The 123,876-nt window shown below is 40.5% G+C and overlaps 1 protein-coding gene and 1 long non-coding RNA gene across 2 annotated transcripts; one reads left to right on the plus strand and one right to left on the minus strand.

The window, feature by feature from the left end:
- Positions 1–841: 841 nt before the first annotated feature.
- LOC142400994 (uncharacterized) lies at positions 842–3,470 on the minus strand. The gene is made up of 4 exons (XR_012773029.1): positions 1,979–3,470; positions 1,700–1,770; positions 1,481–1,592; positions 842–1,379 (listed from the first exon to the last, which is right to left on the minus strand). It is a non-coding gene; the product is annotated as an uncharacterized LOC142400994 (long non-coding RNA).
- A 6,236-nt stretch (positions 3,471–9,706) lies between these two features.
- On the plus strand, positions 9,707–87,699 carry tgfbr3 (transforming growth factor, beta receptor III). Its single transcript, XM_075484916.1, has 17 exons — positions 9,707–9,935; positions 15,301–15,479; positions 37,908–38,095; positions 52,717–52,854; positions 59,094–59,277; positions 62,666–62,828; positions 63,175–63,322; positions 66,970–67,147; positions 67,239–67,513; positions 68,551–68,706; positions 70,718–70,867; positions 71,229–71,414; positions 74,943–75,236; positions 75,729–75,858; positions 79,686–79,721; positions 79,803–79,910; positions 83,232–87,699. The coding sequence occupies exons 2-17, from the start codon at positions 15,419–15,421 to the stop codon at positions 83,348–83,350; spliced, it is 2,514 nt and encodes an 837-aa protein (XP_075341031.1). The 5' UTR covers positions 9,707–9,935; positions 15,301–15,418; the 3' UTR covers positions 83,351–87,699.
- The last annotated feature ends 36,177 nt before the right edge of the window (positions 87,700–123,876 follow it).

Raw genomic sequence — 123,876 nt, forward strand, 5'->3', positions numbered from 1 at the left:
AAATTGGTTGGCTTGTTCCGAGGTTGCTTGGTTCCGAGTCGGTGGCGGGGTGAGCAGGCAGGTAAGTGATACAGGCTGAAGAGGGGATCCAACCATGGATGGCTAAACAGGCACGAGGAAAGCAGAACACAGAGAGTGGACAAGGGAGACGAGCACTGGAGGAGACAGGTTAAGGTAAGGTTTTGCAGAAAGTAAACTCGCAATGGAATCACTGCATTCAGCGTAATTACCACAATGAATGTGAGACAATCTTGTGAAGATTGGTTTCTCCTGTAGCTCCTTTAAGGGTGTCCTGATGAGGGCGATGAGGAGCAGGTGTAATGGCAGGAGCAATCCAGACTCCGCCAAAGGCTCCCAGGAAACCTGGGGCCCGTTGCACAAAACTAAGATAAGGGATTAAGCCGGGATATGTTGGCTATCCAGGCTCAACTTATCCGTGATCCAGTTGCACAAAAGTGGGATAAGGGAAGTGGGATATGTTCAGACGTAAGTTACCATGGAGATATATTCTGTGAAGCTAGCCTGCTCCAGACCAGGCTAAGTTCCAGGATCTATTTAATCTCATTCCTTATCTCAGTCAGAGGTCGCCACAAATGGAAACCAATATTTATTACACTGCCTAGAACATATTGTTAAAACATTTAACTATACCTACTATCATTATTGAAACATTTGTGATCATTAATTGCAATAATTTTAGATAACTGATGATTTTAGATGAACTTGCAATCATTAGATAATTTAGTTTCCCACAGACTACACATAAAGTACATCACCATATAAATATACATTAGAGAGTACAATGATGTTCCTTTATTGAACAAGGATGAATCAAAGCAAGTAAACCATCAGCTCCTTTCAAAACTGAAGTCACACAGTGCTCTACAAGACAAAAAGCACAGAATCAAAGCATGCAGTTTGAGACAAACTGTTTGTAAAAATGGCCTATACAAATAAAATTGCCTTGCCTATACAGCACAAAAACCTAACACAAATTCCTCTGCCATTGCAGGCCCAACTTAAATCAACATGCATATTAATCAAAATAATTTAACACATATTGGTCTCTGACCAGCCGACCACAGTCGTCATCTGGGAAGATGGCAGGATTGTCCCAGTCTATGAGAGCTGGCACTCTGGGGGCCCTCTCCTTTCTCAGGCTGGCCACATTGTGGAGGCCCTGTCTGGGCTGACTCTCAGGTGGTTCAGACACTGAAAGCGTGCCTTCAGTAGGCCAAATGTCATTTCTATCCGGGCCCTTGTTCTGGCATGGGCATGATTGTATGCCAGTTGTGCCTCCAGAGGGTCTGCAAATGGAGTGAGCAGAAAAGGCTGGCAGGCATACCCTCTGTCACCCAGCAATACACCCAGGAATTCAACTGTGAATACAAAATGTTACCATCACAACCTCATAAGTAGTGACATTCTTAACACAGCCATGATGTTAAAAGTGGTTATCAATAGAGGTTCTGTGGCTCACCTTGTGATAGGCGCCGATAGATCTCTGAGTTCCCAAACACTCGGGAGTCGTGGACCGAGCCGGGCCACTTTGCCACAACATTACTGATCAAATAGTCAGCATTGCAGACCATCTGAAATGATAAGATGTTAAACCAATTAATGCACAGTACAGGCAATGTGTGGGCAGGCACATTCTTAATAAAAAGTACACTTGTTAAGTATTTGTCAGGGGACTTACCATTCTGCAGGATGTTCTTATATTTTACTTTGACTTGCTGCCATGTCCGTTTTGGCCCAGTCATGTTAAATCTACACAAAAACACACACAATGAAACAGTGGAGGAGCATGGAGTTACATTTAGATAGTTTCACTCACATGCAGTCAATTTCAACTTATTCATAATCAAAGTAGGCTACAAATATGTTTTCAAATATGTTAATTAACATTTGATTTGGATTGTAGCCTAATTGTGATAGTTTCAGTGGAGTGGTGAGTGTGTATTTGTGCACTACTTACGCATTCAGGCGGTCAGCAATGGTTTGCCACGCTTGCTCCCTTTGTTTTTTAACTGTGGCAGTATTTCCTTTTTGTTTTATTTTCTCCTTCACCTCTTCATATGCTTCCATTAATAGTTCTTGCTCCGCTGGGGAGAAATACGCCGCCCTTGTTGCCATGGTGAATCTGTGAATCTATGATCGATCGTGGGGTCTATTTAAGCAAGCCGTGTGCAGCACTTATCCAGGATCGGTTTCACCTGGCTTGATGAATCCATGTGTGCTCATCCTGGCTTGGCCTTTGTGCAACCAACTAAGCCTGGGCGCCCATGTTTTGGATTCCTTGAAACTGGCTAAGTAATTCATCCTGGATGTCTAAATCCTACTTTTGTGCAACGGTCCCCTGCTCAGACCCCCTTAAGACTCAGAAACCCAAAACAACAACAACAACAGCCAAGCATGATCATAACAGCATGTATAACAGGACATTAAAAAGAGATCCTGTGATGATGACATCACACACTTCAGGACATTGGCTCACAAATGTCACACACTAAGGAGGTTCAGAGATTTAATGCACTGGTCTGTTGTATTTTTTTAATCTTGGAAACAGCTGAGATGATGTTGTATGATGGCTGTTAACACAGGTGATTTTTCTCAGTACAAAACATCACCTAAAAGTTTAATACATAGGTGAAGAGAGATTCCCTCCCAGTAACATGTCCTTGATAAACCAATCTGTTGTTAACAAGGACTGCAGTCCCTCTTCTTTTGCCTTACTACTCTGTCTGCAATCTCTCTTTGCCCATATACCCTGAGAGTCAAACAACAACAATTACACAGCAGTGGGTCTTCATAGACAGTGAGCAAGAATGGACACATTCCTCTTGAAAAACTACAACAATTGGTATTTCCAGATCCCAAACAGTTAAATAGTATACTTAAAGGGGCAGTGGTAAACATTCCTCTATCCCAACATTTTACGAGTGTGTTGCTGGCATGAAATTACAGATTTCTTTATATTATCTAAATAAGCGAAGACACAAATAATACTTTTTCTGTTCTTGTATTTGTAAAGTAAAATCTCAGAAGATCCTAAGAGCTTGAATGAGCAACTGGCACTGAAAGATGTTTCATCTCTCACCCAAAAGGCTTTTTCGGTTTTAACTAGCTGGTGAGGAGACCATTCATACCGGGAGGATTGTTATGGTAATTTGTGTGTCACTGACTCACCTGACCATTGTGTGGGTCATTTACGTCATTCTCACCTGTGAGCTGTTTACCTGCCTGACCAAGTTTTAGGTCACAGTTTTAGTCACAAGATCCAAATATGACTTTTCCAATTTAACATAGATGGCTGCTTTGACTCTACTTCTCAAACCACCCGTCTTCTCTTTCCTAAATGTGTACATTACTGACCTCAAAAGAGTGCCTCCAGTGAGTCCTGGGTCTACCCCAGGCACCAGTGGCGGACTGGGATTAAACGACAGCCCTGGACTTTGACTCGGCCCAGCCCACAACGGATGCGCGAAATTATGTACAAAAGGTTATATCATTCTGAATTGTCTATATCTTTGAGTTAGAAGGGGGTGTAAATATTGGCAGACTCAAAGTCCTTATTGCCAAAATATGCACCCCCTGCTAACTCAAAGATATAGTCAGTTCAGAATGACATAACCTTTTCTTCATAATCAAACATGTCCTCTGAGCTGTTGGTGTGAGTTTTATATCATTTGGAGAATATTTCAGGGAAATAGACAGGGGGTGCAAATATTGGCAGACTCAAAGTCCTTATTGCCAAAATATGCACCCCCTGCTAACTCAGAGAAGTAGAGAGTTAAGAAAGATATAACCTTTTGTAGAAAATCAGAGATGTCCTCTGAGCTGGTGGTGTGAGTTTCATATCATTTGGAGAATATTTGGGGAAAATAGACAGGGGGTGCAAATATCGGCAGGCTCAGAATTTGCCTTGCCAAATATGCATCCCCTCCCATATCACATAATTAGACAGTTAAAGTGATACTCTGGAGTAGATTCAACCTGGGGTCATTTGAACCGTGATATCCAGCCAAGTAGCCCACCCGCAGTTTTTTCGATATTGGCTGAACATCAGCTGAGTTACTGAGTTATCCCGAATAGCTTCGTACAAGGGTTAATGGACAACAAAGCAAGGCTGCTCAATTTCTCCATTGATAAAATAATTTCACAACTCTACAACATAAAAAATTCATAAAAAAACATGTAGAATATAGCATATACTTTGTTGTCTACAGTAGTAGATCAACCCTCATCTTACTTTGAAGCTCCCAGCTCCCAGAAGTGACGTTGACGCAGCTTTAGCTGCAGAGAAGCTATCAGGCTTGTGTTGATAATAATAAACTCCTGGACTATTTTCAAACTTCCAAATGCATCGCTTTGTGAGTACAGACCATATTTGTACTACTGTAGAAGTTTGGTGTCATTGCATGTGACTTGAACAATAGTAGGTTTATTTAGAGTATCTGAAGAGGGGTACCCAAACCAAGAATCATGGTTGTGTTATTCTTTAGCGATAGTTTATATCATATATATATATATATATAATGGCCTTGCAGGTGCATAGTGATAAAATGCTTGCAGGAAAAAACAACAACAACAACAAAACATTAAGACACAGTTAGGGAACATACAATGTATTATACACGTTCTACATATTAGTTATACTGTTTAATTTATGTATTATTAATGAGTTTTTAGGCTACTGATAACCATTGTGCAATTTAAGGGAACGCAGTTATTTTCTCACTCAGACCATTTTCTATTTGCAACCATTCCAGCGTTTTATTACTAGTTCAAAAGTTTGGGTGTTACACAAGGCTTAAACTATTATTGTGTTGGTACAAAAAGCGAGGAATGTCACCCGTAACTGCAAACCATGAAAACAGAACATTATTCATCAGACAGTGTGACTGTAAAGCATTCGCCTCCAACGAGTTCAGATAAAGGTGTCAAAGTCGTGTTTTCTAAAATTAATCTTCCATAAAACTCCACCTTTATAGGGCATTCATAGTTAAACAACACGATTATATTCATATACCAGTCATATTTATATCCGTTTTATCATTGATATGCAGGAGTTTGAGCGATGCGCGTTCCTGCCACAGGGGATGCAATTCTCGGCAGGCATGCATTTCTCGGCATAACACCGGCCCGGCGAACGTCCTGCATCACCGGCCATTCTGGTATTCTCCAGAACGTACCGATGGCTAGTCCGCCCCTGCCAGGCACTCCTCCCAGTAGGACGTGCCCAGAAAACCTCCAAAGGGAGGTGACCTAACCAGATGCCCGAACCAACTCAGTTGTGTTGTGCCATGCGCTTGTGAAATGGTTATTTAGTTGATTTCATATAAATATGAGTGCACTCCTTGCTGAACATCATATGATACTGCTAATTTTGTGTTTGGGTGTTTTATCCTTTGGTTGAACCAGTTTCTGTTGGAGGGTGTTGTTGGGTTGGAAATGCATTGATATGTCGAGTTTGGAGAAGATCCTTCTAAGTTTTTCAGACACTCCTGCCACATATGGTATGACAATATTTCTACACCTGTTTTCCTTTTCGTTCCATTCATGGATTGTTTTACCTAGGTTGATGTGGCCACTGGCTGTGTATGAGATTCCATTATCTGTTGCAGAAAAAATGGAAAGATTAGTTAGTTTTTACATTAGGAAGTGGCTAGGTGTTCCTAGATGCTTAAGACAATTCAGTTTGTTCAAGAGGGGGAGAAAGTTAATAAGACAATAAGGAGGAAAGGCAGCTTAGAGGATGCTTGTGACTGAGAGATGCAAGTAGATTTAGGAAATAAGTTTGTTGTTCCCCAGAAAATAGCCTCTACAAATCTAAGGCCTGATATAGTCTTGTGGTCTAGGAGTAGAATGAGAGTCTATTTCATAGAGCTGACTGTTCCTTGGGAGGAATTAGTAGCAGAAGCATATGAAAGGAAAAAGCTTGGGTATGTGGAGTTGGGGGCAGAAGCAGAGCAGCGAGGATGGGAAGTTAGGATATGTCCAGTGGAAGTAAGATGTAGAAGATTTGTTGCAAAGTCTGTTGTCTCATTGTTGAGGGAACTGGGTGTAAGTGGACAGAGTGTGAGGAAAATAGTGAAGGAAATGTCAGATGAGGCAGTAAAGTCCAGTCAGTGGATTTGGATTAGAAGAAGCAATAGTAACTGGGGGTCCAGCAGGGGTAGCACTTACAGTAAACAGACTCTTGGAAGAAGCAAGGAAGAAATCCAGGATATTTAAGTGGAGGGTGTGACCCATGTGAGCCTTTTGAAACCAGGCGGCCATTTTAGGTGAGTTGGCCTGTATGGCCTTGTTCTTGCTGGCATTTTAGTGATTGTAGGACTGTTTAGGTTAGTTTGTCTGCTGAATCTGCTCGTGTGTCTTGTCCTGCCTCCCCTCTGGCACCCTCTATACTTTCATTACCCCCTACCCGAACTAGTGTTTGAATCCCCACCACGCTATGACTGGTGTGCAGTTAGTGAGAGGTTGGGGTAGCTTGTGGTTGTGGAAAAAAAAAAAAAAAAGATGGTTGTCGTGGTGTGAGGAGCAGTGATAGCCAGTGTTGGTCAAGTTACTTTTAAAAAGTAATTAGTTACAGTTACTAGTTACTGCTCCCATAAAGTAATTGAGTTAGTAACTCAGTTACCACATTGTAAAAGTAATTAGTTACTCAGAAAAGTAACTGTGGCGTTATTTTTTGTGTTCTATAACGCTGTTACGTTCTATAACATCTTTAACATCAAATATGTTTATATTAACTGATTGAATTCATTCAAGGTAAACACAAGAAACTTGTGCTAAAGGAAGAAAAAAATGAACCGGACTCATTGAATATTTCCCTATACTCCCTATATAGAAGATATAAAAACACTACATACAGTAATTTAGAACATTCTGTATTTATTTGAACTCAATAGAGTGCAGCCTGCCATATGATGCATAGAAATAAATTAATAAATAAATTCTGACCCGAAAAATCGAGTGTTGTTTGTTTTCGAGTGGCTCCGTCTCCTTCGCTGGGGCTCACGCTAGCTGTATTTGGGCTTGGAAGCAACAAGTGTCATATTCGCATGGGTTGATGTAAGGTGCTTCATTAGATTTGAGTAACTTGAGGCAGACGTGGATAAAGTTTTTTCCCCTGGGCATAGCGTGCATGTTATATACACATTCTTGCCTTTTATCTCCACGGGTGAGAAGTAGTGCCGGTACTTCCAGTTAGAGAACGCTACCTTTGAACTTCCCTGGCTCGTCGCCGCAGTCTTGTGTGTGTTTAGTAGTCAGCGCGTGCAGTGAGACAGCGTGAGCAGGGCATCCGTACATCCGCCCACAAAGCCAATCATCATCGCATTTGCAAAGGTGTCATTATCCCCACCCCTGCTCTCTCCAGGCAGCATGCAGCTGATGTGTAGCCTAAAGCCTACAACCAAATTGTAATAACGCGCCACTTTACGATAACGATAACGGCGTTGAAACGATGGGAAAAGTAATTAATTAGATTACTCCGTTACTGGAAAAATAACGCCGTCAGTAACGCCATTATACTTAAACGCCGTTACTCCCAACACTGGTGATGGCTGGCAATAGGGGAGTCACTGTGATGCCAGTGATCACTGTCTAGCCTCCTGGAGGTGTCGTGGGCCCAATTAGATGAAACACAGATGAAAGGAGGTTCCCACCTGATGACCCCAATGACATGTTGGTCAGCAGTGCTCACTGATCTATATAGGAATTGTAGAGAATTATTCACTGAGTCTGTTACATTTTTTCTTTAGCACAAGTTTATTGTGTTTACCTTAAATGGTATTTTGTCCAGATTTCTTGGCTGAATTGATAAAGGCCCAGTTTAGATATCCTCTGTCTTAGAAGGGACATTCTCAGTCCGATAGAGAGTTCTTATGACAGCCTGTTTGTGCTCCAGTGGATGGTGAAGATGGGGGCTTGTGTGTGGTACTTGTGTGGGTTGGTTTTAAGTGAACCTCAGCGTTGAGACTTCCATCCTCCTCCATGTGCACAGCACAATCCAAAAAAGGAAATTTGTTGTCTTTTAAACTCTTCCTTGTGAACTTGATGTTGCTGTCCACCAAGCTGATCTGCTCAGTGAAGACTTGTTCTTCTTGAATTTCCACTCTCTCTGTGTCAAGGTTAATAACAAAAACACATTTGTCAATAAAGATAACAGTCTAGTTTTACAGTTATATTTACTTTTTAATAAGTGTTAAATGACACCATGTCCAGTGTTTTACTTTCAAATGTTGCTGCGGCACGTGGTAATGAAAAGCTGTGAAACCTGCAGGAAGCACATTATCATGATCCTGCCACAGCTTAATCCAGCCACCATTAACAATACTGGAAGCAATTGATAGGCAAAACCACAAACATTAGCATCCCTGGTTGGCCATTTAGGCTACGTGCCCACGACAACGCTCTGAAGCATAAACGCAGATGTCCGTTTTTTTCCTCCACAATTTATCTGCGTTCTCACTAGCGCTTGGGGGTGGATATCTGTCTATCCATGGGAACAGGGAAAACGTATAAAACTCATAAAACTCGCAGTTTGCCGATGTAGTATGCACGCCCCGGACGTAGGTGGCAGTAGCAACAATACCTTTGGTATTGTTATTTGAGTTATATTGTTATATATTAATAAATATGAGAAATGCCTGTTTTGTGGCTACTTCCTCCGCGTCAGTTGGAAGAAAATGGCGAAGCGCGGTGGCAACAACAGTACGCCTTCAAACTTTGTTTGGACAGATGATGAGGTCCAGTTGCTCCCGAACACGACACTGAACTACAAAGCCAGGAAGGCAGTGGATAATGTGGATTGGGAGAGTGTCCAAAATAAATATAGTGAGATATGGGAGTTGTTCATGGAGAACTACCCACTTAACGTGTGCAAAAAACGCACTTCTGCGTTTTGAACTGTTCCTACGGCGACGAGAGGTTGGAAAGTTTTCAAGATCTCCACTCTGGGGGGCGTTTGTGTTTTCTCCGTTTTGAACTCCTAAAAACGCCGTCGCCGTGTGCAAGATAAGCACATCTGTCGAAATGTTCTACGTTTATCAGTCGTTACCGTTGTCGTGGGCACGTAGCCTTAGTCACTAATGAGACACATATAGTCAGTTAATTATATTTCTTACCGTCCATTTACCAAGAGGGTCAAAGCTGGCCTGCAGATTTACCCAAAAGTTGCAAGTACTGTATTTGATAATGCTAATTGTTGTCTTTCACAACGTTCACAATTAAGAGTAAAAGTCATTGACTGTAATTGTGAGAAAAAAAGATGTTTGCAGTGACAGTGTAGTTTTTTAGTGACAGCTGTTACGTCACTGCAATGACATATTCTCAAATCAGGTGATTGTCCTGACTTCATCAAGAGCTGGAATCAACGAGAGAGTTCAGTGTTGTTTTGAAGGTAGGTATAAGTAACAAGACTTTTTATCGCTTTATGTACCCTCATGTGACATAACCTGCCCACCCTGCATCATATTTTAGGCTTTTTGTGGTATAGCCCACGTGTCTAAGACAAATAAAACATGCATTATCTAATATGGATGGAAATACTTATAAGTTGGGTAAGAATAAGTGACTAGAGGACCCTCTGACCCTCCTGCAGGAGCTCCTGGAGAGACCGCGCGCTTCGCTTTGGGCCACCCTGCAGCAACCACTCTCGCTCACAGTTCGCCTTCTCCCTCCAAGCCCCGCCCCTCATGAAGCCCTCACTAAAAAGCAGATAGACATTAGCAAACTGTTTAAAACTGAGTGGGCCCGTTCGTCTACGCTGTCGTGAGACGTAAGCTACGTCTACATCCCATAAAAGTAACGGTGTGAATGTGCTGACGAGATAAGAAGGAGATAAGAAGACTGTGATACTCGCACCAAACGGAGCGACTTCAACTTCAACCAAAATCTACTGGGGCATTTTCTGGAGACTCTTCATGGTACGTCCGTACTTCTTTAGGCGCTGACGCTCAGTCACTTTCCAGATTTCCAAAACGGTTTAGTTCATCAAAACTGTCACTGTACACTACGCCTGTCACTAGTGTTTAAATACTCCTATCCAGCTAACTGTGTTAACTTTGTTGCGCATAAATCCAGCTGAACATCTGTCTCATGAATCCGTTGACATACTGCTCTTCCTCCTCTCCCTCTCAGACTGTTATCTCGTTGCGGCTCTTGTTCTTACCCACTTTGTTCCCACTTTGCTCGTTTGTACAATATGTATTTTTTTTTTTTTTTACAAAACGTGGAGGAAAAAAATGTGAAACTCAGATAAACGGAGTGTCTATCCAGAGAGCTGTTGCCTTCACGCTGTAAAGAGAACAGCACGAGAATGTGTGGACACGTTCTCCTCTCTGTCTCAGGCTGTCCACGCTCTGTTGTGGGATGGAACGTGACTGACAGAACATGGGCGCAATATTGCAGATCAAAGCTGCGGTCGGCAACTTTTTTTTAGTCATATTAGCTTGAACTGTCATGGGATTCTGGAAGTAGAATATTAAATAGGCTGTTTAGGAAAAATAACGAAATCTGTAGCTCCCTCTGAAGCCTGTAATCATGCTTGCAAAAATCGAGCGCTCCCGGCTGTTTTTAACCAATCAAGTTAGGGTGGAGGAATCCTACCTGTCAATCACAGCTTGTGCACACGCTGCTGAGCGAGGGCGGATTATAGTTCTGCGTCTATCGTCTTGACGTGTTGCTTTGCTCTGGTCGCGAACCACTTTTCATGTTATGGTTCTGCAGCCTATCAGCCTTGAGTCTGCCCCAGCTGTCTTTATACGGTTGTAAGGCAGAGGAAAGGCACTATGAAGGTTTAGCCACAAAAGTCGGTGGGTGTTGTGGATGACGTTTGTCCTGTTTTGGGGTCAGGATGCAACTTCTTAGCGCAGTTTTGCAGCAGTTTAACCTGGTGGCTCGTTAGCTATATTACAGCCTATATACATCCATGTACACATTAATCTTCTACACCGTGAAAGCAAGTACAGCGCTGTCTTGAAACAAACTTCTTTACAATCGGTTTTCTGTGAGAATGTATTGACTTTAATAAAAAATAAAAAAAAATCTCAAACCAGAATTTCTGAGAGTTGGAATTCAAGCTTATCGGACGGTTTAAAAATACAAAAGGATTTCAATTTGCAATGTTTTAAAACCGAGAAAAGTGGCAAAAGCCTGCTGAAGGAACTGTTACGAGCTGATTGCAAAATGCAGCTTGAATTTAGTATAGTTGATACTCTTCTTGAAACACTTGCACTAGCAGTGTGACTGACTCATCTGGACCTTGAGTTATTTAAATGCACGATTATGACTCATACTAAACATAATGATTCAATTGGCTTGTGGTGGATCACAGGTCTGCTTCCAAAGAATCATTCTGCATTGTCTGTATTGCAGCTGACAAAAGTACAAGATCATTATCAACTTGTTATGATTTACACAAAGCTACAGTTGGAGGTCTGATGGTTCGGCCTGTGCACACCGAGAGAACAGCAAAGGTCATTTAAGGTCATTCATCAGGTCTCTTTTTGGGCTGAACCAGTATATTTGTCACTATGTTATATCAGTTGATATCGGCACATCAGAGAAAAATTGGTGAACCGGTGCTATATATGTGGCTCCAACACAACTGTCTTCAAGAACTTGCTGCAGCGCTTGTTGTAGAGAAAGTATAATGTTTGAGCAGACGGTGTTGAAATGTTAAGTGGTGTCGTTCCAATATTTGCTAATATTAGAATTTTCTTTACCCCATTGTTGCTTGGGAGTCTGACTTATTAGTACATGAACACCAGGATGACGTAGGAAGCAAACTTGTGTTCCATCAGTAAATGACTTCTACAAAACAATGTAAGACAGTCTGTGCTTTAGCGGCTTGTTTTGCAGCTATCCTCATGCGTGGCTTTGTAATTATGGGACCATAGTAAATGCTGTCTGGTTTTAACAAGACTTCAGTGCAGGGACTATTTGTGATGACACAAATAGTGACAGAAGCCAGGTCTTTAACACTGAAGCCACCACAAATATGCAGCTTGGTTTGAGCACTGTGCAGTACGTTCAGTCAGGGGATGCTCTGATGTGCTTTCCAGATCTTATTTGGGTCTCATAGTAGTTCAGCTAAGATGGTCAGGATTGAAAAGGGGTTACTTGGGGTGTTTTTGAGTTGGTACCAGTGAGCTTTCGGAGTGAAACCTTTACCTGCAGCCCAAAACTGGTTTAAAAAGTCCCTGTAAATCTTTTTAAATTTCTTTCTATCATCTCCTGTAATTTTCTACTCCAGTGCGAACTTTATTCATAATCCGAGAGGCTAAAGAAGAGAAAGATGTTTTGTTTGTCATGTAAGTCCCTTTCCTTTTGTCTTGGCTTCACAAAATGTATTGCAACACAGCTTACCTTTGTTCAGTCAGTGAGGAGATGCTTTGTGCATCACTTCCTTTGCAACCTCTATGGTTCACCACGATTCACAAAGATGCACATCTGCTTCTTCCACACAGCTTTCATTCTGGTCAAAGACGCTGCCTTCAAACTGAGCAGTTCCTGTTACAGCAGCCTCACCACATGGTTTTAACATTTGGCGTGAGTTACAGTTTCAGTTTTGCTGCAGTAAAGAATTCAGGGATCGCTCAAAGAAGCAGTTTGCATTACTTTCTTTGTAGACCGCATCTTTCTAGAAAAATGTTTTGGTTGTGGCTCGGGAACACGCCTCGTCACAATCAAGAATAAATGAGCCTAAATGATTTGAAAACAACAAGACCATCAGCTAACTAACTAAGTGTTGTATAAGCTTTGACTCAGTGAAGAGTAAATTTGAATTCTATGTTTTTTAAAGAAAATAAACAACAATGATTAAGCTTCTATTGTTATGTAACTTTTGAACATTTGTGAGAAATGCATCTGAGCTTTAAGCCTCTCAGTGGGTGTTTTTTTCCATTGGCAGCTTTGATTCTGCACTACCCTCCATCTAACATTCTCACACACACACACACTGAATCGGAACATGACCACAACAGGAAGGCTTTTAATTAACAAATGTCTCCTGCAACTTTCAAAATCTGGGAGAACCCATCACATTTTGTGTCACTTCCAACAGTATAACCTTCTTCCTTTAGCTCTTAAACAGAATGGGAGCAGACAATTCTTTAGCATTCATGTTTATTTGAACCTCCTCTCAGTCATGAACAGCTCTGACGGACTCACTGCTTTATTTGCTATTTTACAAAGGATGGGACACTTTGAAGATGTTGGCTTAAAACTTTTTCAGTCTCTTACAGGGGGGGTAAATTGAGATTTGTTTTGTCTGGGGGCAGGGGGCCTCTGTGGTTTTAGATTTGCAGTGAACTTGAGATCAAAAGGAAGCCCCAATTTAACTGTTAATGGAGTAAACATGCTTCAAATCTTGCCTTCAAATTATAGACATTTAAAGTCTAAAAATTGTTTAAGGTGCATACTGACAGTTTAGATTCTGTAATAACACCGTATTTTTCCTCCTACCTTTCCATTCACCCATCACTCAGTTATCGGACTGCCTGACTAATGCAGAGTGACTGAGTTCGATGATCTGCTCTGTAAACAAAATAAAGCTGTTGTGTGAATGTGTGCAGAGTCGTAGTTGTGAGCTTATGAGCTTAGAATGTAACCGCTGTGAATCAGTTGTGAAATCTCGCCTTATTTCTCTTAGTCACTACTCTGTCCATTGCCGCAGGAGTAGGAATAAACAGTGTGGCAGTGCTTTAACACATCTCCAAGGTAAACCATGCCCATGTCCCTGAAGTAACTCAAGGTAAAACAGGATTTAAAATAGCTTTCTTGATTTAAAGCTATAGATTTTTCCCTAGTAGGTAGAGTTATGTTTGAGAGATACAGTTAACAGACCTGTTATAATTTTAAATGTGGAAAAAGTGCAGCTTTTGTCTTAGAGTGGACATGGAGTGATGATTTCCAGTCATTGAATTCTTCATTTTTGGTAACTCTAGATTACCTTTGCACACTTAATTGCTCCAAATAGTTTAGAATTAGTTTGAAATGAGGGAGGCCTTCTTTTGAGAATGAAAGCATCTGGCTAAGATGTCTTCTGATTGGTCATATTCAGCGAGAAAAAAAAAAAGGGGGACGATAATGACTAATCAACACGCCCACTACAGTTGTCGACTGGAAAAGCTAAGACAACACATAGACAAGAAAAAAACACTCTTTGGTACACATGCTCAATACCTGCTTGTGTAAGTAACCCTGTGTTTCTGAGCTGTTGTAGAAGCAATAAATGGATAAGTAGTCTTGTGTATAACTATTGACAAAACGTACCGTTAACCCCTCTAGCTGCCTTTTTACTAGTATTTCACCATTGTGTTTGTACTAAAATTCATTCATACGTCTAATGCCGACACAACACAGACATTTTAACCAGTTTCACCAACAGCTTACGTTTCAGACTCGTGCACTTTTGGTGTCGGAACCTCAACTTTTAGCTTCAGTCCCCTTCAAAAGCCTGCATCATACTGGTTCTCCATCATAAAACTGTCGTCCGTGAAGGGTAGCAAACCAATCCAAACCTTTTCTTGACGGTTACCGGCCAGTAAAAACAAGCCGCATCTATTGCAGCACAATAACTTCCATTTTTAAAATGCCTTAGTGGATAACGTTCACACTCTAGCTCTCACGGTCACGCACTGCCTAGAAAATTCTACCAACCCTGACTTTAGGCCACTGTGACATGTAAGTGATAAGGTTGTTGGAAAAAAGAAAAGTCTTGTGAATGAGAGTTTGAGGCTACTGGGTGAAATGAGTTCCTTCTCCCCAAAAATACTAAAACACGCGTTTGTGCCTCTGTGAAGAGAAAGAACATGTTGGATATGTTTAGCGTATAATCTAACCCCGCTATCGGTTTGTTTAGGGTTAGCTTATAGAAGTTAAAGCTTCAAGTTCATGCTGATTAACATGGTGGTACTAAGCTGCTTACTCAAGACCCCACTGGGGAGTCGCTGTGTTTCCTGATGCTCTAAATGAAAGTGTGTTAATTATCTGTGGTGTGTTCCAACGTGTTTCACACCAACCAAACCATGCGGCCATCACTCCTTATACGATCTGACTGGCTACCAGCTTGGGAAGGTGTGTGCAGCATAGTTCTTTGATGCGTGCATGACCCCCAATTTACCCCCTCCACATTAATCCCCTGCTCTTTAAACTGCTGCTCCTCTTGTCTCATCTCATCACTCCCATTGCGTATATTAAACAGAGCCCAGTTCCCTGCTGTTTGTCCAAGTTCAGATTTAACCTCCTTCTTCTGGTTGACGTCTTCTATTTTTGTTAACTTTTCAGCTGGAGCTTGAAGGTGACTTCCTGTAGACCCACTGGCAGGGAGGGATACCTTTGTGAAAAAACAAAAAAAAGTCCAGTTCACCCACCTTCATCATACTGGAAACTGCACGATAATAAAATGGCTCGAAGATCTTCTGTTCCTGTTATACTTCTGACTATATGTTACCTGACGTCTGCAGGTAAGTTTACCTCACTACTTATACACATGTGAAACTAATATACATGGCAGATGTTATTTTACGTCCATATGAATAACTGAACTGGTTGGAGCCAGAGTGAAGCAAATGCAACTCTAGTGTTAGCAGTAAATTCTATTTACCAAGAACCGTGGGCAGATATTCCATCTCATTGTTGGGGAGGAGAAATAAACAGAAAACCTTTCAAGCGCAAGTGTTGAAGGGGACACTGTTACTTTAAAAGTTTTATCATCACTCACTGCTCCTATTCCTGAGCTGTCATTTGAAATCTCAGGTTTTGTCTGATTCTTCCACCAACACTGTCTCTTAGAGCAGACAAATATTGAGAACCACCGAACATTATTCAGCACAACTTTCCATTTTTACACTTCTAATTGTGAATCATGTTTTATAACACTGTTAAAGATTAGCTATCTTTGCTACAATTATCTGGTTGTTTCTGTCTGAGCACGGTTATGTTCTGTGTCATTTTCTCCTGATGAAACATTTTTTAGTAACTCTTTACACTGAGGACTTTATCGAACTGCCTTTGATCTCAGAAGGGAAAATTGCCTTACTTGGGGGTTTGGTGTATTGAAAAAATGATGTTTCTTTTTGTTTTTTTTCTGCTTTTTTACCTGACCAGGCTGCCTAATTGGATACACAACCTTACCCAGTAGCTGCAGTGGCAGGAGAAGAAACAGGGCCTAAGTCTTTGTTCTACAATATACAAACAAAATGATAGGCAGCTGCCTAATATGCAGTGAAAAGAGAGACAGTGAGAAGAGAAGAAAACCTGACTGATAGTTTATATAAAGATTATGCCTTAGAAATGCCATTGTTGACATCTGTGGAAGAAAAAAGTTATTAAAACATACTTGTTAATAAAACCAAGCTTGTAATAGCGTAGATGAGTCTGGCATTTCTAAGAAAGCCAAAGGTTTTCCGACATTCTATTTTTTTTGTTTTCAACAAGGATTAGTGAGGCTAATTTACTGCATTTTTATCAATGTAGAATAAGTTGTGTTCATAGTAATTTTTCATTGGATTGGGGGATATGCAATTCCTGCCTATGCCTAGAACCAGGCCTTGTGTTACTGTGTTGTCAGTAATTCCAATTTTGCCCAAGCTATGGGATTTTCCACTCTTTCTCCCAGCATGCCTCTCCAGACGTTGCATGTCAGAGGCAGAAGTAATGAGGATTTACATTCAAGAAAGTGCTGACAAGTTAAATCTGAGTATAAAAACTCTCAGGAGGCCTTCGTGTATCTTTCAAATTGGTTGGAACGAGGCTTTAATACTGCCAGATACTTATAACTGTGAAACAAACAAACCAAAGGTTCTGGGTGATTTCAAATGCTGCCATAACACACTCTACAAACCTTATCTATTTAATGAAAAATAGTGTACCTCTCATAGTGAAGAATGTGCAAGAGCTATTTCACTCCAGTGTCCTTAAAAGATACGAGGAACAGTTCTGGTGATTGTTAAGATGTATCTCTTTTCCTCTCAAGAATCATAAGCCCCTTTTTCATTTCAAGTTCAAAGCAAGACTGACACGCCTTTACTAGGCATTACTGTCTTGTTAGTAAATTGTGGGGTTGGATTGGGGTGTTGATACTGGTTGATGCAACCAGCAGTGGCCGAATAAGGATATCTTTTTTGCATCAATGTAGTACATTGCTGTGTGATAAGGTGTATAGATCCGGTTGTTGTTAAAGAAAGACTTGTCCCTGAATGCCACCAAACTTTTGCTGGTCTAAAAGTGAGAACCACTTACATCATAGCCTACAATCATGATTATTGGAACAAACTAAGACATCAAATTTGAGACAACTATGACTGCACAGAGAAAAGAAAAAAAAGGAAGAAAAAAGAGCCAGTCAGCCTAATCCAAAGATGCAAAACTAACTAGAGCTTGAACATGAACATGACATCAAAGCAGTGCAAAGCCACTGAGATGATTTTTGTTTTTCTGTATAATCTTCCTATTCTATGTTTGAATATCCCTACTCTGTATTTATACTGTCTGTGTTTCTACATGCCAACCTCACCATGTGAAGTGGTGCTGGTGGTAGTGCCAAGATGAACTTAAGAACCACCAAAGTCTTTAGGTTACATCCTCTTGGAAGCATGGATTTCTACCAAATTTTGTGCAAGTCAGTAAAACATGTTGAGAAATTTAACCCAAAAGACAACCTTAAAATTGATCCTATTAGATGTGGAATGATTTGCCAAATTCTCTGAAAATCTTCCCAGTAATGGTTGAGACTGTGCTGCGGGACCAACAAAAGATCATGTTGTGAAGGTTAATCCTCTAGGGACCAGGACTATCTGTTGGAAATATATCAAATGGTTGTTAAGTAGTTTCACTCACTGTAGTTCCAGAGTAAAATTCGTGGAATCCCCAAAACCAGTAAAGAAAGTGAAGCTACGTCATACCTTGTTGCTTGCTGAGATGGTGTCATCCCTTCCCTTACTTCTGCTTACTTCCATTGATGCCTGGTTAGTTTTTTCTTTTTCTTTTTCAAACTTCTAAATCTACCAGAGAAGGGAAGAGGTGGAGACAGAGAAAGAAGCAAAGAAGAGAAAAGTGGAGCTTGCCATGACTAATTACATTCTGATGCCCCTCAAAATGTTTTTTGGCCAATATGTCCAAGTAAGTGACTTCTAAGACTTTCAAATACATTCAGCAGTGTGTTTATTTTACACAGCCAAATTCAGTGGGTTTTATAAGTCACTATAGTAATAGTAAGGATTGGTTTTAATCATAAAACACACTAGAAATGTGTTGTTTCTTTTTTTACTTGCCGTGGTAGAATAGGTGTTCATCAGTAGGTTGTGAGGAATAAATGTTAATTGAGATATGATTTAGTGGACTATTAGAAGATGATCAGTTACAGTTTAAGCATATAAACGCTATCCTTAACTTAGAATTCAGGGTCTGTGTATAGAAAAGAGAGAACAAGCAAGAATACAAGATGGCATCTGAACAATCTGACACCTGATGCTAACTTCACAAAATGTCTAAATGATTCATTCTCTTGGCTGCAAATGAATAGCCCACCGTGAATTTAAAGCCACCTTATTGGAAATAGAGAAATCTGATACAAGATGTGAAGTCTGTTGAATCAAGAAGGGATTCAATTATTAGGATTCATGCTGTGGTAGCTTGATTATTTGTGCCGAACTCTCTGGATATCTGTCCAATAACCAAAAATGTCATAAATTGGCATTGTTTTGTTTCTAATGAGTAGTGGCTGTGGCTACATCTTTTTGTGTTTAAGTTTCGGTTGCTTTTGGAGTTGGCCACCAGCTGCAAGTTTGAGGACCTGTATCCGCTGGGCAGTCCACACTGTCTCCAAAATGGACCAGTGGTTTTCTTTGCATGGTAACGAAACCAAACCCAAGACTAATGCTCAGTCCTCTGATAAAACATACGTATGTCCAACTGGTTGCCATTTTGGCTACACCACAGGGAGAACCCTGCATAGATTCCTCCTTTCAATTTTTTTCAGATTGCACATTGTCCTGTTCACTGAGATTATTTTCACTTGAATTTGGATCTGTTTAGCTTCAGACAGCAACATCCCGTGTTGTTTTTCCTTGGCAGCACGGGAATGATTACCAGGAAGAAGGCATGCTTCATAACAAGTATTCCAAAAGATGGTGGTTTGCATTTTTCATACTTTCAGTCTCACTGCCGCCATCAGTTATTATTCTAAAAGCTCTTCTCTATGCTCTGGAGATTTGAATGGCACTCCAGAGAGTTGACTTTTACTCAAACAAAAGCAGTGTACTGAGTTTGTTCTGTGGGTAGAGCCATAATTTCTTCCACAATGCCAGGATCTAGAAAACAATGAAGTCCTGCATGAAGTTTTCCTCTGAATTCTTCCTCATATGGCAGGACACATTGTTATACTGTGTCACAAGGGACAGATATTTACAGTTAGGTTATCAAATGCCCTTTCCTCCATAGTGAGAAAGATTCTGATGTTCATGAGTTCACCAACTCGCTGAATTTAGAATAGCTGCAACCTCAGTACCATAGTTGAAAGTGGGGATGGTGTTTAAAGTGTAAACAAAATAAGAATTCAGTGATTTGGGTGGATTCAACAACAATGATTTATATAAAGTACTTAAAATTTCCACTTTGCCTCAGTCCAGTTTAAATGAGCTTTGGCAGAAAAGACAGGGGTATGTCTGAATTATGTTCACAAATGGCTTTTTCTTTGCATGGTAGAGCTTTAACCTGCATTTGTGGACGGCATCATGCCTGTTTCTAATGCAGTGCTGCCTGATGGTCCGCTGTGAATGAACACCACGTCCCTTGCGGATGCAGTTGAATTCTCTGAATCTTTTGATGATATTATGTTGTGCTGATGATACAGCATTTAAAGTCATTAAAGCATTAAAGCACTTTAAAGCTTTTTTACAACATGTACCTTATTTCTGAAATTGCTTTACAATTTATTGACACGTTTTTTGGAGACTGATGAACCTGTGTCCGTCTTTATTTCTGACTGACTCTCCCTCTCTATGGTGCTCTTTTTACACTCAATCATGTAACCTGTTGTTAGTTAACCCGAATGAGTTGCAACATGTTACTCCAGCTGTTTCTTTTTACAACGACTTGCGTTTCCAGTCTTCTGTTGCCTGTGTCACATCTCCTGAGACATGGTGCTGCCATCAAATACCAAATGCGTCAATATTTTTTATATTTTTTTTTTAAATAGTAAAATGTTTCACTTTCAACATTTGATATGAGCTTTTAGGATTATGAGATGTGCTAATCCTTGTTTTCTGTAATTATTAGTATTTTACACAGCGTCATACCGTTTTTTGGAAATTGAGTTGTAAATACTAGTTATTTTTGATTATCATCAGGTTGAAAAACATTATTTAATCTACTTTTGACTAAATTAACCTTTCTGAGAATTTGTTATTTATTACACAATCACATCGGACTCTGCTTCTTCTATAGATTTATTATCTCGCAGCATCTGTGTAAATAATCACATCTGCCTTTAAACTATTCAGAAGAGCCTTTATGTAATGTTTAGATTAGTCTGCAATGAATACTCTCTCAGTGTAATGCAAACCAGGATCCCAGCCTCTAGTAACTCTTAAAAGTCCTACTACGTCTATATTTCAATTCTCAGCTCTGCTGCTTCACTCTGCATTTTTTTTTGGTGTTTATAACTTTTTTTTTTTTCCAGCTCCATTTTGCGGTTCCCTCTCTTCAACTTGCTGTGACTATAATTTTGGGAGTGGATTAATTGGACATTTGGGCTGACTTTGTGTTTTGCCATGAAATGAAGTCTTTCAGGAGCCATGTCAGATATTAATGTAAAGGCGCTCGCCAAAAACAGCTCTGGGTGGATTCTGGTTATACTAAGAGCATAAGGTTGGGCTGGTGGCTCACTGAAAAACACACCATTGTCTACACTAATTTTACTCACTAAGAGGAGTGATGAATGACAAGGCTCTTAATGCATAAAGTGTAAAGTGTGTAAAGTGCCACATACATCGTGAGTAGTACCTGAAGTGTGAGCATATTCAGTCCATATGTTCAACTTTCAGATTTCCAGTAAAGTAAACAAGTTCGTTCTGTCTGCATATTTGTATACTTTTGGCAGTCAAGAGTCACTGTGGTGCCAGAAGTGGTTGTAACATTTTTTTTTCCTTCCACTGTTGAGCAAAAGGTTTGTCTCTGTATCCGCAGTGCTTTCTTTCGGCCAGCAAGAGTCAGGACGGCCAGAATGCATTGTGCAACCACTGTAATATGAGAGGTGGGGGAGTTGAGGGGAGGAGAGAGGGCAGGCACAGGCGTGGGTCGTCTGGTCCAAATCGACACACTCCACACACGCACGGCGTGCCAAACCAACAAAGTCCCTTCCAGCACGCTAAACCAGATGTTGCCCTGTGATTCATGCTGAGGAGTTGGAGCAGCGCAGCACAGAGGCAGTGTGCTGCTAGGCATAGCGGTTGGGATGTTTACATAGCAACGGGAGTCCTGACTGAGTCTAATTACAGGTCTGCTCTCCCCCATGGTGAAGCCTTCATCTTAACAGTGCTGTCAAGGAGGAGGCAGTCACTCTGGCCCTTTCTGTTTAGGGCTTTTGCTAACTGAACCCCAGCATTACCAGTTTAATTAACGGCAGTGTGTAAATTGAATCGTGGAGTATATTTACTTTGATTTACTCACTCTTACTCACTTACTCACTCCATTGAATGCACAAACACACACCAATACAAGGAAGAGCGCCAAAATTAACTGCAGGCATCTTTATCGATAGATATTTCAAGTTTGTTACATCTTGTCATCCTCCCATTGAGAGGATGCTTACGCAAATCCGAAGGAGTAAACTCAATCCCTCCCTCTTCCCCATTTCTCTCTCTCTCTCCACAGTTCCAGTAAGCTGGAGTGTAAATAATTTTGGTCGGAGCCAGTAATAGGAGACAGCTGGAGTGATAGTGCGCTTTCCATTGTGTTTCACAGCCCTGTGGAAAAAAAAAAGGAAAAAAAACAGCAATAAGGCTGGATAGAGTAAAAGTAAGAGAGATATGTGCAGTGTGACTTCATTGAAGAAACAGAGAGAAAAAGTAGTCATCATAAAAAAACTGGGCTCTTGTTGTTCAGATAACATTCAGAAAAAGGGAGAAAAATGTCTCCATCACCTTGAAGCTGTGGTTTAGTTTAATGTTTTGTGCAGATTCATGACTGTGTAAATAGGGTTTGGTTGCATGACTCAAAAAGTCCTGACTGTGAATGCTACCTGAAGGTGTCCAGGTGGTGTTCTTTAATCCTACTTGCCACTCCTGGGGCCTCAGCTTCCCCACTCTGCTTTCACCAGATGAGTCCAGCTGAAAGGCCATGTCCCAGTTTTGGAAGGGTCATTTGGAAAAGACGAGTGCATATCCAAAAACTGACAACACGTCCCTCTTAGTTTGATCCTTGCTGTAAATAACAAAGACACACGGTCGGAAATACAGTGCTCTGTTTTTCCATTTGTCCATTAAGATTAGATTATAGTTTTAACAGAAAGAGCAAGTCTCTGAGGAAAAAAATTGTTGCCGTGGTATACATTTTAAAAAGCTCCTTAATTTGCTGTTATGGATGCAGGAAGAAAGTCTCTTGCTTTTTTATTTTTTTAATATTACCTTATCTTATTTCATTTCTAAGAATTTATCTTTCTAGATTATTTGTCTGTTCTAACCAGCCTGGTATTCGTCACACTTTCATTTAGTCAGCTTTTCAGTTATGAGGTCCTCCCACCTTCTTTGTACGTGTCAATACACGAGGCAGCATGACATTTGACAAGTCATTCTTCTTCTTTACCCTCCCTTTCATAAAGCTGAGGTAGCCCAGTGGAATGTGGCCTCTTCCAGTGTGTGTGAAAATGCTGTCTTCCTTGGCCTTTCTCACCTCTCTGGCTACTTCACACCGTGCTTGCTCACTGGCACAAAACTCAGCATTGTTCAGTCTTTGCTCTCTGGATGGCAACCCACTGCTTTTTTTTTTTATTTTTAGGCCATTTTTTTTGGCTTTTTAAAATAAAAATCACATCTGAGTGGTGATGTTTTTGTAAAGTATCACATAAACGCCGACATTTATGGCGTATGTATGATGTAGAAAGAAAGATACCTTGGCATTTGTTTACAACCTCAGTGTCAAAAGAGTTTGGACACTCAGTAAAATGTAAATAAAAGCTGCATGAAATGACTTGCAAATTTGATAAACCATCATTTTATTCACAATCGAACATAGAAAGCATATCAAATATAGGAAGTGAGGCATTTTACTATTTGATGAAAAATATTAGCTCATCCTTGATGGCGGCAAAAAAAAGTTGGGACGGGCAACAAAAAGCTAAAAAACTAAATGTTGCTAAAAAGAAAAGGCTGAAGAAACATGAATGCAGCTAATCAGGTTAATTGGAAACAGGTCGGTAACAAGACTGGGTTAAAAAAGAGCCCCTTAGAGAGGCAGAGTCTCTCAAAATTAAAAATGGGCAGAGGTTTGCGATATGATTATATAGATGGATGGATGGCAAGGCCAGGTAAGATTTTTTTTTTTTTTTTACACAATTGTACACAGCATCCCAACTCTTTTGGACGTGGGGTTTGATCTTAATAGTCTCTTCATACTCCTGTGGGTTTTCTAATGGGTGTGTGTCTCAGTTTGGATGTAAAATGAAAATTTCTCATTTTCATACCACAGTTGTGTTTCACATCAGCACTCGCTTCCCCCACTGAGTCCAAATCTTAAAGTTCAGAAAAAGAGTCTCCTGCCAAACTCCTGCCAAGTTGCTGCTCAAGAATATGGCTTTTCTAGGCATCTATGACGACTGAGATAGATGCTCTTAGCTTATTTCCAGATATTTCTCTTTATTGCCCAGTAGAGCTACTGTGCCTGGGTTCTTTTTATACTAAACTGTATTGCGTTAGCTGAAGGCTCTTGCACTTGACTTTTGTTATCTCACCATTCATGCGCTTGCCTGGTTTGAATCGTCTCACACAGCCACGATATGTTAAGATGATGAAGCTGCGGTTGCTGCCTTAACATCTAGCAACTCTATAAATATTGGATTCAGCTCATAATGTGACACTGGCAAACTTTTATCTGAGTCCTCATCAACAGAAATGATTAAGATTTGGATGTACATTCTTGTTGAGTGTGTTGGTATTATTATGTCTTTACTATAGGCCATAGTCTTTTTTTGTTTTGTTATGATAACTGATCTTGTATCAGCGTGTGCAAATTGTTCTTGGCTGGTCATGTCCATTCACTACTGCTTTAAGTCACTTCTTGTTTCGTGGTTACATTTTTGGCATTGATATTATATGTTCAGACAACACATGTCAGCACCCATCAGTAAAGAGAGTCAAAGGTAGCACAGTCACGAAAGTCTTTAGTCATTATGCACACATGCTTGTTCTCTCCCAGCTGTCATTACACAGTGGCTCCTGTGTTCCTTTGGGAATTGGTCATGTCAGCCATCTCTTCAAAGCCTTCTGATTTATGTCTGTATTTAGAAGAAGGGAGAAATGTACCAGTTTCTCTCTTTTCTGCTTGCCTCCGGCTAAATATGTTGCATGTAATTGGTCATGTACTTTTTAAAATTTTTTTTTTTTTACAAACACTATTGATACATTTGTTACCTCTCACTCTGCCAGATATTAGAGTTATTCAGTCATTATAAAACAAATATATTTGATACTGTTCAGGTGCCCTGGAGCATGTTGAACCCTGATGCTAACATCACAGACCATATAAAATATGCAAAGAGACAGAAAACACACAGCTAATCCACAAATGAATTGTGGCAAGTTCTCTAAATGTTATGCTTCCAAGTCTAAATGAAAATGTAAATGTTGTTTTCAGAGGGTTTGCAATTTTTTTCCAATTCATTTTTATTTATATAGCGCCAAATACAACAAATGTCATCTCAAGGCACTTAGATAGTAAGTCCAATTCAAGCCAATTGGAATTCAATTAATTAATAATAATCATAATTCATAAAATAATCCAATTCGTTCATATAGAGCCAATTCAAAAACAATTTCCTAGCTAAGAAAACCAACAGATTGCACTGAAAACTTTTTGTTTTTCGGTCCAATCTCCCGGCCTGAGCGTGCCTGAGGCGACTGTGGAGAGAAACGACTCCCTTTTAACAGGAAGAAACCTCTGGCAGAACCAGACTCAGGAAGGGTGGCCATCCGCCTCGACCAGCTGGGGTTTGAGAAGACAGAAAGGGGGGGAGGGCCGCAGCGGCGGCGGCACTGTAACACCATTCAAAGGATATCTGTTGGAACAGGGAAACACGGGTTAATGACCACAATAATATCACATATACATAAAGAGAGTAAAGTGAGGAAAGGTGTGACAGATGAGGCCCCCCAGCAGTCTAGGCCTATAGCAACTTAACTTGCATGCAGCTCTCTGTGGACAGTCATGTACCCAGCAATTTTTTGGGACTATGGACTATGCAAACTTCTGATGAAAATTTAAATTTTTACGTTTTCTTTTTAATCATTGACCACTGACGAGAGGTCTTGAAGACACCAGTAACTTGTTATTTGGATGTCAACTAACTATGATAGAAGCACAGAAATCGACTGTTGCTCACAGATCTACAATCTTTCCACCAGAGCACTGACTTTCTACATTAGGAATCTTCAAAATCGTGATAAGTTTACCTGGGAGAAGCTATGCTCTTTAGATGCAAAGTGTAAGAAAACCAGGTATATTATTCTCAAACTTCTGCCCTTCCAAATGGAGTTTTACATTCACAGTTATTTATTGTCTCAACACCTGTTAACATACTTACGGACTGAGAGAAGCTTTGTCTGGATATTCATTCTTGCGTCACATTTTCTTTGGACAGCAGTTTTTATCCTTCAAAATGACTCGATAAGCTGTTTTTTCAATAATATGCCAACTGAAAAGATTAAGCAAGATGACTACAAAATAAGTGTTTGGGTGATATTGAGTTACAGACAGATTTGTGGGATATCTGACTTCAGATTTCACACTTTGATGGTGAGTTTATGACTTCCCTGATGGAGCACAGGCTCACCCTTGCCCTCCCTCCTTCATCCCATTCCAGCTTCTTTCTCTTATGCCTCCTGTTTTACAGTCCAGAGATAAATCCTTTGCATTGGCAGGCCGGTGAAGTGAACTTACCCTTAAAGGCTTTACTCACTTCCGGCAGCAGTGGCTATAAGTTCAGGGTTGAGTGGGCTGTGCTAATGTCAACACTGCAGAGCTAGTGAAAGTCCAAAGCCCCTGAGGAAAACACAAGTGAGTAGAATATTATGTCCCTTAAACTGGTTTCTGTGGTTCATGGTCCATGGGAATTGTGCCTTACAGCAAAAAGAAAAGAGATTAGAGGATTCATTTAATCCCATTTTTCATATGAGATGTAGCATAATTTAGGTAGGGAGCAGAAAATCTTGAAACAGAACGCCCCTCTGTGGTATATTGCATTTTTTTCCTTAACTTGGCTGTTATGTTTTTGCATTATTGGATAAACATGCTTTGTTAAAAATTCTTTAAGCTGCCTAATTTACTTCCTCCTCCTCACAGTTATGTGTGTCGACATTTCTGAAATTAGCTTCAGTGCTTTTGACTTTCTTTTTCAATCTGCGGAAACACATATACTAGTTTAGGAAATACTGGGAAAAAGGCATGTGAGCGTGTGTATATATGCACACACAGGGGGAGGGTTCTGTTTTTCCTCGGAAATGGCTTTGTGGGAATATCAAAACTGTCCCTAACTGGCACAGCAACTGAAATCACTTCCTGTACCCTTGTTTTGGCTCAGTGCCACACTGTAGAAGGCAGCGGGAAACAAAGACATTCATTTCTTGTTTGATAGGGAATTGTAGTGATAAATGTGCATACCAAAACAAATCTTCTGCTTTAGTGATCTTTTGGTCTACATTCCTCACCTGACAAGTTTTATGCCCCAAATGAAGCATGCACTGTAAATTCTAACAAGTTGAGTTTACTTAAAGAAATTTAGGAAACCGATTACCTTGGGAAAAGTAAGTAAACACACTTAATTGTGTGAAGTAGAGTGAAATTATTATACTTAAGTGAGCTCTACTTTTTTTGAAGTTGTGAGAACTTAATGTATCTCAGTATAGTTTAATTAAAATCAAGCTGTTACAACTCAAATACTTTGAGTCACATTAACTTAATATATTCCTCCAAAAAAAGTGGGTATCACTTGAAATTTGTAATAAATTACACTTGAGGCATTGTAGTAGCCTGGCTGACGCGTCCACAATCTCGATGAGATGGTGGTCTGGGAACTAGGTGTGCGTTTTCTCGTATTTGAGGCGTGGTTTACGAATGCCTAGAGCTGTTTATTGGGCGCTACGAATGTCTATCAAATGACGTCAGGTTCTTCCCATGCTGCTTTGCGCGCGATTCATAGCCAACTGTATCACTTATACCAGATGACGACAGAAATTCGACGAGGAAGAAGAAAAAAATGGAAAATAAAAGTAAACTTGCGCTCTAAGCTACTTAAATTTAACAAAGTAGGCCTATATGCTATATTCTACATGAATTTTTATGTTGTAGAGTTGTGAATTTATTTTAATAATGGAGAAATTGAGCAGCCTTGCTTTGTTGTCTACAGTAGTAGATCAACCCTCATCTTACTTTGAAGCTCCCAGCTCCCAGAAGTGACGTCAACGAAGCTTTAGCAGCAGAAAAGCTATCAGGCTTGTGTTGATGATAATAATAAACTCCTGAACTATGTACAAACTTCCAAATGCATCGTTTTGTGAGTACAGACCATATTTGTACAACTGTAGAAGTTTGGTGTCATGACATGTGATTCTAGTGTGGTAATTTTGGAGATACTGCCAGGGTCCGTTAGCGCTTGTACTAAGCTATTTGGGATAACTCGGTAACTCAGCTGATGTTCAGCCAATATCGGAAAAACTTCGGGTGGGCTACTTGGCTGGATGTCACGGTTCAAATGACCCTAGGGTGAATCTACTCCGAAACACTTTCTAAGGCTGCATTGAACGGTAACGTTGTGTCCGCTGTCATGTTGGATTAACGCTCTACAAGCTTCGGTGTAGCGCATAGACGTCGTCATCGTCTTGCTGTGCGCCCCCCCCCCCGTTCTGTGATTGGTTCCCAAACTCTGGTAAAAATAAGGGCGGTGGTTTCCAGGCTGACTTTGCAGTGAGAATGAAATCGAGCGCAAAGCAGCATGGGAATTCCCAGGCTAGCATTGTAGTGTAATCCACTTCAATAAAGTTGACAGGAACTCAATACAAATAAGTCACATTAATTTAATATACTGTGCCAAAGTAAGTGAGCACTACTTAATTTTAAATAAATGCACTTAACATATCTTAGTTTATCCAACTTAAAAATAAAAATTCACAAAATAGCATTATGAACGTGTTTTTTATTTTTATTTCAGTATTTGTAAATAACAATGACAACAATCAACATGCTGTTCATTCTGAAACTGAGGTAGAACAATTGGGGTGATAGATAAATAAAAAGGTCAGACCATCTCTTTAGCACCACATATACACAAATTACACATACTGTAATTTGAATAGTAGTACTTCGTCATGTGGAGATTTTTGTTAATACTGCAATTAATTGTTCCGCTCTCATCCAAACCCTTCTGTTAGCAGATAACCAGGCCAGTCAGTGAGTAGAGGAGAGAAAACATGGGTGAAGTCCTCTGCAGTGTCCGTAACCTGCATTCAAAATAAAACACAAATACATTTAATTCAGATGTTAAGACCCACAGTTATATTGTGTTCACTCTTAGGATCAAAGTGTCTGCACAAAATCACAGAAGAATACTGGAGGAATACTGTTTTAGAGAGCTCTTTAGAGTACGAGCAGGTAGAAATGGCTGCATTTTAGCACTAAGCCTTATCAAAAAGCATTTAAAAATGCATTTATAAACACACACATACAACTACATCTGGGAAGCTCAGATTTGGCTCATACTTTGCATGCATTGAAAATCATACAAAACATAGGTGTGTAGTTGCAATTTAGTGATATAACCCTCTAAACCCAACTTTATACCAGGCAGAAATGGAAATTAAATATTTTCACCATAGACTAAGATGAAACATTACTTTCCTTCAGCATCACATGTGAGGCATTAAATTTGTAACTGCCAACTGATTAAAAATATGTCACTTGTTTAATGTTGTGACATCCCCACTTAAATATGTTTGGTTTGCAAAGTGTGAATGCGGGCTATAATATCTAACTTGACCTCAGTTTTGGAGAATTTAACCATGGGCTGTTTGCAGCCCAGGTGCACTACACCTAGAGTGCGACCAATTTGGTCGCACGTGCAACCTATTTTCTCAGTGGTGCAACTAAAAAAAAATCTGAAGTCGCACAGGTGCAACCAGCCGTTCGGGGAGAAAAAAAAAAAAAAGTCTGCGCGACTCTGTGGTTCAACAACAGACACACATTTAGACCCAGATCGTGGTCTAAACCAGTGGTTTTCAAAGGGGGGGCCTCAGAAAATTGGAGGGAAGATAGGAAAAAAATGCAAAAATAGAATCTAATTTTTTTTAAACATCATTATAAAGGTCACATTTTTTTAATCAGTATTGTAAAATACAATTTATAATAATATATCATATAGAAATGTTATTTGCCATGCTTGTCTTTCTGATTGGCTGCCAGTCAAAACATCGTAGACCTGGCGGTTTGCGCCTGTTCTCAAGCTGCTCTGCTCCTCAAGCTAGCGTGTAGATAGCTTAGTCAAAATGGACAGATTTTTGACTAGAAAGATACTGAAGGAACAGACCAACAGCCCTGCTGTGGAGGACACTGCTGCAAAAAAACCCCTAAGAACTGGCCAACTAAAATCAGAAAGTATGAGGCAGCATACACTAAGTTTGGCTTTACAGCCGTACAGAAAAATGGCCACGATTGCCCGAAATGCGTCTGGAGACCCTCTCAAATGAGTGTTTAAAACTTTCGAAACTTCAGCGTCACTTGATACAAAAACATCTGGCAGTCCAAAAAAACGGTCGACTTCTTCAGACGTAAAGAAGAGCATTTAGTAAAGATTTAGTCAGGCAATCTGCTGCATTCACACGGCACGCTACTGTCCGTGAATAAAAGAAAGAAAATACGTTGTAAATGTTGATGTTTCTTTACATATTTTGTAGCATTGTCTGTGGTTTGCAAAGGGGGTCCCTGGCCAGAAGCTAATACTGTTTGGGGGGGCTTGGCATGGAAAAGTTTGGGAACCCCTGGTCTAAACCAATCAGAGATAGTGAAGGGCGGGACCCCCTCTGATTGGCCCGTGTATGTGTGTGTACGTTTGAACACGCGCATTCTGTAGTCAGATAGAGAGGTGATGAACCGTCAGATAAACAGTGGATAGCCGCGGGTGATAAGATGAAAAGAACGATTGACAACTTTTTCGTTAAGTTAAGGCCTGATTCGTCCGAAAATAACCACAACCAATGCTCTGACACGGAGCCGTCAACCTCCCACGTTATGTCAGGCCCTGGTCCGGAGCTAGCATCAGATAATGAGCCACATACGATCGACTCCCAGCCAGAACCAACTGAAATAAAAAGGGGTAAAGTGTATTCATTTCCAAGAGAGTGGCTTGACCAGTTTCCCTGGCTAAGATGCAGTAAAGCCGATAATATAATGCACTGCATTTACTGTAAAGTGTGGCAATAGTGTATTTGTGACTGGTTCGAATTGAAACGCTGAAAAAGCACAACGCATCTATGAAACACATTACCTGCTCAGAGTACCCTCTCCCCGTTGCCTTTCAGCGGCAGGCAGCAGCAAACACATCATCGGACGAAGCCGAGATGATAATCAAGTTTAACGTTGCCTACCATATTGCAAAAGTTCCCTTCACTAAGTTCAAGTCCGAAATAATTCTTCTGAAGAAAAATGGCTTGAACATAAACCCGACGAACAGCAATGATGTTGCGTTTTGCGAGGTTCCAAATCAAAACTTAATCGAGCCAATCAAATCGTGAGGAGCGGGGTCAGAGGCCGGGCTACCTAGTGACGACAGAGGTGCGACGTTTCAGTGAAGTAAACTTACATCTGAGAGCAATCCCCAGTCAATTGCAAGCATGATGTACCGAAGACGGCGGGCCGAACGGCAAAACCGGAAGTGCGTTGCTCACTGCGGCCAGCTTTAGTAGCGACAAATTTGTGGGAACAAAATTGTAAATAGCTGGTATTTTGTCAGATTTTCAACACCTTGGGGGTCTAAATGACTACTTTCTCGCCTGAAAATGTTTCAAATGTTGCTAAAGTTATATATTTACAGAGTTTATAGCTTAAGAGTAATCAGCTTTTCAGGCCATAGAATTCAAACCACGATGTACATTCCGTCGCGTTGACTACATAAAACTTCTTCATCGCTCTGATTGGTTGTTGCGCCATCCTATTGCGAGGCGTTAAACTTGACAGACAACCGTTTATCCCACCTACACTGCTATCCAGCGTCACTAGACCCCTGTACAGCTTTTTGCTGTACGGGTCTGGCTTGCTAGGCTAGTAAGTTTGTAGAATTGTGCTTCAAATAAAGAACTGTATTTTGACCAGATTGCTAGTTGATCGTTTATGGCCCTGTCACACTGTTGCGTATGAGAGAAGCGTATGAGTTGCGTATGAAAATTAATAATATAATTTTCATACACACGAAAAGTCCTTGAAAATAAAGAATTGTGCGTATACTTACCGTATTGAACCTATGAGTAGCGTATGAGTAGCTTATGGTCAGCGTATTGACAGCGTATGTCAGCGTATGAACAACGTATAACCAGCGTACTCTGCGTATGACTAGCATATGAACTGCGCATGCCCAGCGTACGTTTCAACACGCCTATATCAGCACCCTTTCCATTGCTCCATTATTGCAGTAGACGACGCGCTATCAACATCTCTTGAGAGATTCATCTCGATCATGCCTCCCAAGAAGCAATCGTAGTTTGCCCGGGCCCTGGGCTGAGGCCGAGGTCGAGGAAAAGGCAAAAAAACACAAGAATCATTCTCACCCATACCTGCTGAAATGCATGATGCACCTGCGGCTGATGAGTTACATGCTTCTGAACGATCAAGATCCCCAACTCCTCCTCCTGACCGCTCCCGTGAATCGTCGGTTGCCTCAGATATGTCAGTTGCCGTCTCCATCTCCGCCAGACGGGCCAGTTATCTGTTGAGCTGCAATATCAGTGAATTAATTGTATTACCTTGTTAGCCTATATTCACCTACGTCTCATTTTACTGATAGCATGAATACAATAATTAAAATGATCAAATTTGAAATAATGTTTTAAATAATTTAACAGAGAAACCATGAAAAGAATTCCTGAATGAAGAACAACAAACCTGATTTGCTCCTCAGTGGAGGACAGTTGGCCACAATCCAAGACCTTTTTTTTTTGAGGAATGTCCTTTCTTTACTTGTGAACTTGTAAAGTCCGAATCCGTTTCGGAAACGGCAAACAATTGTCTATGAGACAATACCAAAAAACCTTTTTGTCACATTTATCATCATTTTCTTACAAAGGTTTTTAATTTTATAATGGTGGCTCAAATTGAGACAAGACATTACAACAATACATGCCCAGTAATATTGTTGTAATGTTTTAAATACTTGAACGCAGTTTTTCTAGAGAAGATTAATTGTTTTGTATATGTGATTATCGTCCATCGACTCTTTTGGGCTTTCACATGCGCGAGCGTACAACTAACCGGTAAGTGACATACTGTTTATAAAGTTGTTTTGTAACATCCCCATGCCAGTAATGTGAGAACCATGCATATGGTTTTGATGGTAAGGCTTGTGACTTTATTGTCGGATGGTTTATAAAGTGGTGTGACGTTTCTGCAGTGTGCAAGTTGTTGTTTTACGTGGAAGGGTTAGCACTTGCCCCTAGCCACTACGTATTAGCCTCGCATGACAGGCTGCGCGAACAGCGCTATCTCCACACAGGGAGCGCAGATTAGCACCTGTCTGTGTCCTACTATCAGTAATTGACAACCTCTAGCAATGGGATTGCGCTTCAAATGCCCCGGAGTTTTCCTTTAAGTCAGGACATTGTTTGCATTTACAGTGTGCAGGGTTTTTTGAGTGACTTTTTTTTTTCTTCTGTTGAAGTTTAGGTTGCATTTTGAATGCAAGCCCAATTCAGTTTAAAATGTAAATGGTAACCAATATTTTAATTTAAGCTTTAAGGTGGCTGAGATACCAAATACCCAACTCTTAATCACATTAAAAAGGAAAAAAGAAATCTGTGATGCTTATCTGATTCTGAAGTTTAGTGTACTTACAAACCCTGTAAATTTTCCAACATTTTGGAAATGGGGTAGTAGCTTGTGTTTTTCCGGATGTGTGAAACGAAATCGGGTCTTTTAGTCACCTTCCTTTTATCTGGAAGAAGTATTACTTTTGGATTAGAAGAAATGTCTGAAAGAGACGTTAGAGTTTAAATCACAGAGTTGGTTATAGTCCAAAAACATCCTTCCAGGGAGGACTGTTAAAAACTGCCAGGTGACATCACTGCCTGGACCTGAAACTGTATCAAAATGGAGTCTTTCTCTCTTTAATATGGATTTGATATTCTCACTTAATGTCTTCCCTCTGACACTATCCAAGTCAAGCCCAAATGCATTTAGGCAGTGTAGAAAAACAGAAGATTAGAATTACTATTTCTTTAGAGAAAACAAATAATGCTTGCATGTGGCCTTACGAGCCGGAGTGTTTCTTTTAGAGTCATGGCCTGTATATTTGATACTAATCCCCCCCTAAAAGGCATAACTGAATAAATAAACTTTTAACTCAGGGTATTTAGGAGAAGAAGAAGTAGGTTAAGGTGCCTGTCAATCACTGGTGCTAGTCCTTTATGTATATGTGCTTTACACATCATGTAGAATCACTCTTTAGGGAATCCAGGTCATGAGCTATGCAGAAGTTTAGCATCATTGAAGAAATGTGACATTGACGTGCACCTAAGTGAAAGGCCTTAGAGGGAATTACAGTTTCACATCTTAGATCTGACATTTCAGCCTACTTACTACTTCTAAACACTTAGTGAATTGATATCTAGGATATCTTCAGAATTAATGTGGACATAAAATGGGGACACAATCATTGGCACAGTTTTGATCCATTTAAATTAGTTTTGTGTTCAATTGCTGTGAGCTTCCCATTTTTCTATTTTGTCAAATTTTCTTTTTTGTGTGTTTTTAGACCAGGAGTCCTGAATGACTAGACTGTGAAATATTGGTTAGCGGGCCAAGTTTTTTTAAATTTTTTAAAAATTTTTTAGACAAACTCTTTCAAATAAACATTTAATAACAAACAGCATTTGTATTGTGGATGGTGTCATTGGAACATGCTAATGTGTCCCTGCGTCCCCTTACCACTTATAATACTACTGTGTCCCGCTGATTCGGTTATTTAGATTAGTTGCAGTTTTATTCACGCAAGAAAAACAAATGCTGTGTGTACATTATCTATGGTATATAAATCTAGTTAAAGTGTTTTCGGAATAGCTTTGTGAAATGCTGTCTGTAACCATATGCTAATTAGACATGTGTTAATTACTTTGTGTTAAATATCTGTCTCGAGATTCAGGTTGGATGTTTAAAAAAACACCCTGGCAATCAGATGTAATCTCCCATCACTTGTTTTGGACGGATTAACACTTGTGTGGAAACATACATTTATTTAACTAATCGAAATAGTTGTAGTCAACTTGAGTGAAGTTTGGACATGGTTTCACAATGAATGGGCTCCAGCATTTGACTGGTACTGTATGATGATATTTTGAATTCTTTACATGAATTTCTAAGCAACTTTTTAAAAACTTTTTTTTTATAGTTTACTGCAAGGCCAGCTTGCCAAAGTCGACTGGATTAAGATGCTTTACAGAACAATGGAGGACTTCATCATTTTTATTTATATATAGTAGGCTATAAAGTATTTTTCAAATATCTTTAGCACAAAAACTGTACTGTTGTTTGGATTCACTGTTTTAAGTAACCGATAGAGATTAGTTTATAACTAATTAGTAAAAACTAAATTGGATATTGTGGGAATTGCTTTGAAGATTTTTAAACCTTTTAGTGATGCAGTGTCGAATTTACCATCCGATTATCCTGGATCTCTTGGTTTAAAGACATAATGGTGGTATAATCTACAGAGTGTCCGGTGAGCTTAGGTGGGACTTGTTTTTTCAGGCTTACAACAGCTTTCGCTTTTTCCTCAGTTGTGGGTGTTCAGCCTGTCCAGCTAAAAGTCGACAGCAGCAGCTGGACAGGACACTCTCTTTGCTGATGACCGTAGAAAAAGAAAAATGGCTAAAGAGAGCACAAGACAGAGGCGGTGGAAAAAAGGCAGGCAGATAGGGTGACAGCAGACACAAAGCTGTGGCAGGGCCAACAGATGCAACTTTATATCCTCTGTCCACTGGTTTTAGGCTGATGGTAATGGCATATGTGATGGGAAAAGAATCTATTGGGTTTAACTTTCAATTCATCTGAATGATGAGGAATTATCTTTTAGAAAGAATGAATATGCATATCTATTTCTGTCAAAACCTCGACATGCTCTGTATTGAACATTCAGATCAGTAATGGCTTTTTTGTTTTTTAAAACTCAAGATCAACCTAACACTGAATGCTGTAATTTTCTTTCCATGTGGCCCCTTCTTTTTCCATAGGCCTCAATCCTGTTGTATTTTTAAACAATTAGAAAATCAGATTGTTTCCCTGCAAGAGTTGTAATCTTTTGGAAGCCTCCCAGATAGAACTACGTTTTTCTTTGTTTGTCTGGCAGTTGTTTGTTATTCTCTATGTGCGAGGGGAAAAAGTGAGCTGAAGTGCCCTTAGACGTGTTTGTGGGAGTGAGACGCGATGACATGGTCAGGGAAGGAATAGGCTCCAGTCCTTGGGGAGGAAAGGGGAGGAGGTGTGTGGATGGTGAGGAGGGGGTTGAAATGCTGATGCACCGCAGGTTTTTGCCATTAGTCTTTTTATCATATAGCCAGAGTTCGCCGTGTTTTAATATGTCATAAGATACTTTGTATGCTCCTAATAACACTAGCCTCTCAATGTTTGGAATGAATTGACAAGAAACAAGAGACGGCACAAAGTTCAGCTTAAGAATGTCTGTCAAGGGCTTGGGATTTGTCTCAGGAAACAAATATGGTAACAATAAAGCATCTGTGTTTTTCTCTCAACAAGAGGAGGGGTGCTGTGCCATACATGATTGCTGGCTTTATGCTGGTCTTCATAGGCTTATTGGACAGCACAGGGAGACAAAACAATAGCTATGTGTTCTGAGAAATAGAAAAAAACAAAAACCTTTTTCCCCCTAGCTGTACCCCACTGCTCAGGCACTATGTTTTTGGAGTCAGCAGGGGAGAATTTACCATCGCTATCTAACTGTCTTTCACTTTGACCTTAATTATTTCCACATGTTCCATTAGATTGCTATTGGCAGCCTTTGCCTGTTTAATGTGATGCATTAGAAATGTGAGTGGGTTTTACCCCACCGGGCTGTGGGGTAAACTGAAAGGTCTAACCCCGAAGAAGGGGGGGGGGGGGGGGGGGACAACCCAGGCAACGCATTCGTGACTTTTTAATGGAAAAGGGCTGAGGGAAGCCTCACTCAAACCTCTACGGCTTGCTTTGTGCCACCCTGTGTGTATGTAAGAAAAACGGACCCTGAATGTGTTAGTGGGTCATACAGATGGGAAACGTAAAGAAAGTTTCCAATACAGGATGTTTTGAGGTTGTGACGATGCTTGTGAATCACCTGAACAGGGCTCTGGAGTCGACCTAATTTCTCAACGGCGTGACTAAAAAAAAATCTGAAGTTGCACCAGTGCGACCAGCCGTTCGAGGGAAAAAAAAAGTCTCTGCGACTCTGAAAGCCTCCCTTTGGTTCAACAACAGACACACATTAGGCCCATATCGTGGTCTAAACCAATCAGAGATAGTGAAGGGCGGGAGCCCCCTCTGATTGGCTGTGGTCCAGATATTCCTGTAAGGGGTTAAGTGTGTGCATGTACGTTTGAAAATGCGTGTGCTATGGTCAGATAGATAGATAGTGCTGTGGTCAGATAGAGAGAGGTGAAAAGAATGATTGACAACTTCTTCTTATAGAATGTTAAATTAAGGCCTGATTCTTTCGAAAGTCATAACCAGGGATCCCAAGTGTCACGTGTTTTGGTCTTTTGTCATGCATTCCGCCACACATTGTATTTCTCACGCTGAAAAAAAAGATTATAATAGACTGTATATTTCTCTGGTGCGCCGCTATCGCTATGGAAATGGCAGTAAACAAGCACGACTCCCATGAGTCCGAGCAGGGCAGTTATAAATAACAACAACAACACTAATAATAATATTATTAATGAAAGATCCCCATTCCTGTGGCCCGTCCAACCGGCCAGCCCAGTGGGTTGGGTGGGTTAAATTTCAGCTCACACACTTTAAGCACTTTAAGCACCAACACTTTTCAGTTAGTTACCTGTCTTGTGGAATTGTGCTTCAAATAAAGAACTTTATGTTGACCAGATTGTTAGTTAATCATTTACCAGTCAATTTTTGCCTAAATAGACAGGCAGCTATTTAAAAAAAAAAAAAAGAGTGAACCTGTAAAACTGCGGTGTTTAATGCGATGCGGTCGAAAAAAAAGTTGGGCAACAGTGCTACCAGTGCAAAAAGTTAGTCTAGAGCCTTGCATCTCAAAGCTAGTTACCAATTAAAAAAAAAAAAAAAAAGAAATGCACTGAAGCAAAAGTTCATCTGATTTTAAGTCGAGCACTCTAAACTCTAAAAAAGTTGTTTGGGTTGTGCATCTTCTCCTCATTTCCTCTTTTAAGTCAACCTTTTTTTTTGTTCATATATTGCAGGGCCTTTGTCTCGCAGCCCTTGCGAGCTGCTGCCAGTGGGGACGGGACACCCAGTGCAAGCCATCCTGAAGAGCTTCACCGCCTTGTCAGGGTGTGCCAGCAGGGGCACTGCCAGCCTGCCTCAGGAGGTGCACGTCATCAACCTGAAAGGACATGCTCCAGAGGGACCAGACAGCACTCCAGCAAAAGTGAGTCTCCCTAACTGACAAACTCTCATCTTGAGGTACATTTTCTACGTCTCTGAAGTGAAAACCACTTAAGATCAAACTGAAATGTGAAAATATTGAACCAAAATAGTACATGATTCTCCAAATCTATATTTTTCATTTGCACCGGTGTGCAAGATTTTTTCTAACTGACAGCATGGGCCAGTGCAAAGTGATCTGCCCTCCCTTCTGCACTGCTCCACTCTGCCCTTTACGTGGTGCAGTCATTTTAATTTCAAATCATTTCACGAAACAGTAATTAAAAAAGTAATTTCTAGTTTGTCACTCATTACTAAACATTTTTATGGGACAAGAATCTCTGTTAGCTCCCTTTATTCCAATCTGATAAGTGTCATCAGGGGCTTTAGATGTTCATATACCGATGGGATCTTAATTTGACACAGGTGGGCATCAGCTATTCTACAAATTCCACAAGTGAAATAAAATCAATTCGTTCCAGACCTGATGATCAGATGAACTTACCTTGCCTTAATACATGGCTTTTTAGAGCCTGAAAAAAAAAAAGACAGTGAAAAGTCATTTGAAAGTCTGGTATTTTCCAACCACATAATGGGTTTTAAGCAGATACATTTAAAGCACTCATCCAAACTGCCAACACAGCTCCTGAGAGTGCTCATAAAGTTCATATCTGTGAACGTGAAACCGCTCCTTGTCTTCAGGTGTTATGCAGCACATCTTGTGGCTGGACTGCTAACAAACAGCCATAGTTTGAACATGAATCACGGACCTGTGGCTTTCAGAAGCGCTGCAGCTAAATTTTTAACTGTCACCGGCTCGCTCACAATCTAAAGCAGCATGTATAGACATGCATTTTACTGCTGACGAAGGCTAAAACTTTGCTAAGGCTAAATATGGAGAAAAACTGTGTGTGTGTGTGTGTGTGTAAATATGCTGCATCAGCAGGTCAATAAAGGAATGACATGTCTTTTTTATTTTGCTGCAAACTTTGATATTCTGAACAATAAAACTGAAACATTGAATGACAGCATTATAGGAATGCTGTGTAGTCTAGAAAAGTTTAGTCTAGAAAATAAGCCAGAAAATAACACCATATTAGTCCTTCACACTCAGTAGTATTTCAAACTGTGTAATCCAGTCAATGGGTTAATGGGTTCAAAAGCAATATTCAATGAATTGTTGTGTTTAAGAAGTGTTCGCCCGTAAACACTATAAACTCATATCAAAACACACGGAATGCTTCCTTGACCTCATGGAAGACCGAATCAACATACCCAACATACACAACATACCCTTAGCTATGCTGGTGTCCCTGTACCACACTTCCCTAAGCAACTGAGAGGCATTTTCATACACTGATCACAAATCAAGTATCCTCCCTGTTTTTCAACTTGTTTGGATTTGAACAGAAAATCAAACAATCCTAAAAATGTTTTAGCTGCTATAGAAGCTTTGCACAACCCACCAAAACTGCAATTGATTTTATTTATTGGAGATTGAAGCTCAGTGACTGTTCAGTGACATGATTTGAATTATAGTGTTTAGAGCTTGTGGTTAAATTTTTCTCTGGTTTCCAGTAAACTTTTCAGAATTCCCTTTGCTGTTACAATAATGAAAAGCCCACATAATAATCTTTTTGTTTGCGGGCATGAGAAATTCTTTTTATCACATCATTAATGGACCGTCTGTTCCCCCTGTCTTTATCCTTGGTTGCAGAAGGTCGCTCCAGCTGAAATTAGGCGGCCCTGCAGAAGCTCATTGTGTTACTGAGGCTTTAGTGAAGGTCTGCTTATGATTAGATATCAGATCCTCTAAAGGACACTCAGACCCACTCTAATCGTGGATTGCGTTTCCACCGGAGATGTGGGCACAGATTGTCCTGTTTGGACACATGCAGCCCCTTCTTTCGCCTTCAACAGGAGTGCTTTGGAGGACGCAGTGCATCACACTGGATGTCATTGACTCAATCTGCCCTGATCTTTCAAGGCAGGTATTTATCCAATAGAAAAAGGAATTGATAAAGGGGATCTTTTACGGACTTGGCCTCTTTCACTTGTTGGAAAAAGAAGCACACTGCTCCCCAGTATTTACCCTTGATTATTATAATACACAGCAAAACCCCCAAAACATTCCTCCTCTTATTTCTCTTGTCTTGCATTCATTTGGTTACTTTGTAAAATACTGTGTATCCCAAATCTTTAAACACACAACACTCACAACATTTTTAAGAAATTGAGCCACACAATCCAAACGAGCACAGCTTGCTTCTGTGCATCTCTCCAGCTGAGCTTCAGTGACTGAACAGTTGCTGTTGGTACCAACAGATACTACAACTGTTGGTTTGAAAGAAAGAAACAACACATTTTCATGGCAAAATATTAAACCTAAAATTAACTTCCAAACCACTTCTGCAGAATATAAAATGTCTTATTTTATGTGCCAAACACTCAGATAAGCATGAGCTTTGTCCCATTATGAGTTAGCATTTTATGTGAAGAAGCTTTTGTCAACTAATCATGAGGACTGCAAACACTAAACTTTTTTTTTAGTGGTCAAACTTTATTCTTAAGCTAACAGTTGTATGTACAGTCTTCAAAGAGCACCTTCACAGTTGAAGCGTTTGAATCCATGTTTATAATTAAATGTGGAGGTGTGATGAATTTTTTTCTTATCAGTAATTGGTTTCTATCTCTATTTTCTTTGGAAAGCATCTGCTTTGCTTGTTTACTAAGCTAGCAGAGAGGTACCTGCTATGCGTGTGAGTTTGTAGACTTTCTTCTCCTCACTTCCGCTAATGGGAGAGGAAGCGTTGTCTGGGCCACAGACTGTATTTGAATGTTTTGAATGATGGTCTGCAGCACAAGAGGTGCCTGTGGCTGAGCTTTGGCTGTCTGCGTCGAGGCACTCCTGTAGAACAAAATGTGCCCCTGTGACTCAGTACTGCAAAGCTAAGCCTTGACCAGGTATGGGAAAAAAATCTACTATTTCACATAGTGTGCATAGACTAATATGGAGAAGGGCGATCACATGGTCAATTCCAGACACTTTAACACACACATGCACAGCCTCACACACATCCTGCAGCTGCAGTGTGTGAGGTCTGCTTCATGTCTCCTTCACATCCATGTGTAAAAGTCATGGCTTGTCTATATTTTCAGTAAAGACGTGAGAGCAATGTATTGTTTCCTGCTTGCATCAGTTAACCCAATCTTTAGGTGTAATAACCACAGAGTATGAAGTGTGATCTGCAGAACAAAATACGCAGGTGGACCTGACTCAAAATGCACATTTTGGCTACTGGCCAAACTCCACACCAAAGCTGAGTTCTATAGTGCAACATAATACCTTAGATGTGACTGTGGATGGTGCTTGGACTGGTATAAGCTGACTACAGTGTGTATGTATAGTCAGGTGTTTCTGTATACCCGGCATTTGTTGTACTCTGGAAGTGGGAGGACAAAAAACAATTTAAGTGTATAAGCTGCCTTTGGTGAAAACTGACTAGGAAATGTGACATCTTTAGGTGCTTCCTTTGATTTTTACTTGTCAGAGATTGGATATTGCATGAGAGAGTTGTCAGCAAAGTTTTCGGGAAGTCGGTGACACTGGATTTAGTCACACTGGTCACATTCTATGACACCAGTAAACCTGTCCACACCTCAACACAACTCTGTTCGGAAAGGGTTTTGAACTGATATTAAACTATTTTTGTTATCTTCACATTTGTGAGCTGTCATTGGTACCCTGTCTACATACCAAAAGGCTGTTTTGTTGTTTTCCTGGAATGTCCTACATAATTTTTATGGTAATAAAGAGCTTAATTACATTGGGGCTCTCATGGAAAAGGCCTTTTGTCACAAACTGTAATATGGTGTGGATCTCCTTTCCTGATATCCCAGGGCACAACAAGGGAAGTTTGTTGGCTTTACCACCCAATACTCTGACTTTATTATTCAGCATTTCTCCTAAAACTGTGTTTCACATTTATTTGAAAAAGGAACTGATGATTTCCTCAGCGGTTCCCAAAACAACAAAAACCCCTTTCCTCTCTTTTACCCATGTGGGCTCCTGAAGAGAAAGGGACGGACCGGATTCAAAAGGCAGTATCCTTGAACAGGTCAAGTAAGGCGACAGTAAGGCCCGGAGAGCCACGGTGAGGCAGGGTGCTTCAGAAGGCAGTGCCTTCCTCATATGATGGAGGAATAATTTATTCATTTTCACAAAACTGCACAGACTCTTATAAAAACTGTCTAATCTTGTTGAGTAAGAGGAAAAAATCAGGGTGAGGCAGACTGACCTGTGCAGACCAGACATGCTGCTCATATTTCATCCAAGCTTTAAACCTCCTGGGATGTTTGAAGCCAAATATCTTTTGGTGGGTTGACAATTGACCTGAAGTTTTTGTTTTGCCACTCAAGCTCTACCAAAACAATGACCTCATTCTGAAAAGTTCTTTTCCCTCTTTTTTTTGCTCTGGATTGAAGGTGTAGATATCAAGTTTTAACGTTTTTCCACATGTTCCATCTGTAATAGGCTGAGGTGGCCTTTTGTACCATGCTGACAAGCCACAAACCACATGTACGTTAATGCACACAAGCTGGCACAAGCACAGAAATCTTATTATTATAATCTTATTATGCCCAAAATGAAGCAGTGTGTCGAACCAAAGTAAGCAATTCAAAGTATAGGCCTGTGGGGGCATAATGTTGGTGATAAACAAATCGGGCCAGGGATATCTCAAAATGCTCCTCTTTCTCTAATCAGTTTCCCAAAGGCAAACATCAAACGCAGCCACTGGCTCAGAACCAGGGTGAGGCAGAGTAGATGATTGTTTTATCAGCTGGAATTCGCAGATATCATAGCCTGTATAAGTGACTTGCTAGTGGAGCTCAAACAACTTTTGAGAACACAGTGTCAGATGTGAGTTAAGCTCACATACAAGACAAAACAAATACATCTACAGCAGACAAATTTGTACTTTTTAATGTACCGTAATGCTGTTGTTTGTTGCACTTTTTACTTACTTTCACTCTGTTTTCTATAAGTAGTTCTCCTGATTAGGGATGTCCCGATCCAGGTTTTTGCACTTCCGATCCGATACCGATATTGTATTTGCACTTCCGATCCGATACCGATACCGGCCGATACCGATACCGGCCTATCCAAGCATGTATTAAAGTTTAAAATTATTTAGCCTACTAATTTAGTTGTCAGACTCATGTTGAAAAGGGTTTTCCTGTTTATTCAGGGATAAACACAAAATTGACAAAATTATAAATAACAAACAGAAATGGCATCAGTTAACAGTAAAAAGTCCAAATAATACTGTCAACTGTATTAAAAAAGCAAATCACACAAATAACCTGAGTAGAAAATAGTCTATTAACTCAGCAACAGTACTCTGCTCTTGAACAAGTGTAAACCAAGGCTTTTAAAATATCAGTGCAAATAGTATTGTGAACTATTTAAAAACAAAAATGACTTCTACTCCCCAATCTCCTCCACACTTTGCACTCTACCTCTTCATCTGTTTCGTCTTTTAGGGTAAAATAATCCCACACAGCTGACATTTTTACCGTGTTGAAGGTGTGCTGGAAAATGCGGACCGGATATTAGGGAACAACGCAGAAAAAAGTGGAATGGATTATTTAAATCGGTGCGCTAAACACGGGCCGAGTCGGCATTTTTCCATGCCGGCCGATACGCATTTTTTTGCAAATATCGGCGGCCGATCCGATCCAAATATCGGATCGGGACAAGCCTACTCCTGATGTCCTCCGGTGTGTCTTTTTGTAACAAGAGACATACAAACTGTGAGTGTGTGCACTCTTTGTAATTTTCAAAAAGGTCAGCAGTTGACTGATTTCTCAGCAGAAGCATTACTGGGGGATGCAATGTCAACTATTATATTTTGCTACATATTAATGTGATTAAGGCTCCTGTGTGACCAACAGTATGGACCTTAATACATTAAATACAAGGGTTGGGAATCTTTAGGCATCATATGATCAAAATGATTCTCGATTCAGTACAAAAGTCTTTCTTTTCAGTATCTGTTCAAGTCCACTGTTTTCAAAGACAGCAAATAATAAGCCTGACCATTCCGAAAGCTAACGCAAAGCTCGTCAATACACCAACGGCATAAAAAGCCAACAGCCTTCGGCTAACTGTTGCTGCTCCGAGTGGCTGGATTACAGTGAATACACCCAAGGAGTACCCTGCATCACTTTTGCTGACTTCACGTGAAGACCAGGATGTAACAGTGGTATTGTGAAGTACAGGCACCGCCGGCAGCGGCATGCTCTCATATATACAAGTGGCTTGGTTTAAGCCACATCCATCTAACAGGGGTGTTTCCGATGAAGATACCCAGCTCTATCTGTCATTACCACCTGACGACCACATGGTCTCAGCACGAATCTCAAACTGTCTCTCTGACATATCAAAATGGATGAAAGCCCATCACCTCCAACTAAACCTCTCTAAAACTGAACTGCTTGTCTTTCCAGCCAAACCAACCATACGCCACAGCATCTGCATCCAAACCAAATCCCTATCTCTTGCTCTGTCAAAGGTAGCTAAAACCTTGGGTGTCATGATTGATGACCAACTAACCTTTAAAGATCATGCTACCTCCGTTGCTCAATCATGCCGCTTTGTATTGCTAAACATAAGAAAGATCAGGCCATACCTAACCCAACACGCCACATAGCTCCTGCGGCCTGCAGGCCATGGTCATCTCCCGCCTTGACTACAGCAATGCTCTCCTAACTGGTCTCCCAGCCTGTGCTGTGAAACCACTGCAGATGGTCCAGAACGCGGTGGCGTGTCTGGTCTTCGGTTGGCCGAAAAGAGCACACGTCACCCCTTTGTTCATTTAACTCAACTGGCTACCCTTAGCCGCCCGCATCAAATTCAAGTCACTGATGTTAGCCTACAGAGTCCTTAATGGAACGGCTCCCATTTACTTGAATGCTCTTGCAAAGGCTTATGTCACAAATCGGTCACTCCGGTCGTCAGAGGATTGTCATCTAGCTGTGTCTACACCACGCTTAAGACAATCCAGACTCTTTTCATGTGTTGTTCCACGATGGTGGAATGACCCACCAAGCGCTACCAATACAGGGGCATCCCTGAATATCTTTAAGAAACTCTTGAACACCCAGCTCTTCAGAGAGCATCTTCTATCGTAGCACTTACCCTTTTACTGCACTTTATCTTTCTGTACCTCCCTCTGTGCCTGCACAGTTTACTACTAGTTTCCTTCTATGTAGTTTATTGTTAGCTTTGATGTTAGATGTAATATTTTTTCAATTGTAAGTCGCTTTGGATAAAAGCATCTGCTAAATGCATAAACATAAACTTTTCCATTTCACAACATAGTTCTGCAATACAACTTCCTGCGAGCAGAAATGTCCAAAACATACCCAGTCATAAAAATCCTATTTACAAAACTGTGCTGTTATCCTAAAATCCATTTTCTAACACCTAAAACCAGACTACTCCAACTCCCCCATTCCACACACTCTTATCCCGTGGCCTCTCCTGGAACCTTTGATTGGTGTTCAGACCCCCAGGGAAGCATTTGCCCAAACACCCTGGAGAGGACACGAGAAAAGACTGGTGAGTAAAACAGTCCATTTTAGCACCCGTACAACCATTTAACAGACACATTTACTCTGCCTCACCAAACCATGGCCAACTTAGCTCCCACAACTCACACCCGTTTCCTTCACAGGCAGCTGCCACTCAATCAACCCAGCAGCTGTGTGGTGTCTTCATACAGATTGTTGAAATGTTCAATACATATTCCATTAATAATTTCAGACATCTCGTGTGTGACCTTTGTGCTAATCACTGCAGCGTGTTCGTTAAAGGGAAAATGTGACTGAGTGAGTTTCCCAAAGTGCTACATTTACATGCACATATTTAAAGTAACCAAGTGCTCCTTCGTTACACCCCCGATAATTAGTTTATACAGTTGGTTATAAACTTTTAATGATAGCCTTTTTGCAATATGCAGCATTTGGGAGTTCTCACTGTGATATTACTTTGTGTTTTACTCAGAAAGTTAAAGCTGGTGTGGTAGACTAACCAGTTAGCTAGTTCCTTGGGTTATTATTGCTGCAAATTATTTGGAAACTGCACGTGGAACCTGTGAGTTTGTCCCACATTAGGATCAGCATCCGCATGATCTCCCTTTCATGAGCCCAGGTTACAGTGAAAATAAATACAGCGGCTTGTTTGTGGTGCCGATTCAAATGGCACTGGAACTTCGACCTTTCTGCTGGTTAACTGCTGATGTAATCACCTAAACTACCCGACCACACACACATTTTGCCCCAGCAATTTTGATACATTTGCATAGTCCGTGTGAGCCAAACATTTATGCTCCTTGGAAACACTACCATGTGTGTTGGTTTGTCTTCTCATATGATTGCTACACATGCGACCACATAAGAACAAAGTCTGAACTAGGACTAAAGAAAAATGAACTGATTTCTTTTTTTTGTTGTTGTTGTTTTCAATCAGTCAGAGTAAAACCTGGGCTACCCTTCTATACCCGTGCCCTCACTTTACTCTCAGTGCTGTGTTATGTTCCTCTTAAAGATTATTATCCAGACGTCCCGTCTCACTTTGACGTCTTTTCAGGTTTTTCTTTTCTTCCTTTTTTCCCCTTGCTGCTTGGTGTAGAGGAGAGTGCAGACTGATTACCATCACAGATCAGCGGAAAGGCTCCAGGTAGCATCCCTATCACACTGAAATATGTGGGCTGATAAGAGGGGCCAACAGGTATTGGTCTGCTTCCCCTCTGCCACTGAGCTCTTTTGCCCCAGCGTTCCTTTCCCTCCTTTATTCTGTTTATCCTCAGTGAACCAGAAAGAACCAAGATCCAGACAGACAAGATAAATGCACACAAACACACATCAGATAACAGAATGATTGGCCCCAAGTACTTTTTGGCTTATTCTTACTGTGTTTTCAGCTCAAGCATTAGTGCTTACAGTTTTGTAATAATTTAGATATCACTGTTTGAACTTCACTGATTTCCTTTTTTTTTTTAAATATAAAAACAAGTCATTATGCTTTGTTATGAGACAGGTTGTGCTTTATTTTTTTCTCTTGCTGATTATTATTTCTGGGGAGGGAGAGTGTGTTCTCAGATGAATCTTTCTTTTTGGCTAATTAAAGAATGTTTTTTGTTTTTGTTGTTTTTTCCGAATAAGCCAGGCTCATCGGGCTCTTAATTAGCTTTGCCAATACAGGAAACTCCCTTTTCCTGCGAGGACACTGAGCTGCACTGCCTGTTGTTTATGCTGCTGGGCACAGTCTTTAACTATAAAGTATCATGTGATGATCTTGATTTGCAGTTTTTAACAACAAAATTTATTTGCCTTGAAAAATATTGTGAAATCACAACCACATGCTCAAGACCAAACAAACAAATCACCCTCTTTAATTACAGAGTCACAGTCACAGGCTTTGTTCTACAATAAAAGCGTGTGTATGATTTATCTTTTTCACTTTTTGAAGTCAACACGGCTTATTGTTTTAGCCAATTTAAAGCTTAATGTTATATACTTTTTTTTAGTAGTTCTTCCATTGTTTACACATGGTACCACCACTAATGGTATGCTCTGTGATGGTTCTTGCTTATACTGCCACAGCTGTCGTCCCCTGTGTGGTGTTCATTTCAGTAATGTGAGAGGCCTGGACAAGCCTCCATCACTGACTGCTTGCAAACATGCCCCTGCACTGTAATGGACCCTGGACCCCCTAAATCCCTTTGCCAGCCTCCCGATAATCAATCAGTCGTGGTCTCCTTTCCCCAGCAAACCTTGCAAGATTCTCTGAATGTAACTGTTTTGAACCAGGGACAATTCAGTGCCACCTGATCCTTGCAAACACCACAAGAGGTACTTTGATGCCTGGTGTTTCTGCCCCTCTTCTTTCCACACCCTTGGCGGTATGATATGGTCTGCTTGTCAAGCCTACCAGCCTTACTACTAACTGTTGTTGAGTTCACATCACCACTTACGTTGTGGAACCCAGAGATGATTTAGATTGATATAATGGTCTTGTTATTATCTGCTTATTCCATTTACTTGAATAACCTGAAAAAAAGAAAAAGAAATGGCCATATAAACCACAGATTTTACCATTTTTCACCCTTGGTGCCTCTTGGTACGTCCTCTTCTTGGAGCTCTGTTTATGCATATGTTTGCAGGTGACTCACGTCTTCTGGAAATGTTTCTGTCTGGGTTTAAAATTCCTCATCTTTTACAACTCTCCCCCTCTCTCTCTCTCTCTCTCATTCTTCCTCTACCTTTCTCTTCCATCTCTCAAAAGCCAGGGCCTCAAGGCCAAGCCAGGTATGATTATAACTTGGTTGTTGATATTCTCAGAAGAGCAATGCAGTTTGATTTTTCCAGTGCTTGGAATAAAGAGGATTTGGGGGGGAGGGGTGAAGCGAGTCAGTGATCTGTTTACTTAAATCCTCATCCAGATTGCATTATAGATAAGTATTTGGTCATTTCTTCCATTTTCTTGCCTCAAAGGGATATTTTAATGATTTTTGCAGCACCACAGTTCTAAACACTCTGATTTACGTTGCTCTCCTCCAGGGCTTACATCTGTTACTTGATGTGTACTGTCTTTTTTCTGTTGGTGATTCCTACTCAATGACTTCATGCAACACGACAATGACAGCATTTTATAAACAGAATATCTGCTAGAATGGAAAAATCTGACTGCGTTTGTGTTCGTGTCTGCTCAGGACACTGCATGATTTTAAGAAAATACTCAATCCTATCTCTCTAAATATTTATCGTATTTATTGTAATTTCAGTCAAAATTGTGATTACGGTAACCTGTATGTTTTATCGTTATTATGATGGAAATGCACACATTTTCTACTGAGGTGTTGGCTCGTGTGGAAACATAAGAAAAATAGGAGAAGCAGGACACACTGTGACTGCCTTTCTCAAGGTAAAATGGTTAATTTTACTGTTGAAAATTTGGCTTGTTAAAGCTGCAGTCTGCAGGATTTGTTGTTGTCAAACGTAAAGTCCTAATTTTTGGCATTTTAAGAGTTTACATGATCTATCAGAACGCTTGAAGTTGAAAACGGTGACCTCCGTAGTCGCAAAATGCAAGAAACGCTTATTTTTTAACCGAAAAATAAAAAGTTATTCAACTTCCTGTCCCGCCCCATCAAAACACATGAGAACTCGTGCACGTCTACGTGCACGCCAGATGCACATACACGACTCCTCATTCATCAACTCACCTGTCATTTGCGATCATGGAAGACACAGTAAGTAGACTAGCCCGTAATGAAGTTCAATAGTCTAGATAAATAAGCGTGGGGACGAGCCTACCTTGTATCGCGCGTGCACAATCGGTGATTGACAGGCAGCAGAGCCCAGCTCGTAAACCTGATTGGTTACCTTTTACCGGTCCGGTCTGCAATTTTGTAAACAAACCTGCTGGCTTTGGAGGGACCTAGCGGGACATATAGGGGACCTAGAGAACTAATTTTTTTTTGTATTGGGGTATTTAATGTACTACTTTCAGAATCCCCGGACAGTTCCAGGCATTATGCTTGAAAAAGAGTTGCAGACTGCCGCTTTAAGCTCTGCGACACAATTATGACTTTTAAAAGTGGCCATCTTTTACTAACAATATGATGACAAGTGTATGCAATTCAAATTTTTGTCACTTAGCCCATTCAGACGTAGGGCTTCGTTTAAACCAGCCTTCTAAAACCTGAGGGCATTCTGGAAGCTTTAAGACTTTTCAGCTAAAGCTTTTTATTTCCCAGCCTCTGAAAAAACTAAAAACATGAAATCAAAAGCTTTTGACAGTATGAACCTACAGCTTTTATTGCAAATTCCTGAATTTGTCCTCATGTTTATGACTGTTTTTAAAAGTTAAAATAGTGTCTTTGAAATATCGATACAAGATGTGCGTCGACGCCAGGCTTCGAAGGTAAAAACTACACATATGAAGATTCAGGGAATAACAAGCTAATCAACTGTCGGAAACTTTATAGTGTAACTAGTTCAGCTACATGTACACATTCCTGGCCCTGAAAGTGCCCCAGAGAACCCGGGGGCCGAGATATCGCAGTTCACAACTATGGTTTCCAGCCCCGCCTCTCACCCTTTTGCTTTACAGTCGCTTGACATTTTTTGGGGTTTTTGATGCCATCTTTGTTGTGTCTTCAACATGACAACTAATTCATGTCTATTCCTGTACATGTGCAGGGCTCACACAGTCACACAGAAGTCTTTTTTAATGACAGTGTTTTTGCATCCCCAAAAAACCCCAAACTCTCTTGTATTTACTTTATGGACAGCAGGACAGCCCCCTGTACCTCTTGAGCTACAGTCACTCCCAAAAGCTTGGTGAAACGTGAATTGTCAAATTCTAACAGATTTTATTTCCAAGTTTCATAGAGTTGAAGTCGTGTGTTTATATTGAACGTCTGAATGAAAAAACCTTTTCTTTCACAGAACACAGATTTTTATTTTAAAGAAAATATAGGCTATATAATATTTGGAACATTGGGAAACGTGTATGTATAGTAATGGATAAACAGTCATTTAAACAATGTATTACACGATCAAACTAAATTTTATTAAAAACAATTCTACGTCTCATGCCATTATACGACTAAAAGCAATCATCAAAACATGCTGAAATATTGATTCTGCTATTGAAATGTTGAAGCACACACATCTAAGGAAAGAGAAAACGTGTTGACTCGTGTGTTTAGTTGATCCGCAGATAGATGGTCAGCTTTTTGAAAAACGTCTCTATTTTGAATCGATTTACACAATCCATAAACACTAATTTCACAGAAAATGAGTGCTTCTCTGTTCATTCAAGTAACGTTAGGAGGGTAACTAGCTGATGTTAGCTTGTTGATAAGCCATGTTTACAATGGGCTGTTTATTTCACCAGTGTTGTATGCAATTCAAATTTTTGTCACTTAGCCCATTCAGTTGGGTGGGGACGGGTGGTGCTCCTGAAGAATCATATTGAAGTATTGTCTCCTCCTGATAAATTTCCAAGTAGCCAGCTTAAAGTTTTTCGACTAGGGGAAACGTTTAAAGTGTTCACCTCCATCAGGCATCACGTGCAGCTTACTGACTGCTCAAACCAAGGGGAGGGTGAAGGGAAGTGTCACTCTATGCTGCACACGACCTGACAGATTGCTCCACTTTCTCTCCAGGGAGTCATAAAAAAAAGAGTGTAAACACACGTTATACTGCAAGAATGGTATGACAGGAATTTTTTTTTAGTGGTTTTAAAACTTTTAAAAACATGGTATATCTTGAAACCAGAAATGAGAAAAAATAGGAGTAAAACTTTTGTGTTTTTTGACTAATCCTGTTTACAGACTAACCATACAACCTCCTCTGTGATGGCTATTGTGGTACAAGAAGTACATGACATGAAAGCAGAGATTTTACTCTGTTTTAGAACCTGTTTCACAATCTGATATTTGTTAATCTGATTTTTAGTTACTGGAATGAAAGTTGCAGAAATATGTGGTGTCCCGGAACAATGTTTATGATTTCCATCTACATCTCCATGTTGAAAATGTTCAACTATATCTAAACAAATTGCTTGTTTTGTCTTTCATCGTTTTCTGTGAAAGTACAAAGAATGTATTATTGCAAGAAGAAAAGGCCAATATTTATGTTAGCTGTGACTGATTAAGTTATTTCAGGGGTCATTAAATCATATAATGTGAATTCTTGTGGGTTGAATTAGTGATTTACAGGCTTTCACTGCTGTCACACAGGATAAGGCTAATCTGATTAATCTGAGAAAAGGAGGATGTTTAAAGAAGAGTGTGAGTGTCAGGCCACTACACATTTGAGAGTTCTCATTAAAGCATGAAAGAAAGTAAGCTATAGAAGCAGCGATTGGAGGTCTGTTTAAAGTTAAAAGAAGATAATGCTTAGATAAAGATAAAGCTTAAATCTCTGCCTGAGATAAGTTTGGGTTCAGGGAATTTATAATCTGAACTACATTACTCGATTTGCTCCAAGTGCTCCAGACAAGGTTAACACCGGCAACAAGAAAACAAGAGATGGGGTTAGTTTTCCCCATCTCACTAATAGACTGTGAAAATCTCTTTGGCAGTTTTAGAACCAAAGGCATAGTTGCATGCTGTAAAGATGGTAACAGAGAACCGCCACTGTTTTTTTTCCACAGTTAACAAAGACTCTACTATGTGAAAGTTCAGATCCCTCTGAGGCTACATATCAGAACTAAACAAGTCCCTTTTAGGGAGAACACAGCAGGCCGCTTTTTTATCAGCAAAGGGAGTACATAAACAACCACAAAGCCTGATACAGAAGAACAATCAACAATATAACAGAGCTGCATTTACACCAGGATAGTCACTTTGTTTTGCCAGATTTTTTCTGGCTAAACAAAAGTGAACAGGAGAAAATCAAAGCTTTGACATTTGCATGGTGAAGCTGTGTGAAATGTGGTGTGTTACGATTTAATTTGCTCTGTATTGTCAGCATTTTCCCTGATACTGTTCTGCGAGTTTGTTCTCATGGGAATCCAATAGCTCTTTTATTTCCTTGCCATACCAGGTGGAGCTACATCTGAAACCCATCCAGTCAATGCTGTACCACCAGAAGCCCCTGGTCTTTGTGGTCAACTCCCCCCAACCACTCATCTGGAATGTCAAGGCAGAGAACCTGGCGCTGCGCATCAAACATACCTTTCATGTGAGTCCAGCATCACGAAAATCCCTTAAAGTCCTTTTTGCTTAAACAGTGTCTTCATTTCCTTTATTGTATTCCTTTTTCAGAGGCTGATGTCTATGAGTAAAATATTGAAAGGGATGTAAATTTGCAGAGGCCTTTCTGCATGTTAAAAAAATGCTTTCCGTGTTAAAGTGTTGACCTGGGCGGCACATGTGTGCAGTGCAGTAAAGTCCAATTTTTTTATTATTTGCATGGAATTCATTAGGAACTTAATTCTAATTTGAAGAGTTTCTTATTTTTCTAAAATAAAAATTGAATGTGCTCTGTCAGCCTTACTCAAACTCTATAGCCACACCCTTCTTGGTCCTGTTGATAGCTTGGCTGCTGTTCAGATCAGACTCAGCGAATCTGAGGACCACAAAACTCCAATAGTGTGGGAGGGTGTGACACCAAAGAGTGAAGCGAGAGGATTATCTGTTTATCTATTAATTGTGGGTTCTAAAATGGTTTGTAAAATAATTCTAGTCTTAATAGTTGTGCGCAAAAAGAGTTGAGCTCATTTGTGTGAGGAAGAGGGTAGCTTTTCTTCTTGTTTTTATGTTGTTGGTTATTTTAAAATAGCTTAACTGAGGCCTTTGTTTTGACCAGGGCACAAACGGGGGGAGGAAGAAAAGAAGATTTAGTGAGGGGGTTATCTCGTTGTAGCCAGAGCCAGGTCCCCTGGGGATCCAGCCATATTTAGTAAAGGTACCAGGGGGCCTCTCTGGGAAACTTGATATAAAATGTAAAAATGGACCGTTTCGGTGCTTTTGTTCAAAGCCTGTGTATCACAAGAGAAGATTGCAGCAAAGTTTTATGCAGAAGCCTCAGCCATGTCTTCATTAGGCCATATGAAAATTTTTTTTTTGCCTTTATTTGGTTTGAAGGATTTTTTGCATTTCTGGCTTCCCAGAAGCAATCATTTTCAGTTGGATGTTAACACCACAGCATTGTGCAGGAATGCAGCATCAGGTACACAAATGAATTCCTTATGTGGACAAGTGTTTTCTTGCTTATACCTGAAACAAAAACCATCCTGCCGTGAAAGGCAGTGTGATATTGATGGGAATATGTACCGACTGCAATAACCTTGTGCTGACATATTTATTTTAAAGAACGGTATGTCCCAGAGCAGAGTATTAGTATGCCTCCCCTAGACCCTATGAAACTACCTTCCGGTTGCGTTACAGTGACTTTCGTCACTCAGTAATATTGATGATCATCAATATTCACCTCCTCATCAAAGGGCTTCCTGTACAATAAAGTGTTTGTATAGGATGTTTTTCAGTTTAATGAACATGTTCATAAAATAATGTTTTCTTTAAGACAATCCTTTTAGAAAGTGACAAAAGAAGTTGCTCTTTTAAACTTTGAAGAGATTGTGAAAGTCTTATGTGAGCTGAAATGAAACCAAGAATTCTTTTTTATACAAGTCTTATGCTTGATTATGATCAAAGGTTTAAAAAAAAAAAAGAAACGCTGCATGATAACTTCAAGCCTGAGTCACAAGTTCTCATTTTGAATATGACTCCTCTCAGTAATGGAAAAATTCTCCTGTTGAAAGAAACAAATGCATTTCATGCTGATGGATGTACATTTGACCCACTTTGGTTTTTCCATTGTTGTGAACATGTGTGGCCAGTGGGATGGGTGTCTCTGTAGAGGCCAGCAGGTCAGCATCGCAGTAAATGTCTCCACTTGTCAGTAGTGGCAGACAGAAAGCAGCTGAAAACCATCATTAAAACCTGCAGTCCAGGCAGAGCTGTGACTGTGTGTTCAATGGGCAGTTTTCACTCCTGCTTAATCTCAAATGAAAAAGAGAATTCTCTGAATTTACCTTTTGAATGGTAACACATTTCTCTGTCAGAGGAATGTGCATCTCCAGGTAAGTTTGCAGTAGCAACACATGCTCGGCTCGTCCTCTGACTGGAGCTAAAGCATATTTTCTGGGTCAAAACTGAAGTGTCAGCTTTCTCTTATGACCTTTCGGTGTGATATTTGTCAGACACACAATAGCGCTTCTTTAAGTGGAAAATCTAAACAGTTGAGAGGGAGGCCCCTGCTGTCGGACAAAAGTGAGCTAATGGTTTTTATCGACTGCAGGCCCCTTCTGAATGAGGTGTTAAGTATTTGGAGCTTGAGTGACAGCACTGAGCCCTCTGGCAGAGCAAGCTGTTGGTATCTTATTTACCAGGCTGAGTTGTTTGCATTGACATAACCCAGAAGAGTGCCAGACACTGCTCCTCTTCTCAGGTTCTTTCCACAGTGACATGTCCTTGAAATGCCACAGAACTGAAAGACTCCACAGCACTGGACTAAACTGAGCACTGACTGAACAATCACTATGGATTTGAATGAATTCCTTTCATCACCGCAGTGCAACTGAAACTGAAATGCCCTGTGCTTCTTTGTTATATTCATTAAGCTTCCTGTTCCTGCATGGCATATGCACATGGGGGCCAAATTTACCCCCAACAATTCATAAACCTTTCTCTCAAAAAAGCTCTGGTTTTTGCGTGCTGAAATGACGACCTGTTTTTTCAGATTTAACAGCTGTAAGTTTGCTAAATAAGTTATTGCTACATTAGCAAAGTTTGTTGAAGATAATGTTTCTCCCTGACCTTTTTAATGTTAAAACTTTGTGTTTGAAATAAGTACCTTTTTTAAAGGTAGCTTAAACTACATGGCAATGTATCCTATGACTCCTGTTGGTCATTGCATGAGCGAACTGTGACATTAACAGAGTGCCATAAGGCAGGATTCATATGTATGCATTGTAGGCATATACGGCTTTGGTATGGGCTAATGTGGTTCGTTGTCAAATTAAATTCTTTCTCTTGCATCCGCTGCTGGCTTGGCTTGCAGTGGAAAGTGAGAGCAGTTCAACTTTTTAAAGCGACTTGTTTGGCTTAGCTAATCAGAAATCTGATCTCCTGACCGATTGTCGGTACAATTCCAAACGTCAGGGCAGCCTACCATCAAGTGTTGAAGCATCATGTTGGTGTGAATACCGCCTAACCTGGAGTTTTTTTCCTGGGTATAATGGAGTTGAAGAGCTGATATCGGGCTTAACACTTGACACAGAAACCCAGTGCCAGACCTCCATTACCCTGTATATCCACTGTATAGGCTGTTTCCTGGGGCTAATAGAACTCTGAATCAGTCCTGCCAGTTTTCGTTTCCTGGTCCCACTGCTCTGGGCTCTGACGACACAGATGGGCTGCCTGGAAAAGCTTCATAGACGATGAGCATACTGTTGCTGTTGGCCACTGGATCTTGCCGGTTTTTAAAATGCCAAAATCCAGACTTTTGTTGTAAAACATGCTCTCTGCAGTACTTATTGTCAGTCTGGAATCAGCGCGAGTATAAAATGACATGAAATATGAACACTGAATGACGGCCAAATTTAATTTTACTAAGGGACACCGGGATTTAAAGTGAGGCTCATGTGCAGAGTGTGCTGTGTTGACTTTGTGGCCAAATGTTTATATTTCTTTTGGGTGGTTTGGTGAGGAGGGCTGTCTTGAATCTCCGCTTGATCTGGAGGAAATGTTTTATGTCTCTTAGTGGAACAACATTTTTGCTGTTGGCTTGTGTGTTGCCCATTGTTTGTTTGCCAAGCTTTGCCTTTTTGCTCGTTTGTTGCTTTCGTTGGTGGAAGGCTTGTAGTTGGAGTCTCACACGAGCACCCTAGTCACTGTAACTCATAATGGAAACCATGGGTAGTCACTACTGTTTTTAAAAAAAAATTTATTCAGAGACTGGGATGGCAGAGGAACGCTCCAGAGTGGTGCTGAGACATATGGTATTGTTTACTCCACAACAGGCCCCCACCAGTTCACAGAAACACATCTGCCGCAAGCGGCGTCATTAGCTCCCCATATCTCATGAAGAATAAGAAGATCATATCAGCCACATAAGCATTTATCACATTAATATCACCAGAGAGTGACTGCATGCTTATTTTATCTATCAGCTGCTTCTGCACATTCCATCACGCTCCTCTGTTTACAACACCTCTTATTTTTAAACAGCTTAATGCCATTTCCCAGACTGAGGGTGTTGCTTGGTTGAGAATTCCAGCACTATGATAATTAATCTCAAACATTTGGCGGGCTCTTCTCCTTTTTGTTGAACATGTGGCCATAATATGTTGATTGTTATGAGCAGAAAGGGCAGGAAATATACAGCTAAAGGTTTTGGATCACGCACTGGCAGATGTGCTTTTATCACATTTCCATTTTCTCTAAAGCTCCACCATGTCTCTGTGTCTTACGGCAAAATCCAAAAGAAATGCAGGTGCTCCAAGTTCTTGGATGGAGTTGTTTGTTTAAAATCTAACAGAAAAGGAATTACAGTATATCGGACAAAACTTATATGTGGCTAACTTCTCGAAGGAGGTCTGAGAAATCCCTCACAAGTTGATGTGATGTTGAAGTGATGTTGAGTTTCCATGTGTTTTAGCCTCGGTACACACTATGTGTCTTCATTTGAAGAAAATCAATTCAAGACAGAAAATGGCCGTAATAGCAATAGATTGCTTGTTAAGCGATGAGCTCCATTTTCATATTGTGAAGTTATGCTTTAGTTGGCAGTTGGCTGCTTCAGAAGAACACTGCACACAAGAGAGCGTCACTGTGATTGCATGTTGGTCAGGAGGCAAACATTAATCCATGTGTTCTATAAATGCAGCAGTTTGACTTTAATAAGGCCTAAGCAACAAAAGTAAAACTTCACCACTGACTCACTCGCTTATGTAAATAAGCACACTATGCAATATAATGAGCTTATGTTTATATATTCTATTCAGGCCAATGACAGAAATCACTTTTTGGCTTCAGCACTTTTTGGTCTGTCAGCTGGGCAAAAACTGAGAGTTTGTTAAAGCCCCGAGTGGGTCCCTTGTTTCCCTGTTTCAAATTCCTGAGGTTTTCAGTGCTCTGGAAGGCCTGGAGCTAATTTGGCTTTCAGGCTTTCCCCTCTAATTCTTTGCGACTAATTACGGTCGTATTCCCGCAATTAAACTGATAAACTCTGCTGAGCTTGGCAAGAAGAGCGAAGAAAAAACCAGCCCTTCCTCCTCGACTTCACTCAGGGCACCACCCCTTTCCTCTTACCATCTTTCTCTGTGTAACTTGTTGCTGTAGTAAACACACTAAAAATAAAGTCAACCTGAATTCTTCGACAGAGTCTGTCTGCAGTATTTACTGCCTTTGGTGACAATGCCAGGAACATGGAGAGGAGCGTCCAGAGGTCAGACAGATGTTGAGCATGAGGATTTGAAAAGTTATGTCTTTAAAAATTAAACACCCCTGAGGGTTATCAGTCAGTTGTTATAAAAGCATGATTACAATTCAGGGGCAACTTCATAACATCGTCAGAAAGAAGTGGTTTTTACGAATTGCTCTTGGATTTAAATGGATATAATGTTTTGATTGGGCCTGCCAGCACTGTCTCATCTTGTCCATACAGAATGGATACCTTGGAAGAAAGATAAACATGCATGGAAATAAAATTAGGTGGGCTGACTACACCATGTGCCTGGACTCATTTGGTTGTTGGGCCGACTTTCAACACATGTGAATATTTATCTCTGAAATGAAGAACACAGTTAGAGCTCAACAAAGTGACTCCTGAATGTGGCAGATGTAACACATGAGAAAAAAAGAATTTTTGCCTTCCCTGTCACTTCTTGTGGGTATTTTTGAAACAGCCCTTTACATTAGTGATGACACACTTCTATGCGGTACTCCGTATAAACAGCAGAAACAAGACACCTCAATGTGTAGAGGAACGTGTAATAAACTGCAGAGCATATTTTTGGAAGCTTTGCAATAACGGCTGGGATTTAGTGAATTATGTGTTTCACCAATGTTTAAAGAGCTGCATTAGTGTTGGAAAGGCCGCCCAGCAGGTTTTTCATTTCTCAGTCTCAGATTTTTATGATTAAATGAAGATGAGCAGCATTGAATTAAGCTGTATGTGTATTATCATCAACAAAGGATTTTTATGTGAGATTTTGATGGTTATAGTTATAGAAGACCATTGCAATCCATCATTTGAATGTTTGTGCTTTTTTTTAAGATAACTTTACTATAATGGATGTTTGTCAATTGTCCACCTGAACAAACTGAAAACAACACGTTGTGATAAAAGTGGTAGAAGCTTATCCAGCAGTTCCTTTTTTCTCTTAACATTCCTGTGTTTTTCGCCTCCTCTAGGTATCACTTGGCTCAAAGATCTACTTTAAGCAGGGAAACTTCTCCCTCTTCACCCAGACCCGGGAGGAGATCCTTCCCCACGGCAATGAGCACCTCTTCAAGTGGGCCCAGAAGAAGTACGGGGCAGTCACCTCTTTCTCTGAGTTTATGATGACTCAAGCCATCTACATCAAAGTTGGAGAAGGTGTGCACCAGATTTACAAAATTTCCAAACATAGCTGCAGGCCCCAAGGCGGCTCCTCCACCCCATTCCCCTTTAACTTTCAGAACTTTGTTTAGCTTTTTGTGCATTCGCCCAGCCTAGAGGTTTGCGTGCTCTTAGAAAAGAACTGTCTTCCCTCAATAGAAACACACCCCTCTACACTATCTGATTGCTTCCCTGTGGTATTTCTGAGTTTTGGCTGCCTACCGTCATAAGAGTTACAAGAGTTATTAGACCCCGGAAGAACAATGGGCCTCATGCAAGAACATTTTCGTATTTTTATTCTAAATTTCTCTCACTTTTTTCGTAAAAAGGTCTTGTACGAACACGCCACGTCAGATTCAACAAGCGCTCTTAACTTCGGAAAAAGTGTGTAAACGACCTGTGTAAATGATGAATCCCACTCATGCGTATCTAAGTTCACGTGCACGAGGATAGTAGATTTGCATACTCCACGCCCTAAATAATACCATATAAGGCTGTGCTTCCTCGCTCCTGTGCCAGGAAGTGTTGAGTCATGAGAACGGCATCAAGGCGCAAAAAGAACAACTTTACAGGCTCTGAGATTGAAGTTCTGCTTTCAGAGATCCAAAAAGGAAAATCTGTCATTTTTAGCAGTGTCAGCAGTGGAATTACGGGACCTGCTAAAGCAAAGAAAGGGAAAGCAATTACGAGTCTGTTAATACCATGTCACCGAAATAAAAAAATGAATGGTTTGATATGAAAATGGCTTAAAAAAAACGTCTCGCCATGGGCAGGCGATCGATGACTGCAACTAAAGCCGTGCAATCAGTCGTTGCCTCATCATGATGGCACTTTGATGGGGTGGTCCATGAAGGGGGTCTTCTGGCACCACACCTTCTGGTCTGCCTGGGCTGGTTCAGGTGGAGACCCTCATTCATGGCAATATTGCGCCATGAACGAGGTATCGAGACACACCCACCTGGCCTTCAGCTCAGTGCGCTCCACGACAGCACGGGTGTTTCGATGCGTATATGTGTGCATTGCTCCGATTATGTTTGGCAGTCCAGCCACGGGATGAAAGTCCCTCTTAATTTGTACCTATTGGACAGCGGTATATGGGAATTTGATGTACCATGGGTGATAAACTGATGAGAGCTTTGATGAGCAAGGGGAGCGCACGACTCACAGAGGACTGGGACACATCCGATCTGTCTCCAATCTCGCTCTGAAAGGTTCCAGTGGCCAAAAATCCAAGGGTGGTGAGGACCTGGACATGTGGTGGAATTGGGTTTGATCGGTGTGTTTTTCTCTGGAGTTGTGGCTCTAGCAAGCTGCATATTTGTAGCAGCACAGTCCTCGGGAATCTTAATCGCGATGTCAGCCATTCGTCTGTCTCCACACGGTCTCTTCCAAGAGCCTGACGCACTAACGTGTCCAAAAGTAGCAAGACAGCCGCTGGTTACACTTCCCATTGACCTTGTTATATACAGATTCAAATGAACCTTCAATTAGTGCACAATTTAAGTCAAACAGAATAATGTCAGCATAATTATGGGGTATAATGTATATTCATTTATGTTTTCTTCAAAGTAATTAAATATAAAATCCATTAGTCAAGCAAACTTGATTTGAATAACAGCGGACTATTTTACGAAACTCCTACGACAGGTCTGGATCACTCGTAAATTCTGTTCGTACCTGACAGAAAACGTAAAATACGAAAAGATTGGTGAATGCGCAAATTCTCTTAAATCACTCGTACGGCCGATTTAAGAACAAATCTGTGCTTACGAACGGTTCTTGCATGAGGCCGATTGATAGTATTTGGTAATATTGCAACAACTTTTAAATGCATGATGGATATGATTCCACTTACTTCAGAGGTCTTCTTTTTCTTCCATTTTCAATATAGAATGAATAGAGCAGTAGATGTCTACTTTGTATTTACCTTTGAGTCTTTGTCAAACAAAGCAAGCAATATGAAGACTGCCCATTAGTCTGCAGTCACTGTAATGGACTCATAACCTGGTAAAAGGGCCCGATGCCAGTTAAGATGCGCTCCAGCTCCACCATCCATGACCCCTGGACTCCTCCCCATGATCAACAGATGAAGAAATGGTTTAGTCTTTTTACATGCGCTAATTTGCTATGATATATAGATGAGGTATGAATAATGCTAGAATTGAGAAACTGAAATATTAAGCCAGAATGCTAAATAACCAACATTAATCTCACAGTGCTACGAAACAAACACATAATTTTACCATTCGATCCAAATTCAGTGATGTGCTCCTTGTTGGAGGCATAGGGATAGGAAAAAAGTGGAAAGCAAAAATAGATTTTTTTTTTCCTGTAAATTGGAAGAGAATATTTGAATTGAAAAAGCACTGGAGGATTCTTAGGAAAGGCGGTGCCTGAAGTAGTGTACAGACAGCAGATCGAATTTTTCAGTTCATCAACTCCCAGACGGGTTATCTTGTTTTTAGTTCCAATCTTTCACTCTACACAAATAAAGCAAAGCTTGTGCCCACAGAGAATCATGGCTCCAATACAGCTGGTGATAAGCAAGTCCTTTCTTCGTGTTGTGAGTCTGTGGGGAGCAGAGTGGTTGCTCAGCCTTCAAGCACTCGGTTTTTGTCATTAGGGGCTGTGGTTTGGCAAAACCCCAGAGTGCCTTGATGTTTACTTCAAATAAAGAGCTGTAGATTTCCAGTCCTTTACATCCTCAGTGGTATTTGATGAAGATGGACGGACTCTCACTTGGCTTCCTAACTGGGCTAATACACAATGTCTCTCCAAGGTTGCTCTTTAAAATGGCAAGAGTTTGGGAGCGGAAGGTGCCAACCTTTCGTTATACTTTTGTCTAAAGTTCTGTTTGCCAAATAAGGAAGCATCTGTCCTTTGTTGAAAAGGAACGTAGCTTTTCGAGTAAATTGTTTTTTTTGAGTGGGAGAAAAAAAATACATGGAGGAGGATTTGTACTTTAGTCTGCAAGAAATTGTGGTTGTTTTCCTTGCTAACATAAAATCAAAAGATAAATATCCCTGTTGATTGGTACACAGGGCATGCCAATCAGAGCACATTCAACCTCTTGACATTTGGAAGGCCATATGCTTTATAGTGCTGCATTTAGTTTGGAACAATGGGAATACCAGCTTCAGGGTTATGAGGAAAATGTTCAGTTGCATCAGCTCAGTCCAAGAAAACCGTCAGCCTACACAAGTATCTATGAGCAGCACAGCACATTCAATTACTTTTCGAAGCAGGGTGTACTGTTCTGTAGCTGACCTCTGGCTTTAACCTCACATGGGTAGAAAAGTAACAATACGCTGTATTTCTCCTTTACTGGGTAAGAATAACCTTCCAGATCCACTAAGCAGTAACACAAACATCTCTCTGCTTCCAGATCCAGTGTTTTCTGACACCTGCAAGATTGACACCAAGTTCCTGTCTTTGAACTACCTGGGCAGCTATGACGAGCCGCAGACATCAAAAGGGTGTGTCTTGTCTGTGCCCGAGAAAGGCAGAGAAGTCCATGTCATTGAACTCCAAGCCCCTAACTCCAGCAGGTGAGCAGCCGAAGCCAAGAATACATGTTGTCATAGTTTATTTTGAGGGCAGGATGCTTTCACTGATTTCTGTGAGGTTTTTTTTGGGATATGAACAAACATGAAGGCTGAGGGGTTATACTGTTCACTTGGTGGTGTTCTTCTGGGGAAGACATTTCAAAACACGCACTTTAAGACCAAGTTGCCACAGATTGCCATGTGGTTCTGTACACTGTACTGTGGTGTAGCTCACTTTGGTCCTATCTCGTCTGTAGTGCATATGTCTACTTATTTTTCTGGGAATGCATCCAGCTTTAATTAGTTGGCCAGACAAATAAGCCATGATAACACCATGTTCTTTCTGCAGTGCTTTCCAGGTGGATGTCATTGTGGATCTACGGCCTCTGAAGGATGATGACCTGGTCTTTCGTGATGTAGTCTTGCTGCTTAAATGTGCCAAGCCCGTGAACTGGGTTGTCAAAACCCACAATATCAATGGGAACCTGGATGTTGTGGTAAGCTGGCATCATGAGAATAAAAATCGACTCTTTTTTTTGGTTCAGAAGCTTCAGAGGAGATTTTATTGAGTATCATTACATATCACAGTGCCTCAGCAGTCATGTCATAAACAGAAATCTCCACCCCATGCACCAGTGGACAAAGAATTTGTCACACCAAGACGTGTGTTGAATTGGCACCTTGTCCACATTGCACAACAGGGTGGGGATAACATGTTTAGAGGAACTGTGATGTTTCACGATGATGGCTCCAGGGATTGCCCATCGTTTTCACAGAGCCAGATGGGGACATTACATATTTTCAGAGCCAAGACTGCTGCAGTACTAGAGCTGTACAGAATCGGAGTTGTTTTTCATAAGTTATAATATGAATTATGAGTAGAGCTGGATTCAGGCCATTTCTTAAGTTGTAAGCGGCAGGGATCAGACAAACTCAACTGATTACTGCAATATATCAGAGTAACTTTAACCTAAAAATATGATTTGTTACATGTCAGCGGTGACCATAAGTTTGTACTTTTGAAATGAAATCTTTTAATTAAGCCTTTCAGAACCCTTAGGGACCTTAAGAATATGACACCTATACAAACTCCTAAGAAGAGTTTAACTGTTAATCACGTTCTGGTCAAATTCGCAATTGTCCAACCACCATATTTGCTCCAGGGTTGGAATTCTATACCTTTTCTTGTTAAACTAAAGGAGCTCATCAGTATTTCTCTTCAAAATGTTTAATTTGTTTGGGAACTGTGATTACTTGATTGCCCATCAGTTTGCTTCTGTACCTCAAGGCTATTTTAGTCCTGTACTAATTTCAGTGGAGGTGTGCAGGGGTTCCATGCTTCCTTGCTGTGTAACATAGATATTGTTACTGTGTTTCTGCAGCCATGACAAAGCACTTTTCACAGGTGCCATGTGTTTGTACAGCTGCCTGATTGCTGCCTGTCAGCTGTCTGCATGTAATTCCTAGTCAAACCCTGTGAAACTTAGTTTCAATCGGTAACATTTTGGGGCCATTTTTCCACAGCTAAGTTTTCATAGTGTTTAATCATGGAAAAACAAAAATCGCTTTTTTTTTTAGCTTTTATGCCTTTTTTATTGGACAGGACAATTGAAGAGAGACAGGAAGCAGGGGGCAGAGAGAGGGGGAATGACATGCAGCAAAGGGCCGTCCGATGTGGGACTCGAACCAGGGCCAGCTGCAGCGAGGACTGTAGCCTCTGTACATGGGGCGCCTGCTTAATATCAATATAAACACAAATGGATGGCATTCCATGATTTGCCCAACTAATTTTTTTTACATCTTAGCATAACACTACAGGAGACTTTGTTGGAATTGTGATTAATTGTCAGATTTATATTTAGCACGTTATGCAAAAGATTGGAAAATTGCATGAGGGCTGCAGCTACCCCGTTGATCACATTTTAAGTTATGTATTTGTCATAAAGGTGTTTTTCAATTAGTATTTTGATCATTCATGAGTCATTCTGACGAATGATAGAAAGTAATTTAGTCACACTGAAAGTATGGCTCAGTGGATGGAAATGTTGGCTCTTCTATTTGTCCGACTCTGACACCAAGACTAAAATGTCTCATCAACTGATGAATAAACAGCCTGAATGAATTGCTCAGGCTTTCATGTGTTAACCTGGATTCTCTCAAGGTTTTCATTTGTTGCCAGAGTAAAAATGTTTGCAGTTATGGGCATGTTCCAGTGTGAAGAAGTGAAAACCAACATGGTTTTTTTCAGTTCACTGACAAGATCTACATGTAGCATTTTGTTGATCTGACTGACAGATGCAGATGATCCCTTGACTTTTACCTTTGTGCCACGAGCAAATCAAATATTTACAGTTTTCCAATAGTTTGGTTCATTACTGAATACCCATTGTAATTGGTTCTGATTCCTCTGCTGAGGTGGAGGTATGCTTTACCTTTGTGTCCATTTTTCAATACAGTTAAATTCCGTAGAATTTGTTGCTTGCCAGTTCATTGTCACCACAAAGCACTTCATAGATTCATTCCAACTCAATCCAATTATAGTCCATTTCATATAATGTCCATTTATAAAAAGCTGTTCTCGCTAACAAAACCAACGGATCTCATCAAAATCTTCTTTTCAATACAATCCCATGTCCGGAGGATACATGAGGTGATAGTGGAGAAGAAGGCTTTCTTTTTAGAGAAAGGCAGCCATTTACCTCAAAGTTTGAGAGGACAGGAAAGAGGGGTCAACAAGCATCATAACACCAGGCCAGAGATATCTGCTGAGAAAGAGGAAAGAGAAACCCAATTTAATGACCAAAATAATGTCACTTATATACATGGATTGAAAAAGATCAGCATGAGGAAAAGTGCTAAACACATCATGGGATGTTTATCATCAGTTTATGCCTATTGCAGCTTAACTGTTGGATGTTTCAAGTCATATCTAACTATAAGCTTTATCAAAAAGGAAAGTTTTAAGCCTAATCTTAAAATTGCAGAGGGTGTCTGCCTCTGGAACTCAAACTGGCAGCTGGTTCCAAATAAGAGGGGCCTGATAACTAAAGGTTCTGCCTTCCATTCTACTTTTAGAAACTCTAGGAACCACAAGTAAACCTGCAGCGTGAGAGCCGAGGGCTGTTGGGAAAATATGAAACTATGGAGCTTGGCTATTAGGAGCTTATATTTGAGGAGAACAGTTTTAAATTCTGTTTGGGGTTTAACAGGAAGCCGGTAAGGGGAAGCTACACCTGGAGGAATATGATCTTTTTTGTCTGTCAACAAGCAAAATAAAATAAAAAAAATAAATAAAAACTTTGCCAAATTTCATGAAACTTGGTGCAGATGTGGAAGGCAAAAGAAGAAATCATTATATTCATTTAAGGATTCAATGGAACCCAAAATCGGGCTTAAGAGCCATGCTGTTGTTAAAGAATAAATAAATAAATGGAAATAAACTATTGATTGGAACCAGAACTGAAAGAAACTGGGGCAAAGTCTTCTGAGATGTATGGTTAAAAAAAACTAACTGGTTTATAGTGCAGATATTTAAGTAATTTACATAATCTGTGTTTATGTAAAACGGCCACCTATGAGTGTCACACTGGTGTTTATTAGTTTGCACACTTTATATTTTGTGTTGGTTTTGTGTAAACAAGAACAGCTACAAACAGCTGGTCACGCTGTTTTCTAAGAAGAAAAGTTCCTTATGGTACCAAACTGCTGATTTTGACTTTTACTTGACAATAAGGGCACACAGGATGCTGCACTTGTGCAATCAGTGTTTGGCATATCTTCAGCTATGCTAGTAATATGATGTCCTCATAAAACAGAGATCTCACTTGTGTCAAAAACCATGTTCTCTTCTGTATTGCTCAAGAGACTCGGCTGTGTGGGAAATGACTGTGAGAAAAAATGATTCCACGCTCACAGAGGGAGCAGCAGGGCAGGACACGGAGCAAACGGACATGTTGGTTTCTCAGCATTGATCGAGCTGCGACACGCCCATTACCTCACACTCATTCACATGATTCACTCTTGACACAGAATAAGTACAGGACTGTACTTGAAGAATATGTGTGATAATGCCTGAACACTGAATGACGTGTTTTGTGTCTGTTGATCTTAAAGGAACTGACTTAAAATTGGTATTTTTCTACAGGCCTCTGATACAGTGAGTTTGAGCTCACAGATGACAGTGGAAAAATCGCCCAAACAGCGCTTGCCATCAGGACCACAAGCCTTGATCAGCTGGGCACAGGAGCGTGGCTACAGTCCAGTCACATCTTACACCAGCACTAATGTGGCAAACCACTTCAATATCCGACTGAGAGAGCCAGGTAACCTGAAGAAATATGATTTCATAGACACAGTCCTAAACAGTTTACCTGCCTACAAAATCAGCCTCATGATGCTCCTTGTTGCCCCCAGATGTTGTGGATCCTCTGGAGAGCAAACTGCCTCCTGAGCTGTCCATCCTCCACAAGTTCAATCCTCAACCAGAAGATGGACGTGCGACGAGACTTTCTGATCCTCCCTTTGCTTTCCCTCCACACTTACCTGGTGGTCTGCCCTTTCCGCCCTCCAGCCTTGACGACCAGCTCTGGCCATATCGGGAACCTGTGGAGCAGATGGGCAGTGTTGGGCTCAGCGTGCAGTGTGAGGACAAGAGGATGGTGGTCAGCATCGACAAAGGGAGCCTGCAAGTAAGTGGACAGCACTTCTGCCAAGGACCTTGCAGAGCTGCAACTAAGCATTATTTAAAAATAGCATTTAACACACATAGTTGTAATGTATAATACTAGAAATGAGACTTTTCTAAAATATGATTTTTCAGCTCTTTGAAATGATGTACACAAAAACCTCTAAATAACAAAAGTATTGCTTTTTAGTTCCTTTCTTTTGTCTTAATGAACACTCAGTAATGTGATCGCGTTTGTTCCACTCATGGAAAAACTGAGCAAACACAATGATTTTATTGCTCACCAGACTTGAACCAGTGTGACTGATTTAAATCATAACTCAATTTGCACTTTTGAAAATAGTTCCACGTCTCATCAGACTGCTATTTTGATATTTTGTTCTCATATTTCTTCTCATGCGACAGACTCGATGAGACAAACTGTGAAAAGAACAGAAAACAACAAAAATGACACCCAGTGGAGAATAGTTTCTGGACCAATTTAAAAAATGGAATGAATGTCTTTTTTCTGATTATTATTATTATTTTTTTCTAAAAGATCGCGTGATTTGCAGATCTGAGTAACTACAATGACAGTTAGCAAGTGACGAAGCTGGCTAAATAAGCAAATCTAACAGTCCCATGTGGAGACAGTAATTCTGTTGGCTGTCCGCTAAACATATTTTTATCATCTTCTACTATCTACATAAAGTGTAAAAACAAGTTTCAGCTCTTCCAAAATGAAATAAGGAAATGTAAAGAAGTAGTTAACTGACCCCACACGGGTTGATGTTGAGGCAAGCAGGAGTGTTCCAAATGTGTGGCGTCTGACCATGAGGAGAGCTCAGTCAACCCACATCACAGAATGGAAACTGGCATGGTCTGTAATTAGAAGTTGGAACTGGACCACCTTGTGGGATTTGTTTATTCCTGAGAACTCAAAAAGTTTCACACACAACTGCTTAAAAATTGTTTTCCCCCTTCTTCTCTTTACAACTCTGAAAATAAGTTAATAAAAGAAAAAGTTTTTTAACTTCATCCCGTGTTTTGATGTTTCCTCAGAAGAATGGCATTACTCACGCCAACCTCACGCTGCAGGACCCAGAATGCAAAGCAACAGTCAATGACACTCACTACACACTGGAAACTCCTCTGATGGGATGTCAGACTGTCGTTTATCCCAAGCCGAATAGCCCGATGGCTATCCATATCAACATTGTAAGTATATATATCTGGTATTACATTTTATTTTATGTAACGCCATGGCAAAGTAGCTGCTCGGTGTGTCAGACTCAAGAAGCATGGAGCTTGAATGGAAAAAGGATGCAAATGTTATATCCAGTTTGAGAAGAACATACACACACATGTTGCATCTATTCCTAACAGGTTAAATCAGAATAATTTAAAAACTTTTTTTATTCTAATACTTACAATAATTTCCTTTCAATTTTTAAATTTTACTCTCCTCTACTTACTTAGGTTTTTTTTCTCTGACTGGTAAAAGTTGAACGTTTTCACTCTCTGAAAAAAAGGAGAAAGTTCTTCTCAGAAAAGAAGTTGCACTGACATCACAATTACATAAGTCGAACATTTTGCTGATGTTAGCAAGCTAGACCAACTACCTTCTGCTCTCCAAGTAAAAACAGATGTGCCATACTTTCAGAAAATTTGGAAAGTTTTCGAAAATGCTACAAAAACTTGACTCTGTATTTCATTTAATTGTTGGAACCTTTAACTGTGCCAAAAGTGTAAAGTGTCTTCAAAGACCAATTTCTTGTGTTTACATTGTATTAACAAATGTAAAACTTGATGCCAGCAACACACTTGAAACAAACTTGGGAGGGAGGCAGAAAATAGAGAAAAGTTCATACAAATAACATAATTCTGTTAAGATTCTACAATCAGCAGATTTATTGGTGACAGGTAAGGGTGTCAGGATTGGATAGAAAAGGAGCATCCACCAAAGACTTAGTCTTTCCAAGAAAGGATGAGTCAAGGCTCAACATTTGTGCCAGACTCCATCAACAAGTTCCAAAAAATAATTTTCATTGCAAGATTGCCAAGAACTTAAGTCTTTCAACATCTACATTGCTTGATATTTTGAAAAGATTCAGAGAATTACAGAAATGGTCATGCTAATGTCATCTGTATAGCTACATGGGCGGAGGAGTATCTTGGAAAGCCATTTTTACTCAACACAGCCCACCACTGCATCCAGAAACCTGAACCTGCAACCTGAAACCGTAGTACAGAAAGACAAAAAAGCACACTTTTTTGACTTGCATATATGTACAGGGTACCATTTTGGAATTTTGGAGAGACATATGCTGCACTTCAGATCTGTCTCCTAGTGAAAATGTGTAACAAGTCATTAAGAGGAGAATCAGACTAGATGACCACAGATTGTTAAGCTGCTCAATTTTTGCTTTCAAGAAGAATGGACACAGATTCCTCTTGTAAAACTGCAATAGATAGATTGCATTTCTATTTGACTCTATGCTTCTTTAAAGTTTTATTTAATGGTGAACACTTGTTTTTCTGGGATTTAGCATTCACGCCTGACATTTACAGTTATCTTCATTATTTTGGAATGCATTCTTTCATTGTCTTTGTTCTAACAAGGATGAATCATTTCCTCTCTGGCCTTTCAAAATCTTTTGTGAGGAGAACTTTGGAACATCACTTTTCTGTCTAATGCAGATTAAAACTTGGATCCAAGTCCAAGGTCATCTTTTGTGTTAATGCTTGAATACAGGGGCCACCTCTGACTTATGCTCCAAAGAGATTCATTTTCATTGCCTGGGTCCCCACATATCAAAGATAATCAGTTTTGGCTGTTGTGTCCTCTGTGCTGTGGTGTGTTAATTTAATTGAGCAGAGGCTCTGGTCGCAGGTCAGCTAACATTTGGTGCAGACTTCAAAATAACCCTGTTAGAGTCACTGAGATTGTCCTCTCATCATTAAATCAGATTTTTTTTTTGAGGAGGCAGGCTTATCTCAGACCCCTGACATGTGTCTGCTTTTCTGAGATATTAGAAACATGTTATATGCTTTTTTTTTTCTGCTAAAGCCACAGTATATTACCACATTTTAAGCAATGTTTTTCTGACCCCTATCAAAGATTGGAATCTCTACCAGAATCAGGCCACATTATTGCAACTGGATGTCATGTGTTTTTGTAATTTTTTCCCCTCTCTTTTACTAACTGGTGTGGTTCTATGGACTCCAGGTCAGGATAACTCATGCTGAGACTAAGGATGGGAGTGGTGGGCCTCTGGATTATGAGGATCAGGATGCAGAAGATGCACTGTTCCGAAGGCACCCAGTGGAGTCAGAGAGAACATTTCCAGAACAAAGGCAGCACCCGTATACGATAGAGGTAAGTCAGAGTAGTTCTTTCTCTTTGAGAGCAGCATGTCATCATAGTTTAAATCTGAACTGCCAAGTCAAAATCACCAACAAGTGGACAGTTAGAAGAAACTTTACTTCCCAGAGTTGTTTGCTGTTAGTAAAGACTCATCTGGTTCCATCAATTGACCCATCGTTTCATGATGAAAAAAACGTTGAATGAACCTGACCTGATATTTTCCATTTTGAAGTTTCTCCCATATACTCTCTTCTGACTTTTTTCCTTTATCTTATCCATCCATTTCTCATCGCCCACTTAGTGACAACAGAGTGATGTAGGGCAATGGTGTTTAGCAGTGAAATATAGTGGCTTAATTTTGTTCTTCTCTTAGTTTAATTGCACATACAGAAAGGACCAGGGAATGCCAGAAACTCCTCCTGCAATTGTTCGAGGACCAACCAAGCAAGCGGTCGACAACACGACTTTCATCGTGGAATTGTACAACACGCTGCCATCCGACGATCCTTCACGCCAGGTCTTCTTCACGGTTTCACAGAATCAGCAAGTCTTTGTGGAGGTATGTGTTGCATTTATGATACACTAATCTTCCTTTCAGGGATCATGATGGGTCCAGTCTGTTTTTTTTTCTTATTACTAAGTTAGGTTTCTAACCAAGTTAAGACACCCTGGAAGTATCTAAGTGGGAGCCCCACTGCTTAACGTCTCTAAATTCTAAGGAAAGGATCTTCAATGCTTCCTTTATTATCTTCTTTAACGTAGGACTGTTCCTTATGAAAGGAGAGAAGCTTGCAGCTGCCTTGATTCAGCCCTTCGCCCTCCTCTCTCTTTTACATGCAGTCGTTATATCGGCACCTCCCCTCTTAATACACACATACTTTATCAATACACTCTTGTACTGGGGAATGTACGTTGGATTACACTGTAGCCAAATATTTAGCAACTTTCAGACTTTTTTCTCAACCTTGGCTTTTTTTTCAAATCAATTTCATTCAGTTGTAAGATTTTGTAACACCTTTAGTGTATTTAGTGCAGACTTGCAACACAACTTTTGGTTAAAGTGGTCCGATTCCTGCTCCCACGCAGCTGTCTTTTCCCAAGCCTTTACGAATTACTCCAGTCGTCTTTCCTTAACCTCAACACATTTTCTAACAAGGTCAAGGAGAAGTTCTAAGGAAAAGATTAGTTGATATTTTTTGTTCACAATTCTATGTTTTTTATTTTAGTCTTTACATTAAAACTTTTAGGAGAAACCCATCCTGTCTATATTCTCTGTTGCTAGCTTAAGCTCTTCGCACTTAAACTTTTAGTGTGGAATCCACAAGGTCAGTTTGTATTTTGTCTAGTTGCGGCTCTGATCCTTTGCTTCCATAACATCCACTGCATCTCCTGACTCCATGTTTTTATATCCTTTCTGTCTTGCCCAAAATATTTGTTTTGCAGCAGTAATGATGTCGATCATATTACAGATTGCAAAGTCTCACTCTCTGAGGTTCTTTGGAAAGATGATGTATGATTATCTCAGAAGGAGATGTTTTACTGACATTCTGGACAAAGAGTTTTCTGTGTTAGATATAACACACATAACCCTGTTTTCAGAATTCTCACTGTACTGAGACTTGACCTGAGCCAGTGGCCAAAAAATGCACAAGTGCACTTTGATACTTAAAGAGTGAATTTGTGCCGAACAGCTCCTTCACTAAATGTGGACATAAAGGCTTGTAAATGTACAATATGCATAAAGAACCATATTCTGATTATGTTATATATATTCACAGCCTTAATCTGTGGGCCTAATTTTTTTTTCTCTTATTTTTCACTTGGTTATCACTTGAAAGTAAGTCCTGGCTTAGACTTTTCCTGACCCAGCAACATTGGGCGCTGAAAACTTTACAATAAAACATGGATTTAAGTTAGATCTATATGCAGCAAATGTAAAGTTCAACCTTCAATTTTCTATGAGCTTTGGAGTTGTTTGGAGCCTCTAGCTCCTTATCTGCTACATGGTCCAGTGTGTTTGGTGAATGGCAGTTAGTGCAACCCCAATTCCAAAGAAGTTTGGAGGCTGTGTAAAATGCAGACAAAAACAGGATGCAATGATCTACAAATCTCATAAACATCAAATGTTGAAAGAAAAATATTAGTCTACCTGGAATTTGATGGCAGCAACACAACAAAAAAAAAAGTCAGAACAAGGACACGTTTAAGACCGTGTAGCATCTTCTGTTCCTTTAACAACACGTGTGAATGTCTAGGAACTGAGTAGACCAGTTACTGGACCTCTGAAAGAGGAATGTCATCCCATTCTTGTCTGATATAGGATTCTTGCTACTGATAATCCTGGGTCTTTGTCACAGAATTTTGTGTTTCATGATGTGCCAAATCTAAGTTGGTGAAAGGTCTGGACTGCAGGCAGGACAGTCCAGCACCAGGACTCTTCCACTATTAAGTCATGATGTTGTAATAGATGCAGTCGGCAGACCACATGTTGCTCTAAAACCATTCAGGATTGAAGTGCCTTTTCAGATTTGAAAGTTGCCAATTTCACTGCACTAATGCACCCCCATATAATCAGAAAAGCTGTTTTTTTAACTAAGCACTGTAAAACAAGCCGGAGGGTCCCTCTCTTTATGGCATCCAGGATTTCCAAAAAGCTAAAAACAAATTATTTCAACTTGAAATTTGTTAATTATTTTCATTAGTTTTTTCAATAGTTTGATGAAAAGAACATGTTTCCCTTATAACTACCTACTAGCCTGTCTGTGTGAAGGTAACACAATTAGCCTAAAGACACCTCTCAGGCATGGTAATTAAATTCTTGGAACTTACAAATCTAATTTGTTTTATATATATTGTACGAATTTAAACATTATGACAATCTGCCTAATATAGAGTGTGCTCTCCTCATCCTGCCAAAGGAGCTTTGACCAGTCAATGTGTGGTCAAAGAACATCTTAAAGATGAAGTTACTTTTTTTTTTTTAAAACCTGGACCTTATTTCTGGCATAAAATACGTTCATCTACTCGCCGATAACAGTTTGGTGAAAGTCGGCGTCCTAGAAGCCTCCGGAAGCTATTTAGATCACTCGAGATCCGCGTATGTCCATATAATGGGAGAGAACAGGGCATAGACAATACAGCCTCTAAATAAGGCATTATCTGTCTTTATTTCACGAATACTTTAAGACGAATGAATAAATGAACGCGTACTATTGCACTGTTAGCTCATAGCTGACATTTTGTTGTTATTTGGGCTATCGGGGGGCTTATAGGAAGCTTTCTACACACGCGTCTAGTGGGATGACTTCATTGACTTCATGAAGTCAATGAAGATGACTTCATAAGCACAGCTTATTTACTCCGTGCTCAGTGACAGTCGGCTAACTTCACATGGAGTTTACTACTGCTAGTTTTGTTCAACATGGCAGGATATTTATCGCTCGCCGATGAAGTCATCCCACTTCCCCTCAGCAAAGGATTGTTTGGGCACTGCGGGTTGTGGGGATGGTCTTCGTGTATTGGGCTTTCTTGCCTCGGATGCTATCAGGTCCCATCAGTGGTATCTGGAGGGTGGCACTTTGACATTCCTTTTAGCCCCTTCCTAAACTGTTTTTGCCAGGCTCAGTGAAGTCCCTCTGCAGAAAGCTGCTCTTTAGGGGAGGGCTGTTGCCATACTGTATGGCTGTGAGGGGTAATTGGTCTGCAGAAATGTTTAGGTAGGTATCAAAGTGAAATCCCAAGATGCAGATTTTCTCCACAGAACATTGAGATTGATATTGAATCAAGATGATTCAATATCAATCTGTCAGTGATTTTAATGGTGTAAGTATACGACTTCATCTGAGCAAAGTGGGTATAAGATGACAATGTTATGATGAGAAGTAGAGTGTAGAAGTTAATGTGTTCTTTCAAAAAATAAGTATGACACAAGGGATGCTCATTTCAGGTCAAAGCAACGTTGCAGTCTCTCTCAACTCGGTCAGTTACCATCAGAGACATCAGGCTTTATATTTTGGAGAAGATTTGTCATGACTACTATGCATGACTGTCTATGTACTAAAATATCCCTCTCTATCATGTGCTCCAGGTCACATCCACCACAACAGACCCAGATGTGGGGTTCATCATCATATCATGCTTCATTTCTCCTGACTCCAACCCCAAAGTGGTGTCTCAGTACTCACTCATTGAGACAGTTTGCCACACAGATGACTCTGTCAAATACTTTCCTCTGAAGGACTTCCCTGTCGCTACTGCAAAGACGGAGAAGAAACGTTTCAGCTTCACCTTCGACTCAAAGTTCAACATTCCGTTTCTCTTCCTGCACTGTGAGATGTCTCTTTGCTCAAAGACGCCTCAAAAGAACCGAGAACTGCCACTGGTATGTGATACTTCTTTAAATGACTATTTTCTTCTGTGTGGGTTTGATGATATTACTGTAAGAGCCATCACTATCGTTGTAGTCTCTCTAGAGCCATATAGTTTGAGGAACATTTGTTTAAAAAATGTTTTCGAGCATCTTGTAGTGGTCCTAATTCTGGCTGATGTAAGTCGTTAAGTGTCAGGTCTGCAGCCCAACCTTAGCTGGAAGTGGTAATGCAGGTAAAGTTTGCCAGATATCTTGCTGCAGATCAAAATAATTATCCGTCTAAATGGTCATTGTTATTCATCTATCCAAATCCTGCTTTTTTGTCAATAAAAATCTCATTTTATCTCAGAAAAATAGTGTTACAGAAGGTAACAGTTAACAGCTGATGTGATCAGGGTCAGGCTTCTCCATTTATTATTTGTTCAGTTTCCAGGTTTATGCTTTTTTATCAAGTATGACATTAATCAAGTAAGCAATGAATTTTTTAAACATTTCTTCTTGCAGTGTGTGGCACCGGGTGAACCTTGTCATTCTGCGGTTACTGCGAACAATATCATGGCGATGATGATGAATGCCAAGGTGTCTACCAAGCCACTGGCTGTGCTTGGTGGTTCAGATCAACCATACGTTACAGGTTAGTGTTCGGAAATTATAACATGATTTTCACCTTCTTAGATATGGTAGTATACAGTGTATGCAGAGTGTGAAAGAAAGCCACAGTAAGCAAAGGAGATGGTTTGAAGGCGGTGGAGCCAGAGAAGGCTCAGATCAGCACTTAGAGATTAGACCAAACCACAAAATACTACACATCACTTTCCAGCATCTGGTCTACATTAACTGCGGTGTGTGCATGTGTGCGCAAGCATGGGTCAGTTTACACTGACATCTGTACACAAGAGTGTGTTTTTGGGTGTGTGTACATACTAGCATATGGTTGACTGCAGAAGAGGGGAGTGCGCTAACGCTGAGGCCCAGTTCTGTTGTTCTGGACGAGTCCACGCTGAGAGAGTGTGGAAAAAGAGGAGTCATACAGCACAGAGCTCCAGTTTTTTTCACTTAGGCCCTTTTCCGCGGCCTCCCTTTTCCACAAGTTGGGTAGGGAAAGGGGTGTATCAGTCCTCTCTTTGGCTTTGGGAGCCCAGCCCAGTCATCCTCTCGTTGTATCGGAGTGTCTCAGGGGCTGTAAGTGCAATCCCAGGGAGGTAGAAGTCTGCAGGAGGTGGGGTCATGAGTCAACTGCCATCACATTGTACTAATTATGACCTAAACTCATGATATCAGATGGGGTGATATCACCAGTGCCCATTCTCCAGTGGATTGCCTGCCGGATTATTCAGTTTATCATCCCTCCTGAACAATGACATCAACAGGAGAGCTGTGGTCAGAATGAGTCAGCCGTATTTGGTTATGATTTGATATCAGTTACATCATATTAATAAGCAATGGCTGATATTTGCCAATTTTAGGTTATTATGGATATATTGTACCAGTAGATTGTTTTTGTCAGCTGGACAGTACATTTGCTTGTTCCCTCGCCGGTGGTCACTCAGGCCAAAGTGAGATAATTTGTCTCTCTTGCCGAGTGAGGGGCAACATCTATTAAATAACTGTAACTGTCTGCAAAGCTTCCAACCTCCCTAAACTGTACAGTTAATACAGTTAATGTGTGGGGGAGAATTTTTAGATTATTTTCTCACTCAATGTGTGTCAGCCTTGTTCTGGAGCATTCTAACCAGGAGTGGTTGGATTTATTACTTTCTAATTGGGCCTTGTATTTCACTGCTGGGCAAAGGCACTGTATGGATAGAATCAATTTTTAAACACACACATACCAGTCTCAGTGTTGAAGATATTAGGGAATACTGTGAAATTTAGGTAATGACTGTACTAATCTTGTTAAGTTTTCTTTACCCAACACTAATATGCTAGTGCAGCAAGTTTATTTTCCAAATAAGTAAACACCATTATGGCATAAACATGTTGGGGGGGGGGGGGGGGGGGGACAAACAAAACACACAAACAACCTTTTCAAGGGCCGTAGTTCTGCTCTGGGCAGTATCCCAAGGAGCAGAACTTGATCTACAAATCAAAGAGGGCCAGTTGTGGCCAATTTAGTGCATGGAAAAACATAACAGCCTCAAGGCCCTTCTATCAAAAGTAGATTTACTGCTTCATAACAGTAGTAAATTATATTCCCTTTTTGTGGATCTGGACATGTTCAGAAAAAAGTACAATTTATCTGAGAGGTTGGCAGGGAAGATATCATCTCTACCATACTACAAGTATAATTAATTTAGTGCAAGATTTCAAAGGTTAAAGAAAAGAGAAAAGTTTAGGGTATATTCTGGGCTGGAACTGCAGTGATGAACATGTGGGCCCTTCAGCTTGCTTATCTCTCCAAGTGGATGGATCCTGTGATAGATATCTATGATGATTTTTCTCCTTAAAACCTGCTGAGTGAGGTTTTTTTGCTTTCCAAATTAAGTATTCACTAACCAGATGTTGAGCGTCTTACTTAATCATTGGGATTATCATAAAACTCAAAACTCAGCATTTTAACACTAAAGCCAAATGATTAAAGATTAAGGGTTTGTATGAGTCTATTTCACTCATATAAATGCATAAACTTATCTCGCATGCATTGCTAATAGCCTTATGTACCAAAGCTGGTTTTAGTAGCGTGCTTTGAACCTAATATATGTTTGAACCCCCTGAGTCCTAAGCCTTGGTAGAGCCAACATCAGGGGCGCCGCCAGGCGGGGAAAGGTGGTAACGTTTCTAAGGGCCCAGCGCAGCCTGGGGGGCCCTCGGAGGTAGTGATAATATAATATTAATATTGTTGCCCATTCTTAGAATTTTCTAATGAATTACAACATTTTTAATGGAAAATAAACTAATTAAACACAGTTTTCGATTTCAATAACTTTTCTTTAGTTCTTTGGCATATTGACATTTACTCGGCCCTCCCCCTCTTGCAAAATGGTGCGGTCCAGTTCTGATCGAATTGTAGTTGAACGCATCCGAAATGCAGGCAGGTGTACGGAGCGGCTGTCTGAAACACATGATGGACGGTGAGCTGACTGAAATAATCTAGAATGAAGTCGGGTTATCAGAAGCGGAAGGAAAGACGGGAGAAAGACGAGAGGGCCAGTCAGGGGCGCCGCCAGGAATTTTCTCAGTTGATTACTTCCATTACATTATGTCACTGAATGTAATAAGTGTATAAGTAAGTAAGTTCATAACTTTATTTAAAATCACACAAACCCATGGTCCATGAATGGGCAACGAAAAGTATGACAAAAATGCTATTGTGATGGCGGGCTATGTTTGGAAAAGCCGGATAGAGATGGTGGGGGGCCCAAAATTAGAATCTTTCATGGGGCCCAAAATTCCTGGCGGCGCCCCTGGCCAACATCGGTGGGTTTTGCTTGCTGTGCGGAAAGTTCATAGTTGAATTAAAGCAAGTCATTATGGGGGAGTGCACTCATTCTGTGGCAAGCAGGCTTACATAAATAAATGACGTTTATTGCGATATCAGTGCTGTTCCAACTTTGGCAGTAGCTTCAAGCTGCAAAAACAAGTTGCAAGTTTAGTTTTAAGGCTCATGTCTGGTTCTGTTAAAGTAGTGAAGACCAGTCAGATGTCCAGCAGACTTTTGTCCCCCACAGATGTCAGGGGAAAGTTTAAAAGGGTGCACTGACTTCTCAGTTTGACACGCAAAATAACATAAACTTGGCTAACGTTAAGTTTTTGAAAAGAACGTTGCATTGTTGTCTTCTCCCAGTCTCAGTTTGACTGCTTTACATTTATCCTCTGCATGTGAGGCTGAAAGTGTTACTGGCCTCTCTGTACATTCTTAGCATAACAAGTATCCTGGGACAGATAACACCAGAGTGATGGGACGGAGTGGTGGGTGGCAGAGAGGATGTCCTCTGGCCATCGTCCACTCTGAAATTAAAGTCCTCTCTGATGACCTGTCATCGGCCATTATGCAAGATGAAAACTCAAAGGTGTTCTTTCCAAGAATAGCACCCATTGTGCCAGAGTGTTGGACACATACCAGGTTTAGAATGGCCATACACAAGCGCCTTTGTATTGTTTGTTAAGACATTATTACAGCTAATTTCCCTTTTGAAAGAATTCCAGATGGCTTGAAATAAACAAATGAGCAAAACTTGTTGGTGTCAGTCGGTTTATCCATGAGGACATTGACGGCTTAAAGAATAGCTGTTCTTTCAGCGTTTTCTTGATTCAAGTGTCTGTACACATTCCACGGAGAATTGCTGCACAGGGCTGTATCAGCAATCTGCTGCTCCTTGAGTATGTGGTTGACAGGGTGTCTCAGAGCATGTATTGTTTTACATTTGAGATATCATAATATATAATATATATGTATATAAGGCATCATTATAGCATGCGTAATAGCTGACAGACAGTAACATTTTATTTTGTTTTTTGCAGATGAATACCACGATCCTTACAGTCCTAGCGATGAAAGTAAGACAGTTTTAGTACTTCTGTTCTGTTTACATATCTTCACATGAATCAATGTGAACTGTACGCTGCTTTGTTTCTTAGGAACACTATATCTGCTGGACACTCCAACAGTGGTGGGGATCGCATTTGCAGCCTTTGTGATTGGGGCTCTGTTGACTGGAGCCCTGTGGTTTATCTACACGCACACAGGTAGGTCCTTAATCTGCTGCTCCAGCGCCCCAACTCACCTCTCCGCTTTAATGAAAAGATAAGATGGAAAGGAATGTCCCAGCGTCTCAGTGCCAGCAGTGTGCCGCAACGACTACCAAACATCCTGTAGCTGACAGGGGCCGGTTCACAATAACATATTGACTCTTCTACTGTAAATATATCCTGTTGGTCAGCAGCAAGACCTCTTCTCTTTCCTGCCTTTGAATGTTTATTGGGCTGCGGGTGGTCAGCAAATATTCACAGTACAATGGCTGGAGACAAGCTGGAAATTCCCCTTGTTGGGTTTAGTGGGCGCTCACAGGAAAAGACACACAATCTGTCCATTAGATGCCAAGACTTTCCCCAAAGTCCCCAGCCTGACGATCCTAGCTGACCCCAGAGAGGAAGTGTGCTCCCAGCAGCCCACTGAGTTCACCGGCATGTAGATCTGCCCTGCTCTGTGAGGCCTAAGTGTTTGACTGGTGATCAGTTGCGCCACTGACCTGCTGCACTAACTGCTGACTGATGTGTTCTCCATGGTCATCATACATAAAAGAAAAAAAAAGAAGAGATCTCAGATTTTTGCAAAAATGAAACAACGAAGTTTAAACTGCTGTTTGGAAACAGCTCACTATTTGTAGGCAACCCTCTCTGTTAGCTGAGCGTGTAACAACAATGTAAACTTGTCAGAGTAACGATAGTACAACAAACTCTTCCAGCTATGCTCCATCACATTTATAAGTGTTTACTGAAGAAGATTTCTTGTAGCAGTAAAGATCAGCTGTAATATTTTAGGGTCCTTATATTTTCACTGGCTGCTCTTCAGAAAGCCACTTTATTTCAGCTTTATATCCAAGTAACCAACAGATAACACAATACGAGTAACTGACTTGTTTTTGAAAGATAATAGATGTCAGATATGAACAAGTATAAAGATAGCATAGGAATAAATATGCATGTACAGGACTTTGTTGTTAAAGTAGGCCTTAGGTCACTTTGGATGGGTGTGCTAAGCTGTATTGGCTGAAATCACCTTATATGGCAGCATTTGCAGTTTACCCCGAGAATGCAGAGTCCCCAAAACAACCACCCAAAATATCAAGTCAGAGTGTATTTTAAACTAGTGTACAGAGTGATGAAACATGAGAACAAATTTGGGTTTATTCCCTAAGGGTATCATGCCCTTTTAAATTTATTTTTTTTTCTTTTTGATTGAATTATGTAGTTATTACATCATTATTGCAAGTACCGTTTGTTTTCTTTTTTGTAACTATAACAATTGAATGCTTTTTAAAGCAAATGCATGTGTCATTTCTTTAAATAGCAACCTCACATTTTGCCATTTGAAATCTTGCTTATTGTCTTGACTGACCGTCAGTCTTTAGTGTACCAGGCCTACTGTCCGCTTTTCCCAAGAAACCTGCTCTCCAACTGCTGCAGTAACAGACCAGCATCTATAAACTGCTTGAATCACTCACATGAGGAGAAATTTCATCATTGTTCTCGTTATTTGCTCTAAATTCCTGAAAGACGAGATGAGAAAATGACATTCATCTCACGACACGGTAGAGAGACACATCATCTCCACAGAGATGTTGCTCAGACCTACAAAGGTAGGGCCCCCTGGTGAGGTCAGTCCATCACATAAGTTAAGTCTGAATATCTCAATAGTTACTGGATAGAGTAGCATAAAACTTTGGTTAGAAACAAAAAATCTTTAAGGATTTTTATGATCCTCGGACTTTATCAGTAGTGGCACCGTAAAGTCGATATGTAAGTTTCTGACTGAAATTTCATTACAGCCACTTTGTGTTGGTTCGCGCATTCACAGCATTCTCAGGGTTAACTGTAATAACTTTTGTTTCCTTCATTTTTATCAAGCTCCATCATCAGGTCAAAATTTGAATGCATCCACTACTTTGGTTTCTAATCAAACATCAGCAAAAATAGTGCTCTTTGTGTTTAGTGCTAATTTAAAATTGCATAATGAGGTATAATGAGGTGTATTTGAGAAAGATGAAAAAGTCTTTGATTCCAGAGTTCAGATTCATGCACATGTCAAGGCATGGTACGTTTAGAGTGTTGACTTTGTTTTTAAGAGAAACAAGACTGCACTCATGCATATGAGTCCAAAACGTAAAGGGTTAATGCATATTGTCCTTGAATACACATCTGTTACAACAACTTTCAAATACAGCATGTTTCTGTGACATAAAAGCTGCCTTTATCTCTCCAATCTACAAAGATAATATTGAAATTGGGAATTGAAATTTCCTCTGACAGATGAGGTGAATCCCTTTGTTTTGCCGAGCTCTTGGTCCTGCGAGGGAACGTTTGCTGGCAGCCCTGTTCTGCTAAACATTAGCAGAACTGTGGGGCCTTAAAGAGGGAGAGGGATGGGAGATCACTTGTGGAAACATACTGCTGTCATATATGCAAGCGCTCACTCAAACACGCAGCTTCTAGCACAAATTAAACTATTAATAACAAATCATTGTATGAAAGAGACAGTGTGTACTCTCCACTGATCTGCTGGGAGAGAGGTTACAAAGCAGACTGCAGTAATAATGGGGCCAAAAACCCAAATTAAACACAGACTTGGCTTCATTTCAAAGCTATTCATTGTCTGTTAGACTTTTTTTTTTTAGTAAACAGACAAAGCACTTTTATTTGTCATTCATTTAAGCTTTGGATCAAGAGTTTACTTTGCTTATTTAGAGATAGAACAATAAACCAGTGGTTTGAGGCTCAGTTACAGGGTCTTGAGTTGTTTCTTCTGCTTCATCTACTCAAGCAAGGCTAATTGATTCCAGATAAAAAAAAGAGTCAACATCTTCTCCCCCTTCTTTTGAGGGAAGGCTGTCAGATAGGATGTGACCTTTTCTTTCTGGTCGCTTTTTGATGACATCTTTTGGGACCTAGTATCTGAATACAATATAAAGCATATTATTCTTGAATATAGTAGAGGCCATTAGATGAAGGCCTAGGTTCTTGTACAGCTTTACACATTCAATGCTTTGCACTGAAAAATTTGAATCATATTTCTATTGTAAAAATGCATTAACCTCATGGGACAGTGTGAGTAATATTGGAATTTTATGAGCTTTGTCAAAAAAATGCTGGACTAAACAAGATTAAATAGTGCATTTTTCTTAGTGTAGATGATAAATTGAGGCTCTTTGAGCTAAAGAGGAAAATAATTTGCAGTTTAAAGTTGGTCACGTTCTAGCCCAATTCTAAATTCTCTCCATTTTCTCAAACTCCCTTTGGTCCAATCCCCTTCTCGCTGTGCTCCCACTCCCACTCCTGCTCTATGTCTAGGTGAGACAGTTGGCCCACAGCCGGTCCAGAGGTCCCAGCCTGCCTCAGAGAACAGCAGTGCAGCTCACAGTATCGGCAGCACGCAAAGCACACCATGCTCCAGCAGCAGCACAGCGTAGCCAAGGTTGCCACCAAGCAGGACGCAGAGCCCTGCCACAGCACAGGAAGGCCCCAAACGCTTCACAGTGAATGGTTTGTTGATCTCCTAAAGTACGATCACGAAAAAGAGAACACTCTTAGTACTTAGTGCAACCTTTAGTACTTGTGTAAAACTGGAGCCACTCTTAAGTGTATGTAGTCAAATACTGTCCTGGTGTCATTGGTATGTAACAGGGATACAGCCTGCCAGCCTTTGCCTCACAAATAACAGTTTATTACAGGCATTTATTCAAATCCAAATAATGCTTTTTTTTTTTTTTTTTTTTGCTGAACATATGGAAGCCTTTTTTTTCTTTTTTCCTTTTGTTTTTTACCTAACATGGTTTGATTTAGGCTGTAAATCCTGATATAAACAGGTGTGCTTCAAGAGCTAGCAAAAGCAATAAGGTTGCCATGATTAGAAAGTGGTAATGTTGATGGCTGGACGGTAAAACTTTTCTTTAAGGCAACACCCCAGAACGTAAGCAGAACAACCACTATTAAAATATGGACAAATGTGCAGTATGAATGCAAATCAGCATCTTGAGAGATCATCTAGATAACAGATTTTATTGAATGTATTACAGAAGAGCAAACGCCAAAAAATGTGAAAGAAAAATGTGAAAGGCATGCAGATAGAATTCCACATTTAATAACCATTTAACCCAAATCCGTTTGTAATGGATTCATACAAATAAGTTGGTAAAGTATATAAAGCAGATGTAGTAATACATTTGAGTGAATCTAGGCATAAGCTTTGATGTGAGTCTGTGTTCAGATTGACCACTTATTCATTTACTCACTCAACTATTGAACAGTGTTCGCGATATAAAGGACTTACTACAGGGTAGTGGCAGACAGCTGATGCATTTCATTACATGTCCCATAAACAAATGGGACAGGCACATGCCATTTCTGTGGTGATGGATAGCACAAGTATGCTGTATTTAGCTGAAAACGGGTTGTAATTAACATCTGTGTCCAAAACAGCCACAAAAAACTTTATGACGTACCCTTTGTGTGTGTGTGTGTGTATGTGTGTGTGTGTGTACTGTATCAACCTACACAAGCACCGACTGCAGCTGTAATCATATCATAATTTTCAGTATACTAAGAATGAATTAATAATGCCAACAATAAGCAGTTAGATATGTCAAAACAAAACAACTGTTTGGGAAGAACTGATTTTGGATCCAAGATGGCCCCATTTTTGCAGCTCGCATACAAATATTTCAATAGTGAGCTACATCACAACATGTTCCGAACATGTTTACTTGTTTAGACTGAACAAATCAAGTTTAGAATATAATTTTTGTACTTATCTTACTAATCATTTCTCAAGTCTTGCATCACAGGCAGAAAGAGATGAACCACATCATGGTTATTTTCGTATTATGCTGATTTCTCTCCAGGCACTCGTTGGAGAAAAAAATTCACGATATCAAGCTAGGTGCATGATGGCTGATATTGTGCATAGCTTGAGTACACCACTTTTGGTGCACCATGTGACGTGTTTGTAGTGAATGAAAAGTTTCAGTTGAAATATCTCACAACACAGCAAGTTGGTTGACACACTACATAGTGGACTATACAGTGAATTAGTGGACAATTGGAACACAGCCTCAGTGTCCTCAGTCTTACTCAACTTTGCAGGGGCATTTCTTTTTAATAGCTATTGTTCATGGAACACTTTCAGCATGAAGGGAAATGTCCTTAATAGCTTACTATCTAAACGTTAAAGGGAAATATTGATACTTCTCTCATGTCTGTGTGTTACTTAGCCTAGCTTAGCATAATAAGTGGACACGGCTAATTCAGAGGAATGGACATTTCGAGCACAAAACTAAATCCTAAAAAAATGTCATCTTGCATTTTGGTTCGTTAAATAGTCAGACTGGAGGTTGTTAAGCCTGGTTTAACATAAAAATATGGTTTAACTTTTGAACTTTTTAAAATTCCTCTGAGGTAGCTGCTTCCTGTCTTGATGCTACAGTAGGCTATGCTAATCACCTTCCATCTCCAACATACTCAATGTACATACACAAGAGTGATATTAATCCTCTCGACTAAATTTTAGAAAGAAGGTAAATGTTTCTTTTTCTCAAAATGTTGACTTTTTCTTTCAATTTTTGTATATTTCTGTAATAATGTAAATATTCAAAATGTTACGAGGGGCTGCAAGTGAGCAAAACTTTTTTTTTTCGGGGTTTCGATGGTATTAGCAGAGTGTGCAGTTCATCAATGCCACAAATAGTTTTGAACATAGTAAAATACTATTCAGAGTGTTGATTGACAGAAATAACTATGGCTCTGTTTTAAGAAAATACTACTAATCGTGGCTTAACATGCATTAGTTGAAAACACGGAGCACCGAATTGTTATTCTTGAGAGGCCAACTTTAAATTGGCAGGGTCTCATGATGAAGTGGCGATGAACTTTTTGTAAGTTAGCTGTTTGAATAGTCAGCTAATTGCCTTCTTATCAGAAAAAAAAAAAGTAATTTTGAGACTGCAGGCACGCAGTGTTTGGACTTCCTTATTCCACTTGTTTTTGTAAGGATCTTGGCACTGATAGTATGTTGAATAAGCTGAAGCCAAAACTCATTGTTTTCAACATATATTTTCTACAATATTGTCCCACTGTCTCAATAGAATATGAATATTTGTTGTATTTGTGTGTGTATCAAGGTGTGTGTTGGGGACAAACTTGGGCTTTGAGAGGAAAGGGAGAAGGGATGATTTCCTGTAACCAATTAACTGTCTCTGGTAAGAAGTACCAAGAAAAGATAAGAATGTATATTATCTCAAAGTTTTGGATCTTTCTTTCCTTTATGTAAACTTGTATAAAACTTTCTAAAGAGAGTATAAATAGGTATATTTGTGTAAAAAGATTATATTTTGAAATATATTTACGAAAGAAATTTATTGTCATCCTTGTATAAGTACTGTGAATTGTGGATTTGCTCTAACACGACACATGCTTTTGGGAAACTAGAATAATCATTAAAGTCTCATATCGTTTTTTTATAACTAGTGATAAAAATGATATGTTGATAATTATACTGTAAAATTAGAAATGATTTTGGGAATGTAGGGACATGTATCGTTAACCATGTTGATGCATTTTACTAAACAGTTACCCACCTTCAAACAAAGCCTCTGTCCATGGAATACAACTCGGATGTTGATATATTTTGCAATGTCATTTTTTTATGAATAAAATACATATTTTTGTGTATGTAATATGCAAGTCAAAGTTTTAAAAACTGATGCTAGAAAACCGCGTCATATAATGGAAGATAAGCTACAGCTATGAATATTAGACTATATATAATGTATTATGGAATTAGTAAAGATAGTTTGGGTCCTCCTTGGCTGCTCTGGCCTCGTGTCACATGATAAAACTCAGATCTCTGACTTGCTTTGGTTCCTCAGCTGTTGCAGTAATGACACACTATACATCCCCTTATAATGATATCAAATTTAAAACCAACCCTGTTTTCATGTGTTGCAGTGCTGCAGCCTATAATAAGCTCTCATAATGAGGCTTTCTGGCATTCCTATAGTTTTGTGGTTTCTCTTATCAACTGCGGCGACTCCATATCCCACATGTAATTATCATCCCTCTCCTTTGAGTCGTGCTGTTGAGCGCCTGAGCCTCATGTTAGAGCTGGATTTTGTCTTCTCATTTCAGACGAATTTTGAGGATATTCTTTCACACGAAAATAACATGAATACAATTCACAAGTTCAAACATCAACATTTTCCCTGCATTTTGCATATACACATATATATGTGTATATGCATGTATATTATATATGTATATTTAATATACATGAAAGTATGCTGTACCAAACAATAGGAGCATTGTTGCAAAAAGTACGTTTCTGGAGTTCCTCTGAGTGCATTGGCAGTAAAGACTATACTCAGTACAGCTGAAATAGGAGCACAAAATCCATTGATCTAATTAATGATTGTATTTCTTTCTTTTCTTTCTTTTTTTTTTGCCTTTAACTACCTCACGTGTTTCTGTAAATGTGTAATTTGTGTGTCTGTGTGTATGCATTTTCTATTGATTATACTGCATTTGTGATGTAAGGGCCCAAACATGGTTTTATCGCAGTTAAAGGTTTAAAAACTATTTTCAAAGAAAACAACGATATAAGAAAGCACCTTCATGATCGCAACATTGTTTTTCTTGTGGCTTGTAAACGTGTCAAACCTAAGTTAGCCATCATTGTTGTCTCTTGTTTATTAAACTTTTTATATGCTGTAAATATGCATGACATTTGTATCCCCAATATGACCAATAAAATTTTTCATGATAATGATGGAGACTGTATCGGCTTTTTAATGATCTCTTTGCCATAATGGGAGTTTTCGCAGCAGGCGAGCCACATGCTAGTGGAAACCTCCTCCTGTATATGGATTTAGTTTAAAACAATCAGCTGCAATGATGAGGTGTTAGGCTTGGCCCTGTGGTGATGAAGTCATGACTCGTCTCTGGTGAGCTCATAACATGATATAGACCATGTGGACCTCTGGCAGGACGTTTTCAGAGGCGGGTAGGGGGTGATCAGTGAAAGGCAATGCGTTAGACTTCACACCCCCCTCCCCCAGCATCTTTGCTTTTGATTAGAGCCTTGGAGACGTCCTTGGAGACGGCTCCGAACGGCGTGCCTTGGAGTAAATTGGAAAAAGTGAGACAACATGGGCCTGCGTCCCAAATCCTTCTGACACCCTTTCTGTGATATCACATGAACACATTTATTTTTTTATTTCTTTAGACTGGTTTCACGGACTCCACAAGGCGTTGGTCCAATTGATGACTAACTTTTTAGCTTTTCAACTAATAATAGTTTGTAGGATAGTGTAGTGGTAAGATTGCCACTTTTCATGTGTGTGACCTGGGTTCAAATCCCCTGCATGAATGGTACTACCTCCTGTAGGGGTCCTTAGGCAAGACCCCCTTACCCTACCTGCCTACCAGTGTAAGTCGCTTTGGATAAAAGTCTGCCAAATGCATAAACATAAACATTTCCAGCTTTCCCTTTTAGGTATCTGGAACACAGATTTGTTATTTTGCAGCTAATCCATTTAGTCACTGATTGCCTGAGCCCCAGACAACAGTGCAAAAATCGTTTTTTTTTCTTCCTCAGCTGACAGGACTCCAAGAACTGATGGTGTGGAGGTCATATGAATTAAGACCCAACCTTAGGTCCTAATCTTGATTTCTAGAATATTTTTTTAGTGAGATGTTTTGGAATTTTTTGCCTGTTGTGTAACATCAGAGGGAGATGAGACCAGATTAGCTGCCTGTGTAACTGCCTCCACAGTTCTTCATGATTGTTTTCTGCCTGAAAGAACAGCAGGACTGTGAAGCCGTGCCCTACATTTGTGCTTCAAGTTAACATAAAAGTGCATATTTTTTGTGCCCTTTAACAACTTGAAGGAGATTCTCCATATTTACTTGCAGATACTCCCACCCGTGAACTGAATTCTTGATGGCATCATTGACACAACATAATCTCAACTGTTAGCTTTAAATTCAGTCGCATCAATCATGCAGTGGGCTGTTTGGTTTATATTCCACTGTGATTATGAATTATCAGCAAGACAAGGCAGACTATTGCCCTGCAGCCTTCACTGAGTCTCATATCTGCAATCTGATATATAGACTTAAATGGGAAAAATATTCTTCCAGTAACTTAAGAAAGTAAAAAATCAAGTCTTTATGGTACAAAGTGAAACAACAATTCTTGTATTTTATTTCACAACAGGTGATAGTATTTGAGCATCCCTTAAATGTAGCATAAAAAAGAATTGCTCATTACTGGTGAAAAGGATTAGTTTGAATCAAATCAGGTCTGTATATACTTTACTGCCTCTATGTGAAGCCTTTCTCCACCTCCTCGGCTTGTACTGTTGCCATTCTAACTGCTGGCTGTTTTGTAAGAATTAAAGCATAAAAGCCTTCATTTGTGTTACAAATTTACTAAGGTAACAACGTTAAGCTCTACGCAGTATGGGTGTTGACTGACTCGAGCATCTCTTTTCCTTCCTGTAAGTGGGCTCTACAGAAAGCTACAGTAAGACTGTCTATGCAACCATGAAACATGGAAAAGACTCCCGTCAGCCGTAAGATACAGACACCAAAAAACACCTGGCTCTAATAGAGCCCCATTCAGAAATGATCAAGCTCTTTCATAAAGTATAAAGTTAAAAAAGACATAGTCTCTATGATCATGATGTTTGTGCTTTGATCCTTGTGTCTGTGGTGCTTCTTAGAATAGAAAAGAGGTATTTTCTTTTGTGTCCAGTGAGGTGATAGGTATCACTGTTGATCTCCACCCTCCTATGGCCATTCCTGACTCCAGAAAAGCTGCCAATAGACAAAAGCTGAACTTTATTTTACCTTTTTGATGCATAAAAACATTGAACCACCAGGAACTTAGAAGAACTGGGATAGCTCCACAGCTCTAACTAGCATCTTACTTTTCTTTTTGACAATAAAAAAAAAAAAAATGGAAGACACACCTGAAATTGTTGTGTTCCCTTCTTTTTTTGGAAAGCTTAGGATCTTACGTCGAATAGGACAAAAACAGAAACTAGAATCGGGAATACTACCAACTATATCAAGTGGTAGTGATGAGATCCCCATTTACACATGCCGCATTAAATAAAGTAACATAACATCTTGTCCCTTTGACAAAGTATACATTTTCCCCATTTTTTCTGTTTGGCCTCTCTTTAGTGCTGGTAAGTAATAAAAGAAAAATGAGTCTCTAGTCAAAGACAACGACTGCTGATTCAGTTCTTTGTTCTTTCACCACTATGAGTAACACTTTAGTCATTGGAATTGTTGTTAATGCCCTTAAAACACACTGACTAAAGTTTTACTTTTTTTTTTTCAAGGCTGATCATTGGGGATGTACTGAGTCTGGGTTTCTGGGACCCAAACGGATGGAGGGTCAATATGCAGTATAAAGGCCATCCAGTAGCGTACTACCATTGCTTTGTAATAAGAGTTTATAATCTCTCAGATGGGAGTGAAAATGTAAATGTTTGCATGGGGTTGTCCAATGTTTCTCTCCCTTCTATTATCCACAGTGCTATGATTAAGTCAGTTACATTTACAAAGATAATAGATATAGTACTTTTCACTTCACAGCAAAATCATCTGGAGCTTCTCCTTATAGTTACTTTACAAATAAAGAGTTTTGCCCACAAAACAAATGGACCTTTTCACCTGATTGAGATTGTCATCTGTTCTTATATTTGTTTTCAGATTAATCCAAAAGGAGGCGAACAGTTGAATGCAGAAAAAGTTCCAGTTCAATCAGCTACAACAATATAAATCCTGCTTTCAAACCAGCCCATAAACATTAAGAACATGGGAAACAAATAGTTTATGATGTAACACTGTCATGCAGAACTTTCAACTTTCAATAGAGTATTGAGTGCTGTATCTAGAAATGGAAAACAGCTTCAACGAAGTGCAACGTGACCATGAAGAGACTCAGAATGAGATGTGAAACAGCTTTTAAGAAACTCTAATAGCCACAAAGAGACTCAAAAGCCCTTCTCTGACTTGAACTGCACATGAGTACAAAGAGCGCCCCTGCTTTCAGGTTGAGTCTGTCATAATCCCTTCATGAGGCTACCATTACTCACCAACACTGAGCCAGCAGCTCTGAAGTGTATTTTCATTTTACCCAGCATGTGAACTTTTGACCATATCTTGCTGGCCTTATTCAGTCCCTTTATTTAAACGCTGCCCTCTGGTTGTCTCCTCTGCATGTCTTTGCTCTGACCTTTCTCAACTTTAATTTTGAGTTATAAGATAAAAATGAGTTTCAGGTTGAACATTCTGAGCATAAAAAGTGCATATTTTGACCAGCATACCCCTCCAGGTGGGGGTTATTTTTTTTAGCTGTGCAGAAACTGTAGCCCCTGACTGAGGTCTGCTAACTTTAGCCTCACATCACAGCTGGTTATTATGCTGCACAAAAATATGACGAGCTTCGTTTCGCTGCCAGAATCCATAAAACAGGTCTCATTTTGCTGAATTGCAAATTCAGTTTTGATTGTGGCACATGGGTACTGCATGTGCATATTGTTATTTCCTTTATAGATTTGAGGCCCTTACACAATTTGCTGAAAAACTCCAAAGTGATTCCAGTTAGAAGGAAGGAAACAAAGAAAAAAAACCTCTCCATCCTAAAATAACTCTCCTCATAAAGAAAAAGCTCAATAATAACAAGCTTCACACCACAAACATCTCCCAGTCAGCTCATGTATACATTTCTTTCTTTTTTCATAATCCCAAAATCAGACCTTTGCATGCGCGCATGCAATGTAAATGTTTGTGAACACACATCAGAGACCTTCCTCCATGCGCATACTTTTACTGACTGATTTTCTGCCCAATTTTCAATTCAAACTGAAAACAAAACTATAGGGGCAAACGAGAGCAAAGCACTCATGATTCTTCATTTGTCTGCACTGTTTGGACCATCTGTTTTATTTGAGAAAAGCTGCTTACACTATGTGTCTGCTTTTAAGATGGAGGAGCCCAGCCACCAAAAATAAAATTTAAGGCACCAACTGCAGATAGGTCCTTTCAAAAGGCAATATTAAACTCATCCCATAGGGCTCATCTACAGTGCATTTATTCCAAATCCACAAGCCAACATAGAGTATTTATACCTTCCTTCCTACAAAGTCTGATCACATCGACCTAACAGCTTCCTGTAAAAATAACTCTTTTCATTTGAGGCAGTCTGGAGTTTAGGTTTTTGGTGGAGTGGTTTAAGTTATAGCATAGCAGGCCTAGCGATACCACTAATTTCATTCCTATCCGATACCAAGTAAAACCAAAGGGGATTTTGTCAATACTGATACTGTTTAATGTGTTAAAAGAAAGGAATTTTCAAAATTGAGTGTTTCAAACTGTAGCCACCCAATGACACCAAAACTCAGATTATCTATCTTATTCTTTATTTATAGAGCATGTATCGAAATGAAATTAGTGGTATCACTACACTAAATCACTACTGCACACGTGGCTCATGCAGATATACAGCGGGTGAAATATTGAACACGTCACCATTTTTCTCAGTAAATATATTTCTAGAGGTGCTATTGACATGAAATTTTCACCAGATGTCGGTAACAATCCAAGTAATCCATACATACAAAGAAATCAAACCATAGATGTCCAGAAATTAAGTTATGTGTAATAATTTGGAATGGCACAGGGAAAAAGTATTGAACACGTGAAGAAAAGGAGGTGCAAAAAAGCATGGAAAGCCAAGAAACCAGCTGAAATCTCCCAGTAATTAGAAAGCAATCCTGCCCCTTGTCAGTGCAAATTAATATCAGCTGGTTCAGTCCCAAATGATAAAAAAGGTGTATAAAAAGGTGTCTCTGGTATCACACAAGAAACATCTCATGATGGGTAAAAGTAAAGAGCTCTCTCAAGACCTTCGCAACCTTATTGTTGCAAACCATAATGATGGCATTGGTTACAGAAGGATTTCTAAACTTCTGAATGTTCCAGTGAGTACTGTTGGGGCCATAATCTGGAAGTGGAAAGAATATCATTTCACCATAAATCGACCACGACCAGGTGCTCCTCGCAAGATTTCTGACAGAGGAGTGAAAAGAATTATCAGAAGAGTTGTCCAAGAGCCAAGGACCACTTGTGTAGAGCTTCAGAAAGACCTGGAATTAGCAGGTACAATTGTTTCAAAGAAAACAATAAGTAATGCACTCAACCGCCATGGCCTGTATGCACGCTCACCACGCAAGACTCCATTGCTGAAGAAAAAACATGTTGAAGCTCTTTTAAGTTTGCTGCACAACATTTAGACAAGCCTGTGAAATACTGGGAGATGAGACCAAAATTGAACTCTTTGGATGCCATAATACACATCATGTTTGGAGGTCAAATGGCACTGCACATCACCCCAAAAACACCATACCAACAGTAAAGTTTGGAGGTGGGAACATCATGGCGTGGGGCTGTTTTTCAGCATATGGTACTGGCTTCAAATAATTGAAGGAAGGATGAATGGAAAAATGTACAGAGACATTCTTGATAAAAAATCTGCTGCCATCTACCAGGATGATGAAGATGAAACATGGGTGGACATTTCAGCAAGACAATGACCCCAAACACACAGCCAAGGAAACTCTCAATTGGTTTCAGAGAAAGAAAATAAAGCTGCTAGGCTGTCCCAGCCAATCACCTGACATGAATCCAATAGAAAATCTATGGAAAAAACTAAAGATCAGAGTTCATAGAAGAGGTCCACGAAACCTTCAAGATTTGAAGACTGTTTGTGTGGAAGAATGGGCCAAAATCACACCTGAGCAATGCATGCGACTAGTTTCTCCATACAGGAGGCGTCTTGAAGCTGTCTTTGCCAACAAAGACTTTTGTGCAAAGTATTAAATAAATTTCAGTAAGCGTGTTCAATACTTTTTCCCTGTGTCATTTCAATTAATTACAAATAACTTAATTTCTGGACACCTATGGTTTGATTTCTTTGTATGTATGGATTACTTGGGTTGTTACCGACATCTGGTGAAAATTGCATGTCAATTGCACCTCTAGAAATATATTTACTGAGAAAAATGGTGACGTGTTCAATACTTATTTCACCCGCTGTATATATTTACACGTAAACAGAATACAATCCAGAACGCTGTGTCTTGGTTTTATCAAGCCTTGGCTTCTCTGTCTCTGATAGATCCAAAAGGAGGCTGCAGAAATGAGCAAATAGAGTTTTTCTGTTTTGTTGTCCCTAATACTAAGACACTAATGTGTCTAAATACTAATTCAGTGACATAATTTAAACTTCAGTGAGAGTTTTAGCTTTTCAGTGTGACTGTGACTCACAGAAAGCAGGATGGAGGCTGTTTATTTTCACCAAAAAGACCTTTTGCCGGGCTCATTTGGATTTTTGCCAACACAAGCATATCATCTGTGGTGCAGATGACATTTATGCAGCAGACGGTGTCTGCTGGTGTGTTTGCTGCTGTATGTTTGAAATGCAATTATCTGACTCTTGGTTGTTTTTTTTAAGTCCTGAATTTACTCAAATTGAGTCAAAATCATGCAGATATATTCAGTCCAAACCAAATACTTGGTCCAGGATCCAAAGATGTGGGGTTGAGAAAACCACCATTTTCTATGGGTGTGCCCCTCTCAAGGTCATTGTAGATTGTTGATTAAAAATAAATAAGTAAACTCCATTTTTAAAAAAGTTGGTTCACTGTGTAAAATGTAAATGAAAACAATGCAATGATGTACTAGAACTATGCAACAATATAGAAAACATCAATTGTTGAAAGGGAGACATTTGACAGGCTAAATGCTGGCTTGGTGGTTAGCAGTTCAACAAGATTCTGGGTTCGACTTTTCTGTGTGTTTACACATTTGCATACAACCTGCTTCTCACCCGATGGCAGCTGGGATGAAGTGGGTATGGAAAATGAATGAGATTTACTATTTCATGAAAAGTATTAGCTTATTTTGATTTTAATGGCAGTAATATGTCTTACAAGGTATGGAAGTAAATTGGCAAAAGGTCAGTAGCATGATTGGGTTGAAAAAGAACACCTTTAAGACGCAAAGTCTCTCAGAAGAAACAATGTGCAGAGGTTTGGCAATCTGCAAAAAAGCACATCTACAAATTGTGGAGCAATTTGAGACCTTGGATCATCCATAATTTATAGTCCTTAATATTGTAAAACGATTTTGAAAATCTGGAGACATTTCTCCGTGCAAGGGACATGACCAAAAATCAATACTGAATACAAATATACATGTGTATGTATGCATGTATATGTGTGGCATTCAGGCACCAGAGGTGGGTAGTAACGAGTTACATTTACTCCGTTACATTTACTTGAGTAAGTTTTTGAAAAAATGATACTTCTAGGAGTAGTTTTAAATCACTATACCTTTTACTTTTACTTGAGTAGATTTGTGAAGAAGAAACTGTACTCTAACTCTGCTACATTAGGCTACAATCAGTGGGGTTACATGGCACTGAAAGGATCAGATAATTGGCTAATTTACAATAAGATTGAGTTATTAAGTGTATCTAGACATCTTAATCCGACAAGAAATTGAATCAAATCAAGTTACTCGCGATCCGATTAAGTCAAAGTCAAAATAAACGTGCTTGTAGACGGATGAAGCACGTGGTGAATTAGACTTTGTGTTCTGCGCATGCTCGAGATTTTTTCCTGGGGTCAGGAACCGGAAGTCGGAAGAGACGATGTTACTGTTGTAGTCGCGTCAGAAAGAAAAACACAGCGATGGAGAATGCGCCGTTGTGCATCGCTTTTGTGCAATTAGCAGCTCATCACAAACGAAATATAGAGGGACGTAACTTCATCTTGCTCTTCATTCGCCATTTTCTCGAATGCCTGAGTTTGGTGTTGAAGGGGTCAACTGGAAGTGGCTCTTTTAACACATTGACTACCAGCATTTTTTACAGAATTATGTCGTAGACTCCCAGCGTTCTAAACCATTTTTTTGACGATTTTTGTACAGTCACAGCATATTATGTGATAGGGCCACTGAAACATGTTATGGCTCGTTTGAAAGCTGAGACTTTAAACTCTTTGTGGGTCAAAACTGCGTGTCTCTAGGTGCCGCCATTAGCGAGCTATCCTTAGCTAAACCAAGGCGGGTATCCACCAAAATCAACAACAAACTGAGATCGGGGCTTTTGTGAAAGGTGGGCTCCTCTTTCAGCCTGTCGCACTTTAGATACATATCCAGAGGATATGTCAGAAGATTTGCGTCGTGTCGCATGTGGCAAAGCTAACCTGTTCATAAGACCGCCTCCTTAGACTTGTCGCGTGTCTTCTTCTCCTTCTTGTTGTTTGTTTATGTTACTTTACCGTCACCCTCTGGAAACCGGCACGTGCAATTGGACAAAATGCGGAAATGCACAACAATCAATGCAGCGTCATCAAAATTGTTCTTGAGTTGACGCAAAGCCATTGGCGTAATGATCAAAATGTCCAGATGATGACACCAGTTTTTGACTGCCATCTATGTCAGTTCTGTTCATCACATAATTACAAAAATCACACAGAATGTGCATTAGAATGTATAGATTCAGAATCCATAAAAAAAAACGTAAAAACATATTTTTAGCATTTGGGAGCCAACGCATGGGCAGTAAAAACGTAGTTTTACGTGATTTGGGAGTCAATGTGTTAACAATAGTTGAAATGGTTACAGCGCCACATATCGTATCGGAGTATGACACGCTTTGTGCCTCTGATCCGATTCATTCACCGTCATATATCCAAGGATAATTACCCTTGCTCAACTCATTCTTATTGTAAGTTAGCCAATTATCTGATCCTTTCAGTGCCATGTAACCGCACTGACTGTGCTCGTTACTTTTCTTCTTACCTCTTTGGTATTCTACGCGTCATTATTTTTATCCCCCCGCGTATTTTAATGTTTTATTTTGACAAAGAGAGAGAGACTTCCGCCAAAGGCTCTACCACCTGACTGTGTTTCACCAATCAAACATAGCCGTGCAGTCTCGTCACGTGACCATACTCAATCTCAGCGGCGGGACGGGTTAGCTTTACAATTTACAGTCATAGCAAACAAAAAAAGAAATAGATGAAAAATATCAGAATCAACAGTCAGAAATGAAGACACAGACGAGGCCTCATACTAAAAGCATGTTTACCTTACAAAAAGTGCGAAACAGCAGCTACATTATGTGACTTCTGTGTTAACCAAAACAAATGGACATTTCAGCAGAAACTCAACATCTAACTTGATCAAACATGGATAGGCCAATAGCTTACATATGGGTTACATATGTTTTAAACATTTCCTAAGATTCTTTTATTTTTTATTGAAGTACTTGAATTTACCTGGATTATTTTAATTTAAGCTATTTAGTAATTAATTAATTCATTTTAATTTATTTGATCAATTGGATGAACTCCAATTTACCTAAAGATGATTATTTTGTATTTTTGTCTGTCTGATTGAATGCTTGTGTTACCAAATTAATCAGACGTTACTCAACATTTACTCAGTACTTGAGAAGTTTTTTTACCAAGCACTTTTTTACTCTTACTCAAGTCATTCTAAAGTAACAGTACTTTTACTTGAATACAATTTTTGGCTACTCTACCCACATCTGGGCAGCACTACATAAAACACAGCAACTGGTCTCCTCCATTCCCAGAAGTTTAAAGGTTGTTAAAAGATGGTGCCACACGGTGGGAAACATGGCACTTTTTGTGTTTCTCCCATCAAATTCAAGATGAGCTCATGTTTTTCATGAAATAATAAAGTGTCCTACATTCAAAATTTGAATAGTTATGGGCATTGCAGATCATTTAATCAATCATATTGTGCTAGGAAAAGTTGAGTAAAAGTTTTCTCTTTGATTTCTATTTGTGGTAGTGCACTATTATAAGCACTATTCTTTCCAGATCAGTCAGATACTCAAAATAAATCCAAATCTTCATTGGTCTGATGTGGAATGCATGATCTAAAAACTGGGCAGCTCTACCCATTTTAATGATAAAGTTGATATATATTCTTGAGATCTGATTTCTGCTAAGTTTTCCTTCTACTTTCCTGAAAACACAGTTCCCCTCTCTGCCAGTGCACACGAGCAACACACAGCACAAGTATGACCAGGGCAGCACGAACTCTTATAAGATTTGTTTTTCCATACAGGATGTTGAGCAGAGAACCACCTCCATAGGCCTCTAGAGTTCAAATCTGCACTGCAACCAAACAAAATAAGCCAGGTCCAAGTACCCACTCCTAACTATAACCAGATGTCTACCCTCAGCTAATAACCAGAGAAAATACACACCTTTCCTGTGATTGGTCCATAGGTAGCCCCAGCTGATCAGTGGAAGCTGTCATTCAAAAAACAGATGTGCAGACTTTGTGTAGAAATTACCCTCACAGCCTGAGACAGCACTGAAAGGTGAATGGAGTAAAGGTCTAGTTTAAGAATAAAGTGTAATATAGCAAGAAGAGGACACAGAGAAGAGAAGACACATTTAAAACACACTTAAAAAACTGACTGTCCTAATAGAATATTTTCATGTATATATAATTGTATTCTGAATTAATACAGGTTTCATGACCCGTGACACAATGATACATAAATAAAAAATTCACACTTCATTTTTGATGCTCATAAATGGAAACACAGGCCTCTAATTACTGCTAATTATGACATTTAAGTAGCCTCATCCCTACCATCATGTTCATAAATAATGAAAAGATTGCGAGTGATTAAATGCCTCACAATCTAATTGTCATGACAGAGCAGATTAATAGCTTCAGAGTTGATCAGGTGGGAGTCTTCAGTTTAGATTTCACAAACTGCTTGTCAAAGCCTGCGACAGCCCTGGGGCTCAGAAACATGTTATCATACGAAGGCCATCACATTGTTACCTCAGCACACTGCCTCAGGTTCCTGACACAATGCCTGTGTAAACGTTCAAGTTTTAATCATTTTACATAACATAGCTGTAAAATAATTTCAAGATTATTTGCTGTTTCTATAGCAATGGGCACCTTTGCAAAAGGAATCTCCACAAAGGAAAAATCATACTTCTGGAAATGGATTCTGAACTTCTGAAAGTCTTCTTTCTGTGGAGCGAGCACCACAGACAAAATTCTGCTCTTCTCCTTTTGGTTTTGAAAAACCGACTCAGATTATGTGCAGATCAAAAAAGTTTTACTATTTGAGTATGATACCAATAACTCATGACATCACTTGACTGACACTCTAATTGGAGATGTGCTGACAAATTGCCCTAATATTATCAACTAGAATTACACAAGGAAAGTTATGCAAAAGTGTTTAGTAAATAATCTCTTTGTTTCTTTAAGAGAGTATTTTGATCAGTGTGGCTACAGCTAACCAGGGGCATGAGCAGAAAAAAGTGTGTTTCAGATGCAGCAGTAGATGCTGCAGATAGACAACAGATTTAGATGTAAAAACTGCAACATGAAAAGCATTTGGGTTACAAATGAATGATTGGAATTACTTATGTAAATCAAATGTAAAATGGGATCTAACTGCTGACCACTCTTACACCTGTTCCAGAGCTGTCCCCGAATTACTGAAATATGCAACTGAATATTTCAAATGGCATCTAATAGCAAAATCAAATTACTTCAAAACACAACGTTTTGTTCTTGGACCTGTGTGGATGGTTTCTGCTTGGCATTTGTTGGTCTTGACTTTAAATCCAATATTCTGGAGCAGGTGCCTGTTGACCTAAACCTTTTACTGTTGACTTGTTGAGACTTCCTGGTCTTGATTAAAAACTCATTTCTTGGCTGTCATGAGAGACACCCTACTGTGATAAGAAAGGTCTGGTCTTCAGATCAGGGCACTGTGACAGTGATTGGAAGGTTTTAATCTCAGATATTGCTGAAGACGCCTTAAAGGGATAGTTCGCCTCTTTTGACATGAAGCTGTATGACATCCCATATTAGCAATATCAGTTATTAAATTTGACTTACCCCCTGCTGCGTCCTGTGAGCCGAGTTCCGGCCTCGTTTTGGCGTTGACGAAGGTAGTCCGGCTAGTTGGCTGGGGCCACAAAAATAAAGCGTTTTGCTCCTCAAAACAATATGCGTTCAAAAGAGTAATACGTTTGCATCACAAAATCGTTCATCCAGAAAAAGTCAGACCTCACAATCGCTTGGCGCTATTCTCTTTCTTTCTTAAAAGCCATCCATGCCCTAATAAGTTCAAGGTTAGACTATTGCAATTTACTTTTTCTTGGCGTCTCCCAGTCTTCTCTCAGTCGCCTTCAACTTGTGCAAAACGCTGCTGCCCATCTTTTAACCAACACTAACAGACGTGTGCACATCACTCTTGTTCTTAACTCCTCCATTGGCTTCCTGTCCTTTATAGAATTGATTTTATACTTTTAATGTTTGTTTTTAAAGCTCTTAACGGCCGTGCCCCATCATATTTATCTGAGCTTTTAACAGTCCGCAATCTTGGAAGAGCTCTGAGGTCATCAAATCAATTTTTGCTGGAAGTGCCCAGGTCAGAATACAAACACCGGTGACTGAGCCTTTTCCATCGCTGCCCCCAGGCTCTGGAATAAGCTCCCCGTTGAGCTTCGTCTCATTTCTGACCTACTTACCTACTTATTTAGGATTGCTTTTAATACCCAGTAGTATGATGACACTTTTATCGTATTCGATTTTGTTGTATTTTATTGCTTTCACTGTTCTTTTATTGTTTTCATTTGTTTTTACCTATTCCTTTCTTTATTTATTACCTGCTGTAAAGCACTTTGGTACATCGTAATGATTGTCTGTAAAGGGCTGTATAAATAAAATACATTTACATTGCATTTACTAGGTCTTTAATCTGGAAATATTGGTCTAATATGGGGCCTGCCATTCTTGACTTGGTTTGTCTTGATTTGATACTTATCACTCTATATTTTGGGAGTTTATCTGGACCAATAACCCATTTATTTTGACTACAAATTTGCTGGCCTTTAGCACCTGTGTCTATAGATTTAGGAACCTCATAGCTTACTTGGCATCTTAAACTTGGTACAAACTGCATTTCTTAGCCTCCTATGATAAAGGAACAATATGAAAGAATTGTGGCGATATCTTTAATCCTGGCATACAATGGTCGTCCTACATTATTATTAGTGAAAGAGGTTCAATGGCCACAGTTACAACTAAAGATCACCAGGAACAAACTTCTGACACTGTCAGAAATGTAGGAGGATCATCCTGCAGCGTAACTGCTGCTACAACCTACTTCTCTTCATTGACCAATGGAGTGACTCGTTGTTGACTCTTCTCTTTAGAGAGTAGAGTGATTGATTGCTTTAACAAATAGATGTGGAGATCTATCTGCTACCTATCTGCTTCTATTTACAAAAACAGGATCGAATAATAGAGCCAGTATGTGGTAACTGCTAGCAAAACAAACCTAAAACGTGGTATGAATCAGTCTGAAAGAGAGATGCTTAGCAAGAGCAGTGTGCACGTTAAAGTTGATATCTGTTTTCAGGGTAGCTGAAGGACAAATATGGAACTTTTTTTTTCTAATCTTGGATTTGTGACTGACAAAGAAAAATAGTAGAGCACAACTATGAAGGTATCCCTAAAAGGGGCCCTATATGTTGGCTGGGCTGAGATAAGTTCCACAGACACATCACCATAAAGACTCCCTGAGGACTTCTCATCTCATCTGGTTATCCTACTAACAGACTCTTCCATGCAGACAGGGCACCTCTCGCACCGAGATCACTGCTTCTTTTACTTTTACTGGAGGCTATTAGAGGGGCAGCAGGCATGCAAAATTTATTGAAAAAAAGTCCAGAGATTTTTACAAAAAGTCTTGCTAGGCTGATTGCTCTGATGTAAACAGTGCTGTCCCCACTCTGCAGATCCAGCCATGCTCCATTGCTCTGGAAAGAGTCTACACCCTATATGGTCAGTCTAGTAAAAACAGTCAGGGTTAGGACCCAAAACAAATTATTCACAAGGACCTCTGTTTATGGAGGTGTCAACAGCTCTAGGTCTTGCATTTTTGTGAAGGCTGCTGTCCTTTGCTGGAGCCCAGCTGCACACAATTTCACCCTTAAAACGTAGGAAAGAGAAACATGAAGCCCTGTTTTAACCAAGCATGCAGTATTCAGATTTATGTGTACATCTCAATGTTATAAATCCCTCATGATCAATATGTCACATACACAGGATTAAAGCTGACATTAATCAAAAACGCCACACATTCTTCTGCTCCTGTGAGACCTCCCCAGGCCACCAGATGTAACTGATTGCATCAGCTGTTCGTTTTAATGCGCATACACATGTGTTTAATTTTTTTTGGCATTTTCCAATAATGAGGGGAATTTATTGGCATTCTAACATCTCAGCGCTGTTATAAATTTGATATGGATATGATGTTGAGTAGAGTACTGTGACCTTGCTGGACAGCACTGAGATTTACTAGACACACAGGCAGTGGTTGATCTCCTAACACATTACCCAGATACCCCTCACCCACAAAAGACCAAAGGTGGTCTTATGTAAATTCTGAATGCTTTAGTTAGTTTTAGAAGAGTTTAAATATAGTCATAACAGTGCAACTAGATATAACTAAGAATCAAATCTATTTTGACAAAGCAGAAATACTTTAAGAAATAATTGTTTTAAATAAATAAAGGAGCTACACCTTGGTTTGGGTATCTGGTCACGATGCCTTCTGAATGCCTCCCAGAGGAGGTGTTTCAGCCATCTCCATTGGGATGAGGTCTTGGGACAGACCCAGGAGGGAGGTGGCTTGTACCAAATAAGCAACAAAAATAGATGGATTGATCGATACTTTACTTCACTCTGATCACACTGTAAAAGTAAGTAGTTATAGGCATTGTCTCATTATTCATTTAATTAGCATATATTTATATATATATGGATAATGAGGCAATAATTAAAAAAGTCCTTTCAGTTAGTTTGTACATTTTCACCTCCAATTAAATTGCATTTAATTAAATGAGGCTTATGAGACATGAGTCCACAGCCTCACAAGGCTACTTCTGAAGGGCAGCTAGAATCTTGTGAAATCACAGTCACAAAACAATCCATCTTGTCAGGCTGTACGGTACCCATTGGGGGGCCAAAACACAAAAGTTAACACCAATCAGAACCCATCGGTATGCAAAGGCTGCTCATATTCAAAAAGAACATTTACATGAATAAAACAGTCTGACCAAAACTGGACTTTTAAATTGCATGTAAACATGTTGATTGTATGAAATCAAAGCTCCCGTAGCTGGATTAACACACCCAGATAATATGGTTGTGGGATGAATTACTGTTGCATGTATGTATACACTCAACTACCCTCAAATGGACGCCACAATTTCATGTTTTTTAAAAAATTTTGGTAAAAAAATAAATAAACTCACAATAAAGCAGCTCTCATTCAAATATTTTTCACGTTTCTTTTGCCAGACAACTAATTGCATTAGAAATTGTGAGTGAAATTCAGTCCAAAAAAAAAAAAAAAAAAGACTATGAGTCAAAGTGTGGTTGCTTAAAATATTTCCAGACTGTCTTTCTGCTCTAATAAAATCATGATTTCATTTATCATTTTATCGTGTCATCTGACTGAATGACCATTATGTAACATAAAGTCTGGGCAGTTAACAGACTTGGCATCAGAAGCCACAGAATGTCTCCATTTTTTTCTGTACTTACTTTGGTCAATAATTTGATTCTCCTCCAATGCATTTCCTGGTCAAACTCTTATAGACTTTTTCCATTTAAACAGCTTTGAAGATCCATGAGTTAAAAGATGCCGGAACCTTTCCACAAGGTCTCTAGAGGACTTCTGTCTATTCTGAGTTCTGACGTAGGTTAGAAAGAAAGTATTGCCTTTCAACAGTATTTGACTTTAATATTCATGTAGATGTTGAGAATGATAGCCTGAATATGAACTTTAATTCTATATTAGACTCTAATGGATTTTCTCAGAGTGTTCACAGACCGACTCACTGCCTTAATCACACCCTTGATCTTGTGCTGACTTATGGCATTGAGAGTGAACAGTTAACAGTGTTCCCTCATAACCCTGTCTTATCTGACCATTTTTTGATAACCTTTGAGTTTATATTACTTGACTATACAGTATCTGAGAAGAAATTTACATATAAAAGGTGTCTATCAGAGGAGGCTGTAACCAGATTTAAAGAATTAATTCCATCATCCTTTTCTTCACTGCCATTTGCAAGAAAGCTGGAGAGACAGTGGCGTTCCTCTAATTTAGAAGAGTCTCAATTAGTCTGGAAAGATAGTTTAATAACGTATAAGAAAGCCCTTCGTAAAGCTAGAACTGCTTATTATTCATCATTGATAGAAGAGAATAAGAACAATCCCAGGTTTCTTTTCAGCACTGTAGCCAGTCTGACTAAGAGTCCGAGCTCTGCTGAGCCAGGTATTCCTTTAACTCTCAGCAGTGATGATTTCAAGAGCTTCTTTATCAATAAAATTGTTTCTATTAGAGAGAAGATTGATGGAGTCCTTCCCACTATTATCAGTGATGTACCATCAAGTACAGCAGCTTTAGAAGTATCTTTAGAACCTGATTTGTATTTAGACGGCTTCTGTCCAGTTGATCTCTCTGATCTAACGACAGCAATAGTCTCTTCTAAACCATCAACTTGTGTTTTAGACCCAATCCCAACCAGACTGTTCAAGGAGGTTTTCCCATTAATTGACACTTCCATATTGGATTTGATCAATCTGTCTTTGTTGACAGGATATGTACCTCAGCCTTTTAAGGTTGCTGTAATTAAACCTTTACTTAAAAAACCTACTGACTACCTGACTCAGAGGTGTTGGCTCATTATAGACCTATATCCAATCTCCCTTTTATGTCTAAAGTTCTTGAAAAAATAGTTGCAGCTCAGCTTTGTGATCATTTACACAGAAATAATCTGTTTGAAGAGTTTCAGTCAGGATTCAGACAGAGTGCATCATAGCACAGAAACTGCACTGCTGAAAGTTACCAATGATCTCTTAGCCTCTGATAGGGGACTTGTGTCTGTGCTTGTCCTGTTGGATCTCAGTGCCGCGTTTGATACGGTCGATCACAGTATCTTATTACAGAGACTTGAACATGTTATTGGGATTAAAGGAACTGCATTAGGCTGGTCATAGGCTTAGGCTTAGTCATATTTATCTGATAGATTTCAGTTTGTTCTTGTAAATGAAGAATCTTCCTCACACACAAGAGTAAGTCATGGAGTTCCCCAGGGTTCTGTGCTTGGACCGATTCTTTTCACTTTATACATGCTTCCATTAGGTAACATTATTAGACAGCATGGCATAAATTTCCATTGCTATGCTGATGATACTCAGCTGTACTTATCTATAAAACCAGATGAACCCAATAGGTTGGTCAGACTACAAGCATGTCTTAAAGACATAAAGACCTGGATGACTCAGAACTGTCTGCTGCTGAATTCAGACAAAACTGAAGTCGTTATCTTTGGACCTGAGCGTTTCAGGGAGAAATTGTCTAGCTATATAGTTACTCTAGATGGTATTTCCTTGGCTTCTAGTTCTACAGTGAGGAACCTTGGAGTTATTTTTGACCAGAATTTATCATTTGACTCGCATATAAAACAGGTTTCTAGGACTGCCTTCTTTCATCTTCGTAATATTGTTAAAATCAGGAACATCTTGTCTCAGAGTGATGCAGAAAAACTAATTCATGCATTTGTTACTTCAAGATTGGACTACTGTAATTCTCTATTATTGGGCTGTCCTACATATTCTCTGAAAAGCCTTCAGTTGATCCAAAATGCTGCAGCCAGAGTTCTGATGAGAACTAACAGGAGAGATCATATTTCTCCAGTTTTAGCTTCTCTTCATTGGCTTCCTGTTAAATTCAGAATAGAATTTAAGATTCTTCTCCTTACATATAAAAGCTCTTAATGACAAAGCTCCATCATATCTTAAAGATCTCATTGTAAGATATTTTCCTAACAGAGCACTTCGTTCCCAAACTGCAGGTTTACTTGAGGTTCCCAGAGTTTCTAAAAGTAGAATGGGAGGCAGAGCCTTCAGTTATCAGGCCCCTCTCTTGTGGAATAAGCTGCCAGTAAATGTCCGGGAAGCAGACACCCTTTCCACTTTTAAGACCAGGCTTAAAACTTTCCTTTTTGATAAAGCTCATAGTTAGGGATGGCTAAGGTGATCCTGAAACATCCCATAGTTAAGCTGCTATAGGCCTAGACTGCTGGGGGGCCTCATCTGTCACACCTTTCCTCACTTTACTCTCTTTATTATTGTGGTCATTAACTCGCGTTTCCCTGTTCCAACAGATATCCTCTGAATGGTGTTACAGTGTCCCCCACCCACCTGCCTCCCCTCCCCCCTCCCTCCCGTCCTTTCTGTCTTCTCAAACCCCAGCTGGTCGAGGCGGATGGCCACCCTTCCTGAGTCTGGTTCTGCCAGAGGTTTCTTCCTGTTAAAAGGGAGTCGTTTCTCTCCACAGTCTTCTCAGGCACGCTCAGGACGGGAGATTGGACCGAGAAAGAAAAAGTTTCAGTGCAATCTGTTGGTTTCCTTAGCTAGGAAATTGTTTTTGAATTGGCTCTATATGAACGAATTGGATTATTTTATGAATAATTATGATTACAATTAATTGAATTCCAATTGGCTTGAATTGGACTTTATTATCCAAGTGCCTTGAGATGACATTTGTTGTATTTGGCGCTATATAAATAAAAATGAATTGAACAATAGATAGTTTGTCTATCTATTGCTAATGATTTCCTAATTTTCTGCAGGGCATCTTTCTTTCAGATACATGTGTCAGTCTTGCCATAAAGAAGCCCAAAGTTAGTCTCCTGTTTTCAGAAGACTGTAGCCAATTATCATATTCAATTTGCCTTCATAATCTGCAAACAGGGTTTTTCCTCTCCAAGTTCTGTCAGTGACCCTGTACTGTCAAGGAAACATCCTTCATAACCCCTGCTACTTCCTCCTAACAACACATCTACTCTGTAACCTTGACAGAGCAACTGTATGAAGGCAGTTTATATTTTTGCTCCCTTTCCTCCTGCACTTCATTTGTTGTATTCCCACAGTCCTTAATGTCTTAGGCCTGACTGCTACTTAAGCCCCATTTTGGCCTCACTTTTGCAGAAGGCACCACATTGATCAAAGTTATCTTTCTGCGTTCTGACAGCATCTTATTCAGCTGTATTTCCATATGTAGAGGTCATGAACATTGAAATGAAGGATTTTATCCTTGTCTTTATGTTGACTCATAATCTGTTTATGAAATGATGTGACCAAGAGGCAGCAGCAAAGGGCAAATTTTCCAAATAACAATCATGATACATTCTCATAAAACAAATAAAAACTTCTCCCACACAATAAATACATTACGTTCAACAAGGAAATCCCTGGAGCAAATTAGAAGCAGGTACACTGATCTGAAACTAATATTCGCAATTAGTTATTGAAGGTAGATAGCGGGATGTAGGAACGGAGCTTTAGTGTTTTCAACCGATTCCAGTCATTAGAGGTAGCTAACTATAATGAGAAATGACCAAAGAAGGAGCAGACTTTTGGAATGATTGTTGGTGATAAAATTACGAGAGCGTAATTACTGTTTGTTGCTGGAAATGTTGAGTATTCAAAGATATAGAGGGGTTTCATCAATTATAGTTTTGTAAATGAATTGGTAACAATACAACAAGCTGTGGGAATGGGGAGATGGCCAGTTAACAAGTGAATACAGATTACAATGATAAGTGTTCAAAGAGACAACAGTAACAAAACGAATTGCAGTATGAACGATAACATCCAGTTTTTTTATTATATCACCATAATCTAGAATGGGGAGGATTGTTATTTTGACCAGGCTGTGCTTTGCGGGATGGGTAAAGGATGATTTGTTGCAGTACAAAAGGCCGATTCTTGATTTGACTTCAACACATTACTGTGTTGATATGAATCTCAAAGGAGAGTGAACTGTCAAGCCAGATACCTAAATACAGTACTTGTAGGAGTTGTAAGTTGTAATGCTGTAACATCCAAGGAGGAGATAATGGGCCTCATGCAACAATCGTTCGTACGCACAGATTTGTTCTTAAGTCGTGCGTATGAGTGATTTAAGAGAATTTGCGCATTCACCAATCTTTTCGTATTTTACGTTTTCTTTCAGGTACGAACAGAATTTACGAGTGATCCAGACCTGTCGTAGGAGTTTCCTAAAATAGTCCGCTGTTATTCCAATCAAGTTTGCTTGACTAATGGATTGTATATTTAATTACTTTGAAGCAAACATAAATAAATATATACATTATACCCCATAATTATGCTGACATTATTCTGTTTGACTTAAATTATGCACTAATTGAAGGTTAATCTGACTGTATACAACACGAACCAGTGGCTGACTTGCTACTTTTGGATGCCTTAGCGCGTCAGGCTCTTGAAGAGACCGTGTAGATATCCATGTGGAGACAGACGAATGGCTGATATCGCGATTAAGATTGCCAAGGACTGTGCTGCTGCAAATATGCAGCTTGCTGGAGCCACAATTCCAGAGAAACACACCGATCAAACCCAATTCCACCACACGTCCAGGTCCTCACCACCCTTGGATTTTTGGCCACTGGAACCTTTCAGAGAGACATTGGAGACAGATTGGGTGTCCCAGTCCTCTGTGAGTCGCGTGCTCCCCTTGGTCATCAAAGCCCTCATCAGTTTATCACCCATGGTACTCAACATGGTACATCAAATTCCCATACACCGCTGTCCAACAAGTACAAATTAAGAGGGACTTTCATGCCGTGGCTGGACTGCCAATCATAATTGGAGCACTAGACACATATACGCATCAAAGCACCCGTGCCCCTGTCGTGGAGCGCACTGAGCTGAAGACCAGGTGGGTGTGTCTCGATACAGTGGGGGGGCAAACTTCTCTATAGCCCAAAGAAGACATGCCAGATTTGCACAATATTGCCATGAATGAGGGTCTCCACCTGAACCAGCCCAGGCAGACCAGAAGGTGCCAGAAGACCCCCCTCATGGACCACCCCATCAAAGTGCCATCATGATGAGGCAACAACTGATTGCATGGCTTTAGTTGCAGTCATCGAGCGCCTGGCCATGGCGAGACTTTTTTTTTTTTTAAAGCTATTGTAATATAAACCATTTCTTTTCTTTTTTTAAATTTATTTTATTTCATACGAACTACAGGTGACATGGAATTAACAGCACTCGTAATAACTTCCCATTTCTTGGCTTTAGCAGGTCCCGTAATTCCACTGCTGACACTGCTAAAAATGACAGATTTTCCTTTTTGGATCTCTGAAAGCAGAACTTCAGTCTCAGAGCCCCTAAAGTTGTTCTTTTTGCGTCTTGATGCCATTCTCATGATTCAACACTCAACACTTCCTGGCACAGGAGAGAGGAAGCACAGCTCCTAATATGGTATAATTTTGGGCGTGGAGTATGCAAATTTACTATCCTCATGCACGTGCCCCTTAAATACGCACGAGTGGGATTCATCATTTACGCAGGTCGTTTACACACTTTTTCCCAAGTTAAGAGCGTTTGTTGAATCTGACGTGGCGTGTTCGTACGAGACCTTCGTACGAAAAAAGTAAGAGAAATTTAGAATAAAAATACGAAAATGTTCTTGCATGAGGCCCATTGAGATGACTGACAGTCTGAGATACGGTTGACAATCATGAATTTGGTTTTGTTTGTGTTTAATAGAAGGTAAGGTTGGTGAAGGCATGTTGGAAACTGTTGAAGCTGTTTTGCAAGGAAGTTAGGGCAGAATTCAGGCTTGCTCTAGATGTGTAAAGAATGGTATCATCGGCATATAAATTGATGTGAGAACTACCAGAAGCATGGACAATATTGTTTATATAAATTTTGAATAGGGTTGGACCTAATATAGACCTCTGAGGAACACCCGTAGATAGGGGCAGAGGATCAGACTGGTAACCCACAGCTTGCACAGATTGTACATGACCAAAGATGTAACTTCCGAACCATGTCAGAGATTCCTCTGAAAGACCTATATTTTTAAGCCTAGCCGAGTAAGATGTTGTGGTTAACAGAGTCAAAGGCTTTAGCCAGATCAACTAACAACCACACACAATATTCCTTATGGTCAATGACACATATGATGTTGTTTAACACTTTGTTTAGCACGGAACATGGCCCATTCGGACTCAATGTCCCCCACCTCCGCCGGGACATGGTTGAAGCTCTGCCGGAGGTGGGAGTTGAAGCTCCTTCTGAGAGGGGATTCCGCCAGAAGTTCCCAGCAGACCTTTACAATACGTTTGGGCCTGCCAGGTCTGACTGGCTTCCTCCCCCTCCAGCGGAGCCAACTCACCACCAGGTAGTGATCAGTTGACAGCTCCGCCCCTTTCTTCACCCGAGTGTCCAGGACATACGGCCGCAAGTCCGACGATGCAACCACAAAGTTGATCATCGAGCTGCGGCCTAGGGTGTCCTGGTGCCAAGTGCACATATGGACACCCTTTTGCCTGAACATGGTGTTCGTTATGGACAGTTCATGACGAGCACAGAAGTCCAATAACAAAACACCACTCTGTTTCAGATCGGGGGGGGCTGTTCCTTCCAATCACCCCTTTCCGGGTCTCACTGTCATTGCCCACATGAGCATTGAAGTCCCCCAGCAGGACGAGGGAGTCTCCTGGAGGAGCACTCTCCAGTGCCTCCTCCAGGGACTCCAAAAAGTGTGGGTACTCTGAACTGCTGTTTGGTGCATAAGCACAAACGACAGTCAGGACTAGTCCCCCCACCCTAACGGTGCGTTCACACCAAACGCGATGCGAATATTCGCACCGCCTTCATCGCGCGATCGTTGCCGCAGGTGTAAATTAAATTCCATCGCCTCAAACGCCTCTTTCGCGCGAGTAAAAAACGAGTGGATAGCTCAAGGGGCTATCCATGGCTGATCGCGTCCTTGTACCTGCTGTGGCAGTCCGAGATTCGTCTGAAACGCACACGCCGTCGTGTCTGGATCAGTGACATCATGCGGTGGTGCATTCAGCTCGGAGAATTTCATCGCCTTCTCCTGGAGTTGCGTCTGGATGACGGCCGCCTCCAGCGGCACCCCAGGCCCACTAGGACCCAGCCCGACGACCCGCTCGGGAGGACCGACGCCTGCAGCCGGCGTCCCGCCGAGAGATCACGGCACCGATCCTCCCGAGCAGGCCACCAAACTGGGTCCCGGCGAGCCCGAAACACCGCTGGAAGCGGCCGCCACGGGAGGATTGGTGCCGTGATCTCTCGGCGGGACGCCGGCTGCAGGCGCTCGCAGCTGGGCCGCGGCTCCGTTTCAGCTGCGGGGCGCCTGTGGCATGGTGTCCTGTCCTGCCGAGTGATCGCGGCGCCGGTCCTCCATGAGTTCCGTCTGGATGACAGCCGCCTCCAGCGGCACCCCAGGCCCACCAGGACCCAGCCCGACGACCCGCTCGAAGGGACCGGCGCCGCGATCTCTCGGCAGGACACCATGCCACAGGCGCCCCGCAGCTGAAACGGAGCCGCGGCCCAGCTGCGGAGCGCCTGCAGCCGGCGTCCCGCCGAGAGATCACGGCACCGATCCTCCCGTGGCGGCCGCTTCCAGCGGTGTTTCGGGCTCGCCGGGACCCAGTTTGGTGGCCTGCTCGGGAGGATCGGTACCGTGATCTCTCGGCGGAACGCCGGCTGCAGGCGCTCCGCAGCTGGGCCGCGGCTCCGTTTCAGCTGCGGGGCGCCTGTGGTTGGTGTCCTGCCGAGAGATCGCGGCGCCGGTCCTCCCGAGCGGGTCGTCGGGCTGGGTCCTGGTGGGCCTGGGGTGCCGCTGGAGGCGGCCGTCATCCAGACGGAACTCCTGGAGAAGGCGGTGATTTAATTTTTTTATTTTATTTAGTCAGGGACCATGTGCAAAGTACATTAATTACAAAGTAAAGAGATGACCTGCACCAGATTGTAGCTTAGAAGCTAATTTCCATCTGCAGTCCCATCTGCATGTCACAGACACGACTCCATTTCAGCTGCGGAGCGCCTGTCCATCTGTCTCCACGTCACTGTCGTCCAGAATCTCAACGCTGATAGGCTGTCTGGCGCGAATATTTCGCCAAAGTTGGATTTTTTGAACTCGCGCGAATCGCATATTTTCACTCGCGCGGCGGCCACCGCATCACCGCACCGCCTCACCGCTCCTCACCGCGCCTCACCGCGCCGCCCCACCGCGCCTCATCGCGCCGCCGGCTCGAATCCGCGTCTAATTGCGTCTTTGCATTGACTTTGTATGTAATCGCGTCGCCCGACCGCGTCTGGTGTGAACGCACCGTAAGGCGGAGGGAGGCTACCCTCTCGTCCACTGGGGTAAACCCCAATGTACAGGCGCACAGCCGGGGGGAATAAGTATGCCCACACCTGCTCTACGCCTCTCACCACGGGCAACTCCATAGTGGAAGAGAGTCCAGCCCCTCTCGAGGAGGCTGGTTCCGGAGCCCAAGCCATGCATCGAGGTGAGTCTGACTAAATCTAGCCGGAACCGCTTAGCCTCGTGCACCAGCTCAGGCTCCTTCCCCAACATAGAGGTGACGTTCCACATCCCAAGAGCCAGCTTCAGTTGCCGAGGATCAGACAGCCAAGGTCTCCGCCTTCGGCTGCCACCCAGCTCACAATGCACCCGACCCCCTTGGCCCCTCCCATGGGTGGTGAGCCTGTCGGAAGTGGGACCCTCGTCATATTTTGGGCTGTGCCCGACCGAGCCCCATGGGCACAGACCCGGCCACCAGGTGCTCGCCGCCGGGCCCCACCCCTGGGCCTGGCTCCAGGGGGAGGCCCCGGTGACCCGTGTCTGGGCAAAGGAACGTGTTTTCCAATAATTTTATTCATCATAGGGGGTTTTATGAGCTGTTCTTTGTCTGGTCCCTCATCTAGGATCTGTTTGCCTTGGGTGACCCTACCAGGTGCTAATAGCCCCGGGCAACATAGCTCCTAGACTCATTGGGGCACGCAAACCCCCCCACCACGGAAAGGTGACAGCTCATGGGGGAGGTCTAGATTGTCATCCCCCTTAAAGAGAGGGGTGACAGCTGCAGATTTCCAGTCCTGGGGGAATTCACAAGTTTGTAGGGACAGGTTAAACAGATGAATGATAGGTGCTGCAATAATGTGTGCTGCTAACTTTAGGAAGAAGGAATCAAGAGCGGTCCAGCTGATTTGAGAGGATCCAGCTTGAGTAGCTCCCCAAGCACTTTGTGCTCCTGAAACAGTTGAAAGCAGAAATGAGAGTTGATTGGCAGTGTTGTGCGTGAACGAGTTCAAAAGAACGCGTTCATTGAACACGCTCATTTTTTCGCGAACGTTGAACTGAACGCAACACGTTTTTTAATAAAGAACTTGAACGTGAATGAGTTCACATTATGTGTCATGAACGGCAGACATCACTGTAAATGAACGTTGGAATTTGTTTTCCATTGAAAACTGAGTGACATCTGTTTTCTCTTTTGAAACGCAACGAGAGAAATTCCTCCCTCCTGTATTCTCGCTGGTGCCGGTTAAATCATGTATCACCAGACAGAAATGGTTTTGACATAGGGTGCGCAATGCATTGCGGGCAACGTAGTGTCCGGCTGAGAATAGTTGAATAACATACTGGCTTCCGAACGACGTTACCCGTGATGAATTGCGCGCGGAGGGCTGGAGGAGCGAGAGAGAGAGAGATAGAGAGAGAGAGAGAGAGAGAGAGAGAGAGAGAGAGAGAGAGAGAGAGAGAGAGAGAGAGAGAGAGAGAGAGAGAGAGAGAGAGAGAGAGAGAGAGAGAGAGAGAGAGAGAGAGAAGCCCCTTTCTCACTGCGACCCGCTACCTTAGCGGGTCCAAATTGCACCTTCGACCCGCGTCGAGCAATGTGAACGCTTGGCGTGTTGGTGACCCGTGTCGCCTGAAGCCGAGTTCAGGGGGCGTTGCCTAGTGGCAGAGCGTCACACGAAACACATAAAATGCTGTGCGTGTACAATGACGTAGGCACAAGCCATGCGTCGGAGGTAGGTTTAAATACACCTGTCTGCATCAAATTTTCAAACAAACGATGGCGGGACACCTTGAGATATCGTTTATGCAATTGTATGTTCATGGAGATGTTACTTTACGGTGCGTGGGAAACCGCGCTCTCCCATCTTTCTCGCCAGCCCTTCCAGCAGAGGTCCATATAAAAATAATGTCCTCTGCTCGGAGGCTGAGGAGCTCGCGGACCTCCTTGTCTCCCCAGTTGGCCATATTAAAAAAATGTCTCCAACTTGATGTAGGCTAAAACAGAGTAAAATTTGTCCTCACCTGTCGCTGTTGTTCTGAATCAGCTGTCCATTCTGTCTTTTAAACTCCTCACGTCACGCCCACGTCCGACCCGAGTCGATTGCGTTCACATCAAACTCGGCTCGGCAAAAAGACTAGGGTCCGACACGGGTCGAAAGGCGAGTCGAGTTGACGCGGCAGCCCGGGTCGGCAGTGTGAACACAACAGCGGACACGCTAAATTCGCGAATTAAACGCGAGTTATTCGGCAGTGTGAAAGGGGCTAGAGAGAGAGAGTGCAATGATGAGAGTGAGTGAAAGCGCTGCAATTAAAAAAAAAAGGCTAGTGGAAGTGATGGCACGGAGACAGACACCGATTCTCCTTATGAACATTTAAAACAATTTTACACTCTTGCAAACCAAGACCCCGACGGCAAAAATCTTACTTTTCTGTGTAAGATATGTCCACCTGCGCAGCAAAAACAAGTTAGGACATCAACAACGTCCTTCTCGAATTTGAAACTGCACATTGAGTTAAAACATCCCATCCAGTGTGAATGCATATATGCACGCCCTCGAGGGTCATAAGGAGGAAAGGGAAAAAAGACCCCCTGCCAACCCCAAACGCAAATGACACTGCCAACTGGTCTACCTTGTCTGTACTGCTGCAAGTTTCATCACCTGGTAAAAAACCCACAATTGCAGTGTCATGAGCAAATGTCTACAATGAGCAGTTTCAAAGAACATATAGTGATTTCTAGCTCGTAGTGTGAAAAAAAGTATTTATTTGAATATCTCACGAAAAAAGTAAAATGAACTGAACTTTGAACTAGTTCAGAATTAAAATTGTGAACTTTGAACGTGAATTGTTCACTTTGAGCATGTATGACCTGAACTTGAACTTGTTCAGAAAAGCTGTGAACTGGCACAACACTGTTGATTGGAGAGAGGGATCAATATTTCGAGTTGAATCAGCAAGGTTGACAGTAGAAATGGGAGTAGTAATAGCAAAGGCATGACCAGACTTAATGAAAAGTTTATTGAAATGATCCACCATGGTGATTTTATCTGAAACTATGTCTTCAGATTTGATAACATTAGGCAAATGTAAGGATGTTTTATTATTTTCCATGGTTTAAACAGTCTGCCAGAAGTTTTGGGTCAGAACTGCTTATGAGGAATTGATTTTTGTAATTTTCAGACATTGCTTTTCTGATTGACTGGGTACATCTGTCTCTTACTGACCGAAGGATTTTCCAGTCTGATATATTCTTGGATATCTTTGATTTGTGCCAGAGCAGGTGTTTTAGACTGATCAGCTCAGACAGTTCAGTGCTAATCCAGGGACTAAAGCGTTTTTTTGATTCTGGCTTTTTTTTTGAGGGAGCATGTCTGTTCAGGGTAGATATGAAAGAGTTCTTGAAAGATGACCAAGCAACCTCAACGGTAGGATGAAGATCCAATTAAGTTGCAGACTGTTTCTCTGGGGAAGTGAATCCAGGTCTGTGGATGGAAAGCCAGACAGGTGAGCACAGGTAGGTCTTGAATTTGTCTAATAGTGATACAGTAAAAGATTGTTACAGACTGGGACTGGTTTTTCCTTGGAGCATGTAACTCAGTGGCGGTGCGGTGTTATTAGGTGTATTAGGTGGCGGTGCAGAGTAGCAAGTAGACAAACTGATGCAGACTGGAGAGTTGACCCAAGTTTTAAGCAGGAGATAATCAGTCCTGCACAGGTGAGTCAGATCACTAATTAGTCACTCTGAGAACACTGCCCAAGGATGGCAGTAAAACAGGAGAGAGAGAGAGAGAGAGAGAGAGAGAGAGAGAGAGAGCAGATGAAGGAAAACAAAGAAAAACCCACAAAGCCTAACAGATCGTGTAAGAAGTTTTTTAAGGAGACGTTTCTGCAGTGAGGTAACTGCTTTTATGATGATTGACAATTATTCAAGTTACTGCAGCAGCATCAAATTTTAGAAGTGAGCCTCATTTGTGCTGCTTTTGAATTTAGATTTGAATGCAACAGTAAGGATGAGACAATTATATAATCCTATGAAAACAAAATATATCTGCTTTTGAATTTGTTTAATGTTGTTGTTTATTCAATGATTACTTCCATTATGAGTGTGAAATAAAAGCATACCTTTGTATTACAATACTTGTCTAAAGATGTTTTTTTAATGTAACATTGTTAATACCCATTAAAGATCTATCTAAGGCATCATTAAAAGAATATGATGACATAACCATTTTGGTGTTATGTTATGGATTTCTGTCTGTTGTGTTGCAGAAATGTCAACCTAAATGACCTCACACATTTGTCATTTTGTACCACTTTGCAAGTAAAGGTCGACTGATAAAGGTTATAGAAAAGTTTAATAATAACTAATGCTATCGATACAGTTCCAAAGCAGCCAAAGGTTAATCCCACTTTCTATCTAAAAGTAACACAAGATAACAATTATATTCTTATCATTTTACCTGGAAGTCACTCTGTCACAGTTATTCTTCTAAAATTTTGTCTATGCTGGCGAACATTCACTGTGGTCTGCCAGCATGGTCATTTTATTGACACAAGGGGCACATGTGTTCCACACTTTTCTTATTATTTATGTTTACACTGTAACAACTCTGTGCTTCCCACCTGCCTGATAATTGGCTTTACATGCTTGGGCATTGGTCGATGCTCATGATCATGATAAAAAGAGAGAGCTTCTTAATCAGCTTGTCCATCAGCTGGTCTACCATTAACAGCTAGTCAACATAGCATCCAGTCTTTTCTCCTCTCAATCAGAACAGCTGGTCAACGTTTATGACAGTAAATACATCAACAGGTGAAGCTCTGGAACCGCTGGAGATCAGGATGTCTCGGCGACTAGTCTGTCAGCTAGGATTAAGTTTTAGCCTATGCAGGTACCAGTGCTCTTCTGCCACCCTTAGGAACCATAGGAGTGTTTGTTCTTTTGGTGTGTAAAGCACCTGCTCTGTCAGACGGTGATGACACCATTTTCGGCCTATTTAACATGTTGAACTGGTATTGGGTTCTGTCAGTGAGATAGATCACTCTGATTGGCTGTTACTCAACACAGAGAGACAAATATAACTAAAGAGGAAACTAAACTAGCCAAAACCTGAAATACAGAGAGTGCCCACAAACCTCAATGAACTGGAGTAACATTGCAAAGAAGATTGGGCCAAATTCCTTTACGATGATGTGAAAGAAAGTGATTCCTTGAATGTATTGCTGCTAAATGTGGTTCTACAAGCTGCTGAGTCGAGCAGTTTTTCCCACACTGCTTTTTTTTAAGTAAATAATGACAGTGTAAAATGCTATGTGTTGTTGTTAGTCTAGGATTGCATTTAGTAAGTAAGTAAGTAAGTAAGCTTTATTTGTTCAGCACCTTTCACAGACCAGGGTCACAAAGCGCTTTACAGTTACAACAGAAATAAACATTTAGGAAGTAAATACAAGTATAAGTTTAAAAGGCCAAGGCAAAGACAATTAAGCAAAAACCTGAACAAATAAGTAGGTCTTAAGTTTCCTTTTGAAGGCATCAACAGACTCCATCGAACGCAGAGAGAGCGGAAGATCGTTCCAAAGCCTGGGAGCAACAGCCTGGAAGGATAGGTCTCCTCTGGTCTGGAAAACGAGTGTGTGGCACCATCAGTAGATTCTGATCCACAGACCTCAGATTCCGAGCTAGGGTGTAAGGCTGGATCAGATCACTGATGTAAGGTGGAGCCTGACCATGCAATGCTCTGAAAGTTAAAACCAAAATTTTAAAATTGATCCTAGAGGAAACTGGCAGCCAATGAAGAGCTTTAAGAATAGTGGTTAAGTGAGTCCTCCTATTAGAGCGGGTCAGAATTCTCGCTGCAGAGTTTTGCACTAACTGCAGACGAGGAAGCTCCTTCTTGTTGAGACATGAAAACAAACTATTCCAATAGTCTAAACGCAAAAACACAAATGCATGAATGATCAGCTCCAAATCATTTTGTGACACCATTTTTCTAAGTTTGGAGATTTTCCTCAGTTGAAAAATTTTTTGGTCAGCTGTTTGGAGTGTTGCACTAATGACATGTCTTTGTCAAACACAACACCCAGGTTTCTTAGGCTCGGTTTAACAGACTGGCCCAAGTCACCCAAGTACTGGTTAATCCCTGGAATGGAGTCATCAGGGGCAATAACCAGTGTTTCTGTTTTGTCCACATTTAGCTGCAAGGTGTTATCATTTAGCCATTGTTTTATCTCCACCAAACAATGAACTAAAGAATTTAGCCTCTGCAGCTCAGTTAGCTTGAAAGAGCAGTAAAGCTGGATGTCATCAGCAAATATGTGGTACGAAACATCAGAAAATCTCTGGATGATTTTTCCCAAAGGGATCAAATACAGCAAAAACAATACAGGACCCAAGACAGAACCTTGAGGAGTTCCATACAACAGATCTGCTGACTCAGACCTTATTTGGTTAGCTGTGACAACTATGCCCAGAAAGGTATGACGAGAACCAGTGTAGAACTGAACCTGACAGACCTACTTCATCCCTCAGTCTTCTCAGCAGGATTTGGTGGTCAACGGTGTCAAAGGCTGAGGACAGATCTCAGAGAACTAGAACAGTGCATTTTCCCAAATCAGCAGACATCATAATGTCACTGGACACTTTCAGCAAGGCTGAAAGTGCAAGGCTATTTAGCTTGTTTTTAGGCCCGATGGAACAGATGAATTATTTTTATATCCTCATATGTAAAGTCTTAGAGTTGAACCGGGATGTACTTTTGAACATGACAGTATGTATCCATCATTTTAAGAAATGAGTAATGGAAACATTTTACATGCACATGTCTGTTCTACGAATGGAATAGAAATTAGTGGTGAAAAAATAAATATAAATGTATTTCATCCATTAATTTACCAACACTTTTACCTTAAAAAATATGTTTGAATCAACTACAACATATTGTACCTTGTAAAATCAAAAGCTTGAAAAATTAAGCATTCAGTCAATAATATAACTACTTAATTTTTTTTTATAATTTGGGGGTCCGTATTACTGTATACACTATGTGCACTGGGAAATTCAAAGCAGCCCTCAGAGGCAGCACACAAAACCATAAATAGGGAACTGGGGCATCATGGGTTCTGTAGTGTGCTTCTCTGGAGACATGAACAGTACACTTTGATTTGATAGGTTCACAGCTTTCCCACTGGGGTGTTTCAAGTCCCTTGAGAGCTCCACCAGTACCCTCCAGGAGATGGATATATCACTCCTGTGCTTCATCTCTCTCCCTGTTGTTGATCCGGAGGCTTCAGTGGTCACTTACTCACAAATGGAGAGCCTCTTTCATGAACAGCATCAAACTTTCAACATGTCCTCCCTCACATCTGTATGAACTTTTCTGATATCTTATTGTTAACTCTTTAAAGTAAACGTCCTTTTAATATTTCTGTATAGAATTCACTTTTACGAAGAAAGAAAAGAAACTTACAGCAAATTCTATCATATCATAATATTTCATTTGAAGGACTAAAAAAAATTTCAGAAATTGTGAAATGGTTTCTGATGTTTTCTTTATCTAATTTGTGCCAGCTTTTGGGTTATTCCCATGCATCCAGGGTAGTGAGCCAAAAAAAAGACCTGGTAAAAAGACACTACCTGTACAGGATGGTCAGATTAAGAGTATTTAAGTGGGACTGATACTGATAAAATATATTCATGACAATTAGCCAACAGAATTTAGCCTGCCTACACATTATACCAGTGTAGGTCAGGTCTGCATCCCAGACTTGAGTCTGATTTCAGCATCTGATACACTAGTGCCAAGAAAATGTAGTTTGTTGTGTAAAAATGCAGACCGCATGCTTATGGTGGCTTCGAGACGGAAAGGGACCTTCTTTGCAATAAACTGTGTGGTTAATGACGCCAGCGTAGCTCATGTGGTAGCACCATATGGGCACCTAATCTCAGCTCCCATGGGAAAATGTAATCACATGGGCAACCATTAAGATTCAAGCTGTGTTGTGATCAAAACTGCAGCCAACACACACCCCCCCCCCCCCAGCTTTATAAAGCATATTTAGACCATTACATTAGCCACAGTCAACAATTAGGCTCTTGGCTGGCTCCCCCACACATTTTCCTTGAGCCTTGTTCGAATGTTTCACACAGTCTCTGCAAAGAACGTGGAGAGAGCTGCTCGATCACACACTTTTAAAAAAGTTGACTGGTGGAGATCTGTGCCGCACTGTAAATTGAGTGGGTTGTTATTGGGATTTGAATGTGCACATGCAGCACGTCTTATCTGAGCCAGATGTTTCCAGGTTGAAGCCATTTTGGTGCGTGTGACTTAGAGAGAGGAATTACATCAGCTGTCTTCATTTTCACACACTACTGTCACATGTATCCTCACGTTCAGCCAAGTAAACAGGAAATGGCTGAGGAGAAGAACTCATTTCAGTGAGCTCCAGAACACTATTATTTCACAAACTGTTATGGATATATGGTCTGAATGAAATTAACATCCAAAGAAAACCACTGTTAAAGTGTTTCTGGGTTTGTGAATGTGATGTCTGTCAATTTTTATGATTTTCATGGCTTGGAATTAGGGCGTGGCATCTTCCTAGGACTCTCCTCCTCTGCAAGCTGCAGTCTACCTGCTGTCCGGCAGACACCTGCTCTTCCATGCAGAGCAGCAAAAACATCTGTGGCCTGGAGAGACTTGGCTGCCTGCTGTAAACTCAGTGAGCAGACACCAAATCATTGTGGGGAAAAGCGGAAAAAATATGGAGAAATAAAGCGGGAATCACACATGTTTTTTACTGCAGATTAATTCTAATAATCCTGGAGCAAGGAGTACAGAAAAAATATATATCAGTGATCCAGATGTGTGGAGGAAGAGACTCCCAAGAGGGAACTCCTGGCAGAGGAGCGGAGACTCCTCCAGACAGGACAGACGAGCGTAATTCATCGTCAGTGCTGCAGACTCCTGGCTGCACTGCATTTGGGTGAAAAGGTCATTGTGGATGTCAGCTGATCAGCCACAGATACTTGTAAACATAACTATTTCCACCAACCTTTCATTGTCATCGTTATTGCCTGTGTTTTTGTTTTTTTTTTCAACCAAAAACTGCTCATACTCCTAAAACTGGAGACTTAAGCAGATTAAGCTTGGAGCAACTTTACCCCACACACTCTACCAGCATTACCTGAGCTGGCACATGTTGGACATTTTGAATTTTTGTCGTAAAGTGGGTGTTACTGACGTCATCGTCGTGCTACTACCACAGACAGCCCACAGACCTGCTGCCTATTTATTCATTCGGCTAAAATTCAAAATTACAGTAACCCGGATTTTTTTAAGTAAGCGACGCACCTCCACGTTATCAGTGCTAGTGTACAGTAATTAATAAATTATAAACAGCATAGTTTGTGCCTGTATAACATTGCCCATAGGAAACCGTTTCATGGCCGAATATCTCAAGAGAGCAGCCAGACGCCTCTCGAATATCTTCGGAACAGCTCCAAATTACCAACAACAAGCAGGGGTGAGTAGAACATCATGTTATAATGTGAAATCAAGGGCCCAATGTCAAAAAAACGGTCTTGTCCTTTAAGAGGAAACAAGGGCTGAGGATTTCAGTATGTCAAAATGTGTGTGGAAACTGTTTAACTATTTGAAAACAATGTTCTTCAAATAATAGAAGGTACTGCATATTTCTCCCTCTACAGTGCAAATATTATCAAATATATTTCGAGCAATCTGGAGAATTTCACTGTGTAACGGGCCAGGGGTCTGTTCCACAAAGCAGGTTCAACAAACTCTGAGTCTATTACTGAACTCTGAGTTGATCTACTCTGAGATGGAAAACTCTGAGTTTCCCTCATTTCAGGATTAATAAACTCAGAGTTTATACTAAACCTGCTTTGTGAAACGGACCTCTGGTTGCAAGCCAAAAATGGACACTGGTCTTTCTGATGGCACTGTTTGAAAAACAGTTTTATCAATGCCCGATAAAACCACATGGGCAAGGGATGGAAGTTTACGGTGCGAAACTTGTGTCAAGCACTACAATTCACATTCACCATTTCTAACTTCACTGTGGAAAAGAAAAGGCTTATGTTAACCTTGTTCAAGGGCAGAGTCAACTTCTCTGGGCATCTTGGAAGGATCATCACACAGTGGAAGTGTGTATTATGGTTGGACCAATCAGTATTCAACATAATTTTTGGAAGAAATAGATGCTCTGTGCTCCTTATTAAAGACAAAAAGGACCATCCAGACTTTTAACAACAACAAGTCCAAAAGCCAGGCTCTGTGATGGTATTGGGTTTCAGTGCCCTTGACAAAGCTGCCTTCAAGGTAGAATCTTCTCCAAGGACGTCCATTCACTTTCTGAACACAACGATGCTAAAAGTGTTGTTTAAAAAAATGTTTTGGATGTTGTGCTGCTGGATTGATTTCTGGTGATACTTCTGGCACTTTTCAGTATCTGTTATGATGATTAGCCATCCCAAAAGAAAGGTTGTTCAAATGTGACAGCAGCTGAATGAGCTTTCCAAAGCCCAAACAATGCCTGGAATAAGACCTTAAATCCAAACAACTTAAAGAAGAGACATTGTAGGCGCATGGCAGAAAGTCAAAGTAACTGGAAAAATTGCTGCACTTTTTTCAAATTCTCAATTCTCTCCCAAACTTTTTCTCACTTGAGATCGTACAAGGTTCATCTTTAACCCTTCTTTCACAAACTCTTCAGCACCACTGCATGTGATACGCTCAGGCAGGCCTCCTTTCTTATACTCAGCTCTTACCTACAGACTTACATCCTTCAGAAAAGTAAAGAAAATGATTGTCTTCTATCCCAAGACTTGTTCCTTCTACCTAAAAATGTCAAAATATGCTGCCATCTTAGCAATCCACTGCAAAATCATCCGAATCCTATTGAGCTAATTTATCAAAATAAATCTGACAAACTTTAAACAAATGAATCAGGATCATCTGGCTCTGCATATTACAACTGAATATAAGTGTGTCTGTTTGGACCTTTAATTAATGAGATGATTAGATAGTCTCAAGTTCTGTCTGTTCATTTTTAAAGTTTTTTTTCATTTTGATGCTTCTGCAGGTCTATATTCTGTACAGGTATATTCTTCCTTAAATTCAGTGGTTCTTGGCTAGAAATGACAGCTCGCAAGAGCCATTATCAGTTTAACTGACTAACCTGAACTTAACAGGGCTTTGACAACAAGCACTAGAATTAATACTCTGATCCTGATCACACAAAGTGAAAAGTGTGATGTTCATTGCTCTGTTGGCTTACTCAGACCTGGAATATCTATGGCAAGGTTAATTAGTTTTTCTTTTAATTTGACACCAAATTATATTCAGGCATCGTCTCAGGCTACAGAAACAAAGAAAAAGAAAAAAAGATGGGACTCTGTTATCTTTAGTATATGCAGCAATTTACCTCAGTTTTCACTCAAGCCTGCTGGGAGACTTGTTTGGCTGTCTCTTGGTGTAGCACCAGTGCTTCGATCCAGTCAGCTGTGGTTCACCTCCATAAATAGGAGTAGCATCAATCAGCACCTCAAACAGCAGTCACTATTTACCTGCATAATAAAATATTAGGGAGGAG

The sequence above is a fragment of the Odontesthes bonariensis genome, chromosome 15 (assembly GCF_027942865.1).
Source record: "Odontesthes bonariensis isolate fOdoBon6 chromosome 15, fOdoBon6.hap1, whole genome shotgun sequence".
Classification (NCBI taxonomy): domain Eukaryota; kingdom Metazoa; phylum Chordata; class Actinopteri; order Atheriniformes; family Atherinopsidae; genus Odontesthes; species Odontesthes bonariensis.

Coding starts and splice junctions, on each gene's coding strand:
- tgfbr3 (XM_075484916.1), top strand. CDS start 15,419: ATGGCTCGAAGATCTTCTGTTCCTGTTATACTTCTGACTATATGTTAC. Junction 38,096..52,716: donor CAGACAGCACTCCAGCAAAA/GTGAGTCTCCCT, acceptor TTGCCATACCAG/GTGGAGCTACATCTGAAACC. Junction 71,415..74,942: donor ATCAGCAAGTCTTTGTGGAG/GTATGTGTTGCA, acceptor CATGTGCTCCAG/GTCACATCCACCACAACAGA.